The sequence below is a fragment of the Hyaena hyaena genome, unplaced genomic scaffold (genome assembly GCF_003009895.1).
Source record: "Hyaena hyaena isolate Hyena2069 unplaced genomic scaffold, ASM300989v1 scaffold_119, whole genome shotgun sequence".
Lineage (NCBI taxonomy): Eukaryota > Metazoa > Chordata > Mammalia > Carnivora > Hyaenidae > Hyaena > Hyaena hyaena.
Window position 1 is genome coordinate 2,242,333 of NW_024080750.1, and position 142,515 is coordinate 2,384,847.

The 142,515-nt window shown below is 52.2% G+C and overlaps 2 long non-coding RNA genes and 1 other non-coding gene across 7 annotated transcripts; 1 reads left to right on the forward strand and 2 right to left on the reverse strand.

The window, feature by feature from the left end:
- Positions 1–52,721: 52,721 nt before the first annotated feature.
- On the reverse strand, positions 52,722–98,925 carry LOC120234851. Of its 5 annotated transcripts, none has more exons than XR_005529222.1 (5): positions 98,619–98,925; positions 77,622–77,761; positions 75,981–76,158; positions 72,238–72,398; positions 52,722–53,494 (listed from the first exon to the last, which is right to left on the reverse strand). It is a non-coding gene; the product is annotated as an uncharacterized LOC120234851 (long non-coding RNA). The 5 variants fall into 5 exon arrangements; XR_005529223.1 differs by lacking the exon at positions 52,722–53,494 and adding an exon at positions 58,518–58,618; XR_005529221.1 differs by lacking the exon at positions 52,722–53,494 and adding an exon at positions 66,954–67,485 and having other exon boundaries at positions 75,981–76,100.
- Positions 56,756–57,672, reverse strand: LOC120234852. Its single transcript, XR_005529225.1, has 3 exons — positions 57,545–57,672; positions 57,316–57,365; positions 56,756–56,981 (listed from the first exon to the last, which is right to left on the reverse strand). It is a non-coding gene; the product is annotated as an uncharacterized LOC120234852 (long non-coding RNA).
- A 12,646-nt stretch (positions 98,926–111,571) lies between the features above and the next one.
- LOC120234904 lies at positions 111,572–111,678 on the forward strand. Its single transcript, XR_005529240.1, has one exon. It is a non-coding gene; the product is annotated as a U6 spliceosomal RNA (small nuclear RNA).
- Positions 111,679–142,515: the final 30,837 nt, after the last annotated feature.

Genomic DNA, 142,515 nt, shown 5'->3' on the forward strand with positions numbered 1-142,515 from the left:
TTGCACCGTCCACCTAATTAGTCAAATTTGAATTGTATTTGGCTATCACAGCCCAGTGGTTGAATTTCACACACCATTTGAAAAGATATGGTAGAAATGTCACTCTTGACTTCCTCCCACACTCCGGCGGTGCTATTCAATTACAAAAGGAATTATTTGGCGTCCTGTCGCCTTGATGCTCTAGCAATAGGCTATTAACCTTTATTGATTTTTGCTTAAATATATTCAAGATGGGTACATTTTTGCAAATCGAATGCGCTGGTATTTAAACGGAAATATTTCACTAAATGGATTTTCATTTTAAATGAAATTTGCCAAATGATTATAAATGACAGGGGATGGGCTTTGAACTTGTAGGAGATGTGGTGCGAAGGTTCTGGGGGGAGGGCTTCTCGGCCACCACGGGGCCGGGGCAGCTGGAGGAGAAATGTGCGTCACGGAAGGAAGGACTCCTGCTTTGACGTGCACCTGGGCTGGCGAACGTAGAAACAGGTCACGCACAGGCCCCTGCGGGTCCCGGACAGGCCCCGCCCGGGACAGGAGAGGGGACCGGCTGGCACATTCAGAGGTGACGGCGGTGATGCGTATCGGCATCTGTCGGTGTCATTCAGCCGTGCCTGCGGTGTACTGCCGCTGGGAAGAGCCTCCGAGGAAATGTGTACAACTTGAGGGAACCTCACAAAAGTACGATCTGCCTTATTACTGAAGCCACCCCAGCGATGCGATCGTCTTCAGTGTGACCTCTCTTTTTCCCTTCCTCCTCAGGGCCTCCATCTACAAAGAGTCCCTTCGTAAGAGTCTGGGGGCTCCAGACCTGGGCTCTTAACCAGGAAGTACCCTGTGTGCAGCCCTGGCTGGGACGGCTCCAGCCCTTACCCTCACAGAGCTCCCAGCCCAGGAGGGGCTGAGGACATTAAGAAACCATCTAGAGATGAGGGTGTATGGCTTCAAACTGAGAGAAGTGGCCGAAAGAAGGGCACATGGGCTACAGGGGCAACTAAAGAAGCTGAGCTAGTCCAGGAACCCCAGAGAGTTTCCCTGGGGTTCCTTTTTAGACAGTGGAGGTGGGCAGTGCAAAGGTCCTGTGGCAGGAATGGGGGATGCAGCCGAAGCCAGGGTGGTGTGGCAGGCAAAGGATGAAGGAATGAACCACAGGAGAACGCTGTCCAATGAGCCGTGCTAACGGCTCTCTAAAAGCACTGGGAAGCCAATAAGAGATTTTAAACTGTGTTTAAGTTGGGAGAAGATCACATCTTGTAAAACGTACCAGTCCTCTAACTGTGCATTACCATCCTGGGGGGAGTTCCGTAAGAACGCAGAGCCGCACACCAGCCCCCAGGGGTTCTCACCGGGGCGCCCTGGGGCAGAGGCCAGAGTCTGCATTTTCCAGTAGCACCCTGGGTGCGTCTAATAGGGGAGGTCCCTGTCACAAGTACCTTTCTGGCTCCAACTTGCTGCTCCTCACCCCGGAAGCTTTCCTGGAGCCCCTTTCTTCTGGAGTAGAACTGGAGAGCTTATTTCAAAGAGAACCAGAGGAGAAAATTAAGGCTCAAAGCCAACACTGAGAGTGCTGGGGGCCACCCAGAAAACGGTCCCCTTTTCTTCCTGACTGCTTCTCACAGGCAGCACAGGGTTTCTTCTTCTGGCTCACAAAGCGAGGCTCCCTCCTGCTCCCGGAAAGGCCCAGGGAGCCAGAAAGGTGAAAAGACGCCCCCAGGCCCCCTTGAGCTGGGCTGGGGCAGCCTGTCCTGGGCCACAGAGCGGAGATGCGGCTGCTGAGGTTCTGGGCACACACTGTGGCTCTGAGTCTTCTGCCCGGTGCCCCTTTCCCCTTCCCAAAGCCCCCAGGGGATCTTGAGATGCCTGCTTGGTATGGACTGTATAAAAATGTATAAAAAGACACCACAGGTGTAAGCGTTCAGATGGGCCCTGGGGCGGGGGGGTCTGTCTGTCCCGGGTGTCCACGATGGTCTCCAAGACAAACCCAGAAACTTCCATTTCCTGATCACCTAACAGGCATTCCCCACCGCTGGCTCTGGTGAGGAAAGGCGAGCCTGGCTGGGATGCAGCACTACCGGGGGGCGAAGGGCCTGCGCGGTGATCGCGACCCCACCAGGGTCTCCTGAGCACCTCGGTGCACATGAGCTGGCTCACCCCTTCACACGAGCTACCTCGGTTTGCAGCCTGACCCGTAGAAGAGCCCTCCCGCAGAAAGATCCAGAATAACGGCGGGAACGCAGAACTGGGTGCTGCAGGATGCCTGCGTGGGCGGAGAACATAAAAACCGAAATGGGCAAGATTTCCATGGGGACAGAATCGTACACAAGGGCCTGGGGTTTGAAGCTCTGCGTCCCCTCAGCTGCGTGACCTTGAGCTGGTCACGTGGCCCCTCCTGGCCTCCAGCTGTGCGGGGCAAGGACCGCGGCCAGGCACTTGGTCCGGGGCCACCCTGTGGCGCTGCTCTTCCCATTAGGCTAAGAGCAGCGGCAAAACCGAAGGTGGAGAGCGACACCGGTCGCTGCCTGCTCGGGCCAATTCGGATGCCTGCGCTGCGTCACCGCCCCTGTGGGGGGAAGATTGCCCCCTGATAACTGTTTTGAAAGCCCCAGTCAGCCAAGAGCCCCGTGCAGACTCCCTCTGTGCAGCCGCGCCTCGGCCGCCCATCACTCCGACCTCTGCCGTCCAGACTAGGGCCCGAACCGGCCATGACATTGACTCCACCTTGTCACCTGTCAGAAGGCATTCTGTCTCCCAGAGCAAGCGACGTGACAGAGAGAGACAGGGAGACAGGCGGCCGCAAAGAAGCTTGGACGGGGCACCAGGTCTCGGCTGGCAAAGCCGCGAAAACACAAAATGACCACAACTGAAAAAAAAGAAACTGCCGCTCTCTGAGCCGTAAGTGGTTTCCCGCTGCCATAAAGGTACGGATCTTGCGTTCCAGAATCCGATCTGCGGAGGCCCACTTGGAAAAGAGAAGTTCACCTTTGTGATTTCCTGCTTTCCAACCATCCCGGGAGGGGCCTCGAAGGCTCCCAGTGGCCGCCATTCCCTCCTCCGCCCTGGGCACACACCCCCTGTGGAAAAGTCTGGCAGTCGTGAGGGCCCTGCAGGGCTGAGCTGTCTCCCTCTGCGTCCAAATTCACCCCCTTGTGATGTTCCCAGGCAAAACACAAGAAGCCACTTAAATTTGAATTTCAGATAAGCGACGGACAATTTTTTTTAAGCACAAGTATGTCCCGTGCAATTTTGGGGATACACTTACCCTGAAGTTTTTGGCATAATAAACTTGGAGTTTAGTATAATAACTTCTGAATTTTAGCAGAAGAATGTCTTAGTATAAGTATGTTCTGTGTAATATTTGGGGCATACTTCTACTAAAAACGAACCTGTGGTCTATCCGAAATTCAACTTTACCAGACGCCCTGTGTTTTCGTTTTCAAGTCTGACAACTGGAGGCGCCACAGGCAGCAGAAGCTTCCTCTGTGCTGTGCTCTCAGTCTCAGATGCGCGCGCACGCCCCCCCGCTCAGGGAAGGGGGACAGGGAGCCACGGCCGGGCCCTCGAGGGCTGTGGCATCTCCCTGTGGGGAAGGGACATCTGCTCCAGAGGCCAGGGAAAGACCACCTGCTAGAAGGCCTGCTCTGTGCTGGATCCAGGGCTGGGCCCTGTGTCATCAAGGTGTCCCTCCAGAAGCTGAGAGAAATTTCTCAGTGCCGAGGGTCTGCAATCTTGTCTGTAAAGAGCCTGATGGTAAATATGGTAAAAGCTTTGAAGGCCATATGGTCCCAGCCCTAACTATGCAGTTCGCCCCTCGCTTCAGGAAACGGCCATGAGCAATCCCTGAAGGGGCGTGGCTGGGGCTCCGTACATTTTTCCCCTCAAAACAGGCAGAGGTCAGGACTGGGTCCTTGGGCCATAGTTTGAGCACCCTGCGGTCAGGGTGTGTGCCGTGGGGCACTTGATGTCTTTAAAAAAAATGATAATGTTGAGTGGCATGGAAACCTCACGTGGCTTTTTAAGGTAGGAAATAGACATCGTCTCAGAATTGGTGGTTGCTATGAACCCAAGGATCCTGCCTTTCAAGCCAAAGAAGAACACTGTTAAAATTAGCCTGAGTTCAAATTCTGGTTCTTCCGTTTTCTAGCTGTGTGACCCTGGAGAAGCCACTTAGTGTCTCTGAGTCAGTTTCCTCGTTTGTTAAATAAGGCTGATGACAATACTACTACTACTGCTACTACTTCAAAGGGTTATTGTTCAAAGGGTTATTGTTAGGATCATATTTATCTGCAAGCGGAAAGAGCTTTAAAGAATATTTAGTACTGGGGCACCTGGTGGCTCAGTCAGTCAAGCGTCCGACTCTTGATTTTGGCTCAGGTCATGATTTCGTGGTTTGTGGGATCAGGTCCCGTGTTGGGCTCTGTGCTGACGGTGTGGAGCCTGCTTGGGATTCTCTCTCTCCCTCTCTCTGTGCCCCTCCCCCACTCACACTTTTTCTTTCTCTCTCTCAAAAGAAATAAGTAAAATTTTCAAAAAATAATATTCAGAGGGCACCTGGGTGGCTCAGTCAGTTGAGCATCTGACTCTTGATTTTGGCTCAGGTCGTGATCTCCTGGTTCAGGGGTTCGAGCTCCGCATCTGGCTCTGTGCTGCCAGCAAGGAGCCTGCTTGGGGTTCTCTCTCTTCTCTCTCTGTCCCTCCCTCCCTTCTCTCAAAATAAAAATAAGCCTAAAAATAAAAATAAAGAAAGAATATTCAGGACCTACGTTACTCAATTTTCTCACCTGCCCTGCAGCTAAGGAAGGAGGGAGGGGCTCAGAGACTGGCCCTCGACTCTCTGAGCTCCTAAGTGTTCACCTGGGTTCTGTGAAAGGGGGGCCTTGGGTTCAGGGCAGCGGGGGCGGGAGGGGAGGCCGATGCTGGGTGAGCAGTGAGGACGGATGTGAAGCGGAGGCCACCTCCCTGCCCCCGTGCTCTTGCATCCGCCCCCAAGCCCCCCTCCCCAGGCCAGGCCGGCTTCCTCCTCCAGGCCTGTCTGCAGTCTTGTTTGCTCCAGAAATCCACATGCACCCCCTGCCCTCCACTCCTGCCTCTTCTCACACGGAGCCCAGACCACCCGGCCCACCACACCCAAGTAGCTCCCGCCTCACCCTCAGCACAACCCACTTGCTGGCTTCTTCCGTTCCCCCCACGAACCCGTCAGCACCTGCAGTTACCTCGTTCCTGGGCTGGTCACCTGCCCCTCGTCTGACTTTGTTGGTAGAAGGCAAGCCCCCCGGGAGCAGGGACCTGATCGAAGCGGCTCCTGGCTGCGTCACCAGATCCTAGTGCGGCGCCTGGCGCGGCGTGGGCGCTCGGCAAATATTCCCACGAAGAATGAATAGCTGAATGTGAGGGAGGCAGACGCAGGGGGCTGGAGCGGATCCCCAGCCGCTCAGCTGCGGCGCGTGGTGGCTGGGAAGCCGCGGGCAGATGGCTTCCCCTCTCTGAGCTTCAAATCCCCGCCCCACCCCCCGCAGAAGTGGCACGAGTGGGACAGGACGTGGTGCGGACTCGTGGCTTCTGGTAATAACGAGGTGTTGGGCAGAGCGCGAGTGGCAGTGACCTGGGGACACAGGGCCAGGAGCAAAGGCCCACAGACACCGGCGGGGCACAGAATGAGTTTCCCAGTTTTGCACTTGGGGGTTGGGACACATCTTTGCTGTACGAGGGGCAGAGAGCGTGGTTGGAAAACCTCCTGGTGATCATGAAACTGCACTGAGCTTGGGCACCTGGGCGGCTCCAACTCTTGATTTAGACTCAGATCACGATCTCAGCGTTCGAGGGATCAAGCCCTGCGTTGGGCTCTTTGCTGACAGCGTGGAGCCTGCTTGAGATTCTCTCTCTCCCTCTCTCTCTGCCCCTCCTCTGCTCATTCTGTCTTCCTCTCTCTTAAAATAAATAAACTTTAAAAAAATGCGCTGAGCTCGTGGTATTTATGAAGCATTTTCCATGCACTATCTCGATTCATTCTCCCGAAACGTTTTGAGGAAGAGCCTGTTCTCACCCTGCGCAGTGGAGGGGTGAGTGACTTGCCAGACCTCTTCGCTGGTAGTGGTGGCCGGGGATGTGAGCTCAGGCAGGCCAGCCTGACGGCCGGCGGGCTTAGCAGGAGTACTAAGCACTAAGTACCTTGGAGTCCCCTGTCAGCACTAGACTTCACAGTTTGGGGAAGCAGGGGACCAGTTTGGCCAGTTCACTTCTCACGCTGACTTACACGTCTTCTCCTTCTCCAGTGGTAGAAAACGAGGCATCCCCAGCGCACCCGGGCAGCGGCCGGGACCGCTCATTTTGCAAAGTCAGCGAAGCAGGAGGCGGGCAGCCTCTGAGTCAACGCGGTGACGGTGCAGCCCGCAGGCCGGATCCGAAGCTGCAGGACCCACCGCGCCCTGTCTGCCAGCCCCGGGCAGAGGCCCGGCCACACCAGCCGCTCTGCCAGCTGCTTTCCCGGCTGTGCTGCAGCTGCAGACAAAGGCTGGGCGGATTCCTGGGTAGAAATGTCGAGGTGCGGGCAGGTGTGGGCTCCCCTAAGTCAAGGCCGGTGGGCTCATCAAGGGATAGTGCAGCCACGCGGTGGAGCTCAGGCCTCACACCGGCCTGAGCACAGACCCCTGCTCTCCCATATCCAACAGCGGGACCCTTGGGGAAACCCCTTCATCTTTCTAAGCCTCAGTATCTATGTCTGTAAAATGGAGCAGCAGTAATGAGAGACTCTTTGTCTGGGGGCTGCCGCAAGGCCCCGATGAGACGGCCTGCTTGGGCACCCAGCAAGTGGCCGGCCACTGTGCGCTGTCTGTTCCACGTGCCCTTCCTTCCCTCCCCGCACTGACCCCCCAGCGCCGGCAGCACATGCCCTTAGGTCCCTGCCCGGAATCCCTCTGCCGATGGCATCCCCCTCTCCCCCTCCATTGGGAGTGCTGTGGCTGCCGCTTCACAAACAACCTAGAGAGAGTCACCCTGGGTGACGAAGCCGCCTTGCCCCAGATGCCCAGGAAGCGGCGTGCGCTCCCCTTGCCTGATTTCTCGGGCCTGGGGCAGCCCGGGGAGTGACTTCCCCGGGAGGGTGGTGGCTTTCAAATCTCCTTGTCGCGGGGATGCGGGGTCCTGGGCACTGTATCCACTAGGAAGACGCTGACATCTTCGCGCGGCCGGCAGCAGGAGGCCAGAGAGAGCCGCACCCCGGGAAGACGGGGTCACCTGACAGCAGCCATGCCCAACGCAGGCGGCCGCTGTGTGGGGGTAACCAGAGCCCCCAGGGGACGAGAACACCTCCCCGGGGAACAGCTCACCGTCCCTGCCTCCGGATTCCCTCCCTCCTTCCATAAACAGTCACCTGCCAGGGACACGGGTCACCTTGAGCCACCCTGAGTCCCGGCAGCCGTGGAGCCTGTAGTCTTGCCGACCAGTGGTGACCGCCTAGAACTTTCTCCTGAGTTTTGAGGCTGCATTCGGACTGGGAGAAAAGCGAGAGCCCGTGAGCCCAGGAAGGGGGTGGCCTTGCCCTCCTGGCCCTGAGCGTGACTGCCTGTCAACCTGCCTCTGTACGGGTCTGGCCACAGCCTCTTCGTCCCGGGTGCTGTGCTTTCCAGCCAGCGTGCCTGCGGTGCAGACAACCCACCTCTCACGGATATTTCCCGGGTTCATAGGATGGATGTGAAGCCCTCAGCGCATTGCCGACCTTTGTGGGGCCAAAAAAGAGGAAGAGCACAGGGCAGACGGATGCTCTCCGTCCAGCTGTCTGGCCGCGTGAGGACTCCACTCTCCGGACCGCCTGACGCGGGGACTCCTCTTCCCTGGCGGTGATGCTTTTGCTCATCCATCCAAAGCCTCCCGGGAGGAGGGCCCCGTGCTCACGCTCGGCACATACCACAGCTGGCTGTGAGGACAGCAGCCCGTGGGGACGTTTTTCTTACTGACTGTGGACACCAGGGCGACGGGAAGCGTCACTGCAATGCACCCCGACCCTTTCCAGGCAGTCCAGGGTCGCAGACCGGCCCAGCGCAGTGGCTCTGTGGAGGCACGCAGGTCCCCAGGGTGCTGGCCGGGCTGCCCTCAGAGGGCATCAGAGGGAGGGGCAGACGTCTGATCTAAACGAAGGCTGAAGCCCCTCCGGTAACCGGGCACGGCCCACCCACACCTGAAGTGTCTAAAGGAATCTCTCCTAGTTCCCTGGGCTATTTCTATGTTTTATCTTTTCTAAAAAAAAAAAAAAAAAAGTGCACACGTATCTGCTAACAGCACAGGCGCACACACAATAGCCTCCCAGACACAATGCAAGGGGTGATACGAGGAAACGTAAGCCCGTCTTCACCCCTGGGCCCCCGGGCTCTCCGCCCCCCTCCCCAGAGACGACCCGACCGCTGGGACTGAGTTCAAGGACACCTATCGTGAGATGGCGTCTGTGTCTTACACACCCATGTGTTATGTTCTGCTTCCGCGTGGCACAAAGGGCTGTGCGTGTCCACACACTCTGCGCCCTTGTCGGTCTCTGCCCCCTTTCCCATCAGTACGCGTCGGAGCCGCGACGGTGACCTAATTCAAGGACATTGATAGACATCTGCTCGCTGTTACCACCATGAACAGCCTCGTGTGTTGCGTGGTCACGCGTTTCTGGGGACGTCTGAAGGGCGCTGGTGCCGAATCTGGGGGAAAGGACCCTGACACCCGCAGAGACCCGTAGACACAGGGCAGACGTTGCCAAATCACCCACCAGAGACATTGACTTAAAACCCTCCCGGCCCAAGGCTGCAGGTGTGTCTTTAGAGGAGTTTTGTTTTGGGGGCCCCGGGGAGGGTGGGCTCAATCATTAATATCTGACTCTCGATCTCGGCTCAGGTCATGATCCCATGGTTGGTGAGTTCGAGCCCCGTGTCGGGCTCTGAGCTGACAGTGTGGAGCCTGCCTGGGATTCTCTCTCACTCTCTCTCTCTCTGCCCCTCCCGCAACCTCTCTTTCTCTTCTCTCAAAATAAATAAATAAGTTTTGGGGCGCCTGGGTGGCTCAGTCGGTTAAGCATCCAACTTCAGCTCAGGTCATGTGCTCACAGTTTGTGGGTTTGAGCCCCGTGTCGGGCTCTGTGCTGACAGCTAGCTCAGAGCCTGGAGCCTGCTTCAGATTCTGTATCTCCCTCTCTCTCTCTGACCCTCCCCTGCTCACCCTGTCTCTCTCTTTCTCTCTCTCTCAGAAATAAATAAAACATTAAAAAAATTTTTGAAAAAATAAATAAATAAGTTTTAAAATAAAGATAAAGGAGTTTTACTCAGGCAGCCAGGATAGGGAATACCTCTGGCTGATCCAGGATCGAGATGCACCAGACAAGGCTCCGTGACCTTCAGGCAGCTCCTCTTCTCAGATCTGTGTCCCAGCCTTGCCAATGAGAACTTGGATAAGTCACTTAGCGTTTCTGGGCCTCAGTCTCCCCCTCTGTAAAATGGGAATGTGCTACCACCTGCTGCATGGAGGGGTGTTAAGGAGGAGATGAGTCAGTGCGGTAAGGCACCGAGACCAGGGGCTTAGAGCCTGGGCTCAGACGTCAGGCATTTACAGTTGCTGTCGTCGGGATTATGTGTATAATTACAGGATTCCGTGTCAGGTGCCCAGCACATCACACGTTATCACTTTTACCTTGAGCTCGATTCCTGACATGTGCGAATAGTTAATGACTAAATCTGGCTTGTCGATAACGAGGGGTTGGGGTTTGTGACAGCTGTCCGGGGAATACCAGAATCCGACCTCCAGCGACAGAGCCGGGATGCCTCCCCGCCCTGCGCCTCTGGCCTGAGTCAAGTTAGGACTCTGACCTTCCCCTTCACAGTAAAATGGAGAGTTGCTTCCTCCAGGAGGTTAATTCGATAACTATTTCGAATTTAGCTCATGTTTCAGCACTATTCCCGCCTCCCCCCGGACACTGCAGGTCTCAGCGGACACACCCGCCGAATTCAGCCATTTCCTTCGCGTGAGATCATGACCTGAGCCAAAGCTCAAGAGGTGACCACTTAGCTGACTGAGCCGCCCTCGGGGACCCTGATGCTGCTATTTTTAACACAGCGGACCCCTCAAAGCCCTTTTCCTCTGGTGCGCCACAGCAGAGGCATTGACACAGCAGGAACAAGGTGTGGCCTGAGACCTGGCCAGTTCCGTGCACAGGACCTCACCATGCAAAGCGGCGTCGAGTCGTGAGGTTGCCCGGGTTCTGTGACTCGCCTTCCGTGCCCAGCAGCTGGGAAACCTCTGGCGGATTCCCAAACATGGCTCCAACGGTCACACCTCGTATCTGAGTGTGTCGGCACACGCGGGTGGCGTTGACGGAACGCCTCACACCCCGCCACTTGTTTTGGCCTTCCGACGAGCCGCAACAAAAAAATATTTTAGAAAACCATTTAAATAGCTACCAGTTGCCTCTCCCTTGGCATTCGTTGTATTGACATGATATTTCCATCTGTTTTCCCACGGCAGACTCCGTGTCTGGCAGCAGAATTACTTTACAGCCTTTTGCCAGACAATTTCCTTCACTTCCCACTTTGGTTAGAAATTTCAATCTTGCTGTCATGGGGACTGAATCCGCATGGGCTGGACTCTCAGGTTATACGAGGGGAGGAAATTTGAAGAGGAAAGGCCTTACCATGCAAGGAAAAAAAAAGTGGTTCTGATAAGAAAAATGAGGTATAATATTTAAAACTGAAAGACAGGCGGCCATGACTCTCCTGGCTCGGGACAACCCTCAGGACTTCGCTGCTGACGAGGTATTGATTGTTTCTGGTCCAAGTCGGGAGAAGATGAGCTCAGCACATCTGAGGGCGGAGTGCCCATGGTGGCCAGCATCCAAGATGGGTTGCAAAGATCCTTTCCTCTCCCTCTCGCCCCGAATCACGATGGGCCTCCATGACCGGTAGAATACTGCGGGAGGCTGTGGCTTCCAAGGTCATAGGAGACACCATGGCTTCTACCTTATTCCCGCAAATCACTTGCTCTGGGAGAAACCAGCTGCCGTGCAGTGAGTTCACGCGAACATCTCCACGGAGACACCGCAGAGAGAAACTGAGGCCTCCGGCCAAGGACCGACACCAACTTGGCTCCTGAGAAATGGGTCCTGCAGCCCCGGGCAAACCTTCAGATGATACAGCCTCGGCCGACATCTCAACCAAAAACCCAGGACAGATTCTCAGCCAGAACCACCCAGTGAAGCTGCCCCCAAGTTCTCGACCCAGAAACGCTGTGAGAGATAAAGCGTATTTATCGTCGATGGAAGCCACTGAGTTTTGGGGTAATTTGTTGGACGGCAGTAGGTAATGAACAGACAGCCCTGGGTATTACATTACATAGGACCTCTTATGAATCCTAAATAAGTGAAATTACCCATAAATCTTAGCGGACATGGGAGAGTTAGAAGGGACAGTGAAGGAGGCGTAAAAGGTGAAAAAAATTAGACACTTTCACTCTGTTTCTATTTTAATAATAATAGTGATTACCGAGAGTGAGCCTATCTGGTCCCTTGCTATCCATCTGCTTCCTTGCTGTTTTTCCCAGCCTGCTCCCATGTCAGGAACTTTGCATTTGCTGTTCCACCTGGAACAGTCTCTCCAGATCTTCACACGGCTCCTTCCCTCTCACCATTCAGTTTCAGCTCACATGGTGCCTTCTTCCCTGACGTTCTTGCTACCTCTCAGTTGCACGCTGATTGTCCTCACTTCCTCTGGGCTACGATTATTAACTTAGCACACCTGTCGTCAACACCGACGGGACCTTCTTGGGGGCAGGGTCCTCATCTCTGCTGCTCGTTGCCCGAACCCTGCCTGGCAAGGCACCAGCTCAAGCACTTTACAGTCATTGTTTTATTTAATCCTCTAAAGGCCCTGAGGGCCCGTCCCATAATTATCCCTTTTAATAAGGTAAAAAAATCTGAGGTTGGTCATACCACCAATAAACATTAGAGTCGGGACTCCAAACTCCGCCTGTCCACCTTGATACTCAACCAGCACGCTGGGCGTAAAGGGGCCGTTCCCAGAGGAACGGGGAGCGCTGAGGAAATTACGGCACTGCGGGGGAGGCTGTCGCTGGGGTTCCCAGGGCAGGCTGTGGGGCCAGCGGTTACGTGGGCCCGAATGATGGAAATTAAGAATCTGTGGCTGTTTTGTTCACTGGCCCTTCTACAAATTTCATAATTCCTAATTCTACACATCAGAACTTTCAGCTTAAAAGACCTAAGATGGGATTTTTTATACACTGGACCCCAATATATACAGTAGGTGTCAGTAAATGCACATTCTTTTAGTCATCCATTTATTAACTATATACTGTGTGCCAGACGTAATTCAAGGCACAAGAGATACATCAAGAACCAGACAAAACTTCCTGCCTTCATTTGCATTTCCTGTCTTACCTTCAAGTGAGGGAGAAGAGCAAAACAGTGAGTAACCAAATAAAACAAATAACCAGATAAAGGAAACAGAAACAGCTTTCAAAACCATGGCGGATGAAGCAAGAAAGGCTCAGTGGGTAGAAATTTCCAGCAGAAATCTCCTTGAGGTGATGTGATTAGGCAGTTTTTTACCATAAAGCTTTGACCTGGGAGATGGGCAGACGCCAGCATGTGCAAATGCCCTGGGGTGGCGCAGAGTTAGGCCCACCCAGGGCTGTGTTGGAGGCCAGCGTGGCTAGATTAGAGCCAGCAAGCCCGAGCGAGGCGGGAGGGGAGGTCAGACAGGTGGACAGACACAGATCATGTCAGCCTCTGTAGGGACAAGGCAAGGAGCTGGGATTTTATTTCAAACGTCAAAGCATGCCATTGCAAGGTTTGGGCGTAGATAGGATTTTTTTTTTTTTAATTAACAGGCTTTCTTACCGCAGTTTCAGGCTTATAGAAGAGTTGAACAGAAAGTGCAAAGAGTTCCAATATACCCCCGCGCCCCCCCCCACCCCGGCTCCTCTGTTGCTGGCATCTTGCTCTAGTGGGGTGCACCTGTTACAGCTGATGAGCCAATCCAACATATTTTCATTCACTCAAGTCCTCAGTGCACATCAGGGTTTGCTCTTGGTAGTGCACTTTCACAAACGTGTGATGACACGTGTGCACCATTACAGAGTAGTCTCACTGCCCCTCCACCCCCCGTGCCCCACCTACTCACCCATGCCCCCAAGCCCTGGCAACCACCAATTTTATCGTCACCCTGTCTTGCCTCTTCCAAAATGCCGTATCATTGAAGTAAGTCTCACAGCAATTAACATTTTCAGACTAACTTCTTCCATTTGGGCGACAGGCGCTCGAGGTCCCTTGCTGTCTCTTCATGACTTAGTAGCTCACTTCTCTTTGGCTGAATAGTTTGCCATTGTCTGGCTGTACCAGTTTGTTGATCCCTTTGGCCACGCTGTGTGGGGAGCAGTGAATTAGGGCATTGGTTAATCGGTCGGCAGGCCTGTTTGGGGGGGGTTCTGGGCAGAGGGAGAAGCCCAAGCGTCCGCAGGCAGCTGGTCCGCAGCCCTGGCCCCACGAGCCTGTCCACTCGCCGGACACGGCCCCTGCCCGACGGCCACCCGCCGCCATCCCTGGGTTCCCACGGCCTCTACGGATGTTGTCAGGAGCCTGACTTCACACGAGCCCCCACGGAACGACAACACAATGAAAACACAGACACAAAAGGGGCTCTTTGTGACGAAACCGTCCGCAAAACCATTGCCACATTCGAAAATAACCATCAGTCAATGTTTCCACACTCGTTCCCAACCCACAATCGCGTCTTGCTGGAAACGCAGAAGACAAGACTTTGAAGCTCCTTCTACAGCTGCGGAGGGGAGTCGAGTTGGGCTAGGGGACTGTGGGTGAGCGCGTTTTCACACAGGCCGCCAGAAGTTCTGCATTGTTCCAGGATCCCTTCAAACACGGCCAATAAATCAAACTCGTCCAAGAAGCACCCGGGTAGGAGGCGCGAGCTGATGGGGGCTGCGCTCTTGGCACTAAGCGGCTCTCATCCCAGGATTGTAGATCAAGGGCAGCGGGGGGGGGGGCTCCCCCTGCTTTTCCATTGCCCAACCCTTGTTGTCGGCTTGGGCGTCTGCCACCCAGGCTGGTGAGCAGGGCAGGAACGGACTGACTTGCAGACAGCAGACTTGGGATCCAGGAAGCAGGGAGGGGCCGTGTCGACTGTGAAGGACTCGCTTGGGCGCGACAGCATTGTCGCAGCTGAGTGGGGACAGGCTCCAGGCAGGGAGGTGACCACGAGGAAGTGATGGACCTTCTCCGAGCCTTGGCTCTCTGGTCCGTGAAGTGGGAACAACAGTGGTCCCCACCCCCCTGGCACTTGATGGTTTGGGAGGAAGGATTTTGTCCCCCCCGCCCGCCCCCAAGAGAGTTTTATTGAAGAATATAATTAACATACCACAAAATTCAGGGGCACCTGGGGGGCCCAGTCGGTCAAGCGTCCAACTTCATCTCAGGTCATGATCTCACGGTTTGTGGGTTAGAGCCTCTCGTCGGGCTCTGTGCTGACAGCTCGGAGCCTGGAGCTGCTTCAGATTCTGTGTCTCCCTCTCTCTCTGACCCTCCCCTGCTCACACTGTCTCTCTCTCTCTCTCTCTCTCAGAAATAAACATTAAAAATATTTTAAATAAATAAATAATAAAATAGCCACGTGCCTCTTTTGCACTCTCACGCATACACGCACGCATACTATATTAAATCAGGCTTTTTCACAAGATGACTTATTGCCTTTGGCTACATGAGACCTCGAGATAAATCTAATCTGTCCAATTGTATTCAATGTTCTCTCCTTTATGGATTCTCCCAGGCAAGCCCATGGACAAAAGCCTTCCTCGTTCTTCACAGGTCACCTCTCCATTTGTGGGAAGGTAGAAATTGTCCCATTATAAACTCTCTGCATATGGCAAACTTTTATTAAAATCAGTAGACCATTCAATGAGTAAAATACCTATTTCTTTTTTTATTATTTAAATTCAAGTTAGTTAACACACAATGCAATTTTGGTTCCAGGAGTAGAATTTAGAGATTCATCACTGACATAGAGCTCCCAGGGCTCATGACATGCGCTCTCCTTCATGCCCATCCCCCATTTAGCCCATCCCCCACCCACCTCCCTCCACCAGCCCTCAGTCTGTTCTCTATCATTAAGAGTCTATTGTATTTGTTTTCCTCTTTTCTCTCCCCCTCTTCTTCGCTGCTCAGCTGTTGTGCTTCTTAAATTCCACATATGAGTGAAATCATATTAAAATGCCTATTTCTGGGGGAGACTGGGAGGCTCAGTCAGTTGAGCGTCCAACTTCTGCTCAGGTCATGATCTCACAGTTCATGAGTTTGAGCCCCACGTCGGGCTCGGTGCTGACAGCGCAGAGCCTGGAGCCTGTCTTTGGATTCTGTGTCTCCTTCTCTCTCTGACCCTCCCCTGCTCATGCTGTCTCTATCTCTCTCTCAAAAATAAGTAAAACATTAAAAAAAACCCCACCTATTTCTGAACTGTCTCAAAGGCTGTCAGTATTTCCTGTTAGTGTATTCCTATCTGTGACTTTCTGGGGCTATTCTCTATTCATCAACAACTATTTTTTTTTAAATATTTCATTTATTTCTTAGGAGAGAGAGAGAGACAGCGTGAGCAGGGGAGGGTCAGAGAGAGTGGGAGTCACAGACTGAAACAGGCTCCAGGCTCTGAGGTGGCAGTCAGCACAGAGCCCGACGCGGGGCTCGAACCCGCGAACTGAGAGATCATGACCTAAGCGAAAGTCGGACGCTTAACCGACTAAGCCACCCAGGCACCCCATCAACAACTATCTTTGAAGTCTGTTGGGAAAGCTCTCTTTATATATATTATGGAATACTATCCCTCAGTCAGGAAACTGGTCGTTTAAAAAAAAAAGAACAAGAAGTTTAAGTTCCCCCCAGAGCTCCCTTTTTTATTAAATAAAATTAGTAACATAATAGCAAAAGAAATGCAATGCTAATTGTAATTAAATGCAATGGATGTCAAAATGTCAGAACGCACACATAAACTATAGCTGCATGGAGTATAACATTAGCTGTGTGATTACCACTAGGCTTCCTGCTTCATTGGCTGTTTTCTTAAGTAGGGAACTTTAAGAAAACACCGTCACAGGGGGCGCCTGGGTGGCTCAGTCGGTTAAGCATCTGACTTTAGCTCCGGTCATGATCTTGCCATTCGCCATTCGTGAGTTCCAGCCCCGTATCTAAGAGCCTGGAGCTGCGTTGGGTTCTGTGTGTGTCTCTCAATCTGCCCCTCCCCCACTCAAAATAAAATAAACATTTAAAACAAACATCACATATACTTCAATATCATAAACTGTCGTTTAGGCTCTGTGGATGCTTGGGGAGATACAAGGGTGCTTCTTCCAAGAACTTTCTAGAACAGTGGTTTCTCCACGGGCGGTGATTTTGTTGGCCCCTCCTCCGACTGCTTCAGAACCCTCCAAGGACCGTTTCTGCCAACACAAGAAACACCATAAAAACTTGGCCTCGGCTGGGTCTCAGGGGGTTAGTCCCCTTTTCATAGATGACAAGGTTAGAACTGGGACACTGTCAAGTTCAGCTGTGAAAGGCAAAGAGCCAGGGACAACCTCGGCTTCGCGTTCAAGTCATAAAGTGGAGAAAATCCAAAGACCACGGGAGCAGGTGTATGGTTACCATGGAGATGATGCTCAGACCCGCTCCCTTACAGACCTCAGACCTCGGTGATGCCTCGGAAAGCTGACCCAGGGGCATGTCACAACACCGTCCAAAGCAGGTATCACGGACCTCGCTGCACAGCCGAGGACCCCCGGACTCAGAGCGGAAGCGATGGGTCGTGCTGAAGATCCAACTACGTTCTGCAAACGCCCAGCACAATATCCGATTCCCAGCGACAGGTTTTGAGGGAAAAAAAGGCCTTTTCCACAGTGTTCTCAAGATGTCGAACAATCAGGAAGCCCAGTGTGGGTCCTCTTTCCCGCTCTTTCTACGAGAACGCTCTGTCCACCTGGAGTTTCTCATGGGGCCCCAGCCCCAGATGCACCTCCTGAACCAGAACGCTGGGCGGCCTGAGAATGCACAAAAATGAACGAGCCCCGCTGGTGATGCTCACGTGGGCTCAAATCTGAGACCCCCACCCCCACCCCGCCCGTCTCCAATACTTCTAGCGTCTTTTCCTTTTCAGCCCAAATTTCATGGGCCTGTGACGTATGTGTGCCTCAGTTTCCTTGCCTGTGAAATGGGGGTAACAGCATCCACCATAGAGAATCACTGCAAGAACACCGTAGGCGATCCCACGTCAACCCCTCCGATGGGGCCTGGCCCAGAGTCAAGGGCTCCTTACGAATCAACGTGGCTGCTTTAATATTGCTGCTCAGGACTTCCTCCGGGGAATCCAAGGCCAGCTTCAGAAGGGGCTGATGCACAGAACTCTCCCCTCCGGTCTTTCCCTCCTATCCCTTCTCTCTCCACAAGGACAGACTCTTCTTTTTCCGCTTTCAAGCAGGACTCGGGTCTCCTGTCCCTGCCTGCCCGGGGCAGTCTCTGCCCGGCTCCTGGCCACACGCCCCTCCTGCCGCCTCCCTTTGCTTCCCGCCTGCAGGTCGTTCTTAAAACAAGAACAAACACAGAAAGTGCTTCCCAGGAGGGACAACCCAAGCGTCTCTGGAGGGATGAGCAGGTCAACCGAGTGTGGGGCGTCCACACGGTGGAAAAAGAAGGATATTCTGTCACGTGCTGCATTGCAGCCGAAGCTGGAAGAGGACCTGACTGACGCTTGGCGACACAGCCCCCCACAGACGGACAAATCCCGCGTGATTCCACTTGTCGAACGTCCCTGGAGGAGTCAGATTCACAGGCTCAGAAAGTAGAGGGGGGTGCCAGGGCCCAGGGCCGGGGAGGGAATGGGGCACGGTTTCGGACTGTGCAAGACAGCGCAGAGCTCAGGAGACGGTCTGCACAGCCAAGTGAAGCTGCTCGGCGGCACTTACCGACTGTATGTACATTTACACGGTTGGGGCGCCCTGGGGCTCCGTCGGTTTAGCGTCTGACTCTTGATTTCAGCTCAGGTCATGATCCCAAGTTTCATGGGCTCGAGCCCCGAGTCCGGCTCTGCGCTGACATCGTGGAGCCTGCTTGGGATTCTCTCTCTCTCTGCCCCTGCCTACTCGTGCTCACTCACTCTCGGTCTGTCTCTCTCAAAATAAATAAACTTAAAAAAAATAGTTACAATGGTTAAATTTTATGTGTCAGGTATTGTACCTCAAATAAAAATAAAATTAAAAACAGAACCAAACTTCTCACCAGATGCAAACTTCCCTGGCTGGCAGCAAAGGGCCTCGCCGTTCCGGGTGGATGTGGGGGTATATGTGGGGGGGCGGGGGAGCCCAGGATGAACCTGATTTTCCCCAACAGACACTCCCTGGTCTCCTGGGGGTGGCCTGGGGCCCCCGCAGGGGGTGGGGATGCAGTGAGGTTTTTGCGGGGGCAGAAAAAGCCCGTGTGGGTGCGTCTAGAGATGGGATGGAAGCCAGCTCCCTGGGAGGGAAGGGGAGCTGCAGACGGCCAAGGGGAGGCGGAGAAAGCCAGATGGTCCAAGTGGGCGGGATGAAGCTTGTTTGGGCCCGTTTGAGGCTTTGCCTGGGACTCACCGGGTTCCGGGAACCTGGCCTTTCAGGGCAAAAACGGGCAGGAAACTCTCAGCCAAAGGGACGGATTGGTCACCTTACTTGGTGAAAGTCACAGTGCTCTCCCCAGAGAGAGGTGGCTGGAAACCAGCCCCCACCTGCCTCCCTCGGCCGTGCTGGAAAGGTTGTCCAGCCCCGGCCTGTGGGAATTCCCACGTGCGGGAGAGCTGTGCCGCCCCATCTCTGCTCTCTTGAAAACCGGCTCTGTGGTCTGTGCCCTGCTTGGGCTCTGTCCTCGTCGATTCTTAATAGAGTCCATCTAAACCCACTCCGAGAATGTCAACGAAGTTAGCCTTGCCCGTGAAGGCAAAGAGATAATTGTGGGATGAAAATAGAAGCATCTGTACAGCGGCTCCACTGTCTCCCCTCCCCCCAGAGGGGGCTGTCCTGTGCTTAGGGACACCAGTGAAATTTCCCCACCATCCCCCCACCCGCCAAAGGGCCCAGTGAGGGGGTAACGTGACACCATGAGCATGATCATGGGAACCAGCTCAGAAGCTGGTGGGACGGAAGTGGGTCCGGGGGGTCCTGGCAGGGAGGGTCCCGGAGGGTATCGGGGGTGTGGGTGGGAGCGGGGCAGAGAGGGGGCGAGGGAGCAGGGAGGCTGGGGGAGGCCAGAGAGCTGGGGAGAGGTGCAAGAAGGGAGAAAAGGTGGGAAGGTGGAGGGCCCCGGAAATCACAGGGGAGCGGGGGCGGGCCTCCTCAGATGAGGTCAGAACACTGGGGGAGAGGGAGCATCTGTCCCTGAGCTGGGGAGGGAACAGCCAGAGTGGGTCTCCTTGCCAGACAAGCACTTCCCCTTCTGACCCGCTCTCAGAAGGGCCGTGAACCCCTTTCACTGGTGGGGCCAGTCGGGCGATTGCAAATAGTGCCCAACAGGGAATGAAGTGGGAGAGGGTGGCCTTGGGGGTGTCTTCATGGTCCCCCCCCGCCCCCACCAAGGAACTGCCATTTGAAGTGAGGCCCGAGAGATGACGATGGGTCGGGTTAGAGCCGAGGGGCAGCAGGGCGGGCCTTCGTCCAGGCTCGGGGTCCTCGGCCCAGAGTGGGGTCCACAGACTGAGCAGACAGAAGGGAGCGGCGAGGAGGGAGAGGAGGGGGGTGAGGCCAGGCAGAAGGCGAGTCTGGGTGCTGGTACAACAGCTATGTGGTTCACATGGTCCAGAGCAAGCCTGAAGTGCAGGCCTCCCTGGGGACCTTCCGGAGGACTCCATGGCAGAGCCAACCGAGCAGCCATACTAGCGTGGAGACTTCCTAAGCTTCCTGGAGGCTGGGGCCTCTGTAGGGTGAGAGGCAGCGATAAGCTCGACTTTGACCTTGAACCCCCCCTGACAGGTGGTGTCGTGAATGGACACGTTAGGCAAGTGTACAACCCACCATGCTCAGCTACGCTTGAGGAAGGGACCCTTCTCCACAGACCGTTCCACGGAACCAGGGTTCCATGGGGTCCTACTTTGGGAAACCTGGAATTGGCACACCGGTACTAAGAAACCCCTTAAGGACCAATCATCTCTCGTATCATACAGGGGGAAACTGAGGCTCAGAGGGGGGCCGGAGGCCAGCCGAGGGCACACAAACGTGCAAGAGCAGGGTGGCTGCCTTCTGCATCCCCACTTGGAGTCCTTTTCTGAGCCCAAAGCCAGCACCTGATGTGCAGTTGGTCACAGAGCCTGGAAACCGACCAGGTGGTCCCAAACGTCACACTGGAGAGGCCGTGAGCTCAGCCGGGGGAAGGGTGAGCCAGCCGCAGAGCATCTGAGCCTGGGGACCTCTGAGAACAGACAGATGCGCGTGTTCTGCTCAGAAAGAGGCTCCAGACCCTTCAGAGTGAGCACGGGCGTGTAATTTAAATCTTATTAAATCACGAATCTGGGTCAGTGGTAATTTATAGATTACCTTCATTAACTGGATAAAAATAATCACCAACTCAACAGTGAGTCATAACAGCAATTTAAAAAAAAAAAAAAAACAGGCCCAGCTTCGCCCTGGTTGAGGTGTGAGGACGCATCTCTAATTATTTCCCAAAGATTCCGGAGATTTGGCAAAAATCAACATGCACCCGGCCGAGACAACTCCCTTTTCTTTTCCCCCTTAGTTCTGAAACCCTAGGAGAAATGTAAGCCACGTGTTTGGGATTTGCTTATGTTAAATCATCCAAACAGTGTTTGTAAAGCAGCATCTGATGCCCACAAAGGCTTTTCCCATCTTTTAAAAAAGGCCTTTGGTCTTTGAACCAGGACATCGTCTTGTGGGGAGAGGAAACACGCTGATGCTGGTAAGAAGGCTGAGTGGGTGTGTCTCCTCCCCCTTCCCCCTGCCTCCCTGCCCTGCGGCTCGGCCGGGGACCCAGGGCATCGTCACCCTTGGGAAGGCAGCCCCAGAGCCGCTGGTGTCCGTGGAAATGTCCACGAGGTTCCTGTCTCCTGCGTAGGAAAGGCAGCCTGAGCCGATGAAGCACCTACTAAGTGCCCCGCGTGGTCCTGAGGGGTTATCGACTCAGGGAGGGAGGTGCCCTGATCATCCCCGTTTTCTTTAATTGGGAAACTGGGGCCCATAGAGATTAAGCCCGTCAGCACAGAGCCAGAGGGTGGCCCAGATTGGGAGCCGAGGTCTTAAACCTTTTAGAGAAGGTGTGTGAAGCTGGGACTTTAGTAAACCTGCCAAATGGATTGGGATAAAGGATGTAAATTTTCTGCAGGGCATTAACGGCTCCGCACAGGGCGGATTAACGTCACCGGTGACTGGCGACCCCGCCCCCCCTCCCTCCTTCCTCCCCTTCTGGATTTGTGGGTTTCAACGGCTTTCCTATGACTTTTTTGTGGTGTTTTTTTCTTTCAGCGTTTTTTTCTACATTTATTTCTACCCAATTGTAACCGTTCTGAGCATACGATTTCACATCCTTTTAGCCCCCAAACCTCCGCATGGAGAATGTTCTCTGAGTGTCCTTCGTGGCCACGCTTCCCTCACGCCCTGACGTGCCTTCCTCTGCCCCTTTGGGTGAATGCAGGCTCGTCCCCGTGTGTCTCTGTGGCTGTCGTATGGCCAGTGCCCCACGAATATCCTCATGCACGGAACCTGAACAATGGCTTTGGCCTTGGTTTTGATCCTGACACATTTCGGATTTTGCTAAAAAAATAAAAATCACTGACATCTCTGGAGCACGTACCGGGAGGCGGGCCCCCAGCGAGTTCTTGCACTTGTTATTTCATTTCATCGTCCGCACAACTCGGTAGATGTGGCTAGAACCCCCACTTGACACGTGAGAAGTCCGGGGCTCCGGGGCAGAGGTGACCCTACCCCGGGCCCCAGTGTGGGCCGTCCTCCCTGGGACGCTGTACCCATCTCCCAAGGCGGCCGCAAGACACAGCCACACGCTCGGTGGCTTAAAATGATGGACGTTTATTCTCTCGAAGTTCTGAGGACCGGAAGTGGAAAATCAAGATGTTGGCAGGATGGGCGCCTTCTGGAGACTTCCGAGGGAGACTCGGGCACGCGCCTCCCTCCAGCCGCTGATGACTGCAGGCTCCCCGACTTGGAGAATCACGCCCCACTCTCCGCCTCCATCAGCACATGGCCTGCCCTTCTGTGTCTCTCTGCTTTTTCTCGTCTCCTGTCTCGTGTAAGGACACTCCCCACAGGACTTAGGGCCACTCTAATCGAGGACGATCTCTCCTCGGGATCCCTACCGTAATCACATCTGCAAAGCCCCTTCCCAATAAGGTCCCCTTACCAGGTCCAGATGGACAGGAGATACCACTCAACCTGCAAAAGCTGCACTGTCCCCAAGCGGGTCCCCCTGGAGACATGGACACACCACGATGCAGCTCACCCGCAACTTACCCTGGAGCTTCCTCCCAGGGATGTCCAAGGACGTACGTGATCTCGCCTGTCCATCTGGACGCTGTTTAAACCCCACTCAGCCCCCTAGAAAGATGTGACCTTGACCAGCTACATAACCTTTTTGATCTCAATTTCCCCACCTGTAAAACAGGGTAATAATAGACCCCACCTGCCAGGGCTGTCGGGAGGGTGACCTGAGTTAATAAAAGCAAAGCATTTAGAGAAAGGCCTGGCACACGGGAGGGGCTCAAAAATGCTAGCTCCGGTCCACGGTATTTACTAATCCAACATGCATTTGTTGAGCGCCTACTGTGTGTCACATTGTCCTCTGCCAAGAAATACAGAGGAGAGCCAAACAAAGTCCCTGCCCTCAAGGGCCTCCCCTCCAGGGCAGGAGCGAGGAAACAACCCGCAGGTGTGACATCGCTGATTGCGGTAAAGGAAAGCGAGAGAGGGTATGAGGTGGACACGCCGCCGGACGGGAAGTGGAGTGGCATTTTAGGCGGCGTGGGCAAGGAGGGCCACTCAGGAGGTGAAATTTGAGCAGAAACTGGAAGGAAGGAAGGGAGGGAGGGAGAGAGGGAGAGGAGGTGACAGAAGGAGAGAGGAGGGAGGGAGGGGGGAGAGGGAGGAAGGAGGGAGGGGGAAGAAGGAGAAAGGAGGAAGGAAGTTGAGGAAAGAGGGAGGGAGGGGGAGGGAGGGGGAAGGGAGGGGGGAGGGAGCATCTGGTTGGTAGAGCCCAGGGTGCTGTTAAACAGCCTACACGGGATGTACCTGCACATTAGACAATCACCCAGCCCCAACTCAGCAGCGCTGAGGCTGAGAAGCCGGGCTCTAACCCCTGTGTTTTTCTACGCCTGTAGATTTTTTAAATAGCAAAAATGACATTGTACAACACGTGAAATTTGTCAGCCGCTTCGTATATGCACTAACATATGGGGAATTATATGTATAATCTTAGGGATGGACAGAATCTTTTGAGGTTTGAAGATTGAAACAAAAAGAACAATTTTGACTGCCTAAAACTGAAAATAAGAAACCGTGAACAGCATATAAAACATTATAAACAAATTGAGAGGTAACAAAATTCGTAAAAATAAGAAAAATGTGAAAAATGCGACATACAGTATAGAGCCTTAATATATAAAGAGCGATTGCTATTCAGTAAGAAAAAATGTCCCAAACACTAATAGGCTATCAACAGGTGACTATCTAAACACGAAATGCAAATGACAAAGAAACAAAAGCCCACTCGATCTAGTTCAGCGCTTTCCACATTGTAGCTGTTCAGTGAAACGGTGGTTTGATCGTGAACCTGTCGTTGAGTCGCATAACAATAGCTCACTAAGCCCTAACCTGGGGACCACGGAGTCAGCACAAGCATAGAACTCTGCTCTGTCCTCAGGTCAGCAGAAAGTCAGTGTACTCACAGCGGCCCCTGGGGACATTCCTGACACTTCTGAACTGTGTGACTTTGGCCAAGTGCCTCTACTTCTCTTTGCCGGAGAAGCTAGGTGAGGATAAACAGTGTTAGTGCCTGGTCAATGCCAAGTGCGCGCAGCGCATTAGCACAGCAACGACAGACGCTCCTTAAATAGTAAAACAGAAGCTGAAGCAGGTGCAGTAAGGGGGGGGGGGGGGGGGGGGGGGGGGGGGGGGGGGGGGGGGTGAGCCGAGTCGGGGAAACACCTAACCGCCCGGGACGCTCTCTGGCATCGGAGCTTGTTGAGCTCAGCCTGGGGAGAGGAGGAGGAGGAGCTTCCTGAGCTAAGATTGTTCCAGGAAGAGAAAGCCGTCAAGATCCGAACTCTCGGGTGTGCAAGAGAACACAAAATAGTTTCAGCCCGTATTTTCTCACAGTGAAGCGCTGTCATTAACGGGGTGGGTGGGGGAGAGCCAGGCCGCCCAAGTTACATCCGGGTCCTGTCCACTCTGTGCCGTGTGTGTGTGTGTGTGTGTGTGTGTGAGAGAGAGAGAGAGAGAGAGAGAGAGACTCTGTCTTGGTCTCCTCTCTGGAGTAAAGATAAAAGTGGTATTTCTCAGGGGTGGTGGGAGATTTGGTGATTTGGGGCACATGAAACTCTTCCCAGAAGGCTGGCGGGTGGGCACGGTGCACACAGGTGGCCCCCTGGCCGGAAATCCATCGCTTCAGATGGGGTCTCCAGTCGGTCACACAACTAACAGCCAAAGGCCGTTCCTCGAGAGCTAGAACCTTGGGCAGCATGAGGCTGGACTTCCCAGATCCTCTTCAGGACGATTTCACTGCAGAATCCTCACCGCTGACATTCGGGCCCAGATCATTCTTTTCTTTTTTTTTTTTTGATGTAAAACTCTACCCCTAATGCAGGTCTCAAATTCATGACCCTGAGATCAAGAATCACATGCTTGGGGTGTCTGGGTGGCTCAGTGGGTTAAGCGTCCGACTTCAGCTCCGGTCATGATTTAGCAGTTTGTGAGTTCCAGCCCCGCGTCGGGCTCTGTGCTGACAGTCAGGAACCTGCTTGGGATTCTCTCTCCCCCTCTCTCTCTGCCCCTCCCCTGCTTGTGCTCTGTCTCTTTCTCTCTCTCTCTCAAAAATGAATAAACATTAAAAAAAAAAAAAAAAGACTCGCCTGCTCTGCTGACTGAGCCGCCAGTCCCACCCCTCGATCATTCTTTCCCACGGGGAGAGGGGGGCATCTTGCGCACCATAGATGTTAGCATGTAGCAGCATCCCTGGCCTGTACCCAGCTGCCGGGAACACCCAGTTTTGATCATCAAAAAGGTCTCCAGACGTTGCCAAGTGGCCCCCGGGGGGCGAACTCGCTTCCCTGAGAACTGCTCCTTCAGGTCTGTGCGGGGCTTTCTGGGAACAGCCCAGGCGGGTAGGGAAGTCCCCTCTCCGCCAGAGAACATATATACAGCACACCGGGTGTCCACGGGCCAAATTCCAGCCTTGGGTGTGTTTTGTTTGATCCGAGAGACATTTTAAATCTTCTTGATGAGTTGGCAAGAGTCTTTAAAGTCAGGACATTGCAGGTAAAACTCTAGCTTCCTGGCTTCTCTTGAGAAATGGGGCTCTCTGGTCACCCAGGGCGCCCATCCCAACAAGCGGCCATTGGGGAGAGCAGGGCAGTGTGCCCTTCGGATGGGCATGGCTCCTGCTTGGCACAGGCCCCCCCCCATTGTCCCCCACTTCCGAGGACTGTCCGCCTACCCCCTTCCATTTTCACAGCCCTGTCGGTATTTGAATTTGGAACTTGGTCTAAAGTACGTGCACACGCACACCCCCTTGCAGACATCGACACACACACCACACACTCACACATGCACACCCAAGCATAAACACCACGTATAAAAGTTTGCACATACCCACACGCCTACCTGCACACACAGATGTGGTTCACGCCTGTATATAGGCATGCACACATCCACGCATACACACAGACTCACGCACCCGCGCACACGTGAAGCTCGCCTCTGCCCGTCCCCCACGGCCCAGGGACACAGTGTCCCCGACGCACACACCTGGCCGAGAGCCTCTGGCCTTGAAGCCGTGCCTTCTGCCTGCAGGGACTCTGATTGATCGAGGAGGCAGCTCGGCTCTCAAAACTGCCACTTGTGTTCATCATGACGATGAGTGTGGGCCCCGCCGCTTCTGGCTTCTGTAAGTGTCAACTGGCGACAATATGCACTCTACAGAAGGCAGATGTCAGAGCGGACGGGCAGCCGCCCACGCCGGGACCACCCAGGGCCAGTGCTCAGGCTGCCGGGACTCTGGTCACCACGTTGCTTCCTGGCCTCTGGCGAGAGAACTACGGAGGAGAGAAAGTGACACTGGCCGCCAGGACAGTTTGTGGCCCGACGTGGGGCCCAGGCCAGCCCACCCCCCCCCAGGGGCCTGCACGCTCCTCTGTCCTACCCTCTGGAAGTCTCTGAGGCCCCGCTCCAGCCCTTTGAGGCAGCAGGCTCAGACAGCCATGGGGCCGCGTGATGGCCTTCCCGCCGTGTGGACGACAAGAATTACACACTGAGGTCAGATTAGGCTCCAGACACTTTCTGTCCGTTTCAAATACACTGACTCCCTCGCTGAATTTTTGCCATAAGCTTGTAAGGAAGGTGGCTCATTATCCCAAATTTGTTGAAGCTCAAAAGGTTGTATCAACAGCTAAGACTCACTGACCTGAGAGCATGCGCGGAGTATAACCCGTGCCCGGAGTGTAACGCCGAGCATCTAACACATCCTGTCAGTGATCTTTGCTGCAATCTTAGGAACGAGGCTCTATTCTTCCTACTTTATAATTAAAGAAATCAAAGCTCAGATGATCTCTTTCTTCTCCTCCTTGTTCCCTCTTCCTGCCCCTCCCCCTCCTCCCCCTCCTCCCCCTCCCCTCCCCTCCCCCTCCTCCTCCCCCTCCTCCTTTCTCCTTCTCCCCCTTTCCCTCACAGTCACTCTTCAGGCTGAGCTTTACTGAGCCTGTATAAATGCCACAGGCCCTGGGCCAGGTAGAGGCCGTTGCCGCAGGCTCCCAGATGAAGGAACCAAGGCTGGGCCTCGGCAGTTCGAGGGACTGCCCACCCTGCCAGCCACGGGAGATGCGGGTTCTCACCAGCACGACGGGCACAGCGCAGGCTGCACCAGAGCCGGCCCCGAGCCCCCCACACCCAGCAGCCAAAGGGTCACAGCGCCCGCACCGGCGCCTGGCCTCCGGGAGGCCCCTCCATGGCGACAGGGCCTTGGATCCAGGAACTTCCGCCTGGGAAGCCTCCGTGCGTCTTTATAAGGTGCTGAGACTCGCCACTGCTAATCTGTGACCTCGGGCCTGGAAGACGGCAGCGACAGCGAGGCCGGGTGCCGTGTGATCCAGAGAAATAGGCAGAAATAACGACACACAATGACGTCTGCTATGTTAACGTCGTGCGGCATTTTAAGTGGCTTGATGCTCGGAACAATAAACCGTGGGCCGTCCTGATCTCCGTGCTCCCTTCGCCTCTCTGGGTGCTGCCGAGAGAGGCCTGGGGGGAACCAGGCATCCCCACCCCCGTCTCCTTTTTTCCTGTTCCTACAAACCCAGGTAGCGGCTTGCCTAAAACCCAGAGGCAGCAACGATGAACCAGACCCTGGAACAATCCAGCTGTGGGGTCAGACCTCAGCCTCACCTCCTACTTCCTAGCGACGTGCACTTAGCAAATTATCTGGCCTCCCGAGTCCTGAGTTTTCCTCAGCTGGAACGTGAGTGTAGAAGAATGGTGACGATGCAAAAGACCGAGTTCATGGCTGCGTGTGAGACGTGCCCGCTCCCCCGGGAGATGGGCGCGTTCTGCTTCCCACCGTCTGCATCTTTCCTCCGAACCTGGAGATTTTGCAAACGCCCATTAGCTTATCACTCAAACGAACACCACAAACCGGAGTTTTAGACTCTAAGACAACAACCAACTGAACTTGGGCAACTTTGCCCTGGAAGAGAAGAGCGCGCAGAGAAAACTTGGGAGTCTAATTTGACTCCTAATTGCGGCAGAGTTTTCTCAGCCTGGCAGATATGTATCAAATAATTATAGCTCAACGACTGTAATTTAGCACCTGGGCTATGGTGGAAGTATTTTTTAATGCATCACCCGGGCTGTTTGATGTTTGATTTATGCCTAGATGTCAAGGTACTAGGCGAAAATCCAACGCTGGGCTCCTGAGGAGGCTGCTGCGGCCGAGCCAGGAGGCTGGTGTGCAGGAGACTGGAGGCTGCTTAGCAACAGGGTGACCAGCCCTCCCATTGGCTGGAGCTGAGCTCTCCCTGCGACGCTGGACTCCCGGTCCAAACCTGGGAAAGTTCTGGGCACACCTGGATCATAGGCCACTCGACCTGCCTCCAAAGAAACAAAACCACATTTTAATCAGGGCAACAATGTACCCTGTTTTTAAAAAAAAAAAAAAAAAAAAAATGAGATTTCTTCTGCAACTAGGGCTGGTCATGTGATACAGTTCTGGCCGATGAGAAGGGAGTAGACATCTCAGCGAGGGCTTCCGGAGAAGTTCCTTAAAGGGGTGAATTCAACAGGCACCTATCTCTTTTAGCCTTCCACCCTGCCTGGGATGCAGATATGATGACCGGAGCTGCCGCCTCCATCTTGCAACCACGAGGTGACCTTGAGGCCTGAGCTCTGATTTTAGGATGACAGGACAGAAAGCAAGGAGCTCAGACCCCCCCCCATGACATTACGGAGCCACCATCTGGCCCCAGACTTTACCTTTTACATAAGAAAGACAGAAACCCCGCATCTCTTTAAGCCACTGTTTTACAGGCTTCTGTTAACAGAAGCCAAATCAGTAAAGTGACCAAGCATCCTGTTTCCCTGAGACTGTCCCATCTTTACCTCTGAAACCCCTCCATCCCAGGCAAGGTAGTTGATCTTTCGAGAATGAGATTACTAATGGACACGGCTGGGATCTGGGGGCTCGGGGGGTAGGTCTTCACTCGGGGGAAGGTTTCTGGAGCAAAGATAATCCCGGAGGAGGCCCATGGCTGTGACAGAACAGTGTAGCCACCTCCGTCCTCAGCGAAGGGCCAGAGGGATAAACCAGAGAGAAGACACTTCAGCCTGCACGGGCATGAGAGCAAACACTATAAATGGGCGGACCGCTGGTGTGTAGCCGGCACAGTATTATCGCAAAGCGCCCTCCAGGAAGGGGGTGAGGGCTCTCGCTCTCCCCTGCAGCACATTTGAGCACCTGTTGTATGCCAGGCAGTCCTCAGGTCTGGGAGCAAACAGGATATAGAACAAGACAGTGGTTTTTGCCCTCTTGGGAAAGACAGAGAATGAAAGGTCAACAAGTAAATAAATACAGAATCATATTTTGTGATGGTGGTCCTGAAGAAAAGGACATAGAGGAAGCGGGGAATGGGGGTCCCCACTTAGATGGAGAGAGCGGGGAAGCCCCCCTCCCAGACGTAGCGATGGAACGGAGATTGGAGGTGTCTGTGAACAGTGCTCTGGACAGAGGGACTAGCAAAGTCCTAGAAGCCCCGGACGCAAAGGCCTGGAGGCAGGAAGCTGGCACCGTGAGGGAGGGGAGGTGGGGGCATGATGCCGGACGGGGAAGTGGGGGCAGCGTCCCGCCCAACTTGAAGGTCTGGATTTGAATTTCAGTGCTGCCTCTTAGCAGCTGGGTGGCTGTGACTAAGTGACTTAGCCACTCTGAGCCTCGATTTTCTTACTCATCAACAGACATAATTGTAGGTTGGGTTTTAGGTGAAGAAACGAAAATATGAAGCGCTTGGCCTGCAGAGGAAATGGTACCTGTTGTTATCGTCAGCCCCTGGGGTCAAACCGCTTTCCCAGATGATCGTTATTTCGTCAGTGATACAGAGGAGTAAAATGACCCGGCTCTGAACGCAGCCTTGCCAAAGGGAGAGCGCCCTCGTGCAAAGAACCTTTTATAAACGCGGAGTTGGTTTTTCCAGCCCCGGCAAAACCCGCCCCCCGCCCCTCCCACCTGCTTTGCCCAAGTCGTGGGAGGGAAACCTGAACAGGTAATTACGGCCGTGAAGACAAAGGGCAGACATTGTCTAGTTTCTGGAGTGTTTCCCCCACCCCCTCGTAACTCACCTCCGTGGCAGCAAGCGATGGATTTTCTACCAGTCATGGAACGAACACAAGGAGGGGCCGGGCCGTCACGTGGCCGACAGCACTGACATCCCGATGGCCAGCCCCCACGCTGTACCCTCCGGCTGTCCCCAGACGCAGCCTGACGACAGTGTGGCCTCCCGGCGGGAGCAAGAAGCCACGGATTTGCTCTCACATTTTACTTATTCTTTATTTCTTTAAAGAGAGAGAGCAAGCGAAAGGGGGGAGGGGCAAAGAGAGAGAATCTCAAGCAGGCTTCACGCTCAGCACGGAGCCCGACATGGAGCTCGATCCCGCCACCCTGGGATCATGACCTGAGCCAAAGCCAAGAGTTGGACGCTTGACCAGTGTGTGAGGTGCCCCTCTCCATCCTGCTTACAGCGTCTGCTGGGCTGTGTGCAGTGACGGGAAACTCTCCAAAATAAATGATAAACCAATATACTCTCTAACGCCTTCTCCATAAAGGACTTTATGAAACAGCCCCAAAAGGGCCCGTGTTGCTTTTGCATCCGGAGCCCAGATCCTGCTTTCGGGGGGACAGGAGGGAGGGCCTGCATGGGGACCTCTCTGCTCAACCCCAAGAACCCTCAGAACTCACCAGTCCTGTCTGTCCCTGGCCGGCCACCCCACGCTCCGCATGTCCCCCCTGAGCGCCTGCAGATGGCATCTGTCTTCGGTCAGGGTCGCCAGAAGCAGAGCCTGACGTGAGAATCCAGGGGCCCACGATGGACTGAGGACGCCCGTCCCGGGGCAAGAAGGACGAGGAGCAGGTGCAGCGGGTCCTGGGTGGGAAGAGAAGGGAGGTGTGATTTTAGGGGAGCCGGGAGTGTGGCCTGGTCCCACAGGGAACTCCGGAGGGTAAGTCACCCCACGAGGCTTTCCCAACCTGGGGCGAGAGGACCAAGCCTTAATCACCCCCAGCAGACCCTCAATGGCCAAGGACCGCTCCGGGTGTCCAAGCCCCTCCACCCTCCCGGACCTCCGCATTGTTTCAGGGGTCCTCAGCCAGCCTCGGACTGTAAGAGGCTCCCCCCGCCTGGACATTTCCAAGGTGAATATTCGCCCTCATCGCAAGCAGATTGCAGGCCCCGGATTGCCAGGCGCACAGCGGTCAAGTGCATCTTCTCCACCCCAGAGCCCGGCGGGCCCGGCCCCCAGCGGCCGAGGACACGAGTTAACTGTCAAGGGACTAAGCCCGTGACGACGGGCTGCGGACGGGCCCCGTGTGGGGATGGCCCCCGCCCTAGCCTGCCTGACCCCACAAGCTCTTGCCACAGCCTCCCACCCTCCGTCGGGGGGACGCCGGCTCTCACTCACACCCTCCAGCACTTGGGTTTGCTGCGCGGGTCCCTGACGGCAACATTCACCGGCCTCGCCTGGGAACTTGTTAGAAATGCGACATCTCGGCCCCAACCCGGAGGAGAGAGTCAGAAACCCTGGGCGGGGGCCCAGCAGTCTGAGCTTCGCCAGCCCCCAGGCGTCGAGGAGCATGGCTCCGGCACCGGAGCCCCGCGCAGGGCAGGGGACGTGGAGGGCACCGCGTTGGGTGGCCGAGTGTCTGCGGTGGGGAGCGCTGGGGGCCCTGCCTTTCTGCGTTGCTTCAGGCCACGGCTCATCCCCCTCCACGCGGTCACTCACTCGTGCACCCTGTGCTTACTGCCCCCCCTCCGTGCCCGGCTCTGCCCCGGGTGCCGGGGACACGGCGTGACCACCACCAGGTCCGGGCCCCGGGTTCCAGTCACAGAACAGACCAGCAGCAGCCCAGTCAAGGTTAAAGGGGAGTTAGTCTCAGGGACACACGAGGCCCTCAAAGACGCCGAGGGCGGGAAGTACCCTGGGGCTCCGGGATTGGGGCTGGTGCTCTGTGGGCGCCTCCCTGGGACCCCGGTTCTTCCCATGGCTCCATCCTGCCAGCAGGGGGTCCCGGCTTTGCCCTCAGACACGCTCATCTGCGGTCGTAAAACGGACATCACAGTTCTGGTTACTGGACAGGCATGTCCAGCGGAAAAGGAAGGGCCACCTCTTCTGTGTGTCTCTTTCTAGCAGCGTGCGAGGCCTTCTGGGGGCCCAGCGACTCACTGGCAGGATCAGACCACGTGCCCACAGGCTCATAAGGGCAGCAGGACCCAGGCCCCACGCCACAGACCTGCCCTGTTTCTCCCAGGGCTCCCCAAAGCCCCCCACTTACCATCCGGACTGTCCCCCCGAGTGCCTCGCTCTGCCTTCGTCTGCCCCCGCCTGCGCCCGCCTAGAAATAGCTACAGAGGACACACGGGTATCACTTTTCACATGCCACTCCCCTGCTCAAGAACCTACGATGACTCCCTATTACTCACGGCATCCAGTTGTAACCCCCTTGCCTAGTGACCCTCAGACACACCTGTCCAGTGTCAACGGTTCCTGGCACATCCCGATGTCCGCCGTTTGGTCAATTCAGATTATTCTTACATAGCGTCCAAACACCATGTCAACTTCCACTACTTCCTTGACTTTCCTCAAGCTTGGCCTGCCGCTTGAGTGCCCCCTCCCCTTTTCTATCTAATAAAGACCCACCTGTACTGTAAATACAGTTCTAGGAGGTGCTGGACGCAGGGCAGCTCCCGGGAATCACACGAGGGCAACAGAAGAGGCTGAGACAAAACAACTTGAGTTCAAGTCCTGAGTCTACCAGGACTGTGTGCACGGTAACAGCATAACTGTCAGCATTCTCATATTTAAAATAGCAACAGCAACAACAACAAAAATTAAATAAATAAAATAAAATGGAAATATTTATCTTATAAATAAAATATAAAAATAATTAAAATAAAAGTAAAAATAGCAACATAAGACATACGTTCATGCTGTTGCCTTCAGGGTTAAGAAGACAAAATACATGGGACATCTGGGGGGCTCAGTCGGTTAAGCGTCCAACTTCGGCTCAGGTCATGATCTCACGGTTCATGGGTTCGAGCCCCGCGTCGGGCTCTGTGCTGACAGCTCAGAGCCTGGAGCCTGTTTTGGATTCTGAGTCTCCCTCTCTCTCTGACCCTCCCCTGCTCATGCTGTCTCTCTCTCTCAGAAATAAATAAAACATTTAAAAATTTTTTTTAAAATGCCATTGGAACTTTAACAGAGATTCCATTGAATCTATAGATGGCTCTGGGTAGTATGGACATTTTAACAATAGTAATTTTTCCAATCTGTTATGACATATCTTTTCACTGGTTTATGTCTTCTCTAACTTCTTTAATATTTAATCTTTAGTATAGGGGCACCTAGGTGACTCAGTTGGTTNGAGCCTGGAGCTGCTTCAGATTCTGTGTCTCCCTCTGTCTCTGCCCCTCCCCTGCTCACTCTCTGTTTCTCTCTGTCTCTCTCTCTCTCAAAAATAAATAAACATTAAAGAAATTTTTTTTAAAAAAAGAAGGCAAAATACACAATAAAGCCCTTAGTGCCTGGCACATAATAAATGCTCAATTAGTAGTAAAGATGATCAGAAAGCTCTGGAATAAGCAACCTGAGGCAGTATTGGAGAAGTTGCTCTGTACTGGGACCTGCCTTCCCCCGCCTGACTTCCTGGCCTCCTGCCTCAAAAGCCGGCGTGAATCTGCTACTGGCCCCTGGGTGGCTTTGTTCACGGGTGTGGGGCACGGAAGACACAGCTCAGCAGATGTACCCAGGGTGACGCAAGGCAGGGGTGGGTGGGACAGCCCTGGCCGCGGGCTACCCCTTGCAAGGGAAGACAGAAGCTTCCCGCCTCTGAGGCATCTGGGATGAGACGGTGGCTTCCATTTCTCGCTCTCTCGCTCGCTCTCCAAACTGAGAGGTTGACAAAGGGTAGTGATGCCGTTAGCCTTGACCAACCGCCCGTTGCCGCCTCCAGAGAGCTGGCCTGAAAGGGAAGACTCAAGACTTAGGGAAAGAGCCCCAAATTCCGAGAGCCCCTTGGATGCCGTGCCAGGAGCCTTTCCGTGTCTTTGGAGTAGAGGGGAAATGAGCCGGGGGGCGGGGGGGGGCTGTTGTCGCCAGCTAGCGAGCACAGAGCCTGACTGTCCGCCAGTCAGTGTTCAGTGCTTTGTGTAGATATCACACACACACACCCCCCCACAGTAACCCTGTGAGCTACTATATTCGTATCTATTTTGCAGACCAGGAAATAGAAGCTGAGATCGCCGACATAACTTGCCCCGGGGACGCACAGCTAGAAAGGAAAAGGTCCTGGGTTCAAAGCCAGCCGGTCTGGTTTGGCAACAGAGGCTGCTAACCCTCTGCACTTTGTGTCTGCCTCGGGCACCTACACGGCAGGGCTGGCTCCTGCGCTTGCGGATCTCCAGGTTTGTCATCTCTGATTCAAGGATTCAAAGACTGTGAGACGACGTCCTCCTTCGACCCGAGTCTTCCCGTCCTTGAACACACAGCCTCTTGTTTACCCAGCACTGCGGGCCCCTGAAGATGACCTCACCACGCCGAAACTGTGCAAAACAACCTTCACGGCCAATGGGGAAACTACAATCGCTTCATAACCTGTAAAGAATTTTTATGGGCACATTAAAGATTCTCTTTCTGGGGCGCCTGGGTGGCTTAGTCGGTTAAGCGTCCGACTTTCGCTTAGGTCATGATCTCGCGGTTCGTGGGTTCGAGCCCCGCGTCGGGCCCTGTGCTGACTGCCAGCTCAGAGCCTGGAGCTGCTTCAGATTCTGTGTCTCCCTCTCTCTCTGCCCCTCCCCTGCTCGTGTTCTCTCTCTCCCTCTCAAAAATAAACATAAAAATTTTTAATAAAAAAACACTCTCTGTCAGTTATCAATGTATGAGGAAATGAAAGGCAATAGCAAAGTCATAGTTATTTAACCCCCTGCAACTTAAAACATTGGAAATAATAAGAAATAAAATGTTTTATTTCTTTGTACACGAGACTTTCAATACCCTGTGTCTTGGAGAGTCATCCTAGTTCGTTCTAAGTTAGGAAAGACTTCCAGCACTTTGACCTTAGTGTTTTCAATGTCACGCAGTATCTGAGATTCTTCAGTGTGGAATCTCACTTCCTCATTGCTGGCGCCACTTCCTCTGGGTAACTTTCTTCCTTGTTACACTTTCCTGTTTCCTGACACGTTCGTCCCCATGAAGTTCCTCCTTCTAGGGCCTCTCCAGCAGCGGCCGGAGCCGCGTTCCCGAGGGCAGCTCTCTCTCCAATAAATCCATTGACATTCAATGTGCATTTCACGCCCAGGGTCCATTTTCATTTCTCTGCTGTGCTTTTACGTTAGGTGGACAGTCCCCGCCTTTGAATGCTCACTTTGATGAAATGGCTCGTGAGTTTCCACTGGGATGCAAGGAAGGAACACGGCCACATGCTTTGCTGTCCGTGTGTGGACTGGACAGATGTGCAAAACCCAGTCACGGACAGACGGAGGAAGGGGCGAGAAGGGTCCCTGCGGGGGGCGCACCTCGGTTCCCCGCCTGGTGATCTGCGGCCTGAAGGGCTAGCGGTGCATTTTGTGCTTTTTGCCATTGCTCACACTTACTATCCCGTGATAACTCACAACTGAGTCATGCTGTTGGGGCGCTGGTGTGAGTTAACTGAATGTGTGCATAGCAGGGCCATGCAAAGCAAGGAATTTTCCCAAAAGAGCTCACAGAGAAAGACCCCTTCCAGAAACAAATCAGTCAGTGAAGGTCCGTTCTCTGCTCTGCCTGTCCGCATTCTGCCTGGACTCCAAGGGCATCCAAGCCCTGCCTCCTCCAGGAAGGCTTCCTGGCTTTTTCTAGGATTGCTCCCTCTTCATAACCCTACAAATGCTTTATTTGGTGTTCTCGAGGGTAGGCTCACTTTTCTTCTGTCCCTCTAACTCAAGACGGACCTCGTCTGGAGCTTAGGGTGCAGAGAGTGCCACTCACAGCAACAAGAGTGCCTGAGGTGACCTCTCGATGGGACACAGATGGACAATTTTTTTCTCATCACTGCTCGATTTTGATGGCTGGCTTCTGTGCTTGGAAACGAATGTCAGTTTCCCACGCGCAGGGGTGATAGAGGGGTTCTTTTCAAATGAATGCATTTGCCTGAGAAGAGGGAGCCGATTAGTACCACGGCTTGTGTCAGGAACACGCCAAAGTTTGCTGCATGAATCACCCGAGACACGGTCACACAGCTGTGCGTCTGTAGACTTTGACTCAGGTCCATGCACGCCACAGGGCGGGCCCAGTCCAGCACGTGGGCTTATCGGGACTCGCATTGTGAGGAGTAGAAACCCAACTCAGATTCCCCAGGAAGGAAGAAATTTCAAGTGTGTGTGTCTCGGGGGGTGGGGAGGGGGCCAAGAGCGTATCTGTTGTTGACTCAAACAGCTGAGGCGCCTAGTGGCCGCTCTGGCTCGGTGTAATCCCATGCCCGAGATGTGGTCTCTGTCCTTGGCTCGGCTCGACGGCCCTTGGCTTTCTCTACCCTTAGTCAGTCTCCTCCATGGGGGAGACTCCTGACAATTCCAGGCTTAACTTCTACACCGTGTGCTGTCTCCCAAATACCTGTTCCTCCAACTTCCTTGCAAACAGATCTCTGGGTTTACCTTGATTATCAATGTGCCCAACTAAAACTATCGACCTACCCAGACTTCCTTGCAGTTGTGGTTACCATGTGACCTAGCTCTGACCAATGAGATATAAGGAGACATCTCTAAGGTGGGGCCACAGGGAAGCTTTCTTTCATTCAGATTAGAACAGGGGTAGAATTTAGCAACTCCCTTTCCCCTTCACCCGTCCTTTTCTTTATTCCTAGAGGATGTATGCACTTGTTGGAGGTCTGGCAGCCATTTTGCAATCGTGAGTCTGAGAGACGCTTGGGAAGGATGGAGAAGCAGGAAGCCAGCAGGGGCCTGGGTCCTTGTTGGGTTTCTTTGATGTAGTTTCACCAGCCTAGACTGCTGACCTCCAGTGGGGATTAGGAAAAATAAACACTCCTTAGTTAATCCACTGTGGTTTCTGTGCATGCAGCCAAAAGAATCCAAAAGAGAATGTCTTCTTCCCAGTAGCTCCAGCCAAAAATTCCAGGGCTGTTACTCATTAGATCACCTTAAACTGACTCAGGTCATATGCCCACCCTTGACCCAATTGCTGCAGCCAAGGGTATGGAGAGCGCTAATTGGCCAGACCAGGGTTATGACTGCCCCCCGGGGGACCATCAGCCCTGCTGATTCCTCAGTGGGGAGCTCATCCTGAGACAGAAGTGATGGACGCATGTCAGGCCAAGCAGCTGCGCCAGGACACAGCAGGGGGCCAAGCAACTGAGCCTGATGCAGACTCCACCAGCCCTGCCGCTGGGGGTTCCTTCCAGACCCTTCCTTCTCCCCAGATCCTGGAACACGGCCCCATTGTCCTGCTTTCCCCCTTCCTCTGTCCCCTCTTCCCTCAGCAGCCCACGTGCACAACCCTAGTCCTTTATTTCGTCAACCAACCCCAATGTCCACCACTATCCCGAAACAGACCTCCATCCCATCTTGGTTTATACCAAAAAATTTACGAGAGTTTCCTTTCCAGCCAAATGGTCTCTCCTCTGGGTCTCCCCACCTAGGAATGGGCAGAAGCTCTGACAAGAAGGTTCCTTCCTTTCATCCATCGATACCTTCAATCGGTCTCGGGCTGACCCCTCTCCCATCAGCCTCCAGAAGCAGAGGGGACTGGGTGTCACAGGCGTAAAAAGTGCAAGTTTGGGAAGCAAAGCATTCCACTCTAAATCCCGACGCCCTGGGTGAGCTCAGCAGGGCTGCCAGGGTTAGCAGATACTCAGGACATCCAGTTCACTGTGAGTTCCAGAGAAATCGTGAGTGACCGTAGTACCTGCTACTGCAAATCGCATGTGCCCTGTATTTCTTCTGGCAGCCCTAGAAAGTGCTTTAGTGGCACACGGCCTCCTCTCCTAGATCTGGAAATGTAGCCGAAGTAAGTGAATCTCCCATCTGGCGAAGAGTAAGTGATTGACGTTACGGTCCCTGGCACGCAGAAGGTGCTCAGGTCAGTACGATAAAGCGGCCACAATCAGAATAAGTTCTGGGAGGTCGTGGGTGGGTACACAAAACGGTTCATTCAGCATATACCGGCTGACTCGTTGGGTGGTTTTTGTGAGGAACGGGGACCGTAGCCTTCTGCCTGGCGAGAACTTAGGGAGACTATCACAAAATGGTGGGTGAAGGCTACCAGCCCATTTTCCGGCACTTACCGGCAAAGGACAAGGAGCCCTTATTGGACCCTGCCGATGACGACAGGATGACAACTGTCACATCACTGGGCATGAGGAGGCAGGAAAGGGTGTGGGGGGAACGAGCACAGGGTTGAGTGAGACCCAGATTCCACGCATAATTAGCTCCTTGGTCTTGGGCAAATCATTTCAATTTCTGTGGACCTCAATGTTCTCATCTGTCAAATGGGGATAAGGGGGTGGCTCAGTCTGTCAAGCAGCTCAGACAGGAGAAACGAAGATTGCCAGAGGGCAGAAGTGAAAGCATCTTGGAGAATCAATGTGCTGACCGTGTCCCTGACCATGGGTCCCCTGTGAGAGAGGTGGGCAGAAACCCCGCGGCCTCAGGTTAGCACCGTCGTCTGCTTTGTGAATCTCTAACCTTGACCACGTCAGACTCGGGAACTTACCGAGAGAGGCGTCGCTGTTTGTCCCAGAGTCCCGCACCGCACCTGGCGGGGGGAACAGGTGGCTGGTGCAGAGCAGCCGGGATGCAGGAGCTGAGTGGTGAGAACCCTCTAGCACCTTCTGGATCACCTGTTCCGATGCTGCAGATCTGCTCTGGGAGATGCATAAACCCAGAGCGGGCTCCATGCTTATTCACGAAGATCCAGTTTGGAACGAAGAGCTGTCTAAGCAGCATCTGGGGGCCCAGAAAGCGGCACGGCTTTAGAAGCAGAACAATAACCAGGGCAAGCCTAACAGCCAGCTTTTAACCCGGGTGGACCGGGTGGCTGGCGCTGTGCAGAGCTTGACATGGATAATCTCCTCTGACCCTCAGGTCCCACGTGCAGGAAGGACCCACCATTGTCCACGCCAGGTCAGGGGACAGAGGCCCAGGGCGCTGACAGTCACTTGCCCCGGGTCCCCCCACTGGAAAGCCAGGCCAGGCCTCACGTGCTTGTGACTCAGCCGCCACCACACGCGTTCTGTGCCTGTTCTTGGCACCTCCTTGCTCCCGGAGCCCAGAGGCCCATTGGTGTCAGGGCTCCACCCCCTTCTCACCAGGTGCCTCCGGCTGGACGGGACCCTCTGCGTCTCCTTTCCCTCACCTGTGCAGCTGGACCATAAGACTGCTCCCAGAGCAAAAGCATCCGTAAAGCAGGGGGACCACAGCTGGATGCGCTGGGCTGACTCCCCAGTGTCGCCATGTACCTGCTGTGTGACGTTAGGGGCATGATGTAATCTCTCTGAGCCTCTCTTTCCATCTCTGTGGAAACAGAGACAATAACGAGGGCCCACCCTGCACTCCTGAGGATTCAGCCTAACACGGGAGCCTTGTTACCAAAAGCCAACTGGGCCCTGCAAAATCAGAGATGAGAGCTTCTCAGCCAAAGCTCTTTCCTTACGGCATCCTGCCCCATCCCCCAACCCGGAAGGGGACAAAATTCCCATCAACCTCTTCTATTCAGTCTGTGGACAATGTGCATTTCTGTCGCTCAAAAGCACACGCTCCTACATGGCAAACTCGCTGGGCATCTTTGATCGTTGCTACAGGGAAAGCCAGCTGTCAGATCTGCCTTTACACACTGAGAATACAGAATTTTTTAATCATTAAAAAACCAGAGCGTATGGGGTGCCTGGGTGGCTCAGTCAGTCAAGTGTCTGACTCCAGCTCAGGTCATGATCTCGCGGTTTGTGAGTTCCAGCCCCGCATCGGGCTCTGTGCTGACAGCTCGGAGCCTGGAGCCTGCTTTGGATTCTGTGTCTCCCCCTCTCTCTGCCCCTTCCCCACTCATGCTCTGTCTCTCTGTCTCTCTCAAAAATAAACATTAAAAAAAATTTTTTTAAATGATAGTGTATCTATGCACTTCGACCAACCAGGTAGTTTTAATTGTTTATGAACAAAGCAAAATATTCTTGAAATGCAGCACCAAGGAATCGGAAGACTTTTAATCTGGATTCGTTGTAATTCCTATGGAAACAATGTTCTCCATTCCATCCCGGCTTTCTTCTAATTAGCACCGAATAACAAAAGTATAACATTGCACCTCTCCTCCCAACTTTTCTAACAGCCTGTCAGAGGCAGAACAGTGTGAAAAACAGCTCGGTTTATGAGCGACTTTGTCATTTTTTTTTCTGTTTAGAATAAAATGCACCCGCGGCGGGGGGGGGGGGGGGGGGGGGGGGGGGAAGGCCCTGAGGATGTCACTCTAGGAAAATTGAGGGTAGAAAGGGACCCATGAGGCAAGGTAAGGGTTTTACTGACTCAATCAGAAAATTCTGCCTAGCTGTGTGGCCTCGAGCGGGGCACCTGCTTTCTGGTGTGACCGGAGAATGACAAGGTCACGGTGTCGGCAAACAGCAGACCTGAGGCCCCAGCTCTGCCCAGGCTGTGGCTTCAAAGCTGAGGCCGTCCCCACCTCCAGTCATGCCTTCTCATGCAGTGTGGCCATTTAGCAATGGCAGGTGTGGCCAGGAGGCTGAGAAAAGAAGCCCCACCCAGAGCTCTCTGTCACCCTGGGTTCCTCAGGGACCAGCATGGTCTTAACAATCATTCATTCCTGCTTTTGGGCCACTCGGGTGGCTCAGTCGATTGGGTGTCTAACTCTTGCTTTCAGCTCAGGTCATGATCTCATGGTTCATGGGTTTGAGCCCCACATCAGGCTCCATGCTGCCTGATGGGAATCTCTCTCTCTCCCTCTCTCTGCTCCTCCCCACCCACCCCCCAAATAAATAAACTTAAATCATTCATTCATTCAACACTGGTGCACTGAGGCCTCATTTAGTTCCTCTTGGACCCTGGGGGTTGAAAAAAATAAGACACGCACCTGCCTTCCAGGCACTCACAGTGCACAGAGGAAGCCAGAAATGTAAATAACGCTTTTATTTGTTCGACAAGATGTTTATCAAGCATCTACCACGTGGATGAAACTTCTAGGGGCTGGGGACAGTGAAGAGGGATGAAGATCCCATCTTTACGGAGCTTACGTGGTGAGCGGGAGAAGGGATAGACCCTGAGCAAACAGGGCAGATAGTCTGGGATGGTGATGGCGGCCTTGAATGAAATAAAGGGAGGGAGCTGATAGGAAGGCTGGCTGCCCAGGGTGAGGGGGGAAGACCTCCCAGAGGAGGTGGCCCTTAAGTGGAGGCCTGAGCTGTCAGGGGCGAGCCCCAAGAAGATACTGGAGAGGGGGATCCAAACAGAGGGGCCAGAAAGGGCCAAGGCCAGAACCGGGGTTGGTGGGAACTAGGTGGGCAAGGATCTCGTGCACGGACAAGCCCACGGGGGGAGCTTGGACAGTGGGTAAATGAACACCTCGCTTCCCAAAACGCACCCAGTTTGTTCATCTGTCCACGTGTCTGTCCATTCCGATTCGCACCCCTCCCCCACAGGGGCCGGGCACACCCCCCAGGAAGCCGGTGGAAGAGAAGAGAAGGCCTCCGGACTCAAAGACACTACCGTCCCACAGCAATAATGACACTTGACATTCACTGGACGCTGACGGTGAACGAGGCACACCAGAGCCATTTCACCGTGGGGTCGGCGGGGCCTCGGCCTCAGGCATGGCAGAAACTCCAACTCAACCGGTGCAGGTAAAGAAGGGATTTCTTGGTTTATGCAATAATTAATTGATTGATTGATTGATTGATTGATAATAAATAAATAAAGCTCCAGAGGTGGACGTGGCTTTGGGGGTAGTCCACCAGAAACAGGCTTTTTCTCCCCATCCCTCAGCTCTGCTCTACTCCCCATCAGCTGTCCCCGCCCCCCCGCCTCCCCCCGCCTCCCCCCCCCCCCCCCCCCCCCCCCCCCCCCCCCCCCCCCCCCCCCCCCCCCCCCCCCCCCCCCCCCCGCCTCCCCCCGCCCCCACCAAAAGCCGCCAGCATCCCGCAAGATCAGGTTCAAGAAACTAAGGGCCAGGCCTCTGAAAAGTCCCCGCAAAAGTCCACGTCGTCTCCCATTGGCTGCACTCGGGTCACATGGTGCTCCGTGAGCCAATCCCGGTGCCTGGAGGAATAGGATCCTCTGATTGGCCAAGCCTAGGCTCGGCTCAGCGTCCCGGGCGGGGAGGGACGGTCCTCGGGGAGGTGGGGTGTGGCCCCTGCGCGGTTCTGAATGTTTTCAGGCACTCGCCTGTGTCATCGAATCTTCTCAACAACGAGGTGGGGCCAGACATCATGACCCCATTTCGCACTGAATAAAGGAAGTTTCCGGGGCGCCTGGGCGGCTCAGTCGGTGAAGCGTCCAACTTCAACTCAGGTCACGATCTCGCGGTTCGTGGGTTCGAGCCACGCATCGGGCTCTGTGCTGACAGCTCAGAGCCTGGAACCTGCTTCCGATTCTGTGTCTCCCTCTCTCTCTGCCCCTCCCCCCCTCATGCTCTGTGTGTGTGTCTCTCTCTCAAAAATAAATAAATATTTTTTAAAATTTAAAAAGAAAGTTTCCAAGAATGTAAATGGTTTTTCTTAGATAATACGGCTAAGAACGGGGCAAACCAGAGACAAGAAGCAGTTATTCTCACCTGTTTTTTCCGCTAAGTCAGTGAGTCTCAAGGAAGGTGGGGGGTGGGGGATGCCTACTGCCTTCCAGGGAGGATTGCTGTATTTAGCAAGCACCAACATAGGATGCTCAGTTGAATTTGAATTTCAGATGAAAAAAAAATAATTTCTAGGCATGTTCCAAATAGTGCATAAGATACAGTATAGATAAAAGTATTCATCGTTTATTTGAATTTCAGGTTTAACCAGGCATCCTATATTTAATCTGGCAACTCTACCCCCCAGGGGATATTCTGCAATTTCTAGAAACATTTTCTATTGTCGTGACTTGGGAGGTGGTGGAAGACTGGGTTGTACTACTGAGTTCTATTAGGTCCGGGATGTGGCTACGTGTCCCGTAAGGTACGGGGCGGCCACACAGTCAAAGATCCTGCTGCCCATATTGTCAACAGTCCTGAGGTTGAAAAGCCCTGCCCTAAGTGACACGGCTGCCTATGTCCCTACCATTGACAATGTAAAGGCAGCGGGCAAAGCAGCAATTCTTGGACCACCCGAGCGGACCCACACGGGTGCGTGCATTTGTGTGAACGCTGCCCACGGTCAGTGATGAACGAGCCTGAGGGATGCAGGTGTCACAGCCGCCGCCATCAGCCTTGTCGTGAGCGCAAACTTCGGCTTCCTTTTTGGGATCCAATTTGCAAATGTGCAGAAGAATTTAACCAGAATGTTTGAACTGGGTTTTGGCATCCACATCCAGCAGACAGAGGTGAATACGACCTGCTAATACTCATTGGAGAAAGGAGAACGCTGAAAGGAAATTGAAAAAAAAAAAAAAAAAAGTTCTCTATTTGTTGTCAAAATCTCTAAGAGACGGCTCTGAAAATGAATCACCATTTGCAAAGGAACGTGCCCCAGCCTCTCCCTCCTGCGTTCATCACAAGCCCCTTTTGTCAGGATGGATGTGCTGTGCCTTGTCCCGGGGCCGGGCCGGACGGGAAAGGTGGCGGGTGAGGATGGCCCGCTCCTCCCCTTCCCACCCAACCCACCTGGCCAGCTCTGCTCCGGGAAAGAACAAGGGAGCCGAGCTTGTAGGCCGGGCCGGCGTCACCCCTCTTGAGGGCTGGAGAAATAGTTATCACATCTCCAATCAGACCCACTAATTTTGCCCCGCATTTCACAATGCACAAAAGCCTCATGTTGTAACCGGGAGCGTGACATCACGGATCGTGGCCACAGCGGTTCAACCCGCCAGCCATCCAGAGCCAGCCCGGCGTTGTTAAATGAACTTTTATGAGTTTGGGGTGTTATTTTTTTGTTTTGTGTTGGGTTGTGTTTGAGGAGGGAAGGGCTGGAGAGACATATTGGTATTGGATGTGCGTGCGCGTGTGTGCATGTGTGCGTGTGCGTGTGTGTGTTTCATCGATGTAGCTTCGTCTTTGAAGTTTAAGAGCAGTTGTAAATTCCTTGAAGTCCGTCCTACTTCCTTTTATATTAGCATGTTAACAAGCTTTGGAAAACTGACAGAGTTTACAGGAAAACACAGCTGGGTAGGTCCTTCGAGCCTGGGTTTTAATTCAAACCAGAGCCCAGTCTTGCTCTGTGGCCGGGCTGGTGTTTACAAATGCAGCAGGAAGGGACGCTGCACGGTGATGAAGCCATCAGCTGCGGGCGCTGCCTCTAGACGCGGCCCCAGTTGGAATTAATTAAGAAAGGAAATGCCGCAATGCTCGAAATTTACTTCTCCACTCGAAACCTTTGCATCAGATGAAGTTCAACAATAAAAATGGAACAAGGCAAAAGTGGGGGCGGGGGAGAACACCTCCCAGAAACGCGTTTAATGTGAATTCAGGTGTTCACCAGTGAGGGCAACCGAGGAAATCAGCTCCCGGTTCCTTGCGGGGGGGTGGGGAATCGTGTGACATTTCCCACCCGGCCAGAAAGGGGCAGGGGCTGACTACACGGCACAGGTCTCACTCATGGCCTCACGCATGTCGAGCTCCATTTGTGAGAGGTACTCTGGGGGGAGGGAGACAAGGTGTGAAGTCTTCCTCGCACAGCAAGTCCAAAGGAAAGATCGGCTTATCTGAAGATCCATGTTCCTGCTGACATGGCAAAGGGGGCTTGTAAGAAAAAACGTGGCATCCCTCATCATGGGCCTATTTGCACATGGCAGGTCTGACGGAGTCTGAAGGGGACAGAGCTGTGCAAAAGCCAAGTAGGTGGCCTGGCTGTGAACAGTAAAGGTTAATTTTAAGCGATGCCAGCAATGTGGTTTCCAAAGACATTCTCCCAACTCCGTTTGACCCTAAGTCCCCTCAGACCAGCTGTCTTTCAGACCCATGCCATCCCTGGAAATGGGCATCTGTGTTAGAGAAGAGAGGGGCGCCCGAGCAGCTCAGTCGGTTAAGCATCCGACTTCGGCTCAGGTCATGATCTCACGGTTCGTGGGTTCGAGCCCCGCATCGGGCTCTGTGCTGACGGCTCAGAGCCTGGAGCCTGTTTCGGATTCTGTGTCTTCCTCTCTCTCTGCCCCTCCCCCACTCACGCTCTGTCTCTCTCTCTTTCTCAAAGATAAATACACATTAAAAAGAAAAAGGAGAAAAGGTCCCCTTCCCTCCCAACAATGGCCCATCCATCCTATGCCACCATGTTCCCATTTTCCTGGCTCTTCCCCCAACAGGAAATGATGTCCAGGGCACCTCCCACACAGAGAAAGGGCTTCGGGGCAACACGGTTGATTTTTATTTTGATGGGAGCTCAGAAAAAATAAATAACTAAAACATAAACACTGATGATGAACATATACTTTCCATACGGCCCAAACTTAGCCAACATGTGGTGGGTTTTCACGCACCCTTCGACTTTCTGATTGTTACCAAAATGCCACGTGCACCTGGTTATGGGACCAAAATATCCCGCCAGAAATATAAACAATGGCGGTGCAGACTCAAGTTCATTGGAACCATCTTGTTGAACAGGGACCACATCTGGGGAGACGGGGAGGGGAGATCACATCCAGGAGGGCAGCGCCCCTTGTCAGGTCTCCACCGTGAGGAGTCAGGGATGGGCGGTTAACCCGGGGCCCCCATCACACAGGTCTGGATTAGACCGGAACCTTCCCTCACCGGCTGGGTGACACGTGACCTGTTCTGCCTGGGCCTCACATTTCAAAGGGCGGTAGTGATGGAACTCACCTCAGAGGATTATCATTTTGAAGACTACGTGAGGGCACACTCGGAATCCTCCCCAGACTCCTCCCCACCGCAAGCCAGTCAGACAGCAGAACAGCCACGGAATCCACAGACACTCATCAAGATCTAACGTTCTAGAAAGAAAACCATTTTGATGCCTTCAGAAACCTGGAGGGGATTCTAATTTTTGCGTGCTGTTAACTCTGAATTCTGAATCAAGAGACATTAATTTGAAATCTACTTATTCGAGATGAAATTGGAGGAAGCTACCTGAACTTCCCTTGCCTTCTCTTGCCCACCGGAGTTATTTTTCACCGTGTGTGTGTGTGTGTGTGTGTGTGTGTGTGTGTTTGAGATACCTTCACTGAACTTTGTATCATGAAAGTCATACACGCGCACACTAAAAATCTCAAAACATTACACAAGCGGAAAAGATTCCATCCCACTACATGTTTTAGCCCCAAACTCAAGATGACCACCTCTGGGGGGAACCGGGCGGGGGGGGGCATCTTTTTAGACCCTGTTCATCCCTCCATAAACACACAACCACATATCTTGAATTATCCACAAACTTCTACGTAATTTTTTGGAACAGACATTATTTTTCTGGTTAAGATTTACTGAAAAATTGCAAAGGTCGTACAGAGATACGCACCACCCCCCCATGTAGTTTTTTTGGCTGTTGTTATCAGCGACTCACGTTAGTGTGGTACACGTGCTGTGACCAGTGAACCAATATGGACATTGATTTTCGAACAGCTACAAAGTGTTCCATTGTTGGGAAGTATAATCATTTTTCTAAATTGGTTGAGAGTTAATTGAGATAATGCGCATGTGTATATAACATACACGCGTATACGAAACCAAGCCCAGACACATCCTGACGCTACCACCTCTGCTCAGTATTTCAGGCGTTTCTGGGGTGGGCGTTCTGAAGGTCACTGCTCAGCCTGAACGGTAAGCTCATTTTAAGTTTTGCCAAACTGCCGTCGCAACAGGCTTTCCTTTTATCCATCCTCAAACAGGGGCCGGAGTACAGCATCTTCCCCGACAGCGTTCATTTCTGCCTCTTTCGTCTTTGTCCGTGTCATGGGGGGAAATAAATAAATTATATGCTGAGTCTGTTGGCGTCCCTGGAATTCAAGTATTTAGGCTGGTACCCCAAAGTCTCATTTCAGAAAAGTGAGTTATTGGACCCAGTGCTGACCGCTGGACATCTGGAAGACACGGAAAACCCGAGAGTTCAAATCAAATTGCATTTTTATGGGGCGCCTGGGGGGCTCCGTCGGTTAAGTGTCTGACTTTGGCTCAGGTCATGATCTCACGGTTCGTGGGTTCAAGCCCCGTGTTGGGCTCTGTGCTGACAGCCAGCTCAGAGCCTGGAGCCTGTTTCAGATTCTCTCTCTCTCTCTCTCTGACCCTTCCCTGCTCACTCTCTCTCTCTCTCTCTCAAAAATAAATAAAACATTTAAATTTTTTTTAAATAAAATAAAATTGCATGTTTAATCTGACAATTCCGAAGCATCAAATCTCTCTCTCTGAGCACCTCTGCTTTGCTAAGGGGAAGATGTGTCCGTTGCACGGGGGACACGTCTGAACTTTCTGGCTTAGCCTCCTGCGTTTGAGCTCGTCTCCACCTTCGAAATTCGTTCGCATCTGAAAGGCTTGTGTCTTTGAAACCCAGGCCTGTCCCTCGTGCAGAGAGCCCTGGTTTTCCATGCGAGTGGCCTCATCTCTGTTCCAAAACTTATACAAATCACAGGGAACCAGTCCTTTCAAAATTGAAGCTCTGACAACTATTTACACCCTGAATGAGAGCCAAGTTACATCCACTTTTAAATGTTTATAGCGGCTGGACAGCTGCTCCAAAGAACAGTCAAGTGGGCACCGGGAGGCCAGAGCCCAGAGCCCGCCAGCCTGGACCCCATCCCCCATCCCCCACCCCCACTATTTGACACTCTGTACTGTCAGCAAACAAAACCGAATTCTCTGCTGCCCCCGGGGCCAGGCCTCCCTCATGTGTCTCCTGGCTTATGCCTGAGGCTCAAATAGCGCCCACCACCCTCTCTGCCCTTTTGTGGTATTTTTCTTTAGAGCCCTTCCAGAATTAGACGTGTCATACTGAATCTGCTTACTGGTTTATTTGATGACCGCCAGTGTCCCTACTAGAATGCAAGCTCTGTGAGCACAGGCATGTTGTTTTGGTCACATCTGTCTCCCCGAGGCCCAGAGCATTGCCTGGCATACAGTGGGCGCTCAATAAATACATGCCTTCCTCCAAACCATTCTCCAGGCTACTGCCAGCATCCTGTTACCGGAATGTAAAACTGACCCAGAGGTCTCCCACTCAGCGCGAGCCCACTGGTGCCTCCCTATTGCCCTGAGGGTACATTTCCTGCTCCGGAGCAGTCTCCGGGTCCTGTGGGGCTGGACCCCCCCCCCCATCTTCCGGTCATCCGCCCTCCACGTGCTCCACACACCGAGGAGGGCCTCTCGCTGCCCGGCCTCCGCACTGCATCCTTGCCTGACCCCAACTTCTGCACGGGCCAGCCCAGCGTCATCCTGCGGACGCCAGGGAGGAGACACCTGCTCCAGGAAGCCCTCCCCGCAGCCCCCTCCAGGTGGTCAGGGTCGGCCAGGCCCCAGTCTGTGCTCTGGTGCAAACACTTGGGAAGCACTAAAAGACGGAGATTGGGAGTTAGACCTGGGCTCCGCTGACCTCAAAACACCCTGGGAAGTTCTCCGAGCCCCAGCTTCCTCCTCTGCAAAATGGGAATAATGACGTCTTCCTTGGGGGATTATGAAGATTCATGTGGGTTGTTGTGTTGTGTTGTGTTATTTGTCTTGTATTTGTGTCAAAACATTCAACATGCACGGCAACGGTGGCCTCATGTTCCAGAAGAACTCATTCAAGCCAAGACCCAAGTCTTGGCCCCCCATTCTCCACGGTTTGGGGACACAGCCTACCTCAAAACACGTGACTCAGGCCGGACCAATCAGAGTGGCTTATTTCGTGGGCTCCCCATTGGGTCAGAGATAAAACAGGGGCTGACCCAGAGCCGGCGGCGCAGGGGTCCGAGGTCCCATCCAGGCTGCGCGGGACTCGGTTTGCAGAGGGGCGCGGGGGCGGGGGGGTCCAACCTGCATTTGAACCTCACAGTGAATGTTCCCGTCTTCTGAGCCGATCCTTTTAGGGAAAGCAAAGCTCCCGTTAGGTTCACGACCCACACGGCCGGGAAAGCCCCAAACCCATGTCATTGTAAGAAAGTCACTCTGAGACTCGCCGTTCGCATCTGTAAAGTGGGCGCTCCCTCTCGGGTGGGAATGCAGGCCCCGAAGGGTCCTGGGTAGAGCCGGGAGTCCGCCCGGCCCCGTCTCCGCGGCTCCACTTAACGCTGGCATCAGTTTATTATGTTCATGCTGAGATCCTGGAAGCTTACGATGTGATTCTCCAGACCTGTGTTGCGGAAGCAGGGAAGTGATGCTCGCTTCTGCGCCAACCGTTCAATGGCACCAGGACACTTCGGAAACTTGGGTTTTGTAGCTTCGACTGAACCCTGGATTGTCTTTTTTGCCCTGCACTCCGCCCTCCCCTTGACTGTGAGTTGTTAAGACGACAGGGCCTCCCTCACGTCTGCGCCCAATGGGTGAATACCTTACTGAAAGTCGGGGTGCACCTGGCCAGCCGCACCCAGTTGCAGCCCGGCTCCCTAACACGGGAGATTGTGGATTATAAACAGCGGTGTTTCTCACCCAGGGGTGATCTTGTCCCTGGGGGGGGGGGGGGGGGGGGCATCCAGTAGCGTCTGCAGACATTTCTGTCATTACAGCGGAAACAGTGCCACCCCCATGGGGCCCGAGGATGCTGCTCCCCGGCGCCTGCAGCGGACAGGGCGCCCCTCCACGGAGAATCATGGCGCCCCAGCTGCCACCGGCCTCGTGACGGACACAGGCCAGGGAGCACCCTGGCAGCCAGGTGTTCCGTTTAGCCTTAGACATTGGCCATCAGTTAAATGATCACAACAGAAAGGATCCGAGCACAGCAGCCCCTCCCCCCCGATCCGCAGGCGATACATCCCCCGTGGAGTCCCCAACCATGGATGGTACCCAGCACCGTGTACACTGTCCTGTCCTATATGCACACGCCTGTGATAGAGTTTGATGTATACATTGGGCACGTAAGCGATCAAACGATAACCGGTAATGGGACAGTGACACCAATACCCCGTGATGAGTGACGTGCGCAAGGCCTCTCTCCATATCTTAGTGCACTGTGCTCACCCTTGTGATGATGTGGATGATAAAAGGCCTAGATGACAAGCTGAGTGAGGGGAATGACGCGGGCGCAGTGACATAGGGTCAGGCTGCTATCGACCTTCCAATAACTCGTGGGAAGGAGGGCCCTCTGGCCTGGACCCACTTGACCGCAGGTCAGTGCAGCCATGGAAGCCGTCACCGAGGGTAAGGGGCCGGGTCACTGCTGTAATTCCACCGGGCGTGGTGGCGAGAGGGGCAGGTTCTGACCCCAAGAGACGCGGGACCCGAAGGCAAGGGTAAGCCACAGGCGGAAAATAAAGCCGATGGAAGAATAAAGTCTGCTCCGGCGTGGGTGTCGGTCATTGCCAGTGGCGCCTTCCCATCTGGCGAGGCTAGCGCTTTCTGTCAATACGGTTAATGGTACCAGCGAAGACTGGACCTTGAGCCCTTGCGGTTCATCTCACAGATACAAGTGCAAGCCCGCTCCGCATAGCGCTCAGCTTTAGGAATTGAAGATCTCACGGTGACGACACCAGGAAGAGCCCCCCAGCCCGACAGCCTTGGTGGTGGTGTTTGGGGGAAGTGAGAGACAGCGTGACTCTAGTGGACAGTGGGGGTGGATGGGGTTGTTCAACAAAGTCTTCTCTGGGGAGGGGACAGGAACGGAGACCCTGAAGATAGAGCAGGAACAGGCCATGCAGATATTTGGGGGAGTTATCCGGGCAAAAAGAGCAGCCAGTGCAAAGGCCCTGTGGCAGACTGTGGCTGTTCCAGGACCGGCCAGAGGCAGTGGGCCTGGAAAGGGCGAGAAGGGACAGGTGGAGTGGGAGAGAGAGCACACTCACCGGGGAGGAAGCAGCGCAGGGGACGCAGGTCTGCTCTCAGGTCTTTGGCTTTTACTCTGCGTGAAGTAAGAGCCCCAGGAGGGTTGGCACGACATGTCAGAAATGACCTATGTGGTTTTTTAAAGGCCCCTCCGGTGGCTGTGTGGACAGCCTGGGGCATGGCTCTGCAAGGGCAAGGCTGGGAGACTATCGGGACGTACTGGGGTGGCCCAGGAGCGGTGAGGGTGGCTCTGCCCAGGCAGCGGGAGTGGTGACGAGTGATGGGATTCACATGAGTCTCACCGGAGGAGGCAGGACTCGCCAAAGGATCAGATGACAGATGTGAGAGACTGAAAAGCACCAGGTCAGGCTTCATATTGCTGCTGATTATTGGAGGAGCACAGGGGCGTCTATTTTGGTCTTGTTTCCTCGTGGAGAAAAGGAGAGAAGCTAACTTTTTTTTTATGTTTGTTTACTTATTTAGAGAGATAGAGTGAGTGGGGGAGGGGCAGAGAGAGAGGGAGAAGGAAAGAGAATCCCAAGCTAATCCCAAGTTAATTCCTAACATCTCGCACCATATTTAGCACATTGTGATGCAGAGAATGCTTCATGAAAGGCATCACTCCTCTCCTGTCTGCTGCCTAGGATATGAATGTGATGGCTGGTGCTCCAGCAGCCATGGTGAATCATGAGGTGATGTAGTTCAGAAGCTACATATGAAGGGTGGGGAAGCAAACAGACAGAGCCAGAGTCCCTGATGACCATGGAACCTCTATCCCAGCCCACCGTTATTCATCGTCAGGACTCTTTCACACTAAGGGAGAAATAGTTGTGTCAAGGTTGACACAATTTAGTATTTCTGGCCCTCAATTCCCTTCTCTATAACAATCAAATAATAAGAGGTCTATCTCATAGAAGTGGGAGGAGAGTTAGATTGGTCAAGATTGTGTAAACAGAGTGATCCAATGGAATACAATAAATGTTAGCTCCTCGGGGTGCCTGGTGGGGCTCAATCAGTTAAGCATCTGACTCTTGATTTCGGCTCAGGTCAGGATCTCACGGTTCGTGAGTTCGAGCCCTGTGTCTGGCACTATGCTGGGAGCGCCGAGCCTGCTTGGGATTCTCTCTCCTTCTACCTCTATCTCTGCCCCTCCCCGACTCACTCTGTCTCCGTCTCTCTAAAAATAAATAAAGAAACTTTAAAAAAACAAATGTTAGCTTCTCTTCTTTTCTCCATGAGTAAACTAGAACTTTAGAACCTGGAGCATCTGGGTAGATCATGAAGCTACAGATTGGATAATACGACATCCACTGCAGAAGAGTTGCTCAAACTTTTCTCCTTGACTGTCTCCCGAGGAAACTTTTTTCTAATGACCCTCCTTCCAAGGCATCTCACTGCCACGGATACACTGTATCCATGCTTACCTCCCTTGGCTTTTCCGAGAGCTCCAAACCATTGTGACCTCTTAAGGTGGTTTTGACCAGGTTCATGATGCTGTCCCTCCTGGTAGCACACGCTGTAGAGCGAGGGTTGGCAAACGTTTTCCGTAAAGGGCCAGGTGGTAAATTTATTTTCAGCTTTGGGCGCCCACGGCCTCTGTTGCAGCGGCTCAGAGCTGTAGCCCCTGTACCACCGAAGCAGCCCCTGACGAGACCTCAGCAAATGAACGTGGCTGTGTGCCAATAAAACTTTATTTGTGGATGCTGAAGTTTCAGGGTCATACAATTTTCATGTCACAAAATATTCTTCCTTAGTTTCTTTCCTGACCATTTTCCCAAAGTAACAAACCGCGTTTAGCCCACGGACTCTACGGAAACAGATGGCGAGCGGTAGTTTGTGACCCATCACTCCAGACCGGCGCTGTGCGATGGAAGCGCTGTTAGCCACAGACGCAGTCATCTCTATCATTTAAATGTTTCCAGTAGCCACAATAAAAAGTAAAAAGAAACAAATGAGCCTAATTCTAATAATAAATTTAACTCAACATATGCAAAATATTACTCTTTCAACATGTAATTATTACTATAAATTATGGATCAGTTGAGCGGCTATGGTATTAGACACCACTGGTCTAAAACGAGGAGATTCACTTCACCCAAGCAAACAGATGGTTCCAGTTGGAGAGGTGAGTGCAGGGCAGGATGGAAGAGATGAGGTCCAAGGAGACATAAACGGAGACCCGGCCACGCAGAGCAGCAATTAAAGAGCTCGACTCAGTTTCAAAGGCAACGGTGCGCTATAGAAGGTTCTGGAGCGAGGGAGTCATGGGCTCAGATTCACCTTCTCGAAAACCAGGCAAGGACACTATTTGGGGAGCAGCTGTGGTCATTCAGCGGTATTTAAAGATGTCACGGGGTGGGTCACGGGGACGCGCAAACTTGCAGCCTCTGACCCACTCCCTCGTTCTTCTTTTGAGTCTGGTGTATTTTTTTTTTTTAATTTATTTCTAGGAGAGAGAGAGAGAGAGACAGCGTGAGCAGGGGAGGGTCAGAGAGAGAGGGAGTCAGAGACTGAAACAGGCTCCAGGCTCTGAGCCGGCAGTCAGCACTGAGCCCGACGGGGCTCGAACCCACGAACCGCGAGCTCATGACCTAAGCGAAAGTCGGACGCTTAACCGACTAAGCCACCCAGGCGCCCCGAGTCTGGTGTATTTTTTACTAACATCCCCTTGATGCATTTGACAAGAGGCATCAGCCCTCACTTCCCCCAGAGTAGCATCCGACCACGGCCCCGGAGGCTCTTCGGTTTGCTTTTGAGGAGCTGGGAAACCGAGGGCGCATCCAAGGGCACCCTTCCTCCCCATGCACCTCTGTAGCCGGGCCGGGCTTGTTGCTAAACTCAGCCCTCCCGAGGCCTCAGACTCGAGGACAAAAGCCCCGAACCATTTCCAGTAATGCGATTTCATGCTCCGAAGTCTTTCACCACCCCTGGAGCCTTTTGATTCCAAAAGGAGCATGTTCCGGGGAAAGACAAAACAAAGTTAGGCATTTCTGTTTAGTTCCAGTAAGCTCTTTGAAAAGTCCCAGCCCTCTTTTTGACAACTGCGCTTCCTTTGTGAGCCGCTGCCACCGAGACCTAATTGGGCTTGTTGTTTTCTTTTTTTCCCTCTGTTAAAAACGAGTTTCCTTTGCCGAAAATTTTTTTACGAAATCATTATGAACCCTCTTCCTCACCCCTTTTATGCCAACATAACTCTAGTTCGTTCTCGCTATTTCCTGGAGCCCAGGAGCTGGGCTGGGGGAGGGCTGGAGGGACGAGCCGAACGCCGGGTGGGTGTCACGCTCTCGCACACTCGTGTGCCCCGGACACAGCCCCGCGTCCCTCGGCAGAGGTCCGGACAGACAAAACGGGGTCTACACGCACATGAGAATCTTACTCGGCCTCAAAAGGAAGGAGATTCTGACACGCTGCGGCGCGGATAAGTCTGGAGGACATTGTGCTCGGTGAATAAGCCGGACACAAAAAAGACAAAAACACTGCTCGATTTCAGCTGCGTGCGATACCTCGGAAAGGCAAATTTGGGGACACAGAGAGAATGAGGGGTGCTGGGCTGGGCGAGGAGAGAAGACGGGGGCTTAGTGCGTCACGTGTACTGAGTTTCAATTCGGGAAGATACAAAGTTCTGGAGAAGGTGGTGCTGATAGTCGCACAACATTGGACTGTGCTTAACGCCACTTAAAAGGGGGTGAGTGTCGCATAAGGTATACAGAGTTGCCGATCACTCTGTGGGCGCCTGAAACTAATGTAACATTGTGCGTCGACTACAGCCCGGTAAAAACAACACTGTTCTATGGTCAAAACGGTGAATTTCCTGTTACGCATATGTTACGACAATTTTCTTACAGAGTCATTGGCCCCTTGCCGCGTTTTCCCACTGAAAAGACGAATGTAGCTCAGGGCTTATCTTCTGTGAAGCTGATTCTCTTAGGGGTAAGTACAGGGCACTGGCGTGATGGCTGCTGCTGAAAGCGCTTGTAGACGCGATGGTCTGTTTAGTAGTTACCCCACTTCTAATGAGAGATCATCTGTCTTCCTTGAAGCCTCCCCCCCTCCCCCAACACACGCACACACACTCTCACACGTACACACCATGCCAGCCGCCGGGGTGGGTAGACTAGTTCCATCTCCGTATCCAGGGCTGGGCACACCTGCCCCAAGTCGGCCACTCAGCATAATCCACTCATGGGTTACACTGTCCGGCATAGGAATGGGTGCAGGGAACCCACCAGACCGACTTTCAAACCCATAATAAGTAGTCTCCTCGAGCCTGCTGAAAGGATAGGCTGCGGGGCTGCATCTGCTTGCAATCGTAAAGGGAAAAGAGACAGAAGATATAGAGAGATCGAATCCTGATGCTATCATCTGAGCCCCTGGATCCAGCCATGCCTGAAGCCATTGTTCCTTTACTTTTCAGGGACGAGAGCCAAAGAATTCACTATTTTCCTTAAGCCAGTCTGAAGTGAGTTTCTGTGCTGACGACTAGTACCTTTTAACTAGTTCCTTTTAACAACCCTTCAGAATGGGCATTATTACCACGTTTCTCTATTTTACAAAGTAGGAAACTGAGGCTCAAAGCACGTAAGCATTTGCCCAAGATCACCCAGGTAGAAAGGAATAGAATCAGAGCCTCTGTCCTGCGTGGCCTCATGGGATGATGTGAGGGATCCAAGAGTGGTATGAAGGATGTCTTGTGACCTTGAACTCTACCACGGATTCGTGTCCTTCCTTTCCTGACCTGTTTTCTCCACCATCTGACCCCTGGAGTTCCCATTCTGTGTCCCGCTTGCTCTTGATGTTAGAGGGTAAGCAGGGAGGAACCCTCCTCTGCGTATCAGAGATTCTCAAGCCCTCCCAGCCCCAAACTCAGAGATGAACTGGGTCAGGAGAAAGGCAGGTGTGAGGGGAAAGAAACCATATCACTTAGAAAGTAACAGAAGGCCAAACTCAAAATGCTTTGAACAGTAGGGGGTTTGTTACGTCACAGAAATAGGGTGGCCTCAAGGGTGGATCACCAGCATCTCACAACATACGGACCAAGCTTCTCTCTGTCTTCCCATTCTGCCGTCTTCTGATCACTGCCTCAAGCTCACAAAATGGCTGCAGTTGCCCAGGCATTCTTTCCTCCCAGAACCTCATCTAAGAGGCCAAAGAAGACTGTAACTTCTTCATAATTTCTTACCCAACTCAGGGAAACTTCCCCAGAAGTTGCCGCAGTAAATGTCCCCTTACTTCTTATTGGCCAGGATTGGGTCCCAAATCAACCCCCCAAACCAATCCCTGCTGACTGGAAGGGCAAGTCGTGATTTACCAGGGTGACCCAGTTGCTGTGGCTGTGTGACAATTACCCCAAAACTTGGTGGCACAAAAAATTTATCACGGTAATGGATTCTACCCGTGGAGAACTCAGATAGCACTTGAGGGACCAGCTTGGCTCTACTTCAGGACGTGTGACCCCTTAGCCGTAAGTCCACAAGGTGGGGGGGGCCGGAATCAGCTGGTTCACCCACGCCTGGGGGACCATGTCCGCTGTTGGCTGGAGGCTGGTTTTTCTCCATCTTCATCTACCTGCATGGGCTCTTTGAGGCTTCCTCACAGCATGTGGCTGAGTTCCAAGGGTAAGTAGAGAGAGAGAGAGAGAGAGAGAGAGAGAGATCACCAGCCACACATCACCTTTTGTGACCAAGCCTCAGAAGCCCCATGACACCAGTCACTTCTACGATATTTTATTCATCAGGGCACTCACAAAACCCACCCACGTTCCAAGGACCAGGAAATCGACTCTGCCTCTGAACGGGGAGCGGCGAGGTACTGGAAGAAGACGTGAGACCAGATATTTGGGAAAATATCAGAGCTGGAACCTGCTTCCGCTGAAACACAGCCTCATTTGTGGGGTGCTCTTGGTCAGGTGGAAGGCAGGTGAATGATCGTAGTGTCTAACAAAGAAAAGGACACGATTTGTGTGCTGGGCTCTGGCCTCAGGACCTTGGCATCTGCTGTTCCCTCCTCCTGGAATATACTTCTTCCCATTCTCTACCTGTCTGATTCCTCCCCATCTTCCCAAGGGCAGCATCAAGGGCATTTCCTGAGACAGGTTCACTGACCTCCAGCTTAAACCAGGTCCCCTCTCTAGGATCACCCAGAGCGCCACCTGCCTCTCTCACCATCTTCTCACAGAAAAAACATATCGCTGGGGTGTACAGCCTCCTGGTTAAGGCGTGGCCTCTGCAGCTAGGAGGCTGGGGCTCAGCTCCAGGCTCTGCTACTCACCAGCCGTGTGGCCTTGGACAACTCACTCCACCTCTTGCAGCCGAGGTTCCCTAAACGGAAATACTAGAAATCAAGCTACCAGATTGGGTTTTCACAAAGATTGAATGAGGTGCCCAAGGTAAAGCACTCTGTGCCTGGCACCTGGCGAGGGCCCAGGTCCCTCCTGTACTCTGTCTAATGCCTCCTCTCCCTCCCTCTGCAAGCTATGGAGACGTCCGATTTTACTCACCTCACAGTTCTTAACCCCTGGCTTGGCCCAGTGACCTGCATGGTGTCAGCAGCAAACTCACTGAACAAATCAGTAAATGAACCAACGATTCTGCAGTAAGAGCGGATCTTCTTCCCATGGAGATGACCTTGCACCTGGGTGGCCTCAAGGAGCCAGGTAAATGCATGGGGTCAAGCAATGCATTTTTGCACAGGGTGTAAATTCCGTGCCTTAAGTACACGCCATGCACAGAGCGTGGGGGGGGGGGAAGGGGGGGCAGAGGGCAGGAGCAGCGGCCCCTCCCTCCCTGGGTGCAGCCCCATCCGAAAGCGGATCGCACTTCAGAAGGCAGAGGCTGGTTGAGTGGTCAGTGGAGACACGTCCCCCTTTTGAACCTGGTGGACTCGCTCATTTGGGACTTACTGCCCCTGTGGGTGGGGGGTGGGGGAGGAGGCTGGACCGAGAGGGAGGGGCTCTTCTCGCCCCGCCCCTCCCCCAGACCAGCCCACGGAAGGGGCGGCTGACGACCGGCCATAAAATGAGGGAAGAACGCTGCTTCAGCAAACAAGTTATTCCACCGGTGAAGGTTTGTGAAATGGGCAGATAAGCATCTGCCGGGAACCGGGATCGAACTGGTCTCCTGAACGTCCTCCCTCCCGCCCCCCCCCCGCACGCCCTCCGGGGCCAACCGCTGGGCAGGCCGTGCAGGAAGCAGGTGCAGGGAGAACCTGGGAGAGCAGGTTGACAGCCCTCCACCCGCCCCCCTGCAGGCCTGAGAGGCCGCAGTCCCCGGCGATGGTGGGCCCGCGCGTCCCTTCTGTGATTCGACTCCTTTAACTCAGCAGCTACTGCGTGCGGTCACCGGGGTCGGTATCCTGGGCGCTGGCGGTGCCCGCGGACGCGTCACTAGGCCGCGGGTGAGGCGGAGGGCAGGTAAGCGCTCACCTGTCCAGAAAGCCGAGAGCCGGGCCGGGAGGAGCCGTGCCCACCTTTGCCCCGGCCCGGGGCCACCCCCGCCGCCTCCTCCCTGCCTCGGGCTCTCGCTCTGCCTTCGCGCCGAACCACCTCCCAGATCCTCCTCTGGTTCCTGGAGGGCTGCGAGATTAAGAGCAGAAACTCTGAAGGGCAAACGAATGCCGGGCAAACGAATGCCACCTCCCCCACCCCTCCGGCCCAGCAGCCCGGGAGAGCTGCCGTGTGTCACCACCCGTCAGGAGAAGCCCAGACACTGTGGTCTCATTTTGCAGATGAGAAGTCGAGGCTGATTCGGAAGCGATGGGCTAACGGCGCAGGGGCCTTTTGGAACCGGAGACTCGCATCTAGTCAGAGATGTGGCTGGAGGTGAGGAATGATCCCAGAGGGAGTCGTGAGCCCCTAAGGTCACGTGTCAAGTGAGTGAGAGGCATGGAGGGGAGTCGGAGCTCCCGCGGTCAAGTCTGGCCAAAGGGGTTTCAAACTTTCTGCAAGGAGAAAGGGGTGCTCCTTGAAGGGTGCTGCCAAGGGGAGCTCAGGAATCAGGGGTGGCAGGGCAGCTGGGCTTGTCCGAAGACTGTGCTTCAGAGAAAGCCCTTTGTACTTAGAGAGTATGTTCATTAGCGGAGGCCAGAGGAAGGAGCCAGAGGTGAGGACGCACGGTACCACAGACATAGGTCTGGGGAGCAGGGTGGGGACATCTGCACCACCGTGTACCCTCGTCCATTGTCCCGATGGAAGGCTTTTCTGCTGCTTTCAGTCTTCCCTGTTTGATTCAGAGTTTCTTCCTTCTAGCCCTTTCTCTGGGGGGCCAGGGAATACCCGTTCTCAGCCCCTCCTGCTTAGTGCACAGAAGGAGACGCCCTGTGTGCCGAGAGGCCTCAGCCAGCTGGTAGGGGTGAGTGCCTGCCCGCTGGGCACTGCCCCCAGGGGGAAACTGAGGCCCGTCCGCCCACGGCTAGAAGGGAAAGTGCTAGCATCTTCTCTAAACCAGCAGAAAAAGGAGCCCAGGGCGTCAGGGAATCACCACCAGCAGCCACATCCCTGTGACCGTCCTTATTGCTCCAAATCCTCTGATGAGCAAGGTGACCAAAACCAGTCCTGGGCCTTGAACTTCAACCCCCTTGTGAGTCTCAGGATTTCCTTCCCTGCGAAATACTAATTTCCACAAGGAAAACTAAGAGGGGATGGAAACTTCTCTTCATCAAGTTTGGGGTTATAATTCCATTCTCCGCACGGGGGTCAGCCGGGCTTGTCCACAGCACATTTGACCGTGTCCTTCCCTTGATGAAAGGTCACAGATGGCTCCCCGCGGTTCCTGGATGAACTACTTCTCTAGTGTGTGGGCACATGTGTGTCCCGTGTGCCCCGAACAGGCCATTGTGGGCTGTCATCCACTGTGCTGCTGGTCACCCGCCTCTGCTTGTGCCCTGAGAGTGTCCATCCGGGCCCCCAGCTCCAAGGCCCCCTCCTAAACCACTCTCTAGGACACCCACTTTCCCCTCACCCCACACCCTCCCTCAGTTCTTCAAGGATCCTCTTCCGGGCCTCAGGACGCTCACACATTCTGTTCCCTCAGCCTAGCATGCTCTTCCAGGTGCTCCTCACCTGGCTCACAAGAGGCCATCCAGCCTCAGAGAAGGCATCTCTGACCCACAGCAGGGTGGGCCCCACCCCGCCCCCTCACGCAGCCGCCGTGGCCCGCAGGACTGCATCCCAGACATTCTCTGGTTCAATGCCCGTCTCCCCTGGATGCCGGCTGGGGGGTCACAGGCGCAGGATGTGGGTCTGCTGTTACCACTGCAGAGAGCCTGGCGCATGATGGGGGCGGGGGGCTCACTTGTGGGACTGAGGAACTAAGAGAGCAGGAGGGACACCTGGGTGGCTCAGTCAGTTGAGCATCCGACTTCGGCTCTGGTCATGATCTCACAGTTCGTGAGTTCGAGCCCCACGTCGGGCTCTGTGCTGACAGCTCAGAGCCTGGAGCCTGCTTTGGATTCTGTGTCTGCCTCCCTCTCTGCCCCTCCCCTGCTTGCACTGTCACTCTCTCTCTCTAAAAAATAAATAAAACATAAAAAATTTTTAAAGAAGATATATATTTTTTTAATATTTTTATTTTATTTCTAGGAGAGAGAGAGAGAGACAGCGTGAGCAGGGGAGGGTCAGAGAGAGAGGGAGACACAGACTGAAACAGGCTCCAGGCTCCGAGCTGGCAGTCAGCACAGAGCCCGACGCGGGGCTCGAACCCACGAACCGCGAGATCACGACCTAAGCGAAAGTCGGACGCTTAACCGACTGAGCCACCCAGGCGCCCCAAGAAGATATATTTAAATTAAAAAAAAAAGAATAAGAGAGCAGGAGAGCGATCTGGGGAGGAATGGGGGTGGGGGAGGGCTGTGGACGGGTCCTGAGGTTTCTGCCCAGATGCCCTCCTCCCGAGGAGCTTTGTGCCTCCTGTTCTTCCTGCAGAAGAACTTGGCTCTCTCTCCATCAGGGTCACCGCGAAGCTCTTCAGCACAAAGTACTGAGGGCCTACTGTGTGCCGGGTGTGCCGCTGGGCCCCGGGGAGACGCTGCGGCGAGTGGCAGGACATGTGGGTCCTGATCGCCGCAAGTCTGTGCCCTTCGAACCTCAGCAGCGCGTCTCTCCTCCTTTGGTCCCCTGCCCCCCAGGTCCCCGCGTGGAGCCTGGTCCCTGGCAGAGGCTTTCGGATGAATTCACCAGGATTCAGCGGACCGTGGACTGGCCGGTGCTAAAACTCATCCTGCCCCTCATGCAATCCCATGATACTCAGTATTGACCTCGAAGTCCAGATACCCACATGTGGTCACCACTTGAGGGGTGTGTATGAGCGTGTGTGAAGGCCCAGGGGTGTATGTGAGAGGGCAAGTGTGTGTATACATGTTTGTGGCCTGAGTGTGTGTGTGCACGTGTGTGTGTGTTGTGCAGACCTATCTTCCAGGCTACCGGACAGGGCTGGGCTGTGAATGGGCTGATCGTGAACCCCAAAGGGAGAGAAAGAAAGCAGCCTTTGTCCTGAACAAAGACTGGTCACCAGGAGTTGAGTGTTTTAAAGAGCTCATCGGGGGGGGGGGGGGGGGGGGGGACCTTGTCCCCACAGCAAACACCTCTCCTGACATTTCCTACATTAATGACAATGTGGTTACCTAAGAAGTGACCCTACAAAGGCGAGATGTTTTCTAAACCATATTTGATCAAATTGCCTAGGTTTTACATACATTATTATTTCCTACATGTAGAAACACAGGCTTTTCTGGAAGAGGGCTGGTGAGCTTGACTTTGATGAGTAGGATTTAAATCAGCAAAATCACAGACAGGGACAAAGGAAAAGGAGCTATTAATGAGCAGTTTCCCATGGAGCATGTACCAGAACGGCACGTGTGGAGTGAGAACAGCTGATTTTCTCATTCCCGGGTGATAAACATCCCAAACTAAGGTGATTTGGCATTTAGTTTCCTCGTCTGTACTGTGGGGGTGCTGGTAACTCTTCAAAGAACTCTCAAGTCTGAAAAGAAACACAGTAAAACCTTGGATTGTAAGTAACTTGCTCTGCGAACATTCTGGGAGACGAGCCAACATTTGCAATAAACTTTGACTTGATAAACGAGCTTGCAGTACGTGACCCCGAACGTCACATGATCATAACTGAGCCAATGGTTATTCTCTCTCTCTCTCTCTCTTTCTCTCTCTGTGGGATTGTGGGTCACCGACTCCTATGCTCGGATGCCCCGTCTCTGCATCGTGAGCAATAGCAAGAGGTATGGAGGAGATCTCGACTGCAGAGAAGGAGGAGAAAAAGGCAGAGGAGCCCCTGCTTCAAATGAGATTAGGGAGACGTGTAGAACGTGGGAAACCGTGCAAAACTTTGTAGAAAATCACCACCCAAACAAGGCTGGAGCAATGCGAGCAAAGAGTCTGTTTCAGGATAACGCAGCTGTGTCACATTTCCCCACAATCCTTAAAAGGAGGCAAAAGCAAGCGTCACTGGACAGGCTCCTTGTTGAAGCTGCACGAAAAGAAAAACATCCGATCGAGCCAACAGATAGCAGTGATTCCGTCAGTGATGGTGAACATCGTCCCTCACAATGACCCTCCTCTCTCTTGCCTCCCTCACACCAGCCACGCAGGTTTTCAAAGGGAAGTGCAGGTTAATTTGTGTGTCTGTCTTTATAGTTTGTATTTTCCATATCATTTTGTATTATATTACATACTGTCATCATTTTTACATGAATATTTTTGGGTTGTGGAACGAATCATCTGAGTCTCCATTAGTTCTTATGGGGAAATGCGCTTTGATATCCCAGTGCTTTGGGTTACAAGCATGTTTCCAGAATGAATTACGCTCACAAATCAAGGTGTTACTGTGTGTGTGTGTGTGTGCGTGAGTGTGCGTGTGTGTGCACGGGCGCCCGTGTACACGCTTGCATCCACGAACACCAGCATACCCGCTTCCTTATCACTTAGGAATATATGCACCTCGCAGCAAAGTCTTCATGATTACGGATGGTTGTTATTTCTATTAGAAAAAAATACCTGGGGCTCAAAATCAGGGCTTTGGGGTGCTAATGGTGTTTCCCCTGATATGCATTTTCCTGATATTCATGATATGAATGAAAGATGGTCCATCCGGGCCCTCCTCCACATCCCACTGCCGTTCCCGGTGGCAATTTAAAGGCCACACTCACGACCGGCGGCCGATGGGACAGTCGACCCCGGAGGCAAGAGCCAGGCTCCCAGAGCGCGTGCTTTGGCAGCTGGGCCGTCGCGAGTCTTGCCTGAATGCACTTGACTGCCATCATCTGACCCTCCCCCGCCCCTCATCTCCGGGCCCTCGTGCGGCCACCCCCAGGCCCCAGCTGTCCGTTCCTGTTAGGTTCCTTCTGCAGCCCAGCCGGCCGAGCGGACTGAAGGCCCCGTCAGTCCGTTTGCCGCTGCACCGAGCAGGCAGATGAATCACTTCTGATTTCTCACCCCCCTTGCCTGCAATTCGAAGCTGTCAGCACTCGACTCAAAACGCTGCCACGGGGACCTTCACGGGGCGGCAGGTGCTGTCGGGGCAGAGGGCTTGTCGCCTAGGGGATCGCAGCCCCCAAACCCGCTGGTGGGTCCGACCCTGGCCCCCCACCGAGGGTCTGGCCGATGGAATCTTCTTAGGGAAAACTTGATGGAGGCGTTACATTCACAGGCAGAATGCAGGGGAGTCAGCCTCGTCCTGGCAGAAAATCCTTCCCCATCACCGGAGCCGCTTTCTCAGCCCCTCCTTGGCCAAACAAATCTCTTCATGTGCCTCTAAGTCTAAAAATCACCTTTAAATATTTGATTCCCTGCCATGAGCCTCGGGGGGAAAAAAGACTCTCCTGACGGACGCTCCGATGAGCTATTCGGGGAATGTCCCCTCGCTATTCACCCGGCACGATTGGGGACAAGCCTCTCCCCACCCATGCGCTTTCGAGAAAGGAAAGCAAATAAAATGCCAAGGAGCTCACAGTGTGCGAGCTGCTGGCAGGGAGGAAGGGGCAGGGTTCACAAAGAAGCCGCTGAATGATCCATGTTATCCAGATTGTGTCTGTTGATTTACGCAGGGATTTTTTTTTCAGTCAACATCATTACGTGGCGATGTGTGTTTTCATTTCTTTCGGGAGAAATGAAAGATGTTTGTAACCAAAGAGATAAAATGACCAGGCTTTTTTCCCCCCTTCTTTTTTTCTCTCTCTCTCTCTAGTACCGAGGGACACCGCCCAAGAGGAATAAACCCAAATGCCTGCAGCTCCCATTCTCTCCTGGACCCACGGGGTCCCACGCGGTCACTGCAGCAAGAAGAAAGCTCCACATGGCGGGTGAATCAATTCGAAGCCTCTCCCAAAGATGTCACCAGGAGACACCGCATTGGGACATCCAACGTTTGGCTTTCTGTTTGCTTAATCCCAGTGGCCACACAAATTTTCCGTCTTCCACTGAAAAGTCATCCCAAAGCATGTATAGCATTGTTAAAATTGCACAGCTGAGCAGAAAACTATAGGGAAAAGCTGATATTCGTTTTTCCTATATTGAATATGGCTGGAAGTATTTTTCTCTTTGCTTTTTCTTTTTTCTGATGGGGTTTTCTTGAAGTTGAGCAGACTCCATTCTCAAGCTGCTTGGGAAACTCTTGGCTGGCCCCTGGCTGCCCACCCCGGACTGCCTGCTCCTGGCCGCCCGAGCCCCAGGCAGCGTGTACCCCCCGACCCCTGGACATTTGCACAAACATCCAAAGAAACAAGTGCGAGGCTGTTTGTGACAAACGGCTACAAATAATCTAAATGTTCATCCACAACAGCGGTTTGTATTTTTTATGTGTGTGAAATGGTCAGTCAGGTGCAGCCACAAGAGGAAACAGACGAAAGCCTCAGGGAGACAAAACATACCGTACCCCCAAACTCTCCAGACAGGAAGCGCACCCCTCGCAGCCGCATGGAGAGGCAGAGGGTGGTCAGGAGCGGGGGGTGTGCCAGGCCATGACCTCTCCTAGGATTTCTACAAGAAAAGCAGGCCAGGGCAGCGCTAGCAGCTTAGGGCAGACCACTTTGAATAATTCTAGCAGGTTCTGGACTCTCGAGTGCCCTGGTACCGGGCCCTGGAAGGATCCAGAAAGGAGAACATTGTGTCCTGGAGTGCAGGAATGAGATGGAGGAGGCAGGGCCCTGGACGGGTGAGTTCGCATACGGAAGCCTGCTCCTGGCGGGGGCGGGGGAGGGAGGAGGGAGACTTTGCTGTCTAAAAGTTGGCTAGCCCGGGCAGGGCCATCTCTCCCCAGCCAGAAAGGATTTTTAAGATGTCAAGAAGTAATAAAATCTATATACAATAAAATGTGGAAGCAAATGCTACAAACTGAGATTCGTCAATACCTGGAAATACTTTGAAAGAAAAAGAAAGAGATGATGGTGATGATGATGATCATGATGATGATGATCATGATAACGATAATGAAGAAGAAGAAAGAAGAAAAAAGAAAGAAGGAAGAAGGAGAGAGAGAAGGGGGCAGAAGAGGAGGAAGGAGGAGGAAGGGGGAAGGAGAAGGAAGCGGAAGAGAGGAAAGAGGGAGAAGAGGAAGACAAAGACGGGGGAGGGGGAGGAGGAGAATGACTGAACGCTCACTGAACACCTTGTTCTCCGAGCGTTAGACACCTCAGCTCGTCTAACGAACACTAGTAAGAAGATACTATCTCCATTCCTAGTCTATAGAACAGAATGGCTATTCCATTCGTGGCTTCAATACTAACCGCTTAGGTAGCCCATGGTTCAGAGGGTCGGGGTGCTGGGCCAGGCTCTGCTGGGCAGCACCACTGACCTTGGCCGGGTTCATCCATGTTTCAGTAGCTTCCGCCAGGTAGCAGAGAGGCTCTACTCCCGGCCTTGGCCGGCGGTGGGCCGGGAGGCAGGACGACAGGTTAGCCGCCTCTCATCACCCAGCAGGCTGGTCTCGACTTCCCCCCGTGAGGGTGGTAGCAAGAAGCTCGGTGCACACACCCTCGAGCCTCTGGCTGGAGTCGTGTGTATCGCAGCCCCGTCGGCCAAAGCAAGACATGTGTCCCACCCAGACTCACGGGAGGCGCATGTCTTTGTGGAAGTCGCCTCCAAGTCACACCGCAAAGGGGCACGAGTGCGAGATGAGAAGAATTGGGGGCAGTTTTTGCAGTCAGCACGTCGGTGCGATGAACAATGTACACTCTTAGAAAGAGTAAACGGATCGTAGATAGATTACGGAGAGCTGCTCGGGGTCAGCCGTCGGCCCCCCTCTAACGGGCAAGAGACCGTCTGTACCGCTTCCTCTGGGCCATCTCCAGCCGCGCTTCCAGCCAGTGTCCTCAAGCTGTTCCTTGTTCGTCCTGGTCTCCCTCTCGCCAGGCAAAGACTCTGTTAGACCATCAGCAGCCGCTGACACCACCGACGGCCTCTTCCTTGCGTGGCTCCGCCTGGTTTCCCTCCTACTTGCTGGCAAACGTCTCTGTCTCCTTTGCAAACTTATTTTCTCCTGCCCAGAAACCTCACATATTTCTTTCCTCCCACTCAAACCTCGAGTCTGAGTTCCATGTTTGTACATCCAACTGCTCATTGCTTCCTCTCCCCTTTATTCGGGGGGCTCAAGATAACGTATCAGCTATGGCCGGAGAGTCAACAACCCCAAGTTTAGCAATGGACTTTTTTTTTTCATGAATCATATTTTATTTTTTTACAAATAGTTTATTGTCAACTTGGTTTCCATATAACACCCAGTGCTCACCCCCACAAGTGCCCTCCTCCGTGCCCATTTCCCCCCTCGCCCCCCACCCCCATCAGTCCTCAGTTTGTTCTCATCATTCAAGAGTCTCTCATGGTTTGCCTCCCTCCCTCTCCCCAACTATTTCCCCCCCTTCTCCCCCTTGTTCCTCCGTTAAGTTCCTCCTAATCCTCCTATACGTGCAAACATATGGTATCTGTCCTTCTCTGCCTGACTCATTTCGCTCAGCATAAGCAAATGGATTATTAGAAAAAACATGGCTGTTTTTTCTAACAGCCATCTACATATAGCTCGCGATTCTACAGGTCGTCAGCCCGGGCTGGAATCAGCCGGATGGTTCTTTTGATCCTGGCTGAGGTCAGCTGGCTGGTCCAGGACGGGCTCGGTTAAGATGAGTCACCGGCCCCACGTGGTCTGTCATTAGCCAACGGGCTGGCCCAGGCCTGTTCCCCGGGAGGCTCTGGAGGGCGTCTGGAGAACGAGCACAAATGTGCAAGAACCCAGGGCTGGAAGGCAGTGGGGTGTTCCTTCTGCTGCACCCCGAGGTCAGCCGTGTCACGAGGCCAGGCTGCCCTCGACCGAGGAACTGCAGAGTCCATTGCGAAGGGGCGTGCACCCAGGCAGGACAACAGCTGGGGCCACTTTTGCTTCTGAGATCGGACGAGATCAGGCGCATTCAGAGCGGCGTGGCTGAAGACTAAGAGGGCCATTTCTGGAAGCAATCAACCACAGGCACCTCAAACTCAGCAGGGTCAACACTGAACTTGGGATCTTCCCCCCAGTCAGGCACCTCTCCCAGTGTCCACACCCCAGTCAGCTTTCACAGCAAAGCAAGAAACGTGAGAGCTATCCCTGCCCTCCCGCCCCTCACTCTCCGGATCTAATGCATTATCTCTAAAATGCCCTTTGCGCCTGTTCCTTGTCCCCCAGGCTCAGACGCCAGCACTTTGTCCCACGGCGTCAGGAGCCTCCTAACCGACCTCCTCCCACCCACGGTGCCCTTCCCTGCACATCCTGTGAGCCAGTCATTGGCCTCTTTCTTTTTTTTTTAAATTTTTTTATTTATTTTTGAGAGAGAGATACAGAGAGCAAGTGGGAGAGGGGCAGAGAGAGAGAGGAAGACACAGAATCGGAAGCAGGCTCCAGGCTCCGAACTGTCAGCACAGAGCTCGACGCGGGGCTCGAACTCACAAACAGTGAGATCATGACCTGAGCCGAAGTCAGACGCTCCACCGACTGAGCTCCCAAGCACCCCTGTGGTGGTTGCCATTTTATGTATACGTTCACTAATGCCTCTGTCTGCCCCCCGAACTGAAGCCCCCATGTGAGGAGACTGCCTCCTTGTTCCATCACCCCTGCATCTCCGCCCTGCATGGTAATAAGCGCACCCCAAGGATTCCCAGGATACAAATGCAATGTTACTTTCCGTCTTGCAGGAAAACATTGGTAAAGCCCAAGGTAAAATAACTGGGTCAATACATGGGGCAATTTGAGGACACCCAGACGTCCCACTTGGCAGGTAGGAGTGAGGGATACGGAGGCCGGGGGGCGCCCAGCCCTCAATGCCGGGGAACCTCGGGACTGCGATCCTCCCAGAGCCCGGGGGGCAGCGGGCCAGGAGCAGCTGCGCTATCTCAGAACCGCTCTGCATACAGATCGGCTGTGCGCACACAGCTTCCTCTCCTTATCAACCCGCTGTAACAGAGGTGCAATTCAAACTCCAGTGGACCCGTTCCAGAAACCCAGGCTGCGCAGAACACGTGCCAAAACAGAGGCATCCACGGCTGGGGAAGCAGATGGCTAAAGGAGTCTGTCCTCCCCACCCCCGGGAGGCAAGAAAGGTCCTGGGCCAGACAGGGTCAGCACCACCCCCCTCCGCCCACCGTGCTCTGGGAAGAATTATTTGGCAGCCGTTAGTAAGTCAACAAATAAGTAGTGAGGGCCCACTGTGTGCCAGGCACCTTAGTAGGGGTGGGAGAAGCAGGAGTGAACTCACTAAACGAAACAGATACCCACAATTAATGATACTAGCAAATTAATAAATTGTAGTTGTGACGAGGGTATGAAGCAGAGACACAGGGTGCTAGGAACACACTGGATAGGAGTAGCTGACTTGGTCTAGGGATCCGGGGAAGGTTCCAGAAGGAAGTGAAATTTTAGCCAACACTTAAAGGATACCTTCAGGGACCTTTCTTTGGCCTACTGCAAAAGCCAACCCATATCCATTGTTTGCAATCAAAGAATTCCAGACGGTACAGCAAAAGTCACAAACCCAAGGTCTAAAGGGGTTTCATTTTGTTTTCAATTTGAGGGGTGCCTGGGTGGCTCAGTCGGTTAAGCGTCCAACTTCGGCTCAGGTCATGACCTCACAGTTTGTGGGTTCAAGTCCTGCATCGGGCTCTGTGCTGATAGCTCAGAGCCTGGAGCCTGCTTTGCATTCTGTGTCTCCCTCTCTCTGCTTCTCCTCTGCTCATGCTCTGTCTCTCAAAAATAAATAAATGTAAAAAAATTAATTTGAATTAGGCCTTAGGAGCAGCTCGAAGCCCCTAGTTCACTGAAACACTGGGTCTCTCTTTTGCTTTTAGTTACTTAAGTTACCTGCCTAACCCCCCAGGTCACTAGGTTTGTTATCCCTGTAGTCAGTTCACAGCTATGGATTGGAAAAAAGAAACCCATCTCACTACCTGAATGTTTAAAGACTTGGAAGATGGATGGAGTGGGATCCGTGTCCCTCTAGGCAACTCCAGTGAAAAATAGAAGGATTTATCTAGATAGAAGGAGGATGGACAGACAGATGGATCGATGGATGGATGGATGGATGGATGGATGGATGGATAGTTGGATGGATGGATGGATGGATGGATAGTTGGATGGATGGATGGATGGATGGATGGATGGATGGATGGATGGATGTATAGTTGGATAGTTAGATGGATGGATGGATGGATAGTTGGATGGCTGGCTGGCTGGATGGATGGATGGAGAGTGGGATGGATGGATAGAAGGAAGGAAGGAAGGAAGGAAGGAAGGAAGGAAGGAAGGAAGGAAGGAAGGAAGGAAGGAAGGAAGGAAGGGAAGGGAAGAAGGATGGATAGAAGGCAGGGATAGAGGGGTAGAAAGAAATGGGCTTACCAGGATGAGGCCCCAGAAGTAGGAAAAATCTGGGAGAAAAATCTGTCTTAAGGCAGACACCAGAATTAAAGGAGATGGAAACTGCTGTTTTGATTTGTGTTAGAAATAGAAATTCCCTTGAAAATAAACTTCCAGTTGGTTTTGTTTCTGCAAAGCAAATGACAGGCCGCTGCTTACAACCTCATTCCAGAAGGAGTCCACGCCACCCACCCTCAGCCTCCCGAGTCCATCTGGAAGCTCTGGTCCAATGAGCCAAGAAGCCAGGAAGGAGGCCAGGAGTGGGAAGAGGCAGAATCAAACGCTGTCAAGTAGCTATAAAAAAACCTCGAGGTTCAGGAGAAAAAGTAATCATCCTGTAATTGACTGTTTACTAATGGAATCTATTAATTTATAGCCACAAAAGAATCAGCTAATTTGTGGTTAATGGTGTTTAAAAGATAAACAACATAGATTAACTCTGCGGAGCACAGCCCAGCCCTCCCGAGTCAGCAGACAGCTCCCCGCGCGGGGGAGGGCGGACCTGGAGGCAGAGAGCGGTGAGCCTCCCTATAGAGGACCCCGCTTCACCCTCGGGGGCTTCCTCCAGCCGTGCACCCTCTTCGCCTGGAGCCAACAGCTCCCTTCCCTCGCAAAGAATACAGGTTATGAATAGCTGAGTGTGCGCTCACTTGCATCAGATACCACGCTAAGGGCTTCGCGTGCCGCCTCTGTCTCAGGGATTCCTTGAACTCTGTGGAATAGGTCCCCGTCTCAGTTCCATTTTACAGGTAAGAAAACTGAGGTCCAGAAAAGTGATGCCACCTGCCCAGGGATTCATCGTGCGCCTGCTGGGTCCTGGGCTTGAGCCCAAGGCTACGTGACCCTGGACCCCAAGCTCTCCACCAGCATTTCCCAAACCTCGCTGCTCACAACCGTCTTGTTGCCCTTCCTGCAAACCACCTGCATTTACGATTTCCCTTTAAACGGCCTCTTCTCCGCCTCTCCCCCTTTTATTTGGTTAATTTCAGCTTTATCCTTGACTATATTTTCCAGGTCTGATAAGGTAATAATATCTTTGTTTCTAAGACAAATTTGGAATAAATACCTGACTACTAAAATACACGTTTGCCTGTGTTCCTCCTTGTGATCTTGTAAACCACCAGTGATCTGAGCACTACGCACATTCTAATCATGTAACCCCCAAACCATAATCACACAGCTGTATGTGCAGCCTGCCTTAGCCAGTATCCTGCCCGCATGGTCGCATTTTACCCTCCCTGATACAACCCCCCCCCTTGAAATGCACTGGAAGCTGCCCTCATTCCGGAGCCCGCCTTGACTCCTCCATCCCACGGACATCCTTCCCTTTGATGACAGAAAATTCACGTCATTAGTAAACCACAAAAAGACAGGATGAAAATAAGGATATAGGATACGTTTCCTCAATTACACTGTCAGATCCTGGAGGATTCAAAAAACATCTGTATCTTGAAATCTAAGATCTGTGAGGGTCAGAGGGGGTGGCATAGAGCAGGTGCCCAGTGAAGTCTGGGGACGCGGTCAATGGAGACATTGATTGATTGATTGATTGATTGATTGATGGGGACACGGCACAGAGGCGGGAAGGCGTCGCCGTCGTCACCGTCATGGCTGGGGTGGGGCCGGCCTGAGTCCGGCCTGCGCTGGCCATCGGCGCTCAGAAATCACCTGGGAAGCCACATCCCCTTCTCTGGCCTCCAGCTCCACTTCGGGCCTGTGACCGGGGAGTGGCCAATGGTTGCTGATCAACCCTCATGCTGTTGGGATTGGTCCAGAAATGAGTCAGTGACCCAATCTTGGCCGGGACTTCCCTTAAAGCCATTGGGGAAGAAGCAGCCTTTGTGAACTGGGTTTTCTGTCACTTGCGACCAAAACACCCTGGAACAGCCCTTGACTAGGAGCCAAGAAACCAGCGTCATCTCCACGTGGTGCTGCTGAGTCATTTCGTCCCGCACAACTCTGCCTCAAAGGTGCTTTCCCCGACCAACCCCTTCCACCTCTCCCTCCACCTCCCATCGCCTCCTGCCCCAGTCCAGCCCCATCATGCCTCCTCGTTGAATTCTGTGTTCATGACCTTGTTGGCCCGTCACCTGTCTCACTCACTGGTGTAGCCCAGGGCGTGCAACCCCCAGGCACACGGCAGGCCCTTGCTAATATTTGCTGAGTGGTCTGACCCTGACTTCTCTGCCTGCTTTCCCTCTCAGGATCCTTCCAGCAGGGCTGGGCTTTGCTTTTCCCGCTGCTGCTCTGGGAGAAGTGTGGCAAGAGTCTCACCCAAAGGCCCTGGAGCGCCTCCCAGCAAATCAGCACTCACCCACAGGGAAGGCAGTCCGGTGATGCTCCTCCTTTCTCCTTCCTCTGCTACACAGCCTCGCCAGCCAGGAAGTCCCTCTTGATGTCTAGCCCAATCTCCGGTAGAGCCCTAGAGCCAGCCACGCCTCTCCCAGGCCTGGAGGTCAGAAGACAGCCCAGGCCCTGTAAGAGCAGGGGAAAAAAAACAGTTTAGAGTGAAAAAAGACGCTGAGAGAAAATAAAAACGCCCTCGCCTCATTGTCTCCCCATCCCCACCTTCTGACTACGAACCACACTCTTCCAGAGATGTGGGTACAGCGGGTGAGAATATATCTGTTTCATAATCCCTCTTTTGTCCAAACAGTGGCTGGGCCAATACCTCTTCTCTGATTCATCCCAACTGACATCCTTTGGAGGGAGGAAGCCGGGGTCCAAGGGGTGAACATTTCTAAACCCATTTTCCAGATGAGCTCAGAAAGGCTGGGAGGTTCTGCAGTGAAAAAGCCCACAGTAAACAGCAGAAGGGAAGCCACTTCCTCTGTAGGGTCAGGCGTCTGTCTCCTTTTAATTTTGCAAGGAAGGCAACCCCACTGCCTAGGGTGGAGGTTCTTCCCTCATTCATTCATTGGCTCCTTCATTCCAGAAGATAAAAAGCCTGGACTGAGCCCCTCCCCCAAACCCCAGGCTTCCCAGAGTCTCTCTCTCTGAGGGAAGGGCAGGAATCATCCGTCCCGTGGCCGGATCAGGGAGATTGAATAAGTCAATTGTGGAAAACATTTTTCCTAGTTTCTTCTTTCTCTTCTAATTTTATTTGTGGTGTTGCCTGACATCCAGGGACTTTATTATAAGATAGAAAAAAAAATTTTTTTTGTCTTTCTCTGGGATGGCTGGCTTCAGAGGTCTAGAAAGGGCTTCATGGGGTAGTGATTTTTCGGGCCCTATTTAAGGTTTAGGTCACGATCTGGTAGGAGTGGAAGGAGGAGTCTCCTGATCATTCCTTCATTTTACAAAAGAGGAAACTGAGGCTCCACAGTGAGTGGGGAGCCCTGACTCTCTGCCCGGCGTTGTCTCTGCTTGCAGGACTAGAAGGAGCAGAGTCCCCACAAAAAGGAAGGACAGACAGAAGACCCTTGACTGCCCAGGCTACGGCTGCATTGCCGGTGACTGTCACCGCGCCTCCAGAGTTGAGAGGTTGCTGTGTTCACCCTACATGTATAGCGTCGTCCAGTCTGGTGTCTGGCCAACAGCACACCATGGCAGTGAACCCTAAAATCCAGTCCCCTGAGAGGCTTTCCCGGGCTGATGAGGGCAGACACCACAAAGGAACAAAAAAAAAACAAACAATGATTCGACATAAACACCAAAAACTCCTGGATGTCAACAACCACAACTAATAGGGGCACCTGGACAGCTCAGTCGGTTAAGCGTCCGACTCTTGATTTCAGCTTAAGTCATGATCCTAGAGTCTTGAGATCGAATCCCAAGTGGGGCTCTGCACTGACGGCACAGATCCTGCATGGGATGCTCTCTTAATCTCTCTCTTTCTCTCTGCCCATCCCCTGTTCAGGAGCTCTCTCTTAAAATAAATAAATAAATAACTTCGGCTCAGATCATGATGTCACAGTTCGTGAGTTTGAGCCCCGCGTCGGGCTCTGTGCGGACAAGTCAGAGCCTAGATCCTGCTTCAGATTCTGTCGCCCTCTCTCTGTGTCCCTCTGCTGCTCATTCTTTCTCTCTCTCTCTCTTTCTCTTTCAAACATAAATATTTTAAAAATTTTAGTAAATAATTTTACAAAAAACCACAACTAAGAAAACTAAAAGACACAGAACTAGGTAAAATATTTCCAACATATAGAAGAAAGTAGAAAGACTCTTAAAATATGTCAAGCTCTTACAGATCGATAAAAGTGGCTAAAGACAAATGAGAGACGAGGCACAAAAGTGGAAATGCAAACAGGCAACGTGCTTATGAGAAATGTTTATACTCATTAGTAACCAAAGCAATCGAAGTGGAAACTATAACCAGAGAAGTCTCCGTGCAGCCTTGCAGGGCAGAGAGGTAGTAAGAAAGGAAGGAGGGGAATCTCGGTGGCTCTGTTGGTTGACTCTTGATTTCAGCTCAGGTCATGGTCTACGGTTCCTGAGTTCGAGCCCCACGTCGGGCTCTGTGCTGACAGTATGAGCCTGCTTGAGATTCTCTCCCTCTTTCTGTGCCCCTCCCCACTCCAAATAAATAAATAAACTAAAAAAAAAAAAAAAGAAGAAGAAGAAGAAGAAGGGAAAGACACAGTGTTTGCAAGGATGAGAGAAACAGCACATCCCGGGCTCCTGGAGAAAGACAGGCTGGTCTTTCCGAGTGTTGTAATATACGTTAAAATCCTTAAAGTTTGTGTTTCTTTTCTGTTCTGGCATTCTCCATTACTAAGGGCTTGTTTAGAAACTATGGGCAAGAAAAGAAATGTACGCCCCTGCTGTGTGCTTGGGAAAAGTTGGAAGCAGCTTTTACGTTCAACGTTAAGGAATCCGTGAGACACACTGAGACACAGATTTGCCGTGTAATGTTGTGGGGTCATGGAAAAGAACAAGGGTTCATACAGGTCATGATAACATACAGTGAAATTTGAAAGTTGGTACAAAGTGATCTGCATAGGTCATCTCGGCTCTGGAAAAAAACGCATACACACGCATGAATGCATGTGCTCAGAAAACAATCTGGAAGAAATAGTCATCAGATTGTTAACAGGGGTTTTCACCAGGAGGAAGATTTACATATATAGGGAGAGACACAGAATCCGAAGCAGGCTCCAGGCTCCGAGCTGTCAGCACAGAGCCTGATGCGGGCTTCGAACTTACAGACCACAAGATCATGACCTGAGACGAAGACGGACGCTTAACCAACTGAGTCACCCAGGCGCCCCAAGTTTGTTTTTAATTGACATTTACGAGGACTGGTTGGGGTAAGGAGACACCAGAGAGAAGAGTCCGATGCTGCTGTTGGAAATGTTAATTGCCATAAACTTTCTAGACTAATATGACAGGACTTCTCAAAAGTCGTAACATGTGTGAAGCATTTCAGCAGTAATTTTACTTCTAGGAATTTACCCTAAGGAAATAATCAGAGATGTGTACATTTAGGTACAAGGATGTCCATTGTAGAGCTATTTACAATAGCGAAAAGCTGGAATCAGCCTAAATACCCAACAATGGAGAATTGTCTAAATAAGTGTTGGTTAAGTGAAGTACTGTGCAGTCATTCATGGCGCTGTCCAATATCGAATAGGATGACAAAATGGTCTTGACATAGAGCAAAAAAAAAATCTAACATGGCATAGAAATGGGGTAGCACTATTGCAAAATACTGAACACAATAAATTATGTACAAGAGATATGATATTTGCAGTGAGAATCACAGGATGATGAGACTCCGGGTTTCAATTCATGTGTATGTTTTCCTACATTTTGCAATTCCAGGACAATAAACATGTTACCATCATCACAATCGGACTTCGTTTAAAAGGAAAAAAAAAAAATCCCAGTAACATTGACACTAAAGCAAGCTCATTATTCATGTCCGTCAATTGCGATTCCCAAGCCAGGCTGCGGGGTGTGGACATTTGCACGGCTACTTGGGGAATCAAAAGGCCAGGCCCGTGATGAAAATATGTCCCCTCTAAACACCCTCTGGTACCACCTACAATCGGTCCTGCCCTTGAAGCCGTGCCCAGCCAACCCACGCATCTTCAGAGGGCTGAGAAGAAAAGTGACCTGTTTTTAATATTCGAGACAAAATCCAGTTGAATCCAGCTGGCGTTCTCGGCGGCCGCACTTGCTCAATCCTCCCTCTGTTGTGTAACGATGAAGAATCAGCCACATTCTCAGAAAGCCCTTTGTCAAGACAGGACAGAGGTTTCCAAATATGTGTTCTGGGGCTCATCCCTTTTTCCTGTGGGGATGATCGACCCGTTTGCGGAAGATAATTAAAGTCAAAGAAAGCCCGGACTACTTGCCCTGTTGTCTGGATTTAGATCCCAGAGGATCCTGGTCCAGAGAGCTGGGTGTGAAAATTGAACCGAACCCCCTGCTGATGAGGACGAAAGATGGGGACGGGCTGCACCGAGAGAGGCTCTAAATCAAGGGATTAAGTGACTTACCCAAGGTCACTCTAGGCCAGGGGGAGGGAGGAGACCTGGCAAGCTGGCCCAGAGGGCCTTGCGGGGAACCAGGGACAGTGGCAGCTGGGGCATCTTCTAGAGAGAAAGGGGTCCCTTGGCTGATGCCTTAAGACTGGACTTGGAGGGGGGTTCTGGGCTCACTGGTGAGTCCTTAGGGTCCTATGGGAACAGCTTCTGAAAGAGTTGACGCTTCCTTCCCTCCCTCCCTTCCTTCTTTCTTTCCTTCCTTCCTTTTGTACCTCCTTCCCTCCCTTCCTCCCTCTCTCCTTTCCTTCCTTCCTCCCTTCCTCCTTCCTGTCTGCATGGCATGTACCTTCTAACACAGAGCTGTCCCGTCCAAACAATGCATACTCTATTTGTGATTTAAAATTTCCTCATAGTCACAATGAAAATCATAAAATCAAGGGGCACCTGGGTGGCTCAGTCCGTTAAGCATCTAAAGCCCGCACCAGGCTGGTACAGCCTGGGAAGGGCCAGTGTGGCCGAGGCAGCAGAGCAGGGGACATGGTTAGAAAGAAAGGTGTCGAGGCGCACGGGGTCGGCCCACACAGGGCTCTGCGCCTCCATTAGTAACAGCTGACCTTCACCGAGTGGGCGGGGTTAGATGCAGCCGCTCACTTCACCCTCTCGACAGCCCTGTTAGGAAGGCAGAGACTTTGTCCCCACTTGCAGACGAGGGAGCTGAGGCCTGGGGAGGTTACATTTCCTGGCCAGGGTCAAGCAATCAGCACAGGATAGAAGATGAGACTTTGATTGCAAGCCAGACGACTCTGGTGACCCGACTCTCCTAAACCTTCCAGGAAGCCTCTGAAAGCTTCTGCTGCCCCCAACGTCTCTCCCAAAGCAGACAGAACCTTTGATTTGCAGACAGGCACCAGCCACAAGCTGGCGGTGGTAGGCTGGCCTTCCTGACACTCCCTCCACTCCCCGCCCCCCCCAGGACCCGAGCCAGCCGCCAGGTGGAGGTCACACCCAGTGCCTGCACAGTGACACACCCTAAAAGCAGATTGAAAAAAAAAAAAGAATTTATGTCGAGGCAACTGATCTTGAGAGCCCAGGACCCACGACCTCCCTGTTTGAAAGGGCAAGCGCACGGAGTCAGTTATTGGGGTGTAAACCCAGAGGCTACTGTCTCCAGAACCAGAAAATCAGGGCCGAGAAAAGCAGTCCGAGCCCTGACCGGGTGTTGGGAAGCGGGAGTCCGAGCCCCACACCCGGGCCTGTGTGTACATACCGCCTCTAGAAGGAAAGGGAACAGCTGAGGCCACTGGCGGTGTCCAGAGTCAGCACTTGGGCAGAGACAAGGGAAGGCAAAATTTCCAGTGCTTTCTCCGGAGTCACTGCTGTTCTGTTCAGACAAAGGCAAAGTTACGTCTGGAAGGGAAAGATAGAAAAGGGAAACAAAACCGAAGATCTCACACCTGTCAGAGCTCGCAGGGCCTCTGAGCTGCGCCCTGTGACCGGGAGGGGAGGGCAGCGGTGGGACTTCCCAGGGGGAGCAGTAAACCAGGGGCTGACTGAAGGCTGGGCCAGCAGGAGCACAGGCCGGGGGGAAGGAGGGAAGGGGCTAGCTCCACCTCCCTAAGCACATCTCTCCAAGGCTCAGGGCCTCAGCCTTCCCATCTGCAGAAGGGGACAGTAATATAGGTGCTTAACGGGTTCCAGAGACCTTACCGACTTTATTCCCTTTAACCTTGACGGCAACTCAACAAGACTTTTTTGTTTCACATTTTTTCTAATGTTTATTTACTTTTGGGGGGGGGGCAGAGAGAATGGGAGAGAGAGAGAGAGAGAGAGACAGAATGCAAAGCAGGCTCCAGACTCCAAGCTGTCAGCATGGAGCCCAAGGTACGGCTCGAACCCACAAACCGTGAATTCATGACCTGAGCCGAAGTCGGATGCTCAACCAACTGAGCAACCCAAGGGCCCCCAAGTGTTTTTTTATTTCATTTGCTAATAAGAAAATCCAGAGTTCAAAAATTCAAAGGTTAAGTTTTCAAACCCAGTTCACCTGACACCAGACCTATGCCTATTAACTTTCAAATACTTATATAAATGCTTCCCAAACAGCAACAATGACACCCACGATGGTACCCACCTCATGCATAGCGCTTCCTCTGTCCCAGGTCTTCACAAATGCCTGTAGATTCTTCCGTCAACTCTCTGAATTGGTCACCGTAAAATTATCCCAGTTTTACAGATGAGGAAACTGAGGCCCAGATGGAAACAAAAACTGCTTTGCAACCATCTCATTTTCCTTTTTTTTCCCCAAGCCACTAAAGGAGACTTTCTGGACATTTCCCCCTATTCACTGCCTTACCCCACCTCGTGAAATCTTAGTACCAGACACATTATCTGTTGACATGCTATATGTAACTCTGTGCTTTACACATAAAAAGTAGGATTTTTCACCCCCAATTTTTTTTTTGGTTTGCCCGCACCTTCGTTAGAGAATGAATGAAAATAAAAAGATAAATAAATAAAAATAAAAACATTTCCAAGATCAAGTATGTAAAATTCTCTTCTGCATTCTTAGGAATTCACCACAAGTTTTAGCTTCAAGAAAGGAGGGGCAGCTCAACTATCTTCAGTTCAGAATTTTCCAGGCCTATTGACAATGGAAACCTGTGTCCCAGGAGCACCTAGAAACATCCTAGCAGTCTTCGATTTATCTTCTGCCTGACCTGGACCCTGCCCACTTTCTAGCTGACAGAAAGCGCCGCCCACTGGCAAAAGGCTCCTCCCTTCACTCAGACCCTGGAGAGTGGAGCGTGCTGTCAATCACCAGGCTCCACCCCCTTGTCACCAGGCACCACCCCCTGGTCACAGTGATTGGTGACGGGGCGGGCACTAGACAGAAACTGGGCCAATCAAAGCCCTACCCATTCAAAAGGGACCAGATGGAGAAAAACACATTAACCACCATCGCAAAATTGGAGGAAGGTAGGTATGCAAGTGCCTGAGGTCATGATCCCACCTTCTGCGGAACTGTCTAAGGAAATAAAGCTAAGCAGAGCAGTGCGAGGGCCAGAGACAGCCTTGGCTGGATCGATTCTGCATCCAGAGTCCCTGAGGGCCCCTCAACTTCCCACTTCCCAGCTTCCTTCTGGAATCCAACAGATCCCCCTTCTTGGTTTTAGCTGGTTTGAACTGGGTTTCTGTCACTTGCAACACCTCGGCAGGATTTGAGCAAACCTACAGTAAAAGAGTTTTTAAGATAGTGGGGGAAATTTTGAACATGGACTGGATATTATGTGATATTAAATTATCATTGGGGCACCTGGGTGGCTCAGTCGATTGAGCATCTGACTCTTGATTTCACTCAGGTCGTGATCCCCAGGTCATGGGATCAAGTCCTGCGATGGGCTCCTTGCTGAGCCTGGAGCCTGCTTGAGATTCTTTCTATCTCTCTCTCTTTCTCTGCCTCTCTCTCACACTCTAAAATAAAGAAAAAACATTTTAGGAAATTATTATTATTTTAGTTAAGTGTGACTGCGGTGTTAAGGTTATTGGAAAATAAACACTGTAAAGGCTACATACTGAAGTATTTTGGGTGAAATGATTCAGTGTCTGAGATTTGCTTTTAAATTTCCCAACACTTCTGACCCTGCTCTCCCAGTTAAGACAGGGGACAAAATATTTTAAAAAGAACCTCAGGATGATAATTGCTGAAGCTGGGAGCAGGTGTGCGGAAATTTCTCATCCTATTCTCAGATTTGCAGTATTTCATAAGTGGAAAGTTTAAAACTAATAAAAATGAAGAACAAAGGAAAGAAGGAAGGCTGCCGTCTTCTAAAAGGAAGCAATGATTGAGGACTGATGCAAGAGGAGTAGAAAGCAGAACATCATTCATTCATCATTCATTCATTCATTCATTCATTCACCAAATTCCGATTCATCAAACTAAACACTCCCCCAACGCCCCCCAAACACGCGGACAGGACGTTGGTCTCCTCACTCCAGCCAAGCGGAGGCCAGATGACCAGGAGTAAATGATTCAGGTTTCCGCAGCTCACAGAAGGGCCCGGAGAACTGAGCGAGTTTCTCTCCAGCCAGAACCCTTTGACAGGGCAGGGATTTGATTGGCCCAGCTTCTGTCCAGTGCCCACCCTGCCACCAATCACTGTGGCCGGGGGGCGGGGCGGGAGCCAGGGGGCGGGGCGGGAGCCTGGAAGGGGGAGGGGCATGTAGATTCAGAGCAGGGACCTGAGCGAGTCGTGTAGTGTCAGGCACAGCCTGTCTGCAGGGAGCAGTGTCCCCTGGGAGGAAGAAGGACCTGGATGTGACAGAGCAGCCACTGCAGGGGCCTTTGTCTTCATGAGAGGAAGGAAGCCATGTTGCTCAGGAATGACAAGGACTCACAGATTCCGAGAGTTTACATCTGCCAGGCCCCGTCTGCCTTGGGATCCTCCCAGTGCACCCCTGTACGCAGAGACTGACACTGTCTCCACTCTACGCTTGGAGAAACCGAGGCACAGAGTCAAATCGCTCTGCCCAGGGCTGCAGCGTTTGTGCCTGGCCATTAGGTCTTCCACACCGAAATGCTCGTCTCTACCTTCCGCAGCCACACAGAGCCACCTTTGCAAGGAACCAGGTGTGTCCAGAAGCTCTCATCAAGATTTCCGCCCTCAGCTTCCTTAAATCCTCCTCCGAGAAAAAAGTGTCCTTGACAAATTAGCAGAAGAGGTTGGGGGGAGGGGGCGTGCGGGGAGGGACACCCAACCCACAGCTGCCGTGTGCATTTTTGATGCACAGAAAATTCCCAGAACTCACTGGCCTGCTGGGCGGAGAAGCAAGGCAGGGACTGAGTGATATGGTGCGATGCCCAACGCCGGGGGAGAAACTCCAGCCCTTTGACGCTTGCTCTCAGAGGGGCTCCTGACAGGGACTGAGGACGCAGTCACCGGGGGCCCTGAAATGCCTCCTGTCCATGGCTCAGGTCTGCCCTGTCAGGCCAAGGGACCCATGGCCACTTCCCCTATGGCAGTGGTACATGACCAGAGCTAAAACTTGCCTTTCTCCCCCACCGGACTTCTTTGTCCAAGGAGAATCCAGACAAAGGCAGAGAGAGGAAAGGAGCCTGCCCACCTCCCAGCCAAATGACATCATGCCTGTGAGCGTGTCTGTTTGTGGCAAGCAGGGTGCTTTACAGTGCTGTGCACACAGGTGCTAGAGCCAAAATGCCCGGACCCTAATCAGCCCTGCTGCTTTCTGGGGACGTGATCTTGGCCAAGTTAAACAACCTCTCTTGGGGCGCCTGGGTGGCTTAGTCGGTTAAGCGTCCGACTTTCGCTCAGGTCATGATCTCGCGGTTCATGGGTTCGAGCCCCGCGTCGGGCTCTGTGCTGACTGCCAGCTCAGAGCCTGGAGCCTGTTTCAGTCTGTGACTCCCTCTCTCTCTGACCCTCCCCTGCTCACGCTGTCTCTCTCTCTCTCCTAGAAATAAATAAAACATAAAAAAAAAAAAAATTTAAACAGCCTCTCTTGATGTCAATTCCTCTGCAAAATAGAAGAGATGTTAGTGTGTCCTTCACAAGGTTATCGTGAGGACTAAAGACGCTAATATGTAGAGTGCACAGGTAGAGCTCGTGGTTGAAGCGAATGCTCAATAAAAGATCCTGCAATGATCAGTCCCCACGTGAGTTTATATGTTTTAACACTAAGCCCGGGGGGGAGGGGGCACAGATACAGCAATGAGTTATGGCATGAATGAGTGAACTAGCAAACCAATCACTGCTTTCTGAATGAACCTGCCTATTCATTTATTTAAAACCATGACCAGTTCTAATACTTGATTGGATGAATGGGATCTTCTTCACCAAGTGTGAATCCTTGGATACAGCTTAAGGTTCACTAGTTTGCCCCCAAACTAAAACCCAGGTAACAGTGAGGCCTTAGGAGTACCAGGGACCCCCAGACCCCTTCCCATTGTGGTCCGCATCCTGCCTCTCCTTGAGTGTGGCCAGGATCTGCGTGCTCAATGGAACCTTACCTCCCTGGTTATGCTGCATCACAGGGCAGAGCAGAGGGGATTTTGTGGATGTAATTAAGGTCCTGGGTCTGTTGCCTCTGAGTTCATCAAAAGGAGATTATCCTAGTGGGCCTTTTTAATTACTTTATTTTTATTTTAGAGAGAGTGAGCAGGGCAGAGGGGCAGAGGGAGACAGAGAGAGAAAGAGAGAGAATCTTAAGCAGGCTTCACCCAGTGCAGAGCTCAAGATGGGCTCAATCCCATGAACCTGGTCATGACCTGAGCCCATATCAACAGTTGGATGCTCAACCGACTGAGCCACCCAGGCACCTCCCTGAGTGGGTCTTTTCTTTTTTTTTTTTTTTAATGTTTGTTTTTGAGAGAAAGAGAGAAACAGAGCATGAGCAGGGGAGGGGCAGAGAGAGAGGGAGACACAGAATCCGAAGCAGGGTCCTGGCTCTGTCAGCACAGAGCGCAACGTGGGGCTCAAACACACAAATTGCAAGATCATGACCTGAGCTGAAGTCAGACGCTTAACCAGCTGAGCCACCCAGGCGCCCCTACAATGAATGGCTTTTTAGAAGAGGGTCTGGGGATGCAACGTGAAAGTCCAGCGAGTCCTAGCAGCCCCGTCTCTCTACTGAGCTGCAAGAAACCGGCCACTATGGGGTCCACAGCTTGGAGGAAATGAATTTTGCCAACAACAGTGTGAGCGTGGGAGAGGCCCTCAGCTCCCAGTGAGACTCCAGCCCCAGCCAGCACCTTGACTGTGGCCCTGTGAGACCATGAGCAGAGGACAGAGCTGAGCCACACCAGGGACCCTGAGCCACACAAACCCGTGAGATAGTAAACGTGAGATAACAAAAGGGTGCCGTTGGAGCCAAGAGGTTTGTGTGGTAATTTGTTGGGCAGCAACTGAAAACGAAGGGACTACTCACTGTTGCCTTTTTCACCGCTCCCGGTGCCAGGTGTGGTGTGGTGTTCTCAGCAACTGGAGTAGGTTCCAATGATGTGCCCATTTTACAGATAGTGAAAGTGAGGCCTGGAAAAGTCACGTAAGTTGCACAGAGCTTTTTGGCAGTGGAGGCAGATTTTAAACCCAGGCTGTCTGCCCCCAGGGCCTGCCCCCAGCTGCGGAGGCTTGTCTATGCCACCAGATACACAGAGCACAGGGCTGAGAAGCCCAAAGGGTGCCGGCCTGCACACTGGTGATCTGGACGGTGATGTGAGACAGATGTTTTGCTTTAGGGCTTTTTCTACAATTTCTTTATTTTTTTTTCACAGTGCATATTTTTTTTAAATTTTTTAATGTTTATTTTTGAGAGACAGAGCACAAGCGGGAGAGGGGCAGAGAGAGAGAGAGAGGGAGACACAGAATCCGAAGCAGCTCCAAGCTGTCAGCACAGAGCCTGACAAAGGGCTCGAACACAAAAATAATGAGATCATGACCTGAGCCGAAGTCGGACGTTTAACCGACTGAGCCACCCAGGCACCCCTCAGAGCACTTTATAAAACTGCCCTCTGTTTTCATATCTTAATTCTCTATTTTTATTTTTATCAATGTTATCAACTCTCTATAACCACCCCCACTATCCACAAGAAAGGTGCAGCTGGCCTCATTTTGAAAATGTGCACGCCAGAAAACGTGCAAGCAACAGCATCTGAGACCTTGACACAGAGGAGAAAAGGTGGCCCAGTCGGGAGTCCGGTGGGGGAGAGAGGGCTGGGGTCTAGAGCCTGAGCGAGAACAGGTTCCTGCGCTGGCAAAGGGAATTTGTTGGGAAACTTGATATGTGGCTTCAGAAAGATTGGCCTGAAAACGTTCAGCTCCTTCTGCAAACCTTGTCACCCTAAACGTTGTTATTTTAATGGGAAGCTATTCTGGGGGGCGGGGGGAGGGGGCTCCTGCAAGGCAAACAGAAGGTGCCAAGAAGTCAGAGCCCTGGAAGTAGGAGAGGGAAGAGAAGTACGCTCCCCAGCACCAACCCCCTCCACCCCCCCACCCCCCACAAGCACGCTAGGGAGAGAGGCTGCCTGCGGATGTAGCACTAACTATTCATTAGTGAGCGCCTCCTGTATGCCCGGCGCCATGCTGGGCTTTGTCCACGAGTCTCTTGTTTCATATTCCCACATCTGCACAACTGAGTCCTATCTTGTTTCCATTTTACAGACAGGGACGTGAAGGCTGCAGGAGATCCGGCAGTCACACTCATCGCATATTTCATTACATCTGAGATGTTCCGTAGACCCCCTTCTCCGACAGAGACAGGCTCCAAGGCCCCTGTGGGTGCCCGAAACCGCAGATAGTACCCAACCCCCGTACGCTGCGCCTTCCCCGAACCTATGAGGCTATGATAAAGTTGATTCATAAACCAGGTACAGTAGGAGATTAACAACAATAACAAGGAATAAACTAGAACAGCTGTAACCAGCTACTATAGCACAGGTCATGCGAATGCAATCTTTCTTTCAAAATATCTTCTTGTCCTGTCCTCACCCCTCTGATGCCGGGAGATGCTACGGAGCCTACGTGATGACATGAAGGGAGGTGACTGCATAGACACTGTGACGCAGCGTGAGGTTCTACTGACCTTCTGGTGATCCGTCAGAAGTGATATGAACACCCCGCTTCCAGACCTCGACTGACTGCAAGTAACTGGGGCCACAGAAAGCTGAACCGCAGATGAGGGGGGCTTCTGTCCTCTAACTTTATGTTGCCCCGAGGGAAAAAATGCAGCCAGCTCTCCATGTGAGACAGTATGGGCTTAAGATGAATCCTGATGCTGGAGATGTTAACCTCTGCATCTAAAAACCCACGGTAGGGGTGCGGCGGCGGGGGGGGGGGGGGGGCCGGGGGGGGGGGGGGGGGGGGGGGGGGGGGCCTTGGTCNGGGCCTTGGTCCGCTAAGTGTCTGACTCTTGGTTTCAGCTCAGGTCATGATCTCACAGTTTCGTGGGTTCAAGCCCTACATCGGGCTCCGTGCTGATAGCGCAGAGCCTGCTTCGGATTCTCTCTCTCCCTCTCTCTCTCTGCCCCCCCTTTCCCCCACTTGCACTGTCTCCCTCTCAAAATAAATAACTAACACTTTAAAACCCCATGGCTCAATGCAATGTGGTACCCTGAGTTGGATCCCAGAACAGGAAGGAAGAACATTCTAATGGGGAACCGGTGAACTCCAAGCAGTTAAGGATTGTGTCAATGTTAGTGTGCTGGTTTCCATGAGTGCTCCGTGGGTGTGTAAAGCACTAACTGGAGCGAGATGAAAGGTGTAAGGGAGCTCTCTGCACTGTATGCTACTTTGTTGCAATTCTCAGCTGATTCCAAAAGAAGGTTTATTTTTTTATTTAAAAAATTTTTTAATGTTATATATTTCTGAGAGAGAGAGAACAGGAGCAGAGGAGGGGCAGAGAGAGAGGGCAACACAGAATCTGAAACAGGCTCCAGGCTCTGAGCTGTCAGCACAGAGCCCGACGTGGGGCTCGAACCCACAAACTGTGAGATCATGACCTGAGCCGAAGTCGGACGCTCAACCGACTGAGCCACCCAGGCGCCCCAAGGTTTATTTTTTTTAATTAATAAAATCTGCTAAGTGCTAACACTGATACGGTCCTCCTGTCTGGGCCCCGGTCTGGTATTGGCGATGGGACAACGTATAACCGAACAATGGGATCTGGAAAAAGATCCACACACATCTTGTCACCTGATTTTTGGCAACATTGTCAACGCAGCTCAGTGAAGAAAGGAAAGTCTTTTCAACAAATGGAGCTTGAAAAAATGGGCATCCCTACATAAAAAATAAGTCGAAGAAAAAAATAAAATAAAGTAATTAAAAAGTTGAAGAGGACCATAGGCCTAAATGTAAAACTTAAAACTATCAATCTTCTAGAAGAAAACATGGCAGATGGCAGAAGCTCTCTGTGACATTCACAGGAACTTTTTAGCTAGGACACCAAAACCATAAGCCTTAAATTTAATAATTGATAAATTAAACTTTAATCAAAATTAAAAGCTTCTGCTCTTCAAAAGCCACTCTTACATGGGAGCCTGGGGGACTCAGTGGGTTAAGCGCCTGACTACAGCTCAGGTCATGATCTCATGGCTGCTGAGTTCAATCCCTGCATTGGGGTCTGTGCTGACAGCTCAGAGCCTGGAGCCTGCTTTGGATCCTGTGTCTCCCTCTCTCTCTCTCTGCCCCTCCCCTGGTCATGCTCTGTCTCTCTCGAAAATACATAAACATTTTTTTTAAAAAAATTTTAAGCTGCTTTCATAAAAATGAAAAGCCCAAACACAACCTGGGAGACTATATTGGCAAAAGACATATCTAATAAAGGACTGGTATCCAGACTATAGAAATAACTCTCACAACATAACAAAGAAACAAATGATTCAATTAAAAATGGGCTGGAGCGCGAGGGTGGCTCAATCAGTTGAGCGTCTGACTTCGGCTCAGGTCATGATCTCGCAGTTTGTGAGTTTGAGCCCCATGTCAGGCTCTGTGCTGACAGCTCAAAACCTGGAGCTGCTTCAGATTCTGTGTCTCCCTCTCTCTCTCTGCCCCCACCTCTGGCTTACACTCTGTGTGTGTGCTCTCTCTCAAAATTAAATAAACATTAAAAAAATATGGGGCACCTGGTGGCTCAGTTGGTTAAGCATCCGACTTTTGGTTTTGGCTCAGGTCATGAGTCATGATCTTGCAGTTCGTGGATTCGAGCCCCGCGTCGGGCTCTATGCTGGCTGACAGCTCAGAGCCTGGAGCCTGCTTCGGATCCTGTGTTTCCCTCTCTCTCTGCCCGTCCCCCGCTCAAAATAAATAAATAAACTTTAAATAAAATGAGCAAAATATGTGAACTGATATCTTACCAAGAAATATATAGGGATGGAAAATAAATGCAAAAATGCTCAGTATCACTTGAATGGCCATGGGAGGAAAACAGCTCCCATCCCCCCAACCCTCCCCCCCCCACCCCCCAGCAATACCAAGTGTTGGCGACGGTGTGAAGCAACAGACCTCATTCACACTGTTGGTAGGAGTGCAAAGCTGCATCCTAGATATACCCTAGGTGTTCACCCAAGATACATGAAAACATACATCCACACAAAATCCTACATGGGCTGGTTAATTCATGATCCCCAAAGACTAGAAACAAGCCAAATGTCCAGCAGCAGGTGAAAGGAGGGACTGACTGTGGTACGTCTATGCAGGGTCGGGTGTCAGGGGCATTGTGCTGAGCAAAAGAAGCCAGCCTCACGCTGTGCGGCCTGCGAGGCCATCCCTGGACGCGCTGGAGGAGGCAAAACTGCAGCAACAGAAAAAGATCGTAGTTGCTGCAGGCTGAGGGTAGAGGGGCAGAGGCTGGCTCCAAAGCCAGACTGGGGGACTTTTGGGAAGATGGAAATGTCCTTCTATGGCTTGATTGCGCTGATGGTTACACACCGGCCAGTGCTGCACAATTCATAGAACTTCACGCCTAAAGGAATGGATTTTGTTTTGTGCAAAGTGGACCTCAATCAACGTGACTTTTTAGAATGTCAGCCCCGTGTAAGACTCAGCTCATAACTGTGAGCTATTGGGTCCATGTGGGCAGAGAGAGAGAGAGAGGGAGACACAGAATCTGAAACAGGCTTCAGGTTCTGAGCTGTCAACACAGAGCCCGATGCAGGGCTTGAACCCTTGAACTGTGAGATCATGACCCGAGCCAAAGTCAGACGCTTAACTGACTGAGCCCCCCAGGAGCCCCTGTCTGACATAATTCATTTAGCATGACACCCTCAGAGTCCATCCAGGGCCTTCTGTCCTTTGTCTCTTTGATCTGCTTTAAGTTTACCTTCTGTCACCAGTTAGTCTTGACTCCAGCCACCTTCTGCGACCTTGCTAGACACTGACCACCTCTGGTGAAAATGGGTCACCAAGCTCGCTGACACGTGGGGGGCAGACTCTCTTTGGGGGGCAGAGCCTCAGCTGCCTGCACTGGGGATGGGGATGAGCCAGATGTGCCCGGGAGGGTCTTTCTCAGAATCCCCAGGGGAAGGGAAAGGACCAGTTTCCGGAGTCCCAAAGCAGAGACTGCACCCCAGTGTGTCAGGTTTCCTTGGTGAGATTCCTCCATGGGGAGAAGAGCAACAAGCTTTCAAACAGCAACCCCTCCACCCACCCACTCCCCGCCCCAGGGAAGAGGTCACTGCGCACACAGACCTGCCAGGGCAGGCTGCCCCTCACTTAAACATGGCTCTTTTCAGGCCCTGAATAGGGTTCCTTTATTCAAGGCTTTTGAAGGAAGACACACCCTTTTCCTCCCGGCTGTGCCCTCACTTGGATTAAGTCCCTGGCCAGCTCCACACACGGGTCCGCAGGAGATGGACCCAGAGCCGACAGCCAGCGTCCTCCGGAATAGCCCGGAAAGACCAAGTGCCCGGCCCACAGGGGCAGAAACCTGGCAAGTCCCAGCCTTGCAAGTCAGGGGCCGCAGAGTGGCCCCCACCCCCCCAGTGCCTGTGCTGCCTACAAAGTCTCTTGTAAATCTTCACATTGGCCGCCAACAGCTACAAGACAGGAGACTTCCCTCAACAGTGGGTATCCCTGCTTTTCCGTGTAGCAAAAGCCTGGCAGCACAGAGCCCATGGACCCATGGGGCGGCCCCCACGGAGCTGGGGAGAGGTGCTCCTGGCAGCCTGCCTCGTCTTCCTGCCCAGCTCTGTGGGGACCAGGCCCACTCAGCCTGGTTCCAAACCTGCCTTGTCCACAACCCCCCTGAACCTACAGGCCCAACGCGCTTCCCTTGCCTGTTTCTTAAACAAACCAAATTCACTGCCAACCCCAGGGCCTTTGCACACGCTGCCCTGCCCGACTGCTCACTCCCAAGGTTGTGTGAGGCCCCCATAGCTTTCTGCTCAAGTAGCAGCTCCTGAGAGACCCTCAGACACACTGTTCTTTTCTTGTTTCCCTTCCTTCTTCTGTTGTGTTTTGTCTTTCTGTCTTCATTGCTCCCCCCTCCCTCCTTTTTCTCTCTCCTCCCTCCCATCTTTTCTCCCTTCCTCCATCCTTCCTATTTTTTTCTTCTCAGCATCAATATCAGAGTCTCTGAAAGTACAAAGTTGCATCCATGTCCACTCACTGAGGAGATCCTCAATTGTCCCTTCTGCCGCCCACATTCCTCTTTTCTGACTAATAAAACCAAACAGATGCCGTTTTTACACAGGAAAACTCCCTCTGTGCAGAAATCATTGTCCTTTGTCTGAAGGGTCACCAACTTCCATGAGTGCCCTGGGCCCCTGCACACACACACACACATACCCTCCCCAGATCCTGGGCTCAGGACCTGAGGAAAAGGAGCCTCCTGGAGACCTCCGAGAAACTCTGAGGCTGGTGACCAGCAAAGGACATTAGTGCCTAGTTACATTCATGCCACACCTGCCCCCAGCACACACATCCAGAGACTGTAGCTCCAGCTGCTGTCCTGGCCTCCTCTCGGGGACAGAAAGACGGAGGGGCAGGAGAGTGGGGCACCCAGAAGTGAAGTAGTGGGGGGGGGGGTGGTCCCTTTTCAACAGCGCTCAGTTTACATCCCTCTTAAGAAACGCGAGCGGTTGTCTTGTGCACCAGCAGGGGAGGCGGCCCTTGCCTGCTCCCTGGCCAGGTTCTTCCCTCCTGACCACACACGCTTTCCCGTCCCCGACGCAGAAGCAGCTCCAGAAGCTGTGCCCCATGAGAGCGGGACTGCTGGGTCCCGGGGTGCAGGTCTGAGCCCTCCGGATGCTCCCGGGAAGCCAGCACCCCAGCGGGGGACGCCGCTGCGTCCGAGTGTCGCAGCCCACGACGACGGTGGCAAATCCACGCTCCTCTTCCAACTTTGTAAGGGAAGCAAAGGGAGCGTGGCCCCGACGCAGCCTCCCCGGGCAGGGTGCTGAGCCGTCCGTGCTCCCCTAAGACGGGAATGTGCGCCCTGAGCCGCATCAGCGCCTTGCCCCACACTCGCCAGGACGGCCCTGGTGAGTCCCCACCCTCAGAGATCCAAATGCCACAGACGGGGTGACCGGAACTTCCCCAGCACCGAACACCGGCCGCCCCGTGGGCCCTGGGAGCGGAGGGCTTGTCAGCAGGGCCCCAGGTCGTGGCTGGGGCAGGGCAGGCCGTGTCCACGTCGTTTCTCTGCACCCTCACTGTCCTGCCCTCAGTACAGAGGGTTGAATAGTGTCCTCCTCCCCAAAGCCAACGCCTACATAGGGCCTTAGAAATGTGACCTTAGATGGAAATAGGGTCTTTACAGAGATAATTACGGTAAAGATAGAAAGAAGACCACCCCAGATTACAGTGGGCCCTATGCCATGCCGGTGTCCACATGAAGATGAAGGCAGAGACTGGAAAGGTGTGGCCACGACAGAAGGCATTCCGGGGACTACGGGCCACCATGAGCCAGGGGAGAGACGTGGGCAGTTTCGCCCTCAGAGTCTCCAGAACCAGCCTTGCCAATACCCTAATTCTAGACCTCTGACCCCAGAACTGTGAGTGAATACGTTCCCATTGCCTGAAGCCACCCGTGAGTGAGAACTTTGATAGCCGCCATGGCAAGCAAATACACTCGGGGATCAAAAGAACATTATTCTATATATTTCTGTGGGGCAAAATGCCCTTTTGGGGATGCTAGATGACAATCAGTAAAGTTAAAGCTAGAAACAGTCCAATAATTTGGCACCATCACTATCCTCTTCTTCCTCAATATCACCACCATCACCACCATCACCACCATCACCACCATCACCACCACCACCATCACCACCATCATCATCATCACCATCATCACCACCACCACCATCACCACCACCATCACCATCACCACCATCACCACCATCACCACAACCACCACCATCATCACCACCACCAACCATCATCACCACCATCACCACCACCACCACCACCACCACCATCATCACCACCATCACCATCACATGACCTCACCATCATCATATGACATCACCATCACCAGCACAGGAATCATCTAGTGAGCCTGGACTATGTGACATATACGAGGCACTATATGTCCTTTCTCCAATCTTCCCAACAACCCTTCACGGAAGCTTTAATTACTTCCATTTCCCAGACTTGGAAACTAAGACTTGAGAGATTACATAACTTGCCCTGGCATTCTGAGCACAGACAGCCAAATCCCCACCTTCCGTGGTACCTAGCTGCGTGACCTCCAGCAAATTCTTTACGTGGCTGATCCTCAGACCCTACCTTATGGGTGCCCGATGCACTGTGTTTTCCTGGGGGTGAGAGGGACGACGGGTACAGAGCGCTCAGCCTTCGATAAATGCTGCCGTTGCTGTCCTGCTGCCCCCAGCCACTGCCAGAGGAGGAAGGGGTGGGTGGAACGAATCTCCCCGAGGGGTTGGAACAAAGGTCTCGCACAGTCAGCCTGTGGGAGCTGGCACACGTGTAGAACCACTGATGAAACCATAAAACCTCAGCAAGCCTGCCACACACCCCCTCGAAAAATGTAAGTCAACACAGATCCAGCCCTTTCTACATGGGCCGTCAAGCCACAGCCTGTCTCTTCCTGGGCTGGACTTGGCCTAATCAACCTGATCCGAGGCACAGAAAGGGACAGCTGGCAAACCCCAAGCCTACCTCTGAGTAGGGCCACGTTATGCTTTCTGTGACATCGGTATGAAGACGTAACCAAAGCTGCTTCTGCGGTTTTACCTAAACGAGGAACACAGCAGTCAGCAAGCACACGGCAAGCTGGGGGCAGAGGAAGTGCAGTGGGCAGTGAAAGTCACCCGGCCTTGCGTGGTCAGCCACAGAGAGCTGGAAGGGAGGACCTTTATGCCACTACCACTTCCAAGCGCAACTTACTGAGCTCCTTCTATTGACCTGGGCTCAGGGCTAATGCCAGACCCGGCAAAGTTTTTCTGGAAAGGGCCAGATGGTAAATATTTCAGGCTCTGCAAGGGATATGGCCTCCGTCGTCACTCTTCCATCCTGCCCTTGTGAGCAGACAGTCTGCAGCACTTTTGACAATATGTCGATGAATGTGTGCTCCCTGGACACTTGTTTACAAAACCAGGTATTGCGTAGATCTGTTGCACAGGCCATAGTTCACCAACGGCTGGGCTCGGGGACTTGGATGCACAGTATTGTTTAAACACCTTCCCGACACGTATCGGCACCTGCTTGCCTTCCTGACACTGGCCTCTGTCTGCCCCCAGCCAGGCTCTTTGTTCAGTCAACCCAGCACCTAGAAAACTCGATTCTCAATGAAGATTGATTCAATGAAGTATTTCAACCTCCAGCTTGCAGGTAAAAAACAGCAAAACAAAACAAAAAACCGTTCAGGTGTGGAGAGAAGCAGTAACTTGCCTAAGGACATAAAGCTAGACAAAGAAAGACCGAATTCTTCAAAGATTTTGCTCAGGGAATTTGCTGTTGTAAAACCACGGCTGCGAAGGTAAAGACTTAACGAGGCCAGCCAGGTAAGGGGAATGGCGTGTAAATGAAGCAGGCCAGGGGCAGGACAATAGGGAGTGGTGGGGACTGTGGCAAACTGTAGCATCGCATCCTGTCTAAAGGCGGTGCTGGTCCTCAGCTCCAGGCAACTGTGGCCAGGTCACCTCTGGGGCCAGCGTGGCCGGGTCTTCTGGTTTTCCTAGAGGAGCCGGAAACACATGCTTTCAAATGAAATATTCCAATTCTTAAATGTTGGCAAGCGTTTGGTTTTCTTTTTTTGTAAACTCTGTCCTGGCCAAAGAAAACATGCCATTGCTTTGTGGCCTCTGGCTTAAAACTATTACATACTTGCAAAGTTTTATCCATGAAAGTTTTCTTCTTCAGTGCACCGGTCCGTCTGTAAAGCCAGCCTTTGGATTGCCAGATGCACGGAATTAGAAATCTGGCAACAAGAGTGGGCCGTTTGTCCAGAACATTCTCCCACCCTGATCTCTTTTAACATGAAGAGAAATCAGAACCAAGTCATGGAAATAGATTTCCTTTTCTAATTTTTAACAACTGTCTTCAGAAGGCAGATAGGGCCCCTAAGGAAACTTGTAGAACTCTCCGTCTTTAAATGAAGATCAGGGCCCACACCTACCTGGGGCTAACTCCACAAGAAGATACAAGGTACCTTCCCGTCTCTCCAAGTAAGAATGCCTCCTCCTGGGGGGTGAACATCGGTGGTTTAGTCCTTCCCAATGCCCTGCCCCCACTCCCATAAATGACTCCCTCCTACCTTTGGGGGGCTGCCCCTTGTCCCTCCCCCTGTGTGGTTCTGGTTGGGTCTTCAGTCATATATTTCCCCAGTACCTCCTTTAGAGGGACTAGTAATCCAGGCCTGGCCAATCACACACGGTATTCCAACTCCCTGGACATTCTGATTGGTCAAGGCATGTTCACATGAACCAGGCTGGACCAATCCAAGCCCGGCCCTGGGATTTTATCGGCAGACCCTGAGAACTCCAAGCTCTCTAGTGCCTCTGTGCTTGCCTTGGGCAGGATGTTTTGATGTAAGCCTGTCTGCCAGTGTCATGATCCTCCGCACCTTTGCACAGCTTCACTAAAGAAGTCCCTCTATAGAAGAATAGCAAGAGGCCAGATAGAGAGAAGAGAGACAGAAAGGGGGGGGGGGGGGAGGATGTTCTGATGACAACACAGGAATCAACGAATCCAACCCTACGCTTCCCACTTCTGTGAGCCAAACCATGACCTTTCTGACTTTAACTAGTTTTGATGGAGGTTTATACCAGAAACCAAAACGTTCTGCTCCCTAAATGCCCCATTGGTGTCAGTGATAGCAAAACGCCAGCCTGCTGCTCTGAGGGGGCTCAAGATCAAAGGCAGCTCCTTCCAGAAATCAGCCTCACAGAAAGAATTAAAAGAGAGATGGCCTATTGGCTGGACCCCACTTCAGGGTTTTAAGAATACCAATGTATTCTTAATGTAGGAATACCAATGCATAGATGTGTCCACCAAAATATTCTTCATCGCTGAGAAAAAAGCAAACAAGTTATCTGGATGATTTGGCTGGAACAGGCTTGGCATTTTTTTAAAGTCCTGTGCTTTGGGGCGCCTGGGTGGCTCAGTTGGTTGAGCGTCCAATTCTTGATTTCAGCTCAGGTCATTATCTCAGGGTCATATGATTGAGCCCCGCATAGGGCTTCACACTGGTCATGGTGCTTGCTTGACATTCTCTCTCTCTCTCTCTCTCTCGCTTGCTCGCTTGCTCTTGCTCTCTGCCCCTTGCCCCCACTTGTGCACTCTTTCTCACTCAAAATAAAAAGTAGGGGCACCTAGATGGCTCAGTCAGTTAAGCATCCAATTCTTGCTTTCGGCTCAGGTCATGATCTCACGGTTCATGGGTTCGAGCCCTGCACCAGGCTCCATGCTGCTCAGGATTCTCTCTCCCTCTCTCTCTGCCCCTCCCCCACTCTCACACTCTCCTCTGAAAATAGATACATTTTAAAAAATTAAATTAAATTAAAAATAAAAACAAAGTCCTGTGTTTTAATTTAAAAATCAATAAAGAAAAGGGGCACCTGGGTGGCGCAGTCGGTTAAGCGTCCAACTCTTGAGCTCAGCTCAGGTCATGATCTCACGATTTGTGAGTTCGAACCCCGCATCAGGCTCTGCGCTGAGGGCGTGCAGCTGCTTGTGGTCCTGTCTCTCCCTCTCTCTGCCCCTCCCAGGTTGTGCTTTCTTTCTCTCAAAATAAATAAACTTAAAAAACACAACCTATGAGGCAGTCTGGCGTTCTCCTCCATGGTATACTGATAATTGATACTTGTCTTAATTTATCTGAAAAGGGCTTCTAGGGGCACCTGGGGGGGCTCAGTCAGTTGAGCATTCAGCTTGGCTCAGGTCATGGTCTCACAGTTTGTGGGTTTGAGCCCCGCGTCGGGCTCTGTGCTGACAGCTCGGAGCCTGGAGGCTGCTTCTGATTCTGTGTCTCCCTCTCTCTTTGCCCCTCCCCTGCTTGTGCTCTCTCTTTCTCCCTCAAAAATAAACAGTAAAAAAAATTTTTAAAAAGGGCTTCTAATGAGCTATGAAGGGCATACCCTGTTTAAGCTGTGGCTGCATGCGCCCCTTGGCACATCGCTGCCTGCCCCAGACATGCCCACCTTGGGAAGCGGGATACAGGCTCTGGCCTTCAAGCCAAGAGGCAATACCACAGGGAACCCTAAGGGCAATCCTCTAGAACAGTGCAGTCGCCTTCCTCTCACATGCCCCACACCCTGCAGCTCACCTGCACACGTTCCTATCGAGGCAGCTTGGGGACCAGCTTGGGGACCGCCACCTAATCTTCGAAGGAAAATCTCATCACACCAACCCAGATTAGTGTCCCGGGGGTATTAGCGACCTCTGTGGCTCCTCAGCTGGCCCCACCTCAAATCCAGCTCTGTCTCCAACAGCCTGTGTGCCCAGCATGAGAAGGAAAATACGTACCTCTTTCTTCTTGCCTTCAGTCAGATGAGTGAATACAAAACTCCCTCAAAGGGGTGCACCTGGGTGGCTCAGTCGGTTAAGCGTCCGACTTCGGCTCAGGTCATGATCTCACGGTTCGTGGGCTCAAGCCCCGCGTCAGGCTCTGTGCTGACAGCTCAGAGCCTGGAGCCTGTTTCGGATTCTGTGTCTCCCTCTCTCTCTGACCCTCCCCTGCTCAGGCTGTCTCTCTCTCTCTCTCTCAGAAAGAAATAAAACATTAAAAAAAAAAATACTCCCTCAAAATGGTGGTATGGGGCAGTCATGTACGCACATCAATACCATTTCACCAGCCCCGCCTGAGTGTCTGTTATGTGGGAGGCCCTGGAGATGCCAAAGGGTGGAACGCAGTGGGTCCCCAGTGAGATCCCGGGCTCAAGTCAGCAGTGACCCTGCCGGGAGGTGCACGGTGGAGACACGATCGGTGTTTGGTGCTGTGAGTCCACAGGGACCTAACGGAGCCTTTGCATCCCATTTGCTGAGCATTGTATAGATTTGAGACTCAAGATCTGGACATGAAAGCCAGCTGCGTGGAGGCAAAGGAAAGAGGCTTCTATTCCAGCCCTATCGGAGTGCTTCGCACATAGAGGGGTTCAGGATTCTTCTGTCTACAGAGAAACACAGGAATGATTCATCCCTTTCCATTTCATGTACTCAACAACGTGGGTGAAAATTTATTGAGCGGCCCTGTTAGGAGCTCAGCACTATTGTAGAAACTAGGGATGTAGTGCAGAATAGGAGCGAGTCTCTGCCCGGGAAGAATACTCTCTTGCGCTGGAATAACACTGTACTGCCCGTGGTAATAGAATAACGGGCCTCGAGTACTCACCCTGCACCGAGCTGCGCTGCGTTCTAAGTAGGTCACAGAGCTGCGAAATGGCAGAGCCGGGTTATTGAACTTAGAAAGTCTGGCCCCTGCGTCTACCATCCATTAACACTACTACCCCACTAATTATTATTATTATTATACTCATTTCAATTTCATGAGCTGTCACGTCCCAGGCGCTATCCTAAGCAGCTATGTATATACTCAAGTATGTATCGAGCAACTGAGGCTTATAGAGAATAAGGAGCTCGCCCAGGTTCGCAGTGCTGGTATGAGGCAAAAATAAGACCAAAACCCGCGTATTCCTGACCCATGCACTTGGCCATTTAAACATGCACACTACCGCCTCCCCAGGATATAATTTTGGTTATTTGGGATGTTTAAACAGACCCAAAGAACATTGAAACAAATCATCCATATTAAATTTTGGGCGGTAGCCCCTCAATTATTACATTTCTCTGCTCTCCCATCCCAGAAACTGGTATCTTCTCATGGGCTCGCCTGGGGGGCCACTAAAATGAAGATCAACACAGCTCCCAGAGCAAATATCACTTTTCACTTTTGGAAAAGAACCTGACTTTGCCTCAGGGAGAAGGCGGTGCCTTTTGCTCTGAACTGGAAAAAGGAAAAGAAAGCAAGAAGAAAGCGTTTTGTAAGTGACGACTCATGCTCTCTCAGCAAAGCTCGCTCTTCCCCCGCCTCCCCTGGCGTGTCTGAGCCCCGCAGCTGGCCCGACTGCCTCCCTCCCAGGCCACCTGTCTTACCGGTGGCTAAGCCTGGAGGTGAAGGCGGCTGGTGAGCAAGCCCTGGAGCCTCCATGGAGGGCAGGGAGGGCGGGCAGAGGTACCTTCATTATGCGAAAGTTCCTTCCCACCCCAAAGGCAGGTGACACCCACAGCCCCGCCCCCCGCAGGCCCCGGTCATCTTTCCTGGCCATCGATTGGGCCCCTTGGGTCACCAGGCTGGGAAGACTACTGGGACTCGAACTCAGACAACATCACGGCCGATGGTGGCAGCAGCTTCCACAAGCTCAGATCCGTTCTAGACAGGAGAGGCTGTCCGGTTCCTTCTTGCAGGGGTGCCTTGTCCCTCCCTCCACCGCCTCTTTCACTGGCTCCTGCTCAGCCTCTGAATCTTAACGCCTGCCGCCTCCTCCGCCTGTGCCGGCCTTTCCCCCAAATTCCCCGGCGGCTGGTTCTTTCCAGTCAGTGAGTGCTCCTCTGGGGCACCTTCTCGCGGCACCCCCTCCCCGCTCCCACCTGGTCATCCCTCTCGGCCACCTTACCCTGCTTTCTTGTCTTTTTGGCACTGGCCCCACAAAGTCAGCATCAGAAGGAACTCTCAGGCTTTCCAAGTCCCGGGAACTTGCCTATTGGAAGCATTCACGGTGCTCTGCTTACCTGTCGTTCACACACACACACACACGCACGTGCACACACACGAAGATCGGTGACTCCAGGCTCGCCGCAACGCACTCAGTGGAAGAACCCGGGGAGCAGGAAATCCCAAAGAATGATTCCCCGTTTCCAGCGGGCTTGAAAGGGTCCCGCGTGGACCCAGCCCCACCCCAGCGGAGTCTGGAACCCAGGAAGGGAGGCTCCGTCTGCCTGAAGCCTCCCTCCGCAAACTCTCAAATCCCAGACCCGAAGACAGTCCGCCAAAGGCGCTGGTTAGGAAGCTTTGGAGAAAGGAACACGGGCCCGAGGGCCAGCCCCACCGCGTGCCCTGGGTGCGAGCCACCTCGCCTCCCTGTGCCTCAGTTTCCTCCTCTGTGAAAGGAGGCCTCTGGGAGGATGACAGGTAGCCGCACGCTCAGCCCAGGGCCCCGCACTTAGCGAGCGCTCAGCACACCGCGGCTGTTGACACCAGTTATTAAAACCTCTGTCTCAAGAGCTTCGAGGGAGCTTTTCCCTTGAAAACCTCCCCGCTTCTGTCTCCCCCGGCTCTGCTTGCACGTGAGACTCACCCGGGTGCGTCCGCTTCCGTCCCGCAGCGCCGCAGACTTGAAGTCCGGTTTGCTGCTGGAGTTGCCCTTGGGCTTTTATTTTTATGAGTTTTCCCCCTTTTCCTTCTTCTTTCTGTTAAAAAAATAAATCATTTTATTTTCGTAGCAGAGTTCATGTTTTGCCAAGGAGAAAACAAGCAAAAATGGCCTCCAAACCGTAGCAGTTCGGGCGGTCCCCTGGGCCCCGGGGAAAGGTGCGGTCTGGGAACGTGAGGTGACTCCGGAGCGAAGATGCGGGCCGGGGGGGCGGGGGGCACGGGCCCCAGGCCGCGGCCGGAAGCCGGAAGCCGGAAGCCGGAAGGGAAAGTCAGGCCGGCCCCACGGCCACTCCCCCCGGCCCGCCCCCAGGGGGAGGTGACAAGCCCACCTGCTGAGAGCCTGCCTTGGGGGCGGGACACTGCAGGCTCGCGGCAAATCCGCAGCTCCGTCCTAAGGGCAACGGCCTCCGCCTGCTCACGCAATCCACCAATCCAGGCGCTTTCTCCCTGCCTTCCACCGTGATTGGTTCAGGTCGCTCAGACCTGAGCCAATCAGCACACGGCATTCCATGGGCCGCAAGCATTGGTCAGAAGTGTCCAATCAGGGGCATCTGGGTGACTCAGTCGGTTAAGTGTCCCACTTGGGCTCAGGTAGTGATCTCACGTTGCGTAGGTTCGAGCCCCGCATCAGGCTCTGTGCTGCCGGCTCAGAGCTGAGAGCCTGCTTTGAATTCTGTGTCTCCCTCTCTCTCTCTCTGCCCCTCCCCTGCCTGTGCTCCCCGCCCCCCCGCCTCTCCCCTGCTCATGCTCTAAATAAACAAACAAACAAATAAATAACTTTTTTACAGAAAGAATTAAAATGGTAGAATTTAGGCAGGCACTTGGCTGGCTCACTCCGTAGAATGTGAGTCCAAGCCCTACCTTGGGCGTGGAGCCTACTTAAAAAAGGGGGCCTCCCTGTGTGGCTTGGTTGTTTAAGTGTTGGACTTTTCGATTTCTGCCCAGGTCATGATCTCGGGTTCTGGGGATTGAGCCCCTCATTGGGCTCTGCACTGACAGCATGGAGCCTACTTGGGATTCTTTCTCTCCCATTCTCTCTCTCAAAAAATAAATAAACATTAAAAAAAAAGTAAGATTCATACCCAAATCCATTAGTTCCAAAGCCCACATAAACTATACTGCCTCCCATGCCATTATCATAATCACACTTGGCATGTATGCTTTGGGGCCCAGAGATGGAGACACCTCAAAAGGATAGCAGTGATTGTATTACTTGGTAGGGTAATAGATTGTATCCTTGGTAGGCTAATAGATGATTGGTGTGTGTCTGTTTTTCTACATAGTTCCAAAGAAAAAGTGCAGTGACAAAGACAAAAATGAAAACCACAGCTGAAAGCAATTGGAAACTTTACAAATGTCTCTTGAAAATGCCCAGGGGAGGAATATTATCAGAATGATGAGCAAAACCATTTGACATGCGTCTCTGTATTGATTGCTTTGGGGATTTTCCTGGACCTATTGAGAAAAAGAACCCATCTTTCCCTTGAGTTTGCAATAAAGTTCTATGAGCTGTTGACAGCTACCTCACCGAGAGTCTAGAAAGCAGAAGAGAGAGAGAAAAGTTGAGAAAGTGAGACAGTGAGAAAGACAGCAAGGAAGGCTGAGAGAGAGTGAGCTGGTGACATCATGGAAGCTCATGGAACCAGGCTTGCCTGCCTCCTAGACTTTCTCTTTTAGGAGAGATTACACATTACCATTTTTGTTTAAGCTAGTTTGCACTGGGTTTGAGTTAAGTATCAAGAAAAAGGAGAATTGGGGAGCCTGGGTGACTCAGTTGGTTAAGCATCCGACTCTTGCTTTCAGCTCAGGTCACGATCTGTTTCGTGAGTTTGAGCCCCGAGTTGGGCTCTGCGATGTCAGCGCAGAGCCTGCTTGGGATTCTGTCTCTCTCCTCTCTCTCTCTGCCCCTCCCCGACTCACAGTGTCTGTCTCTTTCAAATAAATAAATAAACTTAAAAAAAAAAGAAAAGAAAAAGTAGAACAACCCAGCAGGCACATCAGGATTTTCCATAGTCAGTTGTGATATAAAAATAAGTCATAAATGTTCATGTGTTTATATGCAGGATTTTTTTTTCAAGGTCACGTATAAAATGTGATTTAACCAGTTTTAACAAAAACACATTTTTTTAAGGTGACACTCTTCCCCTTCTTTGGAACAGTTGGCTTTGAGCTCTTTCCTGAAGCCTGAGGCCTAAAGCGTTCAGAAAGCAGCTCTCTGTTGTAGGACTTCCCCGAGTTCCGCAGCCCAGGGTCTCTCCTGCCTCAGTTTCCCCACCTGCACCAGAAGGCCTGATCCTTATGAGAGATAGTGCAAATGCAGGCTTGGGAAGACTCCTGAATTCCGATTAATTAAAGTGTGGAGTGAGCAGCAGATGAAAGAAGCTTGTAGAACTCTTCAACAATCCTAATAAAGAATTTCCCCTTCAATTACAGGATAATTTTCTTAGCGCATTTGCCGCCATCACCAAGCAGTTTCCTGGGCCGCTTTCCATGCGGCTGGACCAGTCTTTCTGGAATCCCTACCTTTTGTTTTCTATAAGAGACTCAAGGGAAGGCGGTGAGGATGAAAAGAAAGGACAGTGGATACATTCTAGAAACGGCTATTTCACGGCATTTGAGAAGCTGCTGGAAAACAGGAAAATGCACAAAGACAACGTGGATCCGTCCGCTGATAGGTTCCTGCAGGTCTCGCTGGGGAAGGGTTTCCTTGAGTCTCTGCTGCCTCTCTCCCCTCTCCTGTCATTCCTACACAACACCACACCCGGGCCATTTGTCACTTCTGGATGACACCAAGATCTTCCTCCCCATGGCCTCCGTCCCTGCTCTTTCTTGGGCCTGGAATGCTTCCCCCTCCACAAGGCGCACACCTCACCAGGCCAACTGCTATTTAAGATTTCAGCTAACCAGTTCTGCAGCCCCTCCCTGGGGGGCCCAAAATAGAGTCATCCCCCCCCCCCGTATCAGCACCCACAGTTCTTCAGAGCACAAAGCACAACTGTAGCTAATTACGTTTCACTCATTATTTATCTCTGCCCCCTCCTAGTCTCTAGCCCCGTGGGGACAGCTTGCTGCCCTTCTCCAAGACTTGGCCGGTGGCGGATGGCTGGGAAATCCTTGAAAAGGTAAATCTTTCAAAGAATGTATTAAGTGTCTGGTACAGGTCCACAAACTTTTTCTTAAAGGGCCAGGTAGTAAATGTTTCAGGCCTTACTATCTGGAAGGCCACACGGAGGCTGGAGGCTGTTATATATGGTTCTTGGAGAAGCATTTTAAACATAACTGTTGAAAAAACGAAAGCACTGTCGTTAGCTCATGGGCTGTGAACAGACCGGCCAGTGGCCAGATTTGGCCAGTGGGACGTAGTCCACCAACCTTTGGTCGAGTATCTGCCAGGCCCTCTGAAGGGTTAGAGGGGTGGCCGAGAACGTCTGTCCCTTAGTGTCACCCTTGTCTTCTTCTGCAGGAACTGAACCTGCCCTTCAGGAAGGCACGGGGCCTCCTGGAATGAAAACACCGTTTGTCAGCCTCCTTTGCAGCTAGCCATGGCCACGGGCTGAAGTTTACTCAATGAGATGCAAATGAAAGCTTCTGGGGAATCTTTCGCAAAAGGTGGCTAGCATAGAGCCTCTCCCTGATTTGTTCTCTGTTCCTTCCTCTTTCCTGGTGGTTAGAATGTGGATGCAATGGACGGAGCTCCAGAAGCCATCTTGATCGGTGAGTGATCCTTGGGAGGGCAAGCCTTGGGTAGTGCGGCCAAACTACAGAAGGGCTGACTCCATGGAGTGGAGCCCTGGCCACACCAGACCTGACCCCTTCCTGCTGACCTTTCATACATTTTTTTAAATGTTTATTTCTTTATTTATATTGAGAGAGAGAGAGAGAGAGAGAACGCAGGGAAGGAGCAGAGAGAGAATCCTAAGCAGTGTCTGAGTTGTCAGCACCGAGCCTGACGTGAGGGTCAACCTCATGTACCGTGAGATGGTGGTCGAGCCGAGATCAAGAATCCGGCCAACTGACGGAGCCGCCCAGTGCCCCTCCTGCTGGCCTTCCAAGCGTGCAATTAAAATGAACACTTGTTCCGGGGCGCCTGGGTGATTTGGGGGTTTTACCTTCTTAGCAGCTCATTCTAGCCCTAGTAACACAGGACAGAGGGAGGAGAGAGAAGCCAAAGTGAGCAGGAAATATCCCTTCTCCATTCACACCCTAATTAAGAGAAGACAGACAGATACCTAGGTCTAACCCAATGGCCCGAACTCTCATAAGTGCCCGTACAGAGCCCTGGCTTAGCTCTCAGGGAGTCAGAAAGGCATCACAGAGGTAAGAGTCAGCAACAAGTTCCCTGTGTGTCAGGTGATTTCATACAAAAGTCATAAATCAGGGGGCTCATGAACCAGATATGACCTGCTGATTTGCCCAGGGTATAGACTATGCATGGTTTCCCCCAACTTTTTATTTTGAAAAGCTGTGCCCCATCCCCCAGCCCTGCCAGGGTGCAGGGGTGGCTCAGTTGGTTAAACATCTGACTCTGGGTTTTGGCTCAGGTCGTGATCTCACGGTTCGTGAGCCCCATGACAGGCTCTGCGCTGTAGGGAGCATGCTTGGGACCCTCTCTCTCTCCCCGTCTTTCTACCCATACCCTGCTCTCTCTCTGTCTCTTAAAAGAAATAAACTAAAAACAAACAAACAAACAAAAAGAAAAGATGCCCCTGCAAAACACATACACACACAAAAAAAACAAAAAACAAAAACCAAAGAACAATGAACACTTGACTATCTTTCCTTAGATTCTCTGCTCGATACTCTCCTCGCATCGCTTTCTCCATATTCATATGTGACTGACACTGTGTCTGCATATACACACCTGTGATGAAGGACGTCCTTTACATGAACCACAACACGTTTTCACACTATTAATGTGAAGTGTTAGATGTGTGATATGTATTAGCATGATAATAGCACGCTATTATTCTATTATCATACCAACATAATAGTACACATAGCATTACCTACCACACAGCCACATCCCCACGTCCCCAGATGTCCTAGCCTAGAACTTGTATTTAAGTCTCCTTCCATCTAGAACTATTCTACTGTTTTTGGGGGGAGGGGGGTTGTTGTTTTTTTTTAAGATTATTTCTTTATTTTGAGAGGGAGAGAGAGAATCCCAAGCAGGCTCTGCACTGTCAGCACAGAGCCCGACGAAGGGCGCAAACCCACAAACCTCAAGATCGTGACCTGAGCTGAAATCAAGGGTCGGACATTTAACCGACAGAGCCACCAAGGGGCCCCTGTTGTTTTTGCTTTTTGTCTTTGATGACACGGGCATTTTTCAAGAGTCCCGGTTAGTTTTTCCGTAGTCTCTTATTTAGGGCTTGCGTTCTTTAAAATGTGAATCGCTGTCAACCCTTAAAAGTCTGTTTCTCTTAAACTCTAGAGGTTTGTTGCCATGAGAAGTCAAGAGGGCAGTGGCCCCTTGAGACAGACCTTGGACTTGCCTTAGAAGCCTAGCTGCCCCCACTCCCCGTTTTTCTTTCCCCACCTTCTCTGTGCCCACATCTTGTCCTTGCAAACCCTGCTTTAAAGGAACGGCCAGGGGCACCTGGGTGGCTTAGTCGGTTAAGCGTCTGACTTTCGCTTAGGTCATGATTTCACGGTTCGTGGGTTCGAGCCCCACGTCGGGCTCTGTGCTGACTGCCAGCTCAGAGCCTGGAGCCTGTTTCAGTCTGTGATTCCCTCTCTCTCTGACCCTCCCCTGCTCATGCTGTCTCTCTCTCTCTCCTAGAAATAAATAAAAAATATTAAAATAAATAAATAAATAAATAAAGGAAAGACCAACCCCGTGCATACACGTGCAGAGATGACGGAAGCCAGAGAGGTCCCTGTCCTTGGAGGGCATCAGACCTCAAGGTGGCTGGAGGTTCATCTGGGTGAGGGTGAGCTGGTACAAGGTCCGGACACAGAACTTGCTGGACCCAGTACCCAGCACAGAAAATGCAGGGTCCCTTGTTCACGAGCTTCTAAGAACTTCTATCACTCCAGGGGCAGCTGGCGGGCTCAGTGAGTGGAGCATGCTACTCTTGATCTCAGGGTCATGGGTTCGAGCCCCACATTAGATGTAGAGATTACTTAAAAATAAAAATCTTTTTTTAAAATTTTCACCAACTTGACAATAAACTATTTGTAAGGAAAATAAATAAATAAATAAATAAAAAGAGAAAAAAATAAAAAATAAATTAAAAAATTAAAATTTAAAAAAAAAAAGCAGTGACTGTCTATTGACTAGTGCACTGGACTCAGTCACTCTAACTCCACACTTGCTCCCCTGTCCTTGGAATGTGGATTCCACTTGATTTTCCCACTCTCAAAGGCTACTCCAAGAACATAGCCTCACAATGGTGTTGTGATGTTGAAACATCTGCATGGTACATATGACTGAGCCCAATTTGGGCCTCTTTATAAACTTAAGATTTGGAAGGGGAGTATAGGGATCCATTCATCAGTTCACCACCAAAGATGAGCCTCATGTAAGTTCCCTTTGCTATTATTAAAACTGCCATCTACCAATCTGAAAAAAAAAATTTTTTTTCTAGGGGCACCTGGATGGCTCAAGTCACGATCTCATAGTTCATGAGTTCAAGCCCCGCATCGGGATCTGTGCTGACAGCATGGAGCCTGGACCTCTTCAGATTCTGTGTTTCCCTGTCTCTCTGCCTCTCTCTGCTCATATTCTCTCTCTCTCCCCCTCTCTCTTCTCAAAAATAAGCTTTTTATAAAAATTCCTACCACTCCAATCATTACAAGATATATAATGAATTCCCCTGTAAATCGGTTTCATCATTTAGCTCACAAGTCCTGATTCCTCCTCTCTGCCAAAGAGTGTCCTAAATAACTTAATTGTTTTTGTTTTTAATGTTTATTTATTTTTGAGAGACAGAGCACGAGCAGGGGAGGGGCAGTGAGATCATGATCTGGAGCCGAAGTCAGATGCTTAACCGACTGAGCCACCCAGGCGCCCAATCACTTATTTGAATTAGGCTTTTGAACATTCTGCTTTTTGCTTAAGATCATTGGCGACATATGTGGATAAGTGCTGCACTTCTTCATTGACTGTGTCACGGAGTGCTATTTTTTCATACATATACATCTTAGTTTTTATTAAAATCTCCACCTGACCCCAAGGCCAAGACTCATATGCCCCACCCACTGAGCCAGCCAGGCGCCCATTGTGTGCTATTTTTAAATCAGCAGATGGACTGTTTTCTGTGGCCTTGGTCAGGCTGGGCTTGTTTCCTGACTGTGCTATGATGGGGCATTTCACCTTTGGTTTGCAAAGATGAAAACTTTCTTCATCATCAAGTCCTTCAAAGAGAGGTTTTTATGAAATGCCTTCCCGAGCTTGGCGCTGGCCTGCTTAAGATCCTCCAAGTGAAGCACCCTGCCACAAACTGGTGACCAGGAAAATCCAGACTTCTTGGTCTGCTGTTTAAGACCTTCTGAGATCTGTCCGCCCAGGCGGACGTCCAGTTATAACCTTCAGTTATAATAAGAAAACAAAACAAACAGGGCCGCCTAGGTGGCACAGTCGGTTAAGCGTCTGACTTCCACTCGGGTCACCAGCAAATTGTTCGTGGGTTCAAGCCCCGCGTCCGGACATCTGCTGGCAGCTCAGAGCCTGAAGCCTGCTTCAGATCCTCTGCCCCCCATCTCTGCCCCTCCATCTCTTTCCGCTCGTGTATGCTCTTTCTCTCTCTCAAAAATAAGCGTTAAAAAAAAAAAATGAAAGCCAAAAACAATAAAGCCAATTCCATTTGGAAGTCCTCCAGCTGCTGTTCACTGGGACCTTCTTGCCCCCATGAGCTCGTTTCACCTTTGAGACATCATTATGAGCTGAAAGCCACACTCCTCTTACAGATGAGGAAACTGAGGCACAGAGAGTTATATGCTTTGTCCTAAAGTACGCCATCATGTCCCTACCCCCTTTTGGACTTTTGGGAAGTTCCCACCCCATGCAATGGTGGACTCAGTTCCCTCCGCAGCCCCTCAGGGGCTGATGCTCAGCCTCGACGAGGATGTAGGGCTCCGGCAGCCCCGACAGGGATGGCGCTCTGGTGTCCTCCGTCACTTGTAAAGAAGGAGCCTTTGGAGTAGGCTTGCGGGTCAGGCATGAACCCCACCCCACCCCACCCACAAACATTCCCCAGCTCGGTCCCTACAACCTCCTGGTTAGCAGCGCAAAGGCCAGGGATGCTGCCTGGGGCCACCTCTGGCTTGTTTGGGGTTTAAGTTGCTTAAAAATCAAAAGTATCTCTCACTTCAGTTTTTACTAAATCTATGGGATTTTCCTCCAATTCACTCCCTTGTTCAAAAACACCAGGACCAAGCTGCTGGCCTAAAAATTTAACCCCTGAGAAAGTTCTTCAAGAGAAATGCAACTCGTGACACCCCCACCCTTAACCCAGCCTCCCACTCACAGGCCATCTTGTAAAATACCACTGCGGCTTTTAGGAAGGAATTCGAAATTGGATTTCTTCTAAGTGATCCCCTCGCCCCAGCCTCTCCAGGACAAGCTGCAAAGGTTTCCCAAATTTATCACGTTCCCCAGGGATAGAGGACCCAGCCTTCTCTGTGCATCAGTCTTTTGGGGGCGATTGCTGGTGCCAGGAGTGTTGTTGGTGCAAAGCCCACCTGATCATCAGCGGTAAACAACCCCTCCCAGCGAGGGTAGGAGCGATCAAAGGAGAGAAGACGGGATGAGCCCTGAGTGTCTCTGGGCTCAATGTGGAAATAATCATTCCTAAGAAAAACAACAAATTAAACATTTAAAGGAGCTTCCTGCTGCATGATTTCAGATCTGGTTGGACTGGAATTACATCAAAAGGCATAAAATATAAACATTTCACAGTGTCTCTCCCGGTCTCCATCCCACCCACCCTCATACACACACACACACACACACACACACACGCACGCACGCACACACACTCATGCACAAACACCCACCCACACATACACAGGGGGCCACAGATGGATCAAATGTCAAAACTGAAAGGGAATTTCAGAGTCACGTGGAATGATCAGGAAAGAGTCCAGATGGGGTGGCCACAGGTGGGCAAGGGACTTACTTGCCCCCAAAGGTGCAGCTAGTCACTGGCGGCCCTAAGCGCAGACGCAGGCTGGCCCGACAGCTAATGCTTCCTCTGTGCCCAACACAGGGTCAGCACTTTACAGTTACCAACTTCCTTACTCCTCCGACAGCCCCACCAGACAGACTCCGTCCTCACCCCCATCGTACAAATGAGGAAGCGGAGGCACAGAGAGACCACCTAACTGATCTAGAACACACACAGGACACACACCGGTACTGGGCACCCCACTCCTTCTTACTATATGCACCGTGGGAGGCAGAATGAAATGATGGCCCCGGAAGATGTCCACGTGGTGAGGCTCAGAATACGTGCAAAGGGGGCTTTGCAGATGCAATTAAATTAAGGACCTTGAGAGAAGGGGAGATTATCCTGGGTTATCCAGGTGGACCCAAGATACACAGGGTCCTCATCAGAGGGAAGCAGAGGAGAGATCGGAAAAGGTTGCGCTGCTGTCTTCACTGACGGAACCAGGGGCCACGAGGCAAGAAATGCAGAAGAAAGCCAGTAAAAACACAAGAAACAAGAGCCCGCTGAGAGTTTCCAGAGTTGCATGACTGCCAGAACCTTGACTTCGGCCCTAATGAGACCGTCTCAGACGTCTGACCTCCAGAGCTGTACGATGCTGGTTTGGCTTGCGCCACTCGCTGCGTGTGCGATGATGTTACAGCCGCAGGAAGAAGCCAGCGCAGCACATTCCGGAACACAGGCGCTGAGGGACACAGACCAAGGTGTCCATCTTGCCTCTCGCCCTTTACAGCTGTGAGATCTTGGGCAAATCTCCGGTTTCCTCCTATATGAAATGAATATAGAGAAAGCAGTTTGTCACCTGGCTCTGCCAGGCGGGGAGGAAGCCTTCTGACTGGTGCCATTTTTACTTCTCTTGCCACATGGTCATCATGAGGACGAGGACGCCATCCTGTTCACGGTCCTCTCCTCAGCACTGAGCGTGTGTCTGCGCACAGGAGGCGCCCAGTCCACCGACTTGAATCCCTGGATGTTGCAGGAAGCCGGTATACACTGCAGGTACCTGAAGTGCGGGGCCGTGACCGAGGAGGTGAGCTCCACCACACGTCTACATCAGGTGAGATGTCCTTTTCAAGGACGGGGTGGCCAAGGGGGCGTTTCTGACTGTGTCCCATCCTCCCAAACGGAACCGTCATTGGTGTTTGGCGAGAGGATGTGAAGCCAGGGTCCAACTCTGGCCGGCTTGTGCTTCCTGCTCTTTCTGCCGGGGGTACCTTTCACCAGCCCCAAACCTCTCCCTGCTCCACACACCTGCATGCTGGTGAGGGACCGAGAAGGTTCCCACAAGTGGAGATGCCTCCACAGACGTCCGTGCCTCCGTTGTTCCCATCTCCTGTCCTGTCCTGCCTCACCCCCCCCACCCCAGTCCCCCTGCAGATGTGAGCCTCCAGGAACAAGGGAGTGGGAGGGGTGTGGGATCCCCGTCCACCCTCCCCAACATATCTAATCGCTAGTGGTCTACTAGTGAGGAAATGGAGTCAACAGGTCAAGGTCACTCAGTTAATAAATGGTGGCTTGGGACTGGAGCCAAGCCCTCCTGACCCCTGGCGTGGCCCCTGTACACCAAGGCCACGCTGTAGCGTGGGCTGCTTGGGCTGTTTTAGAGCTCCCCACACACTCAGCATTGGAGCAATGGCGGGGTGCCGAGAGAGGGGAACAGAGGTGAGCCAGAAGGAAGACCCCAGGGGTCTTGCGCTGGCCCCTGTGTGTGCATGTGTGAGTGTGTGTGTGTGTGTGTGTGTTCACCAGCACCCCTGTCCCCACTAAAGACCACTACATACCACAGACACAACACAAAATACACACACCCTCTTGAGGTCCACTTCACCCCTGGATCCATCCAACCATTTACTCATCACATCTTGGATAACGGTTGTAATCTCTGTGCTCCCATCACGGGGCTGAGCACACGGCCCCCACTCCCTCACCGTACCTTTGCATCCACCCTATGAGATTGGAACTTTAGGATACCCCACCTGACGGTGACAGATGGAGAAACCGAGGCTCAGAGCAGCTGAAGACTTGCCCAAGGGCACAGAGCTGGGAAGTGCCCAAACCCGGCTCCGAGTCAGATGGGCTCTGTGCTTGTGGCTGCATGCAGAGCCACCTCTGGGAGCTCACGGCTTAGCGGGGACAAGCCAAAGGGGCGGTGACGATGCGATTGGTGACACGACCCCCAAAATGGTGACTCTTGCAAATTGTTCCAAACAGAAAAAAATGTATTTCCCCTCATCTTACACGATGCTTGTACTCCTCGAAAATTCTGAAGGTGTCAACACTATGAGAAAAACACTTCGTATTACACGGGATCAGGTTTCGAGGCAAACTAGTTATTTGTCTAAACTGGTTATTTGGCTGAACCCGGGGAGAAGGCGCAGGGGGGAGGGGCATTCAAAGTCACGCGGGCAGAACAGCTCTTACTGGACAACTGCTCTGGAGGATGTGCGTGAATGCCAGCTGCCCCCCAGCCTCTGTGACAAAGCACATAAGGCACCCATACATTTCTAGGGCTCCCTGAGGAAGAGTCACAGTTCTAGACCGAAGTTTTTGAGCCCCCGTGGAGCTGAGGGAAAAGGAGTCGGCCACGCGTAGGCAAAGGCTTTTCCCCCCCTAATATGTCTTTATTTATTTTGAGAGAGGGGGTGAACATGAGCTGGGGAGGGGCAGGCAGAGAGAGAGAGAGAGAGAGAGAGAGAGAAAGAATCCCAAGCAGGCTCCACGCTGTCAGTGTAGCACCCAGTGCGGCGCTTGAACTCACGAACCGTGAGATCATGACCTGAGCTGAAATCAAGAGTTGGAAGCTCAATTGACTGAGCCCCCTGGGCCCCCAGGTAGGCAGATGCTTTCTATCCCTGTGGGCGTGAGAATGACTTTTCTGGATTCCGAGAGCAGTTTAGTTCTTGCTTTGATGTGTATGCTTGACAGTTCCGTCCCCAGTGAAACACCAGTGATCTGATGGTAACTGAAGAGTTGGTGACCCCATCTCACCCAACTTTGACTATTTAACAAATGATCGTGGTTCCCAAATCCCAAACTGGGGGGTCCTGGGGTGTAAGGGAAAACACAGAATTTATAGTCAGAACTCTTCAGTCCAGGTCTCCCATTAACAAGGTGAACAGGCTCGAAATGGCCAAGAACTTCTCACAGTTAAGAGCTTCTTACTCATTAAAATAGCATCTAACATTCATGAAGGGCTCACTGTGGGCTAGTCGCTGCTCTACCTCCGTTCCAGAAGTTAATCCCTTTGCCGTCCTAACAGCAATCGAAGGCACACATTATGATCCCCATTACACAGAGGGGAAAATTGAGGCACAAAGAAGGTCCGTGAGCCTGGGCTCCAGTCACCGGGAGTCCGCATGGCCTTGGGGAGTGGTGCTACTGACACTTGAGAATTAGCCAGAATTGCAGATAATACAATGTTTGTCGCCAAGGCAGGGGCTTTTATTGTTCCATTTAAGAGCTTTCTGCAGAACTTACTTGCAGAATAAAGGGGAGAACTAAACCTTTTTCCAATCCAGAGGGGAGGCTCCGCTTGCAGATGGAGGGTGGAGTCGAAGGGACTGTAGAATCCTGGGGCTCTGCTCTGCCCCTCACCCAGCAAATGAATTCTGGGCGCCTGTCCGGTGCCAGGCTGGGGAGTAGGCAGGAGTGTGAGGGACCTGGAGGCGATGGCAAGCCCCACACGAGCTTTAGAAAGCTCACCCAAGTGCTCGCTTCGGCAGCACATATACTAAAATTGGAACGATACAGAGAAGATTAGCATGGCCCCTGCGCAAGGATGACACGCAAATTCGTGAAGCGTTCCATATTTTTGGTATTTGTAAAAAAATAAATAAATAAAACAGAAAACAAAAAAATATGGAAACCAACTTGACAATAAACTATTTGAAAAAAATAAAAAATCAAAACAAAACAAAACAAAAACAAAAAAGGAAAGCTCACCCAAGCCTGGGGACAACCGTCACCTGGGGAGGGGTGGGGAGGCAAAGCAGGTGTGGCATAAAGATCAGTAATGAGGCAGGAGAATAACAGCAGGCACCCCCCCTCCCCCCACCTCCATGCTCAGTGTCAGGACCTGAATGAAAGGCTTGACCCAGGGATGCCAAGCTGAATATGACTTTCTTACTCCCCGCCTGGGGCTCCCTCCCCCAGGAGGCCTGTGCTGATACCCCTCCCCTCCCCCTCCCAGGGTTTGTACCACAGAGAACACTCTGGAAGCCTGCTCCTTATCCACCTGCAGAATCCCAGCCCCGGCAGCTGGTCCCAAATGCAGAACCCCGGGCATCGCCTCGGCCGTGCTCCGCACCGGACCTTGGAGCCTATGTGGGAGCCCCCTTAAAGCCGAGGGGGCACCCCGAGAGACACTGTCATTCAGGGTCAGGGCATCATCTGCTGTCTTCCAGGCACTGAGCACACCTAGGTGAGAAAGAGAAAACAGATTCAGAGCAGAAAGTAAACAGACTTCAGGGAGCGATAAACCCTGTGAACAAAGATAAACCAGGGAGGTTGGAGATGATGTTTAATCTTGGAGTTCAAGTGGAGAAGGAGCCAGCCCAATTTGGGGCGCCCCGAGATTTGGGGGGAGATGTTCTAGGCAGAGGGAACAGCACATTAAAGGCTCCGAAGCTGTTTGGGGCTTGGCGAGTGGGGGGAGGGAGGGAGAGAGAGAGAGCGAGAGCGAGAGAGAGCGAGCGAGCGAGCGCCAGAGCCCCAGGTACAGACACGTGCTGGGGTGGAGGGGGAACAGTGAGGGCGGCTCTGGCGGCCTCCTGGGGCGCTTTTGCTCAACGCCCACCACCCCCAAAGCCCAGCCCAAAGCCGGCTTCTCCAGCTTTCCTTGAGAGCCCGGGTTCCCGTCGGTAGTTTCGCACTCACTCTTGCAGGGGTTGGAGGGTGGCCGACTTCCCCGAGAGTGGGGCGCCCTTCACCGCCCGGTTTTGTCTCATCTCGCAGTGGACGCCCCGCCCTCCAGGCTCCGAGAGGTGCCCGAGAAGGCCCAGCCCCACCCTGTGCCTCCGTCCTGTTTTGCTTTCTTTGCATTTCACCCTCAAATCTCCAAAAGTGGGCGTCCGGCCCAGGGCCCCGGCTCCAACACGGGGCGGGCGTTCAAACCAGTTTAGGGACAAGCTCCCATTCCGCCTCGCGTGTGCTTTCCCCGAGCCTGGCCTCTGCGTCCAAACATATGAAAAATCCGCAACGTGTCTTTCACTCCACACAGAAAAAAAAAAAGCCTAAATACACCGGACCTTTCAGATGGACTGAAAATAGTCAAGGAAGGGAGATCAGAGGGAAGGATTTGGGTTGCAGATTCTCAACCCCTTTGCGGCCTTCCAAATGGGATAAAGTTGCAGCTGGAGGGTGGAGCAGGGACATATTATAATCACAAAAGAAGGGCATCTTTAAAACTATCTGCAAGGATGGTTTTGTAAGCCCGAGGTTATCTGGGCTGCCATCAGCATGCATAATCAGCCCCTTTATCTGGTTTTACAGCCATACCTGGGCCAGCAGAGTCCCGCCCCACCTCCACACCCCCAAATCTGCAGCCCAGAACTTCTCTGAAGATGTCAAACAAATTTTCCCCTCCGAAAGTGGAGAGAGGGAAAGGGCAGGGTGGGGCCAGAAGGAAACACCGCCTGGGCCAGGGATTCAGTCCACAGACCTTCAGGAGAAGGGTTTGCCCAGAGCTCAGCCCACACGGATGAGAGAAGACCCAGACAACCCACCGGCCGCGAATAAAGGCACAGCTTAACAATCGTTAAAAATCCATTCGATGAAGTGGTTGGCGATCGTTCTGCATCACGCTGAGGATTATACAAGAACGTCATCCTGTGTTGCAAGGGACAGGGCAGGAACAGCCCCATTTTGTAAAACAAGTGTATCAATGGAAATAGATTTAGCATGTTGAGCTAATAATAGCTTAACTTTGATGACGCCCCATTACAATAAGAAATTCATACATACGTATTATTTTTATTTAAAGTTTATTTATTTATTTTGAGACACAGAGAGAGAGAGCATGAGCAGGTGAGGGGCAGAGAGAGAGAGAGAATCCCAAGCAGGCTCCATGCTGTCAGTGAAGAGCCTGACTCAAGGGCTCAAACTCTTGAGCCAGAAGATCATGACTTGAGCTGAAGTCAAGAGTCTGATGCTTAACCCACAGAGCCATCCAGAAAGCCCCTGTATTGTTTTTTAAATCTCACTATAAGGCTGTGAAGGTGGGGCTATTGTTACCTCCAGGGATGAGGAAATCAGGCTTTGCTCCAGCAAATATTTCGCCCAAGGTCGCCAAAAAGGTTACGATTTATGTGTGTTATCTAAAAAGTAAAAAAAATAAATTTGCACTTCCTAATATTTTAATTTAAAAAATCGCCAGAGGGTTGAGCCACATGAAATTGTAGACATTTGCCTGTGATGACCTACAAAAATATCAGTTTCATATAGTTCAACCTAATACATGTACATAATTTATGAATAATTTACAACAACCAAATAATACAACTATGAATGAAAATACGTATTGCTAAGTTGTGCACATACACTGGGGTAACTCGTCAAACATATTGTCCCAATGCAAAAGCTACTTTATGCACAGTGTGTTGGCTCTCTTGGAGGGTGAGATGCGCACAGCCATTTGGTAGGTTGGGGTGGAAGTTCCTCTTACCAGCTCTATTTCTGAACCATTAAGATCCAGAATATTATGTAGACAGTTGGAATGGCTTGAAGAGTTAACATGGCATTTGAGAGACTTCGGCTTTGTGAATCTAACTTCCTGTGGATGTCTAACATGATGACTGTCATCGCTATCACGTAATAGTAACTACGTCATTGTCGTTGTGGTTTGCGGGCCAACCACAAACCAGGAGCTGTCCTGAATGTACGTATTCTTTGAATCTTGCCAATGACCCTGTGGGGAGGGTGGTCTTATCATGCCCCCTTTCTATAAATAAATGAGAAACAGGACCACCATATGGTAAATGGTGGAGTCAGGACTGGACCCAGCTTTGAGTTTAATCATTTCACATGTTGCCTGCATACCGCCTCCTTCCTCCAAAATTAGCCTCACAAAGAGATTAGCCTGATGGGAAATGCCATCATCATCAATTCTGAATGTACCACATAATTCAGCCCTAGACTCTCTGAAGTCAGAGCCATGCGACGTGCATTCAGCTTGGGCACCCGCCATTTTGAGGCAGCTTGGGAGCCATTTTGGCCCAGCCTAAAATGTACAACAATGTAGACAATAAATCCCTCACTCCAGCAACGAGCCATGCCCTCAGTAAAAATAAACCCACATCAAGCTTAGATGAACCCAGGTTCTAAAAGCCATGTAAAGGAGCCTTGCTTCATTACACAGGTAGGAAGTCACCCTCCTGATGTCTAGTCGTAGATGTGTGACAATCTCCCTACAGGAAGTTTCATCATAAAATTTTTGCTCGTAGTAAATAGATGGAAAAAACCAAAACACAGTTGAGGAAAGTATGATTCATCCCTGCAACTTCTTAAAGGAACTTTCTGTTCTTATTTGGCCCCTTCAACAAGAGATACTATGTAAATGTTCATCTATTTATTTCGAGAGAGAGAGAAGGCAAGCAGGGGAAGGGGCAGAGAGAGAATCCCCAGCAGGCTCCCCGCTCTCAGTGCGCGCTCCATCACACCAACTGTGAGCCCATGACCTGAGCCGAAATCAAGAGTCAGAAGCTTAGCCGACTAAACCCCCCAGGAGCCCCAACAAGATACACGATAGAGCTTGTGTGTTGGGGTGAGGCCTGAGGACAAGCAGAGCGGAAGTGCACGGTCTAGGACTGAGGGGGGAGTGACCTTGGAGCCAGGATACCTGAGTCTGAGTTCCAGCTTGGCTGCCAACTGTGTGACCTTGAGCACATTAACCTCCGTGATATGTGAAGGGCTCCCAGGAAAGTCTAGTGGAGGCACCTCAGGAGGGCTGCGGCTGTGCGGGCACTGCAGCGTGAGAGCCCTGGGCGCGTTTGCTTACATTCTACCCTCCTGTGATGGGCTTCCCCATCATCTTTGAGAAAGTCAGTAAGAGCAGCAACAGGAGAGCCGTGTGTGCCCTGGGCTGGGGTTTTGCCCGCAGGCAGTAAGGACAAGTGTGAGAACAGCAAGGCCTGGAAGGCAATGAGGCTCCGAGCCGGTCCCCGGGACTCCTGGCTGTGCGGTGCGCTGCTCAGCCTCCCCCAGGAGCTGCGGCCTCCTCGTTCCTAAACTGTGGACAGTCGTGGTATTGGTGACTCCCACGTCACATAAGCCCCGTGAGCTCTCAGCACAGTGACAGGTTTGCTTATGGTCTTAAAAATGCCCAGGTGCCTGGGAGGCTCAGTCGGTTAAGTGGTTGACTTCCGCTCATGACCTCACGGTTCGTGCGTTCGAGCCCCACGTTGGGCTCTGTGCTGACAGCTAGGAGCCTGGAGCCTGTTTCGGATTCTGTGTCTCCCTCCCTCTCTGCCCCTCCCTGCCTTACACTCTGTCTCTTACTCTGTCTCAAAAATAAATAAACATTAAAATAAATAAACATTTTTTTTAAATATTTTTATTTATTTCTAGGAGAACGAGAGAGATAGCGTGAGCAGGGGAGGGTCAGAGAGAGAGGGAGATACAGATTCTGAAATAGGCTCCAGACTCTGAGCTGGCAGTCAGCACAGAGCCCGATGCGGGGCTCGAACCCACGAACCGTGAGATCATGACCTAAGCGAAAGTCGGACGCTTAACCAACTAAGCCACCCAGGTGCCCCAATAAATAAACATTTTTTTTTAAATGCCAAGCCCTGCGTCTCAGGTTTGCAACAACTTTGCAAGCCAGGTCAGTTAGCTTCCATCATGTTTCCCTTCCCTCATCCAGAGAATCATCTTTGCCGAAATCTTTGGAACCCCAGCTGTGCCACTTAAAAGTTGTGTGACCTTGGACAGGTTACTAAACCCCTCTGAGCCTCAGTCTGCTTATCTATAAAATGGGGATAACGGTGGTACCTATCCCTCACAGGGATTAAGTGCCCTTAAGTACATGCACAAGAAAATGGGTGAGGGGTTAAGTGATAAATGTAAAATGCTGAGCGGAACATCTCGAATATAACACATGTTCCATAATCGTTGAGCGTTATTACTATTTCTAATCTTCGTGAACACCACATAGGGGACCTATTATAATGGGTCCCATCACATAACCTGAGAAAGCCGAGATCAGAGAGGCTAATTGGGTGCCTTAAATCACACAGACAGCAAGCAGGAAATGTCTCGTTACCTTCCAAACATTTCCCGTGTTTTCACCATGTTTTCTCATCTCTTATGTGGTTCCAAGGTGTCTTGTGAACTCTGGTGTTGGTGGCTGGTAGGTGTGAATTAGTGAGGTCCGCTCTGGTGGTGCAAAGCTGAAAATTCCCACCAGACTGTAAGTTCCATACCCTGGGCCTTGCCTGCCTTCTTCCGGGTTGGCTCCCCAGGAATCACTCAGGATGAATGTGCAATCGGTGCATAAGAAGAATTAGGTGTGGTCAGAATGACTCTTGGAAATCCCGTCAGTCATGCACAGCACGCTGTAAAACCGCATTTGTGTATACAAGCCTTGGAGGGCAAGATAATGGGGGACAGGGGGGTGCAATGGATTCCCTTCGTTATGGGTCAGGCGGGGATCGGGACAGAGAGTACACACCCTGGAAAGGACAGATACATGTGCACATCACATACCCAGGGATTTCCTTCCTCTTCCCAGAGGATAGAGGAGAAGTTGCTGAAGTTAAAGGCACACCTGATGGAATGTTCCTACAGCATCAACTGTTGGTACCAAAACCAGGCTAAAGAGCAGAGGCAGTGACCCAAGCTTCACGATAAGGGACCGTTTTATAAGTGTGTATTTCTAAAATGCCCGAGGTCGGTACACCCTATGACGCTCCGCCCTCAGCATCTCTCTCCTGACACGCTCACATTTTCTCCGGCAAGTTCCGCAAGGATTGCCCTGGGTCTGGGCTGCAGGTCCAGTGCAGAGAGGAGGTCGCGGCCCAGCATGGAGCAGACAGGCCTCCTGAATGACTCAGATGGAAGACAGTGGTGACAAGCATGCCCCATCACCACGACAGCCCCGCCCATGTGTCCTCTCTGAAGAGAAGGTGGAAATCCAGATAAAGGTCCTGAGTATGTTACCTAGTTACTGTGCTGATCGCTTTGCAATAGACGCAAATCTTGAATCAGTAGTTGTACACCTGAAACTAACATAGTCGTATATGGCAATTCTATCTCAATCTAAAAATGTTTAATTCACCAAAATTGGAAAGTAAAGACCAAAAAAATTTTTTTTATTGCTTTGATTTATTTTTAATTTAAATCCAAATTAGTTAACATGTAGCGTAATAATCATTTCAGGAGTAGAATTTACTGATTCAGCACTTATCTACAACACCCAGGGCTCTTCCCAACAAGTGCCCTCCTTAATGCCCCTCAGCCCTTTAACCCTTCCCCCCACCCAACACCCTGCCAGCAACCCTCAGTTTGTTTTCTGTATTTAAGAGTCTCTTATGGGGGCGCCTGGATGGCTTAGTCGGTTAAGCGTCCGACTTTCGCTTAGGTCATGATCTCGCGGTTCGTGGGTTCGAGCCCCACGTCGGGCTCTGTGCTGACTGCCAGCTCAGAGCCTGGAGCCTGTTTCAGTCTGTGACTCCCTCTCTCTCTGACCCTCCCCTGCTCACGCTGTCTCTCTCTCTCTCTCCTAGAAATAAATAAAAATATTAAAAAAAAAAAAGAGAGTCTCTTATGGTTTGCCTCCCCCTCTGTTTTTATATTATTTTTGCTTCCCTTCCCTTATGTTCATCTGTTTTGTTTCTTAAATTCCCCATGAGTGAAGTCATGATATTTGTCCTTCTCTGACTCACTTATTTCACTTAGCATAACACACTATAGTTCCATCCACGTTGTTGCAAATGGCAAGATTTTCATTCTTTCTGATCGGCAAGCAATATTCCATTGCATATAAATACCACATCTTCTTTGTCCGCTCATCCATCGAGGGACATTTGGGCTCTTTCCATACGTTGGCTACTGTCAGTAGCGCTGCTATAAACCCAGGAGTGCAGGTGCCCTTCCAAACAGCACACCGGTAGCCTATGCATAAATACCTAGTGGTGCGATTACTAGGTTGTAGAGTAGACCTAGTTTTAATTTTTTGCGGAACCTCCATACTGTTTTCCAGAGTTGGCTGCACTAGTTTGCATTCTCACCAGCAGTGCAAAAGGGTTCCTCTTTCTCCGCATCCTCGCCAACACCTGCTGTTGCCTGAGTTACTACTTTTAGCCATTCTGACCAGTGTGAGGTGGTATCTCATTGTAGTTTTGATTTGTATTGCCCTGATGAGGAGTGATGTTGCACATTTCAAAAAACTTTTTTTAAAGAACTTTTCACCATATTGCAAGTCAATAGAGCTGACTAGCAAGAATATTCTAAGTCCATTTGAATGCAACTCACAGATCTGGAGATTAGCCAAGAACCCAAAGGTGGGTCCAGCCGGAAGGAACATGGGAAGGAAATACTGGTAGGAAAATACCAACAGGTGAACAGTATGTGGGGAGGTGGGATTATGGGTAAGGGCTGCCTGGTAACCTGTTCTGAACAGAGTAGGATATTCGACTTTTCCCTCTAGAAATAAACTGAGAAAATGCCAGACATGGACACACCTGGAATTTTCCAATTATATGCTCATTATGAAGTTAACACGTGGACCTGAGCTGTTTTCTCTGCACACCACACACCTTCTTCTGAAAACCTGGCCCGCTGTTATGTCTCTCCCGCTGGACCATGTGGTTCCCATGGGAGCCCGTGGTTTTCAGATGGTCAATCGCTTAGTCCAGGAGTGGTCACCTGACCCAAGCTGAGCCAATGGAAGTCTTCCCCAGGCTTCACCCGAATGAGTCACTGAGGAAGCAGAGCACTTGAAAGCTATCCTTTGTCCAGCTGGGAAAGCTTGCCTAGTTTCCTGACTCGAGAATAGCTGCTGACCCATCCATGATCGCGTGCCATTTCAGAGGCTCAGAGGCATTGCACTCCTCTGTCATGTGGCTTTTCCTTGAATGTGGGCAACCAACGAATGATCATTTACTTAAGTCATTTTGAGCCGGGCTGCCATTACTTGTCAGCACTGCCTTTCACCAGAAGAGTTCTGATGTGGGCACAACGTGGAGATTATTATCATGTGAAGCTATGACATGGCCACGTGCATTCCATCCACGCACCAGCTTGTGGTACATGCTGAGTTACCTGGGAGCTTTCCAGACACCTGGAGAAGGAAACCGGCTCATTAGCAGGCCACCAAATTCCTGCTACCAGCACCCACCATTCCAGGCTTACCCAGCTCCCCTGCAATGCACAGTATTTCCCTTTCATAAACAACACGCTTCAAAACCGTGTCATAGTTCATCTACTTCTCCCCTTCCTTGTACCTCAAAGTGCCTTTTTAAGGCAAGTAATATTTGGCAGCTCTAGCAAAACAAAGAAAAAAATGTTGGCTGCCATAAGGGAGGAATGTGCATTTTTTTACTTAGTTCCAAAATTGTTTGAGAAAAAAAAAAAAAGGAAACAATAGTCAGGTTGTTAGGAACACAGAAAGTTATGGGGATGTTTGCTTAAAACGTGAGTTCCGTTTATATTGTAGGGAGGCTTAAAGACCAGTTGCTGTAGGCAAAACTTACTTCTAAAGCATGCTTTATGTTCCACCGAGAATTCAAGGGTCCCTCACCGTCTGGATAAGGTACAAGTAGGGGTTATGACGGTGATCCAATATGGCGGCATTCTAGAGAAAGGTTAGAGGGGTCTGAGTGTCCCTCAGTGGCGGGTATTGCTGCTCTACGCACTGTTCAGAAGACGGGAGTGAATGAAAAACTAGCCACTTACGGTCTAGAGAAGAAGGAAACACAAGTGCGAAGTCCCCGACAAGAAAGAACCCAGTCTGGGTGAGAGTCAGACACAGAACCAGTGTGCCTGGGGAGCAGTGAACAAGTCAGCAAACTGGAAGGAAGTGAGTTCAGAGAGGCCCCATGAGCTGAACACGGAGGTCTTTGGGATCCAAGGTAAGATGCTCAGATTTTGTTCTAAGAGAAACGGGAAGCCTTGGAGGTTTTTAAACAAGGGGAGTCATTGGATCTGACTGAATGGAGTGGGAAAGTTGGGCTACACAAGGGAAAGGGCCAAGGGCATGAGACTAGTTAAGGGTGGCTGATAGACAGTCCAAGCAGGCGATGATGGCGGCCAAAGCCAGCGGTTTAAGGATAGGGGTGGGGAGAAGTAGATGGATTTGGACTTAATGCGGATAAGACTTACTGAGTAAATGTCCAGAGGAAGGAAGGGGAAGAAGTCAAGGACTAAATCTTTGGCTTGAACTGGAGGGACGGTGGCACAATTGGCTGTTATGGGGCAGTTCAGCTGGAGGTGGGTGGCAAAGTAAGACCACTGCCGTGACTTTGCTGTATTCGATCTGACACACCTTTAGAGTTCCGGGTGGAAATGTCACATGGGCAGTTGGAGATACAAGTTGAAGTTCAAAGCCATCAGAACTAGGGGAGATCCCCTAGCTAGTGAACACAGCACGGGCACATGGCATAGGTCTGAGCTCTGGGGGTAGAGAAAGCACCAGCAAAGGAGTCTAAGAAGGAATGGCCGATAAGCTAGAAGGAAGGCAGGACGTGGGTAGAGACAGAGGAACTTAGAAAGTGCTTCAAGGAGGGAGCGTCAATCATATCAATGGCTCTGAGAGGTCAAGTTCAATGAGGATGGAGAATAGACTGAGGCTGTAATGGGGTGTGTTACCAATGACAGGGCAGTTTCAGCACAACAATGGGCACACAATCCAAGAAGAGAAGTGAAGGGAAAGAAGTGATGTCACTGAGAATCAGCCCCGTTAGAGACGTTTTGCTGTGATAGGGAACAGAAAAACGCCATGTGTATAGAGGTGACCTGGGGTCCAGGATGGTGACTCCCTTTCAGAGGGTGGTGTCAAGGCGTGTCTGAAGGTCTGCGGCAGGTTCTCGTCTCTGGCACTTGAGTACTACAGGCATCTCATGGGCAGGGCCCAGGTATTGCGAAACACGCTGCACTGCACAGGACAGCCCCTCCCCTCCCCCCTCTGGCAAAAAAAGAATTATCCAGTCCCATGTGGCCATGGCCCTGAGGCTCAGAAACCGTGGTGTAGAGGAATGACACCAAGGGTGGGTGGGGAGGTGCGAGGGAGCAAAATTGAAGATATGGAAAAGGAAGGAGGAAGTTTCAGGAGTAGAATCCTGTGGAAAATGTGGGATGATGTAAATCAGGACACCAGCTGGGGTCTGTCTGAGTTAGGGACGAGCTACCGCTCCCTGTGTGGTCAGACGACAGCCTTGCACCTTCTTTTTTTAAAAGAAAATTTTTTAGTGTTTGATTTATTTTTGAGAGAGAGGTAGAGACAGCATGAGCAGGGGAGGGTCAGAGAGAGAGGGAGACACAGAATCCAAAGACAGTCTCTAGGCTCCTAGCTGGCTGTTAGCACAGAGCCCGACACAGGGCTCGAACCCACGAACCATGAGATCATGACTTGAGCTGAAGTCAGATGCTTAACCGACTGAGACACCCAAGGGCCCCAGACTTGCACCTTCTTTCCTGAGAACTGGCTTCCATGTTTCTATCCGGAGGCAGGCTCCATAGGGGATAGGGCAGGCCATGTGTCCGGGCTTGTGGCCACAGCTGGTTGGACTTAGGGTGGCCCCTCCCCCAAGCTGGCCCAATCAGATTCTCTCCCCTGGAAATTAGAGGTAGAACTCGGGCTTCCAGCGACCCCTGGGAGACTGCGGGACCTACTTTTGGTGGCCATGTCCTGCGACAAACGTAGAAAAAGCCAGGTATCAGACACAGGGGTGGGGGGAAGTGAAGTCAATGTCCAAAGACAGCCAGAGATCGTGGACAGAGAGGAATGTTGTGTTGCTTCTTAGTGGATTCCTGATTTCCTCTTCCCGCTCTCACTGTCTGCCCTTGATCCCGCAAGCAATCCTTAGATCTTTGAAGAAGATGACTTTTATGCTTAAGTCAGTTTCAGTGGGGATGTTTGTTGCTTGCAACCAAATTAACCCTAACTAAACCCATGTTCCCTGTTTAAAGTTTGGGAAGAACCGGAAAACATAAAGAGGAAAAAAATTTTTTTTAATTTTTTCTTTAATGTTTTATTATGTATTTTTGAAGGAAAGAGACACAGTGTGAGCGGGGGAGGGGTAGAGAGAGAGGGAGACAGAATCCAAGCAGGCTCCAGGCTCTGAGCCGTCAGCACAGACCCCCATGCGGGGCTCAAATTCACAGACAGCAATATCATGACCTGAGCCCAAGTCGGACGCTTAACCAAGTTACCCAGGCGCCTCAAGAAGGAAAAATATTGTTAATACAAGTGTTCCGTGGACCTCTATCAGCTGGGTGGAGACGAACTACAATGTCATCTTTTTCTGTCCAAATGCTTCCAGTTTCTACAGCTTCTAAAGCTGAAGTTGATGGTGGGTATTTCAGCCCCTGGAGGAAATAGTCGGCCTCAGAACTGAGTGAGGAGAGGAAAGCAAAATTGAGAAAAAAAAGGAATAATTACTGATGGGATCTTTTAGCTCCTAGATCCAGCTGTGCCTGAAGCCACCAGCCTTTTCAACAATATGAGCCAATAAATTCCCTCTTTTATCTGAGCCAGTTCACGTTGGGTTTTTGTTCACCTGGAATTAGAAAAACTTCAGAACGGCTGGGTGGCTCAGTGGGTTAAGCATCTGACTTCGGCTCAGGTCATGATCATGCGGTTCGTGAGTTCAAGCCCTGGCTCTGTGCTGCCATCTTAGAGCCTAGATCCTGCTTCAGATTCTATGTCTCTCTCTCTCTCTGTCCTTCCCCTGTTCGTGGTCTGTCTCTCAAGAAATGAATAAATGTTAAAAAAAAAATTGGATAAGCTTCAAGAAGCTTCTGGTCAGGAACCCATCATGAGGAACCATAAACTACTGCTCCTTTTCAACCTGAACCCAGGAAGAAAGAACATCAAGTGCTGGCTGGAAACCTCTGGCACCTGCCCCCTTTTATCCATTTATCTGGGGAGGAAAACACTCTGAGTTTTGCTCGCACTCGGAGGATTAAGAGAGGGGGCCAAGAGGCGAGAAGAGGGGAAAACGGAAACCTCCCCTAAGAACAGGGACATTGTTGGACCCAGAAGGGCTGGGCCAGAAAGGAGGTCCCCATTGACAGGAGGCTGGGCTGGGGAGGTCGGGGAGGTGGGCGTGGGGCGGAGTCTGGAGTCCAAGCTGCCGGCTCCCAACTCACTTTCTTCTGGCCCCACTGAGGCTTCTTGACTGCAAAGGGAAGGAGGCGTTGCTGACGAGAAGCCCCTCCTGGCTTACTGGTCCACAAGTATTTCTCTCTCTTTTTTTTTTTGGCTGCATTCAGAGCAGATGAATCAGACACCAATGGATCCAATTTATTTTATACAAAACAGAGTTCTGTGATCATGGGAAGATCCTCACAAGGCCAGTAGGTTTTACTCAGCGAGGAAGAGTAAGTGAATCATTCCAAGATGTTAGACGAAACCTGAACACACCCGGCTTCCCCCGTGTAGACGGGGTGGGAGATTCATGGGGGGGCGGAGTGGGGGTGCGCACCGGCGGCATCCCCAGGAACGTTTCCTTCCGCCAAGGTCTTAGAAACATTCCTCTTATTCTCATTTCAGGGGCTGGAAATACCACGCCCCCAGAAATTCTGCCTCCTGTTTTTCCCATCTCACTCTGGGGGTGATCGGAACACTTACAAGGAAACATATTCCTATTTCTAAAATTTCCAACCTGCTTTCTGTAGCCAGTTTGGGGCTGGGTCAGTGGAAGACACCAGCCCTCAAGCGATGGCCCCATTTCAGCCTCCCTGTGAGACCTGCTGGATGGGAGAAGCCAACCAAATGCTTTCCCGAGGTCCCAGCTCGGCCAGGGGGTTTGGAATTCCCTCGGCGTGTTTGTGGTAAGCCGGCAAGGCCGTGGGCAGGGGAGGGCTCTGTGAGAGTGCAGCCTGGCCGCACAGAGTTCCCGACAGACCATCTTCCCAGAGGCAGAGACACGGGTGTGAAAGGCGAGAGGGATGCCCCGAGCTCGGGGAGACAGTGTCCTAGTGCGATGATCCCCTCGCCCGGTGGCTCTCAACAGGGGACCATTGTGCCCACTGGGGACATTGGTTGTCACAACCTGAAGATGGGACATTCCTGGCAGGCAGCAGGTGGAGGCCAGGGATGCGGCCAAATATCCCGCAGGGCACAGGACAGCCCCTACAAGGGATTATCTAGCCCCATGGACCACCATGGCCAAGGCTGAAAAACCCCTCTCTGGCCACTGGGCTGGTCTCACAGAGAAGGCGGCTCGGGATTAAAACCCAAAGGGCTCTCTCTCTCAGGCCTGCAGTATAGCCAGAGCCAGGCAGCACTGCCTGGGACCCACCAAGAAAGCATCGCAGAAGGAACGGCGTTCTCAGGTCCGGCTCATGGCCTTGCACACTCGGAGACCTGGGTGAGAATGTGCAGGGGACACGCGTATGAATCGGGGCTCCCCCGCTCCCGCTGCTGTTAAGAGAAGACGCGCCCCGCAGCAGCCCGAAGGAGGAGGGTTTCATCTCCTGCTATCAGGGGAACTTCCCAGGTAAGCAGGAGGGAGGGAGGCCCGGAGGAAACGCCGGGTCACCAGGCCTGCTCGGAGGGCCGCCTCGGTTCACGGAGCCCCTCTCAATTCTCAAGCAGGAGAGAAAGAGCAAGCCCTTCTCCTAGGCCCGAAGCAATGACGTGCCAAGCTTTTGATCAAGGGGGTTTGTGTGCTCTTGCCTTTCTGGGATGCCTGTGGCTTCCGTGACCGGAAGCCTGGGCTGGTGGGTGTTGGCTTGAGCCTCTAAGTTTTGGGTGGTTTGTTATACAGCAAGAGCTACCTGATAAATGGAATGACTCTTCCCATCCCTCAGCCCACGTGGTGCAGGTGGGGCCCCAGCACGTGATCCTGGTTGGCCAGTAAGAGTGGAAGACAGGATTCTGGGTGCAGCTATCAAGAAGGAAGTGCTAGTGGGGCGCCTGGGTGGCATAGTCGGTTAAGCGTCCGACTTTCGCTAAGGTCATGATCTCGCGGTTCGTGGGTTCGAGCCCCGCGTCGGGCTCTGTGCTGACTGCCAGCTCAGAGCCTGGAGCCTGTTTCAGTCTGTGACTCCCTCTCTCTCTGACCCTCCCTGCTCACGCTGTCTCTCTCTCTCTCTCCTAGAAATAAAAAAATAAATAAAAAAAAAACATTAAAAAAAAAAAAGAAGGAAGTGCTAGAGTTGCTGAGGTCGTAGGTTACAAACCCACGTTGCACGAGCACCTGTTGGGATGAGCACTGGGTGTCGTACATAAGCGATGAATCACGGGAATCTAACCCCCAACCAAGAGCTCACTGTATACACTGCATGTTAGCTAACTTGACAATAAATTATATATTTTTTTTAAAAGACCACAGAAGCCTAGGAAAGAGCCTGTTGGCAACGAGCCACCACAGTGGAAAGCAGCATAACAAACAAAGATTTCTGGGGCCGCCTGGGTGGCTCAGTCGGTTGAGCGTCCAACTTCAGTTCAGGTCATAATCTCACGGTTCGTGGGTTCGAGCCCCATGTCAGGCTCTGTGCTGACAGCTCAGAGCCTGGAGCCTGCTTCCGATTCTGTGTCTCCTTCTCTCTCTGACCCTCCCCTGCTCATGCTGTCTCTCTCTCTCTCAAAAATAAATAAAAACATTTTTTAAAAATTTAGAAACAAAGATTTCTCATTTCATTTGAGCTCCTTGGACCAGCAACACATGAAGCCCAGCCACTCTGGTCTCATTATTTATATAAACAAATACATTCTGTTGATTTCTGTTGCTTGCAGCTGAAGATTCCTGACACAGACATGGACAAGTGATTTCATCCACTGGAGCCTCAGTTTCTTCCTCTGTAAACTAGGAATATAATATAACCTACACCTCATAGGCTTGCCCTGACAGGTAAATGAGATGCAATGTGGGAAATGCCTAGGGTGTAGTAAGTGTTCAATAAACAGTTGCTACTGTTACAAACCCTCATTACTATCGATCGTCATCTGAATACAGAGACACCAGGATCACAAAGTGTTGCCTAAACTTCAACAGAAGGACTTAACTCTGGGCTGTTGTTTGGGCCAGTCCTTGACAAAACCAGCCACATACTCAGAGCAGATGGGGGACAGGTAGATCAGAGCCTCTTACCACTAATCCTGACACTTGTTTATCTTAACAGCTTAGGTTGTAGGGGTGGGATTCTAAAAAACAGATGGTGTAAATAGGGTGCATGACCACTGTGTAGGAGAGGGTATTTTCTCCAGCCATACGATCTTCCGACAGTACCCTGATCCATTAGCTCTCAAATGTTAAGACCTCAACAAAATTGGGTTTTTTAAAATGTTTATTTATTTATTTTGAGGGAGAGAGTGTGTGCGCTCAAGAAGGGCAGGGACAGAGAGAGAGGGAGAGAGAATCCCAAGCAGGGTCCACGCTGACAGCGCCATGCCCCATGCAGGGCTCGATCCCACGAACCATGAGATCATGAGCTGAGCCGAAGTCAAGAGTCAGACAGACGCTCAACTCACTGAGCCCTCCAGGTGCTCCAAGACCTCAACAAAATTGTAACCCAGCACCCATACACTAAAAGTCGAACAAACCGTTATTTCTCTTAATGTGAAAGATGTACTCTGATATTGATATTTTCTATTGTTTCTTTTTTTTTTTTAATTGTTTGTCACAGTCAACTAAGTAGAAATCATGAGTCACGAACTTCGATTTGAAAACACTGCTCTCATCCACAGGGATCCCATCTTCCTTCCCAACCCACAGGAAGGAAGGTCTTGAACTCTATCAAAAAACGGGGTCCTCTGATGATGAAATATGCTTCTAATAACAAAGAATGCAATGTATTGGGTAGAAAATGTCAAATACCAGCAGAAACGCTATTCTTCATCACTTGGATACATCAGGAAATTCAAGGTATTTCCTCGAATGTGGAAGAAAGCCTTCTGTTTTTAGGGCATGGAGAGTTAGCTGGGGCATAAAGACTAAATGTACTCTATGCAAAAGGGCTTTCTAGAACTCAATGAGTAAATCAAGACTCAGTCTTTTCCCTGAAGACAGTGGGTATCCAGCAGATGCCATTTCATGAGTGGAGCCAGAGGAGAAGGGTGAATAGCGTGGGCTGTGCGGAGAGATGGGTCACGGACATCAATGCCTTTATACCTGGCGCTACCTATGTGGTTTGGGTCTGGTTCCGGAACCCCAGCAGCCTAACATGAGGATAACAATCATGCCCACCTCTGGTGAGAGGATTAAGGGTAGTAATAAAGAGCTTAAGTTCAATGCCTGGCCTATATTAGGCCTCGATAATTTAAAATACACATACACAGGGGTTCCTGGGGGCTCAGCTGGTTGAGCGTCCCACTTCGGCTCAGGTCATGATCTCACAGTTCATTAGTTCGAGCCCCACATCGGGCTCTGTGCTGACAGCTCGGAGCCTGGAGCCTGCCTCAGATTCTGGGTCTCCCTCTCTCTGCCCTCCCCCGCTTGTTCTCTCCCTCATTTTTTAAAAAATAAAATAAAATACACACACACAGGCACACACACACTGGATGGTTTCCTCTCTATAATCTCTCTATTTAGAGATTCTATCATTTTGGAACAAGACAAAGCGTAAATGAATAAGTGTGTTTCTTCCTTGAGGCTGTGTCTACGAGCTAGTGAGGATGAGAAAATGGAAATTAGGCCACGTTGCTCTGACTTCCTCCAGGATTCGCCCCGTCATGTGTCTGATGCACTGACTATGGGGTTTCGCTTTCCTACCAGAAGGGAAATCTACTAAAGTCAGGATTCTGTTGCCTTCTAGCGATGCTAATGTAGAAGAGACACGGTTTGCTGGAGAGAGGCAGTTATGGGCAGGCAAAAGCTGCCAGGCCAGGCGCCTCTCTCCCTGCGCACTGTCCCCACCCGCTGAGCCCAACAGACTCTCCCCACCACCCTCTGGGCCCCCACGACTGTCCCCTTACAGTCCATTGTCAGCCCAGCAGCCAGAGAGGTCTTCTAGACCCTAAATCAAATCATGGCATTCCCAGTGCCTTTTCAATAAAATCTAGGCCAAACAGGCGGGGCCTGGTCCGTGCATCCCTCTTCAGGGTCATGGCCTTGCTCTCCCCCTCGATCACCAGCCTTTGTATAGACCCCACCTAACAGGCCACAGTGTTCCTTCCTTGGGGGCTTTGCATCTGCTCTTCTGGGAGCCTGGAAGCATCGTTCCCTGGCTCCATCTGGCCACATGGGTCTGAACTCAGATGTCACCTCCTCAGAGAAGCCTCCCCTGACCACATGTCTCACATGGCCCTCCCTACCCTCATGCCCACAACACATTGCCATTTAAGTGTCCCACAGCAGCGAGCAGGATCCGAAACTTTATTCATTCATGTGTTCCGTGTCTATCTCTGCTGTAAGAGTGGAAACTCCAGGAGTGCCCAGGTGGCTCAGTCAGTTAAGCACCTGACTCTTCATTTCAGCTCAGGTCACGATCTGATGGTTCATGAGATCAAGCCCCGCATCAGGCTCTGTGCTGTCAGCACACAGCCTACTTGGGAATCTCTCTCGCCCTCTCTCTCTGCCCATCCCCCGCTCATACCTGCTCTTTCTCTCTCTCTCAAAATAAATAAATTTTAAAAAAAGAATGGAGATTCCTCAAAAATAGGGACCTGGAATCCAGGGCATTCAGCAATGAAAGATCTGAACGTGGACGTGCCTTTTCCTAGATCTTAATACCGGGATGGGTTGCAGTGACAGTGGGTATCCCAGAATTTCACAGACCTGCATATGGCCTTTGGGAAAATCTAGAAGTTTAAAGTCTTGCTGTAGAAATTTTTTTAAGTAAATGTGGGTGCTTGCGCTAAAATAACATAATGGAATAAGAACCTATTATCTATCCGCAAAGGGATTAATGCACTTTCCTCTCCTTAAAAATTAACAAGTCACGGTGTTGCCTGGGTGGCTCAGTCGGTTAAGTGGCCGACTTCGGCTCAGGTCATGATCTCGCGGTTCATGAGTTCGAGCCCCGCTTCAGAGCATAAGCCTGTTCGTGAAAGTGAAATAAAAAATAAAAATACATTGTCAAATAGAGGCCCAAATCTGCTTCAACAATCACCGGGCTTTTATATTCAAAACTGAAAGGAAAAAGAAAAGAAAAGAACCTGTGTCCTTCAATGTAAGCAGGAGGTGTCCCACCAGCCATCCTGATCACTAAGCCCAGGTGCGTCCTGGCCTCCGTGGGGAGGAGGGAGTCCATAGGACTGAGGGTGCGCCCTAACATCGCTGGAGCATTTGCGTGAGGTTCAGCCTTTCTGGAAGATGTGAGTTGCTCTGTTCGCTCTCAGGCTGTTCCCCATTTCACCTGGATGCCTGGAGCCTTGTGGAAGGCACAGGTCCGGAGGCCCCAGGTCCCAGCAGGAGAACAGCCCAGCTCGGTGTTAGAAAGAGGAAGGATTCTGCAGAAGGGGGCCTGGCTTTGCCCCGGGCCGTGTGTGTGTCCAGGGTTCTCCCGAGGAGAGCAGGAGAGCCGGAACCCCACAGACCTGACCCCACCCTTCACCAGCTGACCTTGGGCAGAACCTGTGACAAAACCAGCCTCAGTTTCCTCATCTACATTTTAGTTTCCTTCTGTCCCCTGGCGCGGCCCGAGGATGAAATGATGAGATGAGATGATGTATGTCAAACACAACACCCAACTCGGAAAAATGCCTTCTATTGGGAGACCACGGGCTGCCATGCTTAGACCCAGCCCTTCTCACACTCTAACGCACTTGCAGATCATCTCGGGGAGGGGGACGGAGCAGACTGTGACTCCCTCGGTCTGGGCAGAGGCAGGACACCCTGCATTTCTGTAACCTGCCCACCACCCGCAACTGCTGGTCTGAGGTCCTACTGAAAAGCACCAGAGGGGTGGGGCTGGCTGGGCAGAAAGAGACTCTTGCGTATTTGCACAAAGGTCCCAACCGACGGCAGATGCGGTCCTAAAAGAATGTCCCAGTGGGGTCTCTGTGCAGTTCCATGGCTTCCTAACGGGTGCACGGCCAGGGCTCCCAGCCAGGTCCCCCCCCCCCGGGAGCTTGGTCACAGGGACTGCGGGTGAGGGAATGTGCTTTGCCCGGTTCAGAACCATCCAAACAGCAAAACAAGCTGAGGCTCTACAGCGTCTGAGCCACATTATGTAACATTAAGACGTGGGTTGCGGTCCCTAAAAGCTCTCACGGTCCCTAAAAGCGTCCACGAGGGTCCCCTCCCACTAACTGGTGCCCCGCCCCCTCTGCTCCCAGGGGAGGCGGGGACGAAGGGATGTTAGGGGCTTAGCAGGCTGCTCACCCCTCGGAGGAACGCGGCATCCTGGTGGGCCGGCTCGAACAGTCCGCCAGGCCCAGGCTGTGCTAACAGCGCCTGCCCTCCGTCCCCCACGCTGCGTCTTGGTGTCTCTGCTGGTCTCCCCTGCCCTTTCCCTTCTGCCCTCGGTGAGCTGCTTCGATTGTTGCCTCCCAAGTCGGGTCCAAACTGCAGTGCTTGGCACCACCTCCAGCCTCCCGTGTGCCAAGTGCTGTTTATCAGATCCAAGGCGTGCTCTTAGGGGCTGATCGGCTGACAGGAGCCCTGTTTTCAGCCAGAGGAAGTCCAACTGTTAATATAAGGCTGCTGGGAGCCCCGTTCATTCCTCGGGGGTAAAGTGCCTTTTGGAAACGCCAAGGTAATTGACAAGATGAAGGCTGCTGTGCGGCTCCGGCTGGAGGGACTGAGAGTCGTTTCTGTCTGGCCAGTCCCAGCCTGCCTGCTTCCTGGTTCCAGTCTGAGGGTCCCAGGGGGCAGGAGAAGAGGGGAGGGGGTCGGAAGGAATCTTTAGATGAGCTCTGACCAGGTCACAGGGCGGCCAGTGATGGCTTCAGAATGTAAATCTGACCAAGTCCGCTAAGCCTGATACAGCCCACCATCGCTGCTGAGACAAAATCCTTGAATGGTCGTGGACTCGTTTCCCAGCCTAGCCCTCCACCAGCTCATCCCCTGTCACCTCCGCCTCATTTGCTCTGTACCCATCGCGCTGGCCTTGGACGAGCACCTCCTCCAGCACACATCCCCACCTGCTCTGCGCCTTCGCACAGGCTGAGCCCTCTGCCTGGAACACCAGTCTCTCTCTTTGCACCTGGTCTAAGCCCCTCTACTCAACAAAACCGTCTCTGGACTCCTTGATTAGGCCAAGGCCCCCTTTTAAAAGCAGCTGACGTACCTGTGCCCCCCCTTCCCAATAGCAGTTACAGCTCACTCCTCGGATCTCCCCATCAATGCCTGTCTTCCTTCTCCCCAGTCTGGCCATGAACTGCAAAAGAGAGACCACGCCTTTTTGGCTTCAGCAGGGTATCTCGGCAACTGGCACAGACGAAGCACTCAATACATATTGGAGCTCCCCTCAAAATTTCCTGCACTGCAGACAAGTGTCCCCATAAAAATCCGTTTTCAGGGGCGCCTGGGTGGCTTAGTCGGTTAAGCGTCCGACTTTCGCTTAGGTCATGATCTCGCGGTTCGTGGGTTCGAGCCCTGCGTCGGGCTCTGTGCTGACTGCCAGCTCAGAGCCTGGAGCCTGTTTCAGCCTGTGACTCCCTCTCTCTCTGACCCTCCCCTGCTCATGCTGTCTCTCTCTCTCTCCTAAAAATAAATAAAACATTTAAAAAAATTTTTAAAAAAAATCTGTTTTCAGGCAAAGAATCCCAAACAAAGGCATTTCTAGGCTGAGTGCCTCCCCTCCCCCGACACCGGCCTCCCCAACAGCTCCCCGGGCCAGCACGTAGCGTGGTGTTATTTTACGTCTGTCTTTCTTGCCCAGGTGCCAAGCGGACAGACAGGGTGGGCTTCTAGACACAGCCCTTGCAGCAAGAACTTGAACGCAGAGGATCGCTTTGGGAGGTGAGCCCCACGGGACATGTGGTGGGGGCGGGAAGTGAGAGAGGCTGCCACAGGGTATGTTACTGGCTGCCACCCGTGACTTAGCAAGTGACGGATCTCAACGCTGCTGGCGAAACTGGCAGCTATCCCAAAGGAAGGGTTTCTGCACGCTCTGTGGTTGGCTGGGGACGGCCCCCAAGGGACATTAATTCCCAGCACTCGGTCCGCCCCAAGAACGACACATCTGATCCAGGTACTGCAGAAAGTCCTCGGGCACAGAAATACCAGCCATGTGGCAGCCAGGCTGGTGAGCACTGGCATGGGAGGGCAAGGGAATGTGGAGGGGCACCCCCGGCAGGCGGTCCCCCTGCTTCATTTCCAAGGTGGTAAAGGGTCACTGTCCCTCAGGCGTCACTGATGATGATTCCCTCCCTTGACCATTCTTGCTACATCCCTTTGATCTCCATCCCTCACCTCCCCACGGTGCACTGCCTTCCCTGTGGTGGACCAGTGGTTGCTGAAGGGACACGTATCCCTGGGCCACGCCCTGCCTCTGGCCGCCCAGGAGGTGAAGGATAAGGGTCCTTCTCTGCTCAGTTGTGTGCTAATGGTCCCATCAAACACCCCCTGGTGACAACATGGCTGCCATTATCCCATGTTGTTAATTACAACATAACGCCTCCTACTGCCCTGCCTTGGGTGGGTGAGAATTCTACCACTGGGCCACCCATGCACTGATGGATGACACCAGTTTTGACAATGCAAGTGGACTTAGCTAACTATGGTGAGTGAGAGAATCATAAGCGACTTCCTTGTTCTCCCACTTATGCTATAATAAACACCACAGGTGAATGGAAGGGAGAAAGGATGGATGGATGGCATCCACCATTATTAGTTTCTGACTCCAAGCACAGTGGCTTTGCCATCGTTTGGAGAAACATGCTGGTAGAGATTCCTCTTTTGGGGTGACATCAGGTCTAGTCCCTTCAGGCACTCAACCACACCCAAAAGAAGGCAGAAAGAAGGTAGAATCCTCTTCCTTGGAAAAGACCGGAGCCCACCCGCAAGCCCACCCCAGGACAATCTATGGGCTTACTCACATCGAACCTCCTTGTGCTGTCTCCACATGTGACTCCAGGTCCCCACATGTCCTTGCAAAGGCAGGAATATTCTCTCCACACCTCCCGGCCACCTCTGGCCACCCCTGCTCTGGCCTGAGAGCTTTCGCAGGAAAGAACCAATGCTGCCTACAAATGGCTTTGTCTTTTCTTCTCAAATTCCAGAATTTAGGGAGATTTGCCCTGGGTTATTCTGTAAGTGAAAGACCAATTAATAAGAGAATTTACACCAAGATAAAGATAAAATTTAAACCAAACATAAAGACGAGGGTGGAAACGTTCCTTCTTTCCTTTCTGTCCCAACCCAACTGGGTCTCATCTGAAGACCTACGTGGCTCTTGGAGACACCACTGGCCTCACTCGTAAGGCGATGCACATACAGAGCCCTGTCTCCCCACTCACTGAGGGCTTCTCGCAGGCCTTGCTCTGTGACGCTTTACTGCCTTGTCACGTTTAACCTACAATCATGTTGGGGAAGAGGGACGATCGTGATGTGCGTTTTCCCAGGGAGGACGCAGAAGCCGAGCACTATGGTCCTAACTCGCCCCAGGTGTCAAGAGGGCTCAAAGCCAGTGCCCTTACCACCCGAGTGCACGTGTGCATGCACGAGGGCTTGCACGCACACACGGCGGCCACCGCGAGTGCTCAGGTTCTAGAAAATGCAGAACGAACATGGCCTGCCCTTGAGCGTTCACATCCACAGTGTGCCACTGAACCTGCCTCAGAGGCAAGACTTCACTGCTGCTGCTCCTCCCAGAGCTGCCGGGATGTGGCGAGACCCCGCACGCTCTGCCAAGACACCACGGGGACATCCTGGCGCCGTCCAGGCGTCCAGACACCCAGATCCTCCAGCGCCAATTCAGGAAATAAGAGGAGGAATCAGGGGTGCCAGGGCGGCTCAGTCGGTTAAGTGTCCAACCTCAGCTCAGGTCATGATCTCGCGGTTCACAAGTCCGAGCCCCACTTCGGGCTCTGTGCTGACAGCTGAGAGCCTGGAGCCTGCTTCGGATTCTCTCTCCTCTCTCTCTCTCTCTCTCTTTTTCTCTCTGTCTCTCTCTGTCAAAAATAAATAAACATTAAAAAGTTTTTTAAAAAGGAGGAATCAAAACAAGTGTCCGGATTCACAACAAGCAGTGGTCAAACAGTGAAAGAGCCCAAGATCGGGGCCTGTGCAAATATACGCCTGGGCTCAGTCTCTCCCCTGCTGGCCTCTCAGCCTTGTGCAATCTCGTAGAATCACTCACTCCCTCACTCCCTTCCCTCACTCGCTCCTTCATCCTGTGGACACTCTCTGAGTAGCTTCCACACACCGAGAGCTAAGCACTTGCCAAAGAGGAATTGAAACAAAAATAGCCCAGGCAGCCGGGAAGCCCCTCACAGTAGGGCACCATCCACCTGGTAAAAGTGTCTTCATTCATTCATTCATTCATTCCACAAATAGATACTCAGCATCTACTTCCAGCCAGGCCAAGCTAACAGGTGTGGTTCCCCCCTCCTCACCTCACCAACAGCACCTGGATGGCTCCAGTGGTTGAGTGTCAGACTCTTGATTTCGGTTCAGGTCATGAGCCCAGGTTGTGGGATCGAGCCCCACATTGGGCTCCAAGCTAAGCGTGGTGCCTGCTTCAAATCCCCTCTCTCTCTCTCTCTCTTCCTCTGCCCCTCTCCTCCACTCATGCTCTCTCTCTCTCTAAAATAAAATAAATAAATAAAATAATTTTTTTTAAATGGAGGACCAGAAGCCCTACATTCAAATCCCAAGCCCCTTTTTTCTAGCTGTGTGCCTTTGGGCACCTTACTTAACCTCTCTGTGCCTGAATTTCCTCTACTATCACAAAGAATCCCGATGGTCCCTCCCTCATCAACTTGAATGAGCAAATACAGGTGAAATGTTTGGAAGAGGGTCCGGCGTGTAGACACCCCCAGTAAGGGCCAGCTTGACCCTTCCAAGCCAATGGAGAAGACAGAGGTTAACAGGTGAATGTATAATTCCAGATGTCCGTAAACGTGTGTCGGGGTAGCAAGCTTCCATCTGTTCAGTACCGTGTCTAGCCGATTTGCTACCGTTCCTTTTTCGTTGCTGTGCTAGAAAGCCCCAGGCCCTGAGATGGGAAGCACAGCCCCCGCCCTCCCCCCCCAGCCACGCCTAGAGAGGCAAACACTGCCCGTAACTTGAGTCAGTCTTCGCCCCTCGAGCGCATCCCCTTTCCAAGGTCAACCCAGAGAGGGAACCCAGGCTGGCTCCCAATGAGCTGGGCCTGCGGGTGTTTATGGGCCTTCGAGACCTAAGGGCAGAGAAAGAGCAGACAGCGTGTCTCTGGCCACAGAGGAGGGAGAAGAGCCCAAGGCGGGACCCCGGGCCGGGCGCGGACTTCCTAGGTCCCCCACCTTGCGCTGCGTATCCACCTGCTGGCTCACGGTCCAGCCGGCCCGCTCAGGGAAGGAGCCGGAGCCCTGGCCCCTGGCCGTCCGCCCACTGCCATGTCCGCAGCCCTCAGGGCCAGGCTGGAAGTGCAGCCCACACCTGCCAGAGGCCAGCCGGCCAGCAAGTGAAGGATGGCGGCTGCGCTCAGCCACCCGGGCCTGAGCCCTGCCCGAAGGCCTGGGAGACCCTGGGGCACCTGGCAGGGTGGGGAGGGGGCGCCCCCCCTCGTGCTGGGGGGCAGGGTGACCCCACATGCTGGGCCCTGGCTCATCGCGAAGCTGCAGGGGGAGAACGCTGCCTGACCTGACCCTTCCCACGGGCAGGGCCGCTTTCCAGTCCCAAGGCCCCTCTCACACTGTCCTGGGTGATTGGCTTGCTTTACTTCCAGAAGCTTCTCCCCCTCACCCAACTTTTTTTTAAGTTTATTTATTTTGAGAGAGAGAAAGCAAGCACAAGTGAGGGAGGGGCAGAGAGAGGGAGGAAGAGAAAGAACCCCAAGCAGGCTCCACAGGGTCAGCGCAGAGCCCACCGAGGGGCTCGAACTCAGGAACCTGTGAGATCATGATCTGAGCCGAAATCAAGAGTCCCATGCTTAACCAACTAAGCCACTCAAGCGCCCCTACCCTGTCTCTTTAAAACCACCCCCCCCCACCTCTCCCTACAATTGCCCAGAAGCTTCTTTAGCACCTTTCTGAGTTTCAAACATCTGTGCATCTGATTACACGTGGCATTGGTGGTGATGAGCTCCGGACGCCCAACAAAATCGCAGCCCGGGAGGGAGAAGGGGCTCAGTCTGCACCCAACAAAGCTGAGCCTGGAGCCCCGCGGGGGTCCCTGAGAAAGGGCTCCACGCAGAGTCTGTGCTCAGTGTGTGCTGGGGGCAGGGGAGTCGCCCAGTGCTGGACCTCTCCCCCAGCTGCCCCCTGCCTGCCCGGCCCTCTCTGCACGCCGGTGGCTTCACCAAGTTCCTGGCCCGACGGACCAGGTAGAGCAGGGTGGAAACCAGCTGCCGTAAGCCTCCGAGGAGCTCGCAAACGGGGGCCCCGGGAGCGCCCAGCTCATAAAAGTGTCACTTTGGCCCAAGCAGTGGGTTTGCTCTTGTTAATGACGTTGTAAATGTGCTTCCAGCAACTTAAACTGGGAGGAATTGTGTGTTGAGTTCGAATCACATGGCATTGCTATGTCTGTACGCCAAAAACGGTCAAATATTGGCAACTTCATTTTGTTATGATCATATACATTGAGGGTTTTTTTCCCCCTCCATCCTGAAAAACTAGAGACCGGACAGCAGTGGGCTGGAGTGAGACAGTGGGCACACACACACACACACACACCCCAGCTTGGCGGGGAGAAGGGGGGCTGTGTCAGTTCATCCCAGACCCCACCAGCCGCTTTTGCTCACCAGGCTAGAGATTCGCCTCTGCCAGGCGCCACCCACCAGCTGGGTATTTCTTTCTCTCTCTTTTTGAGTTTATTTTGAGAGAGAAGAAGGGAGAGAGAGAGAGACAGAGCATGAACAGGGGCAGGCCTGCACTGCCAACATGGAGCCTGACAGCGCGGGGCTCGAACCCGCGAGCCGTGAGATCATGACCTAAGCCGAAATGAAGGGTCAGACGCCCCACCGACTGAGCCCCCCGGGCGCCCCTCAGCGTGCTATTTCTTACGCTGGAGTGAGTCCGTTCTCCCTGTTTTCATCCATCCCTTTGTCTTGTCTCCCATTCATTCACTCAGTACGTCCGCGGACGCGCGCGGTGCCCCCAGCCCGTCGGGCACCGTCCTCAGCACGAGGGAACCGCGTGGGGCAGGACGGCGGCGACGCCCAGTTCCGAGCCGCGCAGCGCCTGCGGACGGTGAGCGACGCCAACGGAAGGTCAAGCAGAGAACGCGGCCAGGGGGCGGGGGCGCTCCGGAGGGGCCCCTGAGATGGGAACGCGGGGGGGGGGGGGGGCCCCGAGACGTGCAGAGGCCCCACGGCCGGAGCCAGTCGGGCTGGTGCCGGATAAGAGGAAAAAGAGAGGGGCGCCTGGGGGGCTCAGTCGGTTAAGCTCAGGTCATGATCTCGCGGTTCGTGGGTTCGAGCCCCGCGTCGGGCTCTGTGCTGACTGCCAGCTCGGAGCCTGGAGCCTGTTTCAGTCTGTGACTCCCTCTCTCTCTGACCCTCCCCTGCTCGCGCTGTCTCTCTCTCTCTCTCTCTCTCCTACAAATAAATTGAAAAAAAAAAAAAAAAAGGAAAAAGAGAGTATTTCCTACGCTTCCAAAACGTGGGGAGGCAGGCAGGCTCCTAGAGGGCGGAGCCCGCGCACCGGGAGAAAGGAGGACACGTGCTTTCCTGCATCACCTTCGCCGTGTCCCGGGTGACCCCTCGGAGCCCGTGTTTGCGACTCTGCACGATGCTGATCGCGTTTAATTGGGAGAAGGGCCCCAGGAGGCTGACACGAGGAATAAAAAGTCCCCTCCTTGGGGCGCCTGGGTGGCTCAGTGGGTTGAGCGTCCGACTTCGGCTCAGGTCATGATCTCGCTGTTCGTGGGTTCGAGCCCCACGTCAGGCTCTGTGCTGACAGCTCAGAGCCTGGAGTCTGTTTCAGATTCTGTGTCTCCCTCTCTCTCTGACCCTCCCCTGCTCATGCTGTCTCTCTCTCTCAGAAATAAATAAATAAAATAAAAAGGGTCCCTCCTTCCCCTGCGTCCCGTGGGCAGAGCGGCCACAGAACTTTTCATCCAACTGGGACTCCTGAACCGCAGCCCCTTCACCTCCCCTGTTGACCCCAGGCCCCTGGCTGGTATTCTGGGTGCCTCTCCGCTCTCGCCCCTTCCTGTCCATGCCTGCCACCCCCAGGCCTCAGAGGAACGGAGATTTCTCCTTACCGGGGCGAAGATGTAGGGATCCCAACAGTCTCCCACATCAGTTAGAGGGGTGAAAATTCAGACCCTGCCTCCCCGGGGCAGTTAGGCAAGATGATTCTTAGGCCCCACAAGTCCAATGCGGGGCTGTCTTCAGAAATAAATCTTAACCTGTGCCTGGGGGCTCAGTCAGTTAAGTGTAGATTCGGCTCAGGTCATGATCTCATGGCTCGTGGGTTCGAGCCCCGCGTCGGGCTCTGTGCTGACAGCTGGGAGCCTGCAGCTGCTTCGGATTCTGTGTCTCCCTCTCTCTCTGCCTCTCCCCGGCTCACACTCTGTCTCTCTCTCTCTGTCTCAAAAATAAATAAATATTAAAAAAGAATAAGCTGCAAGGATATTTGCCAGAGCACAGCTCAGAAGAATCTTTAAATGGAAATCAGCAAATAGCATGAGGGGCCTTGTTAAATATGTTATGATCTATCCACTTACTCAAATACACCTTGTAGGATGTGAATTACATGGAGAATATTCAAGGGCATTCTGCTGAGTGGAAAAAAAAAAAACTCTCAAAGGTTATATACCATATGATTCCATTTATACAACATTCTCGAAATGACAAAATTATAGAAATGGAGACCAGACAAGCACTTCCGGTGCACGAGCACTGTCGCTATAAAAGGGTAGCACAAGTGGAAATGGCTACGGGCTGAGAAGAACCTAAAATTCATGCTGTGGGGGTGCCCGGGTGGCTCAGTCAGGTAAGCATCTGCCTCTTGATTTCGGCTCAGGCCATGATCTCATGGTTTGTGGGATCGAGTCCCACATCAGGCTCCACGCTGACAGCACAGAGTCTGCTTAGGACTCTCCCTCTCCCTCTCCCTCTGCCTCTCTTTCTGCTTCTCTCTCAAAATAAATAAATAAACTTAAAATTAAAAATTAAATTCATGTTGAAATCCTAATCGTCAATGTGACAGCATTAAGAGGTGGGGTCCTTGAGAGGTGCTTAGGTCGCAAGGGAGGAGCCCTCATGGATGGAATGAGAGCCCTTATAAAAGATGCCCCAGAGGGTGCCCTCACCCCTCCCACCCCGTGAGGACACAGAGAGAAGGTGCCTCACACTGGGAAGGGTTGGGAAGGGCGAGCCACAGATGCTAATAAACTGAACGCTTAGGTGGAAAGGTGTGCTCTGTGGTTTTCTGTATATTCCAGATTTTCTCTCAGTAAGTAAAGGGTTGGGTTGATATTTAAAAATTCATTTCTGGGGCGCCTGGAGGGCTCAGTCAGTTGAGCATCTGACTCGTGATCTCGGCTCAGGTCATGATCTCACGGTTCGTGAGTTCGTGCCCCACTTTGAGCTCTGTGCTGACAGCTCGGAGCCTGCTTGGGGTTCTCTCTCTCCGTCTCTCCTTGCCTCTCTCCGCTTGGGCACGTCTTCTCTTTCTCTCAAATAAATAAACTTTAAAAACTAAATAAATAAAAATAAAAATTCATCTCTTGCAGGGGAAAGCAACATACATCTCTGATTGAAAAGAGGAGGCTTGATCTTGCCCAGACTTGAAGCCCTCACCCTTCCCCAGGGCAAGCCAACCCCTTCCTGATTCTCCAATACCTCCCCACTCCCGCTACCCCAGAGCGCACCCAATGCCTCTGTCTCCACACACACACCCGTCTTCACGGCTCAGATCAAATCTGACCGTCTCCAGGGCATCTGGGTTGCTCAGTCAGTTGGGCGTCTGACTTTGGCTCAGGTCATGAGCTTACAGTTTGTGAGTTCAAGGCCCGCATTGGGCTCACTGCTGCCAGCACAGAGCCTTCTTTGGACCCTCTCTCAGCCCCTTCCTCCCTCAAAAATAAATAAACATTAAAAAAAAAAATCTGGTTTTCTCCAAGGAACCAGGGGCCAACCCCAAGTAGCCTCCCATGTCTAACCACCCCACATGAGGACTTTCTCAGAGTGGGACCGATCTCTTTTATCTTAGTCTCCCTTACGTTTATTGGCCCAGGGCCAGTTCCCTCTGGGGGCTCCATACACTACCTTGGAAGAGTGAAGGAGCCCAATGACTCCCGATTCTGCCCCCACCAGCTGTGGGACGATAAGGACCTTCACAGAGAGAATGCAGTCTCTCCCATAACAATAATTTTACAAAATAATTGCTGTGCAATTTGGAAACAGGGTACGTCAAGCGCCCAGTACCGTGGCTTGTGTACTCATTCGTCATTTTTACTAATAATCAAGAATGACTAAAAAAGCAAGCTGTGGGTGTGGCGCAGGCGGACGCACCACTCAGGGATCGCCAACGTTCAGCCGGCCGGAGAGCTGGAAGCCACGGCCAAGGGCACCTGTGAGTCCAGGGACAGCGGGAGAGCGAGGAAGACAAGACCGGGAGGCGAATGGGACGGGGAGGAGGAAGAAATACTCACGGGGTGGGTTTCTGCGCCCGGACCCTCTTCCTCTTCAATATCTATGAGAACCTCTGAAGTGGTGGCCTCCATGTCCAAGGCCACCTCATGGCCCAAGATGGCTTCTCCAGTTCTCCAGCCATCATGTCCAACCCCCGACAGCCAAAAGAGGAAAGGGAAGGAGAAGGACGCCACCCAGAAATTACACACACCAACCCCTGCTGATACCCACTGGCTAGAACTTAGGTGCAGGGTCTGACCAAGCTACAGAAGCGCCCGGGAAATTCAGTCTTTATCCACACGGCCTTGCGGCTGGCTAAAGGTTGGAGGTTCTTTTGTTAAAAAGCAGAGTGTCCGCTGTTTACATAGGAGGAAACCGAGGTATGGAGAGGGAAGTCCCTTGTCGGTGCAAACTGTAAGTAAAGGAGTCCGTGGCAGGTGAATAAAGGCCCCTCCAAAGATATCAGGCCCTGTAAGGGGAACCTTATTGGGAAAATGGGTCTTTGCGGATGTGATTGAGTGAGGGCTCTTGAGATGGAGAGATTGTCCTGGATCATTCGATGGGACCTAAAGGCAATCCCATATACCCCTGTGAGAGGGAACATTGGACACACTGTCCTTGAACTTTGGAGTGGTGTGGCCACAGTCAAGGAACACCAGCAGCCCCCAGAAGCTGGAAGAAGCAAGGAAGGGTCCTCTCCGAGAGCCTGGGGCAGGAGCACGGCCCTGCTGACACCTTGATTTCAGCCTAGTGACAGTGACCTCAGAACTCTGGCTTCCAGGATGAGAAAATAAACGTCTGCTGTTTGATGCTACCATGATGGTGTGTGTTAGCTTCTTCCAGCGGCCTCAGGAAACTCATCCAGACTCTTAGGCAAACCTG